The following is a 122,331-nucleotide window of genomic DNA, read 5'->3' as shown; positions in this document are numbered from 1 at the left end:
TGACCCTGTCACATCCTTTATATCGGGAAAAACAAAAGCTTTCCCAGAACAACATTTCTATTCCTAGATGCTTCCACGTGTTTTTTTTTTTTTTTTTTTTGCCAGAAATGTGTCACAGAGCCACCCTCAGCTGCTGGAGGGGCTGGGAAAGTGATTATTTATCTTCTCAGTGCCTGCTGTGGAATGCACCAAGGGAAAAGGACATGAGAAGGGACGCCGGTTAGGCCAGTGAGGGGCCCCTGCCCCACCCTGTGGGTAGGCAGATAAATTACTGTGCTATTTTGGAGGGCCATTTCGTAGTATTCTATTTAGTGTAAAGTGCACATATCCTTCAACCCAGGAGTTCTATTTCTTTGGAACTCTCCTAGAGAGACAGTGGCAGATGTTGCCTTCTTAAAGAGCTTGGGAAATGAGGATCAGAGTGGTGTCACTGTAATAATGAAGCAAATTGGAAAAAAAAACCCTAAATGTCTGTCAACATGGGAGTGATGACATGTGAGATACAGAAACCATGGGATACCACTGGCATCAGAGAGAATGTCATAGACCTGGAAGGACCGACAGGGACGGATCTCAAAGTCATGCTGTTAACTAAAACACATCATCTGTAGGGCAATATGCACAATGATCGCATATGGGTAGAAGAACCAAAAAAGAACCCCACCCACATTTCAATTTTAAAACGCCATACTCCAAAAGAATATGGATGGATACCACCAAACTAATCAGAGCTCTTTCTCTCTGGGAGAGGGTGAAGTTGGGGAATGTGAAGAGGAAATTTCTCTCTGTTTATGTTGTTTGCATTTTAATAAGAAGAATAAACTGATGTTATATTTGTGTAGTTTAAAAAATATGGTACATATATAGAGTGGAACATTTAAGTGACTATTGAAAACAATGATTAAAATCTTTTTAGAAAATAGGTACCTTGTAGTTGGAGGAAGCCCTACCTCATCTTTCCTGAGAACTTTGCTTTGGAGGAGGGGCTGCCCTTCAGGGGTGTGGAGTAGAGGATTCCTGGGGCTTCCAAGGTCCTGTGTTTCTATGATAAGGACAGTTTGAGAGCCAAGAAATTTGCAATTGAGAGTTTATTTGCTGTTCTAGGGAGGGCAATGGCAGGGAGGAGGATCTCAAGTTGGATTCCAGGAGTGGCCTCCCCCAAGTTCACTTTGGCCATGGGCCTCCAGACCAGAGGTTTTCTAGGGAAAACTCATGATCTCCCAGAGATCATGAGTTTTTGCTGCCAGCACACACTCGAGAGAAGCCTGGCTGAGAGGCACCGAGGGCCTCCTGCTGGTCCAGCTCTGCATGTGCCGGAAGAGGCTGCAGGCAAAGCTGGCCAGCACAGAGCCAGCATCACGCAGGTTGCAGGCAGCTGGTTCTTTCCCCTTCTCTCTCCCACTTCTCTCTCCCCTCTCTCTTCCAAGTCCTCCCTGGGAGAGGGTTTTCAAGCAGCAGCCAGATGATGCCTTCCAACAGCAGACGATGGTGGACGGGATGTATGATGCCAGCGCGCCCCTCCCCATGCCCACTCGGGCTCCAGCCATCAGGAGCCACTGGGCTCTGATAATAGGAGCCAGTCTGTCCTCTGCCCAGGGATGTGTCAGCTGGGATAGTCACTGCAGGCTCCTGCTTGTCCAGCCAAATGCCTGAAGCCTCCCGAGCGCCAGTCCTGGCCTTGGACCCTGCCAGATGTGACTGGGTAAAGTCAGTCAAGGAGATTGACAGTGTGGAGAATCTGGAAACAAACAAGGTGAGGGCTGCTTTCTGGGCTCTGAGGCAGATGGAGACCCTGGGGAATCAGGCAGAGTAAACAAACAAACATCAAATAAACAAAGCTTTCTTCAGTGGCAATGACACCAACAAAAGAGAAAATAAAACAAGCGAGGTACTTTCTTTTTGGTGTGTATTTGAATATTTTCATAATAAAATTAACTAAATAGCCCTCATCACATCACCCTTCTGTGCCCTTTTTTATGCAGTCTCTCTGGCCTGGAAGTTTCCTCCTGTCACGCTCCGCGCATAAATCTTACAGATCCTACAGAGCCCAGTCCAAATGCTACTTGCTCTCAGAGCTTTCCCTGACGCCTCCTCCTCCACCACTAGTGGGAAGCGATCATGCCTTCTTCTGGGTTCTTATGTCCTTTTCTTGCACCACGTTGACAGCAGCTATTTCATTCTCACCTTTAAAATAGTTATATGCATGCTAATTCCACCAACCAGCCTGAGAGTGCTTTAAAGGCGGGGATTCTGATTTGTTAACCTTTCTATCCTCAGTACCTAACGCGTGATCTAGGATGATGGGAACTAATAAATGAATAACTAGATCAATCATTCATTCATTTCATAAACATTATGGTACATCTGAATATAACAGGCACTGTACTAGGCAGTGATGTTAACAAAACAAGTAAGACAGTGAACCCATTGTCTTCATGGAGTTTACAGTCTGGGAGGTACAGGTAGCCGTACAGACAGATAATTACAGTGAGGAGTCATTGGTGCCATCATGAAAAGTACATCCAAGGCAGAGGGAAGGATATGAAGGACAGTGTTCAATTCTACCTGAGGGAAGTTAGGAAAGTCTTCACGAAAGAGGTGATGCTAACTTGGTACCTCAGTTCAGGTCCATGCAAAGGGAAGACTAGACATGCAGGAGATTTGTTGGTGGAGGGAGCTGAGGAGGCGGAAGAGCCCTCAGACCACGGTGTGGCCTGACACCTGTGGGAAAGGAGGAAAGGGTAGGAAGAGGCTCAGACTGCAGGGCAGTTCCAAGAAGTGTTTTGCCAGACCAGTGGGGAGTCCTTGAGCCAAAGCTGCCATTGCAGGAATCTCAGATCTTGTTGGATGGGGCTGCCTTAGTGACCCACTGTGCCCAGTTGCTGGCTGGGAGCAGCCCACAAGAATCACGGCCTCAGCAGGAACGTGGTGGTGCTTCCAGCAGGACAGCAGCTGAGGGCATCATCAATTATGCTCCCTGCAGCAGGAGATATGAGGGCACATTTTCTTGGTCTTTATGCTTAAGTAAGTATCAGCAGGCATGTAGGTGAGGGCATGTGGGAGAAGACAAAAGGGAAGATGTTCCAGGATGAGGAACGTGCATAAGCAAAGACACCAAAGCATGAAACAACGGGGCTCATTGGTGGCCTGTAATAGTTGGGCATGAATGGAGTGTAGGCTGGGGTGTGGGGAGGCATGATGCAGCAAGAGATGAGGCGGGCTGGTTGCAATGGCCCCATCCTGGGGGGTATTACATGTGAGCAGTGGGGAGCTGTGGAAGATTGGGGGCGTATTAGAGCAGATTTGGGCTTGGAAAGAGGCTCTGGTGGTCACATAGAGGAGGGCTCAGAGGGAGGCGGGCCAGACAGGAGGCCCTAGCAAGCACTGGGGAGCAACACACTGAGGGTGGATTAAAGCAGCAGAGGTAGAAAAGGAGGGGAAGAGAGAGATGAATGAATGGAAGGATGGAAGAGCGCAGAAACGAGTGAGTGAATGCAGGTGGTCAGATGCAAACCAGCTGTGCTCTCTCAAGGACAGCTCATTGTATCCAAAGCCCCGAATTCTGCTCTGTGTGCAGATAGAAATAAAGCAGCTATTGTAACTCCTTCCTGCTGAAGAATTTCCATTAGGTGGAAATATGTCCTGATTCATTGTCAAGGGACAAGTCTCTCTCCAAGGTCCTGCTCTGCAGAAACACACTATCGCTTGCCCCCCGGCCCAGGCTCGTCTCAGGCAGGCATGAATGCGACTCTGTGCCCAGTTGGAGCCCGGATCCCTGGGAGGCCAGGCTGTCCTTTTTCACTCCATTCATTTTCAGGGCCAGATGGTGTTTGCCTCATTGACTTTCACTGCTGATGGCATCCTGTTTGCTGGTTTTTCACAGGTTGCTTCCTTTCCTTTACTTCAATTCATTCTCCCACTTGCCCCACTTTTGCGTCCTGTGTCATGTTCATCACGATGGCAGGGAGACACCTGGAGCTCTCAGCAGGTGGACGTTTCCAGGGAGCCGGCCAAACCCAGTTCCTACAGCCCAGCACCCACCCCCCCGCCCCGACTCCGGCTCTGCGAAAACATCGCGGTGGGAGCCCCGAGAACAGTAAACTCAGTTTTATTGAAAAACACATCTTGTTAAGCAAGAAGGCAAGGCCATCAATGACAGCCATGACCAAAAGGATGATTCCTGGTCCAATCTACTTCCTTCTTTCCAAGCCTTCTATTACCACCTTGCATAAGGACTAAGTCTAAAAATCAACTTCAAGATGGTCCCCATCCAGGTGCTCTGCAGGGAAACCGGCAAGGACAGTCAGCTTATCCAGCTGATCACGCCACGCCTCCTGTCCTCAGGGTCTACCCCCAAGTCAAAAGGCTCCATCCTTCCTTTCCAGTCAGACAACATCCTCTTTCACCTTTAAAATTCAGTTTCGCTTTCTGCTAGAAGCAATGTTTCCAGCAATCTCTGTTCCTCACGTCTGCAGCCTTGTCCAGTTGTGGCTAATTGTTGACTTGCTTTGGTCTGAGTTCCCTTGAACATTAGATGTTCCTGTTCTATCTTCTACACCTTCTCAGATCCTCAAGAGTGAGAATGAAGCCCTGTTCCTCCTTTGGGGCCTCCAAGCATCTGGGCAATGGCTTGTTGTCAGCGCGCAGTTGAGCAACGTCAGTGTGTGTGACTTGCAAGGCCCGGCTTCCAGTTCTGCTCTAGCCGTGCGGTGAGCCCTCAGGCCAGCACTCCCCGTCCACTCGGTGGAAAGACTGGCTTCTGCTCACCCGTAAGCCTTATCAGGGCCTGGGGACAATGCATGTAACCTGTAAAGTACTCTGAGGTCCTAGGAAGAAATAGGACAGAGAGACCTGCAGCCATTATCAGCAAGTGATCGACACTGGAAAAAAACACCCAGTTTTACGTTTGTCTTATATTTTCATCACTCTCGTATACCCTGGTCCTTCTTATTTGGCTCTGCCACTTGCCTTCGGCCCTCCTCCCCGCAAGGATTGATGACATTATGTAACTACCTCACGTTTGGATTTAATTGACTCTAAGTGTACTGTCCACAATCTTTTACTGACAAGCACATGGTTCCCTGGGCCCCGACTCTGCACTTTGGCGGTGGTGGGAGTGGTGTGTGTGTGTGTGTGTGTAACTGAGAAACAACTCAGCAAGTGCCAACTGGCAGCCTCTCTGGATCAATAATATTAACGATTTCAGAGACTTCCAAAGAGCTATTGCCAACTCTTTTGGCTTTTTTCAATACTATTATCACTACTACAAGGACACCCCAAGGCCCTTTTACTTAAAGACACGGCACAGTGCCCCAAATGAGAGTAATGTTGAGTACTGTCTTCAAGGGCTGCAACCTCAGTGTTTCCTAGAGGGGTGGGTGCTTGGAGCTAAGCTTGACCTTAATTTTGCAGTTAAGGTTTCAGTGGGAGGGATGGCATGGTCTCCTGAGAGCTCATTTTTCGCTAGTTATCCACGTGACCACTTACTCTGCATTACCCTGAGAATTTCCACCTGCCTAAACATGTCTTAAAAGAAGATATGTTTATAAAAATCTAGGGTTTCACCGGCAAAACAAGGTAGTGTTTAAGCACCTATGCCCAGGCACAGATATTTTGGTTCCACTCTTTGCTCTGTCATTTACTGGGTGTTTGTCCTTCACAAGGCCCTCCTCTCCTGGGGTCTTCATCCCCTGTTACATGGGGTGCAGGGGCTGGAGGGTTGTCTAATGATGATTGATAGCTGAGAGTCTGTGGTGGGCATTCAGTGTAGGGGGAGGGGATCCAGAGAGAGGGCATATGGCTCAGGTGAGAAGACAAAGGTCTGAGAAATCTATGGAAATCATTCATTCATGTATCCATCCATTTATTCATTCACATTCATTCATTCAACATACATTTCTTGAGGGCCTGCTCTGGGTCAGGCATTATTCTAGGTTCCAGACCAATGCGGTCCAACAAAAATTTAACGTAAGCCATACATGGGATTTTAAACTTTCTAGTAGCCACATTAAAACAAGGAAATAAGTGAAATTAATTTTTCTGATACGTTTTAGTCAGCCCAACATATCCGAGGTATTACCGTTACAACATGAGATCAATATATAAAGCACTAATGAGATATTGTATGTTTTTGTTTTTATCCTGAGACTTTGAAGCCCTGTGTGTGTTACTCTTATGGTACATCTCAAGCACTGGCTACGGAGGCTGCGACATCTGGAGACTTGGGCTTGGGGACAGCAGTGACAGCTAACGATTATTGGGTTCTCATTAGGAGAGAGGCACCGTGCTGAGCGTTTCCATACATTAAATAAGTCCGTCCTGTGGCACAGCTGATAGGTATTGTTTTACACTTACTTCACAGAGATGAGGAAATGGAGGCCCAGAAACTATACGTTGATCCAAACCCTATGGCTGCTGAGTGGTGAGCCAAGGAACACGGTCTGTCCGACTCCGCGTACTTAGGCGCGTATTTACAATCCCACTTACTGTGTCCCTTTGGGGCAGTTGGCCCGTGTGGATCTGGTAACACCATGCGGTTACTTCTTAGTTCTCAGGGCTGTGGTGAGGGGTGCAGTGAAGCTGTGTGACCTGTATGAACTGCTTGCTCTGCCTCACCCAGGACACCAAGAAAGGTCACATCCTTTAGATTCCTCCGGTTTAGATAAAAGCCACCCATTAAGCTAATCAGTAGGAATTCAGTGTCACCCTTTTGGGATCCTCCCTGTCCCTGGGACTTACAGAGTCCTCAAAGGGGCTCCGCAGCCACCTGCCACTGTCCCATGCATCACGCAGGGCCATGTAGAGCGCTGAGCCTCTCCCGGCTGGAGCTGTTGGTTCGAGATGAAGTTGACCTGAGGTAACACCACAAGACTCCGCCCTCCACAGTGCATTCCTCAAGCCACAACCCAGGGGCAGCAAGTGAAGCGAAAATCTCAGACTTTGGAGCCCACATTAAAAAATCAGGATATTTCACAGAAAAATATAGAGCTTCCCCACAAAACCCAAGTATGATGACCCTCAGTCCCTATACCCCCATGGCTACTTCTGGGTGGGTTCCTTTAGAGGAGGCATTTGCTACCATTGCCAACTGTCCTCACCACCCCCTACTGTCCCTGGCACAAAAGAAGATTAAAATTTTCGCTTATCATCACACGTTTGCCATCGTTTTTAACTGTGGAGACAGTGATCTCTCTGTGCTCATGTCTCTACGAGACAGACCGCACACAGACAGGCTGTGTGTTGTCTAAGGGCAGCAGCTTAACTCTTCCTCACCTGGCACCTTGCAACACCTGCCCAGCTCTCAGGGTCCCTGCTTCAGCCCTATGCACAGCCGTTCTCCTCTCTGGAAGCACTGCACTGGGGCAGAGTCGGGCATCCGGCCCTGTAGAACCTGCAAGCTGTAAGCTTCTTTCCAGTTCTGAAAAGCCTTTGAAACACTAAGCATTCATTTTGTTTTCCCAACAATAGAGTTTGAGCATGTGAACGTGCTTCTGGGGAGGCTGAATTTCAAACCTCAGCTGTCCATTTCTCTTTTGCTAGGAGTTGGGGAAACATCAAACATGGCTCACTGGGTTGTCTTTCTCAGGAGAGCATGTGGTAAAGTGACTAACAGCCCAGATTTGGGAGCCAGACTACCTAAAGCTAAATCTGGCTTTCAGCACTCACTCCGTACGTGAACTTGGACATGTGACTTGGTCTCCCTAGGCCTCACCTTCCCAAATGGGAACATGTACTGAAGTATGTAGGGTGCTTGTCTCGGCACCTGGCACAGCTAGTGCCGTGGAAGTGATTGCTGTCATTCTGACAAAACACGAACCAAGTAAGTTCTCAGCAGGTCGCCCACTGTACCATTAAATCTGACCGGCGCATAGTAGGCCGAGGAAAACCGTTACTGTTTGCTCTCTTAGTACCATGGCCACAGAGCGCCAACTCTGGGAGAGACTGACTTCTTTTAGAGTTTCTGATTTCACAGCAGGGACTAAGTGCCCTTCAGCTTTTTTCTACACCAGGAAATAATCATGATGATACGCCCCAAGGAAACAGGCCCAACAGAACAGCCCTGTTTACTCTGTTCATCATTCAACAAAGAGGGGGATGTGTACCACGGGGCACAGCAGACACCCCGACCCTTTTCACAGGTGGGGAGGCCCAGGCCTGTTCCCAAGTGTGGACACACATGAAGATGGGCGGCCTGGTTCCAGCCTAATCCCTCCCTCGGAGTTCAGGCTACAGCAGGAGGTGTGGGTACTGGGCAACGTGTTGTCCCCCCCCCCCCACCCCATACAAACTACAGAGAGAGAAAAAGGAGGGATTCTGTAGAAGAAAACACAAATGCCAACCCAAAGGGCAGGATAAGCACAGCATGGGGCCAGGGTCAGCTGGACACAGGGCAGGCCACTGTGAGTGACCCAGGCGAGCAGGTGGTAGAAGGAATTTCAGGTGGCCTAGAGACACTGAGAGAATAGGGGTAGGACTCAGGAGACTTGGGTTCCAGGCCCCGCTGTGCCGCCAACTAGGCGAGTGAGCTTAGTTGAGTCCCCTCTGCTGGTCCTCAGCCTCCTCAGCCAAGGAGGGGACGGACCAGGTATTCTTACTGTCCCTTCTGGCTGTGACACTGTCTGAGCACTTTCTGGCCACACTTGTTATGTGTTCTGTCTGTCCCAGTCCTGCCGGCGGTACACTGTGACCCCCCACCAAAGCAAGAACCATGTCTCTGATAAGATCCAGGCTCCTATGTCAGGTGCTGCTTAGAACCTCAGACCTCAATGGGCTCAATAAACCTTTTTTAAAAAATAGTGGTAGCTTCCATGCTGGGCACCCCACATTTATACATTCATTTATCCATTTTTCCACTAATTCAACAACATTTATTAAACACTGGTCATGGTGTGGGTACCGGGGAGAATGAACGAGCCAGCCCAGGACGTAAAATCCAGCAACTCGCCCATAGGGCATGAGCCTGGACCTCTGAGCGCTGGTGTGTCAAAGCATCCTGATGTGCCCCTGCTTAAGGATACCTGCCATGGTGTCACCCTCATTTCACAAGTCAGGTGCAGGGGGTACCAGAGGGCCAGGCCAGCCTCTGGCATCATCTGAAGTGCCATGTTGTCAAGGTCCCTTCCATGTTACACCTTCCCCCTCTTGTTAAGGGCCAGCGAATGGTCTGAAACCAAAGCATTTCCAGAGATTTTCCCCAAACTGAATGTATCCTGGGCTTTGGTGTCAGGAGCCTCTATTCTTTTCCCAGAAGCCTGGACGGCCTCCCACTGATGGAGGCTGATAATAAATGAGTTCATTACCCTGGCTGCTGGGGCCCATGACAGCCCATCTGTTGGCATGATTAATTAAAACTTTGACTGGCAATGGAGGTGCCATCTCGGGGCCGGAAAGCAGTTAATTGGAGCCTCTTCCAGCCCATCATTTCTGATGGATCCTAGAGAGAACGACGCCAGAGACAGAGAGCAGGGTCTTCGTGGGCTGGTCCCTTTGCCTTCCTCTCCTCTGTGTTCCCTGCAGAGTCTCCTTCCCTGTGAAGCCCACTCTAATTAAGCAGAGGAAGAATGATGAACGAGATCCTCAAATACCCCAAGTGGGGTTATCCCCTAAGTCCGATTTCCTTACAGAAGGGTTCTTCTACTCCTCCCAGGAGCAGGGAGTGTTGGGGTTTGAGAGAGTTTCCCCCTCTCTTTTCTTGACCCCTGTGCTCAGGCACAGTGAACTCCTCCCACTTCCGTCTCCACGTGGAGATGGTTTCATCGTTCTCTCTCTCTCTTTGTCCTGCAAGCTGTGTATGAAGCAAGGCTGCTAGGAAAGGCCTCAGGCCCAAGCAGAGCTCTTCCTCCTCCGGACAGCTTGTCATGTGAGACTCGCATACTCTCAGGAAAGAAGAATGAAGAAGGATGAAGATACAGATGTCCTGGAATCAGGTATGACCTTGAATTAACCCATGTGTATACTTGGTTGCTTCTAGTAGGTGTTTGTGATTCTGGTACTGATGTCGAGGTGGCTGGGAGATGAGTTGGGGTGGGTGTCAGGCTGAGTACCTAACAAGTACGGCTAAGAGAGAGGACGGGCAGGAAATTGGGGTCACCTTGTGGGACACTGACTCAGTTGGCTTAAGAGTTCAATTTCTGCTTTCCCCACACATTCACCGTGGGACTGTAAGGAAAAGTCCCCACCTCTCTGTATCTGTTTCTTTTACATGTCCATTTGGAAAATCTTTCTTGACTCATTGTATGGAAATGTGATGACAATCAGGAAAATTTCCTGTGACAAAAGATTTGAACTTCAACAGGGGAGCTTCTATCACCTTGTCTCAAAGCCCCAGTGCCTGCGCCCTGAGCATGTGGACATGCTGTCTTGGATGTCTGTTTACTGACGTGTCTAGAACAGTGCCTGGCACACGGTAAGTACTCCATAAATGCTTGTGGAAAATATGAGTGAAAATAGACTAAAAAGTGTCCTTCAAGCCTTCATGCAGTCCAGTGTTTTTGAATTTTTTAAAGTCATGGAACCCTCTGATGAAACAGTATCTTACCGGGACTCCCAATAAGGAAAACAGAGAAGGAGCCGCTCTGGTTCAAGTGTGTATGAACAGAGCCGGGAAGCCCTCACCTGCCCACACTCTGAATTTACAAATAAGGAAACTGGAGTAAACAGAGACTACAGACGTGTGGAGCCGGCCCCAGCCCGGGGGCCCCCCTCCCAGCCCAGTGCGCTCCCCGCCACTCCGAGGCTACCAGACTACCTGGGGGTGGGCCTGAGCTACCCCGCCAGGCCACCCCCCAAGTCTTCTCGACCGGACCAGCCCTACCTTTGTCTGTCATACATGTTAAGCTTCTGTACAGGCTTTCATTTGAGGAAAGGGTTCTAATGTTTAAAAAACAAATGAGCAAATAAAAACCATTGTTGGGGGAATGGAAGAAGGGAGTATCAACTGAGGCAGAGGCTGGTTCTGGAGGAGATTCAGCTTCCTTTTGTCGTATGACCCTAAAGAAGTCAGAATAGAAGAGGCAGGGACGAGACGTGAACATTCTTCCCTGTGCTTCTTCGGGGGATTATTGTTTCATTCTGTGCAGTAGGGAGGATTCTCTTGCTCACTGACTAGGATTTGATTTGGTAGGAGAAAGGGAGAAAAGAGAAAGGGGAGGGTGAGGAGGGAAAGAGACAAAGAAGAATCCCTACTTTGTCCCTGGTAGACCTGAGATGCATGGAGACCAAATGCCTCCAAACCACACGGGAAGGAGTGACCAGACAGCCTTTCTGCCAGTGTCCCTAGCCCATGTCTAGAGCGAAATACTGCCAAGAGGAAGAGGGAGACCCCAGGAGATGGTGCCCAAACTTGGCCACATGTGGAATCAGCGAGGGATCTTTAAACGCTAGCGATGCCTGGTGCCGGCACTGTGATTCAATCGGCAGGGCCTGGGGCCCGGGTGGCAGGAGCTTTTAAAGCTCCTCTGGTGATTCTCAGGTAGAGCAAAGTTCAGAAGCTCTGCACCAGGAGCAGGGGTGGGTAGCCCTGCCTGAACCTCCCAATGAGCAGCGGCTGTGGTTCTTACCTCACTTCTCACAAAGTGTGGGTCCCCGGGGACGGGAGCCTGGAGCCGGACAGGACAGAGGTGCAGGGGCGCGAAGAGAGGCTGGCATACCTGCAGCCTATACTTATTCTTCTCCACAGGGCTTCCTGCTGCATGGGGCACAGGCAAAGTGACACAGACAAGAGCTTTGCAAGAGGCTGCGGAAAACGGGAGGTGCCCAGTTGGAAGCACTTTTCTGAAAAGGGAGGAAAGGTCAGAGAGGGACAAGGCTGAGGCAGGAGGGAGAAGGACAGGTGTGTCACGGTGGGACATGAGCAGCTGGTGGCTTGAAATGAGAGGAGGAGAGGGAAGAGGCTGGGGGACGAGATAACTCAGCCTGACAAGTGGGCCGAAGTGGGCAGACAGACACATGCCCTTGACAGTGGGCTCCGATCTTCCGGGAATCTCAGGACCCCGGCGGGAGGGGAGACAGGTTCCCACCACTAAACGGCTGTCAGTGGGGTGGGGCTCTGGGCCGTCCCTCCTCTCCACTCCCTCGGGGGACACCCTGGTTTCCATCCTCATTCTCTTTCAGAGGCTGTTTCCACCAACCTCCCAGTGGCTGTCCCTGCATCGTCTCCGTCCTCTCTGCCAGCATAACCTTGAAGTGCCCATCTGATTGTATTTTTCCTTTGAAAACTACGGTTCTTCTCACGATAACTGCCCTGACCTGTCTTTGCAGTCTGACTGGTCGCCACTTTCCATAGTGCGCCTCACCCTCCAGCCAAGCCAAGCTACTTACGCTTTTCTCGGCCTGGCCTGAACTCTGCTGTGTCCTCTGTCTGCGCATTCTGCCCCTCTCCCATCAGATTCCTGTTCTGTTCATGGTCCGTCTTAAATGCCACCAACTCCAGAAAGTGTCCCCAGTTACCAAGACTGAAATCAATCTCTCCTTCAGTGTCTGAAGCCCTTTTTTGGTCCCTTTTATAGCCTTTCTCACCTTGTGGATTCTGGCTATCTGTGAACTTCTGGAGGACCAGCAATGTGTTCTCCCATTCTAATCTTCTGGAGTGCCCAGCAGTGTTTTGGGTACAGCTGGCACTCAATGTATGCCTATTAAATTGAATTTTGTAAACAGGGAACCCAGGGTACATGTCAGGGAATGGGTGGGCAGTGGGACCTGCTTGTGGGGTAGCTGGAAAGAGGCACCCCTTCCCACCAGCCTTGGAGTTGGATAAGAGCCCCGTGTCCCACATACGCCCATAAGGGCAAGCGTGTGGTAGGGCCACATGCCTGGGCCAAATAAGACACTGACCACGTGGTCTCTGTCCGCATAACAAAGAAGAATTCATGAATAAAAGGTTACAAAGACACATACTTATCAATAACAACAGCTAACACCTAGGGAACACTTTGCAGTTTGTTTCACATTTATATTATCAATAAATACAGACACACAGAGTCTCTCTTCACAGTTCACTCTGACCCTTTACACTCACACAAGATGGACAAATGTTCATCACCTCCTCATCGAGCGAAGACACCACACACACACACACACACACACACACACACACTCATTTTTACATTTATAGAAAGAAGGGGACTAAAATTACTGCATCCCTTCTATATTTCTGGTGCTGTTCTAGGTACCTGAAGATATAAAATCACACTCCCCAGAGGCCTGCTCATGCGTGTGTGTGTGTGTGTGTGTGTGTGTGTGTCCAACTCAACCCACCTCCTCTCCGTACCACGCCTCTCCTCTTCTAACTCTACACGTTTATTCTCTGCAGACATAATAATCTCAGTGGCCGCTATTGGTTGAATTGTGTCCCCATGAAAGCTATGTTGAAGTCTTCACCCCCAGAACGTGACCTCCTTTGGAAATAGGGTTGTTGCTGATGTAATTACTTCAGATGAGTTCCTGCTGGGTAAGGTGGGCTCCTAACCCATTACGACTGGTTCCTTATGAGACGCTGCCCTCGGAAGTGAGTATGGTGGCCCAGCAAGGGAACGTGTGCATGTCTGGGTGCACACTGGGTAAAGTATTATGCCCTGCGTGTGTAACAAACATGTGAGTATACGTGTGTAGGTACGTGCTAGAGGGTTTGAATCTGTGTGCACACATATATTATGCACATAAAGTCAAGGGATGATTTTTGCCTCTCTACCATCACACACACACACACACACACACACACACACACACTATAGCCTTCAGCCCTGAACCTTCTGAGTTCTCTCAGCTATCGTGCACTCCCCTGCGTCCCTGTGCCGGTGGGTGCACGGCAGTTTATGAGTGGTGATTAAACCTCTATTAGGTTTCATCTCTACTGATCATCATAGCCCATAAAAGGCATCTAACCCTGGTGCTGTTGGAGGATCAGGGCTCAGGGAGTTGGAAAAAGGGGAGGGAAAGCTTTTTTTTTTTTAACATCTTTATTGGAGTATAATTGCTTTACAATGTTGTGTTAGTTTCTGCTGTATAACAAAGTGAGTCAGCTATGATTATACACATATCCTCATACCCCCTCCCTCTTGTGTCTCCCTCCCACCCTCCCCATCCCACCGCTCTAGGTGGTCACAAAGCACAGAGCTGATCTCCCTGTGCGATGCAGCTGCTTCCCACTAGCTATCTATTTTACATTTGGTAGTGTATATATGTCAATGCTACTCTCTCATTTCGTCCCAGCTTACCCTTCCCCCTCCCCATGTCCTCAAGTCCATTCTCTATACATCTGCATCTTTATTCCTGTCCTGCCCTTAGGTTCATCAGAACCATTTTTTTTAGATTCCATATATAAGTGTTAGCATACGGTATTTGTTTTTCTCTTTCTGACTTACTTCACTCTGTATGGCAGCAGATTCTAGGTCCATCCACCTCACTACAAATAACTCAATTTTGTTTCTCTTTATGGCTGAGTAATATTCCATTGTATATATGTGCCACATCTTCTTTATTCATTCATCTGTCGATGGACATTTAGGTTGCTTCCATTCATCTGTCGATGGACATTTAGGTTGCTTCCATGACCTGGCTATTGTAAATAGTGCTGCAATGAACATCGGGTTGTATGTATCTTTTTGAATTACGGTTTTCTCAGGCTATATGTCCAGTAGTGGGATTGCTGGGTCATATGGTAGTTCTATTTTCAGTTTTTTAAGGAACGTCCATACTGTTCTCCATAGTGGCTGTATCAATTTACATTCCCACCAACAGTGCAAGAGGGTTCCCTTTTCTCCACACCCTCTCCAGCATTTACTGTTTGTAGATTTTTTGGAGGGAAGGCTTTAAACAAAGGAGGCAGGTGAAGTGACGCCTTGCGATGTGGCCTGCCGGCTGAGGATGCACGTGCACACACGTCCCCGCCCAGCCAGGACTCACAATGCCCTCGAGTCCTTTTCTCTTAGAGAGCTTCCCATTCTTCACCTTCTGCTCCACCATCCCTCAGAGGCAGGTGTCCGTTTTGCAGGAGAAAACAGAGGGCCTGTTGGAGTGGCGCAATCCGGGACACAGAGCAAGGTAAGGGCGGAGATGGAGTTGTCCCTCCAAGCGTTGTTCCTGTCAGCTAATCCACGGAGGGTTACGGGTGTCCGTTCGAAGCAGGCAGAGCACGGCATTCTAAAGCCAGACAGATGCTGGTGGGGAGGAGGAAGAAATACAGAAGTGGAGGGGCCGATAGTAATGGGAAGTGTTACTGTGCACTTACTACGTGCCAAGCATTTTATCTGGGTCGTCCTCATTCATCCTGACAACCCTGGAAGCTAGGCATGGTGGATGTTGTCTGACAGCTGCATCAACAGGCTGAGACTGGTTAAGTGGGCCATGGTCACACAGCCAGGCAATGATTGAGGCAGGATCGGAAATGTAGGCCGTTTGATCCTAGGTTGGGCTCTTATTCATGATATTTGGTGGAAATTAAAAAGCAGCCTTCTGCGGAGAGAGGAGGAATGAAAAAGGAGCTGTGGAATCTCCAAGCGGCACAGACTCTGCAGACGACTGAAGCCCTGGATTCACGTCTGCACTCCTTCCTCCCTGGCCCTCGATCTCCCGCAGCTGCCAAGTTTGGGCCAGTGGTCATGGTGCGAGAGGGGCTGCACCTCCTCAGAGCACTGCCCGAGGCTCTGGTGTAGAGAGTAAACAGGCGCGGGAGGGACACAGCATGCCCCCACGGTAGGCCCTGGGCAGACTGCAGGAACCGTCCCGGCTCCACCCGGAGACTTCTGCAGAGTCTCGGGCTGTGACACAAGATGCAGGATGGTGAGCAGGAGGCCTGGGGGACTGGAGTTTACCAACACTTACTGGTTTACTCTGTTGCAAGTGTTACTTCAATTAACTGATTTGAAATCTCAGACAAACCCATCAATTACCATATGTAGAGCAAAAGGGAAGTTTAGATGGGGAGGCAACTTCTCTGAGTTTACAGCCAGTACATGAAGGAACCGGTGACAGGCGGCCAGTTGGCAAACCCAACATCCATTTTCTGTCCCCTTCTCCCTGACCTGTCTCCTGACCTGACATCCTAACCTGTCTCCAGTTAGGATGCCTGAAACAATACAGATGCTCTTACCTCCCAGGTGCCCTTGCAGCGAGAATTGGACATGTGACACAGTTTCGCCCAAAGAAGTCGGCTGCCTTAGGACCACCCCCGTCTTTCCTTATAAAGAGGCAGCCACAGCTGGTGCTGCCCTGTCTACCTTTTTTGCTGCTTTGAATGGGAACAAGATGAGGAAAAGGCAAAAGAACTGGTCTTCCCCACGACATTACTGGGCCACGGAATCACGGGCAGCTGCCTATGCTGCACTTCTTGCACGTGGAGAGAGTACAGGCTTGTTTTGTTTCAGCCAGTGTTAGCTGGTGTTCCCGTTGTTCACAGCCTAAAGTTCTCCTGACTATTCTGACTGCAAAATTCACATCCCTGCCGTGACACCAGTGAGGGGAGCAAGAGGCAGGCACTTTATTTCATCACTCCCACATATTTTGTAGCATTTTAACATTAAAAAGATTAGGATGCAAACTAAAATGGCCACTGGCTTTTCTCCATTTCTTAACATAATGTGAAGAAATACTACACTTGAAAAGGTCCCATGATGGACTGCTGGGCCCATCTGGTTTCTTGGGTTCTCTAGAGTTCACATCGCCCTTCCCACTGCCTCTCGTTTGCTCGTATCACATGGAGGGAAGGATGGGAGGCTGAGTCTTTATCTCCAGGGACAAGTCCATAGATCCGTTTAAATAATCACAAGCCCTAGCAAGCCTCCTGCTGCTTAGAGAACAAGGTTCCTTTGAAATGAATACTTCAGCTGTTTATGCCAAAATATATTTATGCTGCCATTGAGTAAAACTTTTTCTCAAATTGTCTTTGGAGCCTATAATTCATCCTTTTGGATATCTGCAGTGGTCTGCAAATTTTGAGTACACTTGATGTTTGGAAACAGCAAAAAGTCACCTCTGGTCAAACCTTGTGAATAATAATCAAAACAATGCAGTTGGTTTGCTTTAAATGAATGACTGAAACAAGCATGCTGCTTCCCAAGATTACTTTGAAGAATACCAAGAACTCCAGCCCCCTTTTCCTTTTTTGAGCCCCATATCTCTACCATTGCCTTTGAAGACCAGCAAGTGTGGCATTTGGAATGGCCTGCCTTCTCCCACTGCCCATGCCCCGCAGCCCTCAGGCAGAGGCAGGTAGAGCTTGCATCTAAGTGCCTCAGTTCCATCCACTTGTGAATCACTCAAGCCACAGATACGTTAGTTTTGGATGATATTTCCCTTTTAGTTAAAAAAAAAGTTAGGAGGGGACTGGTATTTCCGTATTACTTTGCATAGGGCTCGTGCCTCAGCTTCATGTCTGGTCCAAGATAGACTCTAATCTTCTCAGAGGTGAGTACATTCTATTCTGTTCACCTCATCTGGCAAACATTGGGATGCAGGCCACAGGAACTCGGTGTTGACAAACAGGGTTCTTGGGTGCTGCTAAAGCTGCAGAAATGACACGTCAAACTTAGGATAGCTTCTGCTGGATTCTGCCAACCCCTATCATACATTCCCAGGTGGGACTAGGGTATTATACCACCTGGCATCAGGAATGCCTTATAACTTCCTTTAACCCCCATCCTCTGCCAACTTCTGTCAATGCAAACTAGTAAGAAACGGACATATTTTTCAACCTTTTATTCTTGTTAGGGCAGAGACAGAGAAAAGCCACGCACACATTACTTAAGATTGGATTTGCCAGAGGTTCACCATGCCCTTCCTTCTGCCTCTCTGGGCAGGACTGTTTCTAATCCAAGTGGGTGGACCACCACAATAGGGAGAGGAATCTCTTTCCTGTTTTCAAAATCGCTGGAGACCCCTCAGCAGGGCACAGTCTTAACACTATGGACAGACATAGCATCCTGTGAAATACACAACAAAGCCATGTGGCCACGTGGCATGCATCTGCATCTTCGATGGTGTGTTGGATCTGGTCTCAATTTCCCTCATTTGATCAAATTCAAGCCCAACAGCTTGGAATGCAATTTTTAAATTAGGAGCAATGACAAAGGTATCACAGACACTGCCTTTTGTGCTGTCCTGGTCAAGCTGTTATCTGCTTGCTGTTACTTTCAAGAATAGAGTTCATTTTCGTTCTTAACTTCTGGAAGGGGAATTGTTACACAGATGTTTGGTTTTGGCCATGAAATCACAGCTTGGAGGCATGGGGGCCTATACTGTGACCTAAGGAGTAGAGTTCACTGTTCCTCACATTTGACTGATTTCAGGTTTCAGCAGTAAGGTACACATGTAATCCAGAGATGACTGGACTCTCCGTGGGCAGCCTATTTCACCCTTGCCCTCCTTGATGCAGGTCAGAGTTCATCACAGTTATATGCATCCTCTTAAATAACCAACTCTAAACACACTAGTGAGAAATAGAGATTTCACTGAATATTTAGTGGGGATGTGAAGACTCACACCCCACACAGGAAAAAACTAAGAATAACATGCCCCACAGATGCCTGTGCTTCCCTACTCCCAAATTTCCCCTCCATGCCAGCTGCCGGACCACTCTTTTCTCCTCACCCTCCTCGATCTCTAAAACTCTGCCCTCATTTACAACACAACATGTATCCATAGGGAGGCTGGTAATTACCCAGAACACCCTACCACCACTTTGGTTGTTCCTCAAGCTTCCCCATGATGATGTCCTTTTCCTCCTACACCCCTCTCCCCATCCTGCCGTCACGCTATGTGCTCACTAATCCTAACAATCACTCCGTGAGGGGCTTAGAGAAATTCAGAGACTCACCCAAGCTAAGACATGATAGTCGAGGACTCCTCCCAGGTCTGTCAGACCCCCCGTCAGGGTCCTCACCCACCCCACATGCTGCAGTGCAAAGGCCATGGGCCTGGGGCATGTAAACGTGAGGTTGGGAAAGGGGCATGTGTCTGGGGCTGTTTCCTCTACACCCCGGGCAGCACCTGCTCCCCTTATTCAGGCAGCTCCTACAAAGCCAGCTGTGAACCCCCTTTGAGTGAGAAGGTCCTGCCTTCTCCCAGGCCATCCTGCCTGCTGCAGGGAGGAAGACTTACCAATGTGATTGGTGACTCGACCTTATTTATTAGGGGTCATTAAAACCCCTGATGGATTATAAGTACATTAAACTTCATATGCATTTCTTCTCTCCTCCAGGCTGCCAGTCTGGCCCTACTCTTTCTGAGAAGGCCCAACACGATGCTCCTGCTCTGCCCCAGGCTTGGCAGCCAGTTGGTGGCAAGATCTGGATGCAGGAGGCAGGCTACAAACCTATGCCATGAGCTACAACCCAGCTGCCCCTGATTTCCATTTCGCTGTTTGCTCCCTGTGTATTTAGCTCCAGCAGGGCACTAACAGGGGAGGGGTGGTTCGCAGGACAGGGTATGTCCATTCCTTGGGCCCTGGTTTTGATACTAATTTAATATGATCAAAAACCAGGGGGACCATATAATCTATAATCCATATTAGGAGGACACTTCTGAGAGTGAAAGCGGACACTGTTAATTATGCCAGGACAACAACTCCTAAGTAAACTGGGATGCGTGGTCACCTTATTGAAACTATTAAAAACCTACCCCGGGTCCTAACACCCTACCTTGATCACACAGAGACTGGAACACTCAAGGTTCTGCAAGAAATAAGATGGAAATAAAGACAGAAGGCACACCTATTAAAAAGTTCTGCCCATGCCTTCTACTTTGAGTTTTCATAATACCATCATGTTTTATTCATGTAAAGCATTTTATAGTTTACAAAGTACTTTCACGAGCATGCTCTTCCTCAATAAGCCTAGAAGGCAGGTAATATGTGCAGCATCTTGAAAAGGCCACAGAGTGAGCTGCAGAGGGAGAACACGAATCCAGGATCTGGGCGAGCCTCGCGTCCTTTCCTCACCCACACCGCGTGCCCTCACGGCCTCTACTCTGACTGAGCTACCAGCTTGTGTTCTGAACCTAGAATACCTGGGAGAAGAATACACTGAGGCCAGTGGGAGATAGTGGACTGCATTATAGTGTTGTCTGAATCAAAATGAGCTGCAAACTCAGTTATTAGCACTGTGCATATTCAACATCGAAGTATATATGTGTTCATTTACTTTCAAAAACCAAGCTGGACTAGGTGAAACACTGCCTATCCCCAACATGGCTTTCCAAGGAATTTTTCAAGATTCTAAATTTTATACATATATAAATTGGCAAAGGACCAAACTCCAACATCTGAGACAGTGGCTTTTAATGGGGGGCAGCACATTTGGGTGGTGACTGAGGGGTGGGGGGGAGTCCCCTCCTTTATCTCTACCGCCTCTACAAGTCAGTGAATGTTAGTGACACAGAGGTCCAAAGGCGCCAGGCCTGACAGCAACTTCCAATTCCCACACAAGCCTACCATCTGTGGGACGAGTGGCCTTCCGGGGACTAGCCTGCGGCTGACTGACGATGACATCTTGCATGCTGCTCTCTGGGGCCACGGCAGGCGCAACACCTAGAAGTTCTACGGATCTGCACATCTCACTTCAGGGAAATGGGACCTTGGTGTGTTCATCTAAAACATGATGCCCCTACTCAAAACAGTAGGTTCTGAACAAGTCCACACAGCACAGATACTCTGCCTACATGAAACAGATTCAGAAATTACATGGCTAATTTAGTCCTTTCTCTCCCTAGCCTGTTAAACTTGCTTCTTCTTTTGGGTATTAAGATAATTTAGGTAAAAGTGGGGTTAGGGGAAGTACAAATAATCCCACGGTGTTATAACAGAAATCAAAAAGTATCACAAAGGACTAACCTGATGCAAACTTTTCCTGGTTTGACAGAAGGACTGATGTGTCCAAGAAAGAATTCCCCAAACTGTCGAAGACAGGGGATGCTTATGAGGCCACACGCATTGAACTGATTCACGCTGCCAGGAGGATCCGACGTGAATAACGAAGAAATTAGAGAACAAAGTTTGCCCTCTTGATTCTGACAAATGTCTCCGTTTTGTCCAAGTCACAAAGCTCCCCTGGGCCTCAACTATCCAACTGGACAGTAAGATATGATATCCTTCACTGGGGTTGCTTTAAATGGGCAAACTGTATGTCAAGATTGATTGAAGTATACATAGTATAATGGGACGTCCTAAAGGCCCAGAGAAAACAACTCCCCTCTCTCTTCATGCAGTTCCATTTTCAATCAAAGCACAGAGGGTTTTTAATTCTCAGCACAATACTGAAGAATTCTTTCACAATTAGTAATGAGCAGCAGTCCACAGGAGGAATGAATCATTGATGCCTTTAATATTAATGTTTGCAAAATAAAGTGAATCAATGACTATTTATGGGGCTGCTGAGGATATGGGAGACTGGGTACCATGAAGTTTGTGACACCAAGGAAGGAGAAATTAGAATTTGGGGCAGAAATGAGGATAGGAAAAAAAATAAGGGTTTCTTATTTTCTTATTATAGGAAAGGAAACATCATCCAGAGAGATAGGAAAGGAGACTTGGGTAGAGCTGGGAAAGATGGGGAAATTAAGGAAGAAGTGTTTTAACACAACCCAACTTTCTGAGACCTGCAAGTAGAGTGTAATGAAATGATAGAATCCTAACAACTGGTGATGAATCTCTTAGTTACTGTGTTTTTGTTTGCTTGTTTTTGTTTTAGGGTTCACTGATATGTCAGAGGCTGGGCCAAAATAGCATCTTTTCTGCATGAGCACATCATCCTAACTCTACTTAAAATGGGTACACAGGGAAACGGTGCTCCCCCTCCCACCCTGTTGTATAGCCAAAGTAATGTGATGACTAAAATGCTTAAAAAAAAAAAAAAAAAAAAACAAAAAGCTGGCCATGATTTTCCAAAGCCAGCTTTCTGTTGGTAAGAAACGAATGCCACCATTTGATCAGAATAAGCTGTGATGCTGTTAGAGGAACAGACAGTGGACTAGACCTCATGGGGAGTACTGAGAAACTCACCAGTGACCATGCCATCATTCTAGATGAGATAATTTCATGGGGAGTATTGAGAAACTCACCAGTGACCATGCCATCATCCTAGATGAGATAATTTCATGAGGCCTGCAATCCTCAACAGTATACCAGGTCGGGATGAAATCCATTTTCCAGTAACTTCAAAGCACGTGCGTAATACACTGAGATCAATAAGACCACAAAATAATACACTGATCAGAAAATAATGACTCTTTATTAACTTGTATGGGGTCTAAATTATCCCTTATATATGTTTGTATTCATTCCACAGGGAATTAGGTTTTTCACTTCTGTATAATCTGCAGGGACCATCTCCAGAGCTTCCGGTTCTACTTGAATGACCTCCTCCAGGTTGTTCTGTATAGAACTCTCAGCACCACAGTGATAGCAACTCTTGTAGATTCCCCACACATCCATGAGCTATATCAAGTCCAGCTGTAAACAGGAACAACAAATTTAGAAAGGAAGCAGGCCAACTCCAGAACACTGCTTCTCTGGGGAGAGAACCATAGTGACAATGGTTCTCTTCACTGGTGGCATGCACGGACTTGCACACTTACTCACTGCTAACTATTTTAGGAGTTAAATTCTAAGTATCTCTTCATTTCAATCCTAAGAACTTCTCTACAAAACGGCTGAAAGTTTTTACTGGACTGCTGTCATGTGAGGCTTAAAGGCAGGAAGTTTCCACACATGAAAGATGGATACAAAAACCAATACCCTACACAGCCTCCCAGGCATCCAGACACAGTGTGATAAGATCCAGAAATCCCCAAATACCTATCAGCCTATTTTGTTTACATAAAGTTAACTGAGAACATTTAAGAATTAGGCTTTTTAAAAGCTGTTTTTATTTGTCAACCCATACAAATTGCATATTGTATTGCTTATTTTGGTTGAGAGCAATTTCAGTAAATTATGACATTTTGCTGCTAAAGGAATAGCCTTCCCCAGCTCTTTTTTAGTCCTTCAATGAGAGGATTAAACTGAATGAACAATAAACTTAAAAAAACCATAGAGCGCAGGAACATCCATTATGAAATTACTTATCTGATTACAAGTATAATGGCAATAAATAATAGTGTAGAGAGCTGCTGGTGTGTTAGAAATTAAAACACAAATATGTGAGCTGGAAAACAAAATGGTGGAAATAACTGTTGAGGAGCAGAATAAAGAAAAAAGGATGAAAAAGAATTGAAGACAATCTCAGAGACCTCTGGGACAACAGTAAACGCACCAACATTCGAATTATAGGGGCCCCAGAAGAAGAAAACAAAAAGAAAGGGTCTGAGAAAATATTTGAAGAGATTATAGTTGAAAATTTCCCTAAGGGGAAAGGAAACAGTCACCCAAGTTCAGGAAGAACAGAGAGTCCCATATAGGATAAACCCTAGGAAAAACACACCAAGACACATATTAATCAAACTAACAAAAATTAAATTCAAAGAAAAAATATTAAAAGCAGCAAGGGAAAAACAAAAAATAACATACAAAGGAATTCCCATAAGGTTACCAGCTGATTTTTCAGCAGAAACTCTGCAGGCCAGAAGGCAGTGGTAGGATACACTTAAAGTAATGAAAGAGAAAAACCTACAACCCAGATTACTCTACCCAGAAAGGAGCTCCTTCAGATTCGATGGAGAAATCAAAAGCTTTTCAGACAAGCAAAAGCTAAGAGAATTCAGCACCACCAAACCAGCTCTACAACAAATGCTAAAGAAACTTATCTAGGCAGGAAACACAAGAGACGAAAAAGACCCACAAAAACAAACCCAAAACAATTAAGAACATGGTAATAGGAACATACATATTGATAATAACCTTGAATGTAAATGGATTAAATGCCCCAACCAAAAGACACAGACTGGCTGAATGGATACAAAAAAAAGACCCACATACATGCTGTCTACAGGAGACCCACTTCAGACCTAGGGACACATACAGACTGAAGGTGAAGGGATGGAAAAAGATACTCCATGCAAATGGAAATCAAAAGAAAGCTGGAGTAGCAATACTCATATCTGATAAAATAGACTTTAAAATAAAGAATGTTACAAGAGATATAAGGAAGGACACTACATAATGATCAAAGGATCAATCCAAGAAGAAGATATAACAATTATAAATGTTTATGCACCCAACATAGGAGCACCACAGTACATAAGGCAAATGCTAACAACCATGAAAGGAGAAATCGACAGTAACACAATCATAGTAGGGGGCTTTAACACGCCACTTACATCAATGGACAGATTATCCAAACAGAAAATAAATAAGGAAACACAAGCTTTAAATGACACAACAGACCAGATAGATTTAATTGATATTTATAGGACATTCCACCCAGAAGTGGCAGAATACACTTTCTTCTCAAGTGCACATGGAACATTCTCCAGGATAGATCACATCTTGGGTCACAAATCAAGCCACGGAAAATTTAAGAAAAATGAAATCCTATCAAGCTTCTTTTCTGAACACAACGCTATGAGACTGGAAATCAATTACAGGAAAAAAACTGTAAAAAACACAAATACATGGAGGCTAAACAGTGCACTACTAAATAACCAAGAGATCACTGAAGAAATCAAAGAAGAAATCAAAAAATACCTAGAAACAAATGACAATGAAAACATGATGACCCAAAACCTATGGGCGCAGCAAAAGCAGTTCTAAGAGGGAAGTTTATAGCAATTCAATCTCACCTCAAGAAACAAGAAAAATCTCAAATAAACAATCTAATCCTACACTTAAAACAACTAGAGAAAGAAGAGCAAAGAAAACCCAAAGTCAGTAGAAGGAAAGAAATCATAAAAATCAGAGCAGAAATAAATGAAATAGAAATGAAGAAAACAATAGCAAAGATCAGTAAAACTAAAAGCTGGTTCTTTGAGAAGATAAACAAAATTGATAAACCCTTAGGCAGATTCATCAAGAAAAAAAGGGAGAGGACATAAATCAATAAAATTAGAAACAAAAAAGGAGAAATCAAAACTGACACTGCAGAAATACAAAGGATTATAAGAGACTACTACAAACAGCTATATGCCAATAAAATGGACAACCACGAAGAAATGGACAAATCCTTGGAAAGGTACAATTTTCCAAGATGGAACCAGGACGAATTAGAAAATATAAACAGACCTATTCCAAGTAATGAAATTGAAACCATAATTAAAAATCTTCCAACAAACAAAAGTCTGGGACCAGATGGCTTCACAGGCAAATTCTATCAAATATTTAGAGAAGAGCTAACATCGATCCTTCTCAAACTCTTCCAAAAAATTGCAGAGGAAGAAACACTCTCAAATTCATTCTACGAAGCCACCATCACCCTGATACCAACACCAGACAAAGATATCCCCAAAAAAATAAAATTATAGACCAATATCACTGATGAACATAGATGCAAAAATCCTGAACAAAACACTAGCAAACAGAATTCAACAACATATTAAAAGGATCATACACCATGACCAAGTGGGATTTATCCCAGGGATGCAAGGATTCTTCAATATACGCCAATCAATCAATGTGATACACCATATTAACAAATTAAGGAATAAAAACCATATGATCATCTCAATAGACACAGAAAAAGCTTTTGACAAAATTCAACACACATTTATGATAAAAACTCTCCAGAAAGTGGGCATAGAGGGAACCTACCTCAACATAATAAAGGCCATATATGACAAACCCACAGCAAGCATCATACTCAATGGTGAAAAACTGAAAGCGTTTCCACTAAGAACAGGTACAAGACAGGGATGTCCACTCTCGCCACTCTTACTCAACATAGTTTTGGAAGTCCTAGCCATGGCAATCAGAGAAGAAAAAGAAAAAAAAGGAATACAAATTGGAAAAGAAGTAAACTGTCACTGTTTGCTGATGACATGATACTACACATAGAAAATCCTAAAGATGCCACCAGAAAACTTCTAGAACTAATCAATGAATTTGGTAAGGTTGCAGGATACAAAATTAATGCACAGAAATCTCTGGCATTCCTATACACCAACAACGAAAAATCAGAAAGAGAAATTAAGGAAACAATCGCATTTACCGTCACAACAAAAAGAATAAGATACCTAAGAATAAACCTGCCTAAAACACTTGTACTCAGAAAACTATAAAATACTGATGAAAGAAATCAAAGATGACATAAACAGATGGAGAAATATACCATGTTCTTGGATTGGAAGAATCAATATCGTGAAAATGACTATACTTACCCAAAGCACTCTACAGATTCAATGCAATCCCTATCAAACTACTAATGGCATTCTTCACAGAATTAGAACAAAAAATTTTACAATTCGTATGGAAACACAAAAGACCCCGAATAGCCAAAGTAATCTTCAGAAAGAAAAACGGAGTTGGAGGAATCAGGCTCCCCGACTTCAAACTATACCACAAAGTTACAGTAATCAAGACAGTATGGTACTGGCACAAAAACAGAAATATAGATCAATGGTACAGGGTAGAAAGCCCAGAGATAAACCCACACACATATGGTCACCTAATTTACAACAAAGGAGGCAAGAACATACAATGGAGAAAAGACAGCCTCTTCAATAAGGGGTGCTGGGAAAACTGGACAGCTACATATAAAAAAATGAAATTAGAACACTCCCTAACACCATACACAAAAATAAACTCAAAATGGATTAAAGACCTAAATGTAAGACCAGACACTATAAAACTCTTAAAGGGAAACATAGGAAAAACACTCTTTGACATAAACCACAGCAAGATCCTTTTTGACCCACCTCCTACAGTAACGGAAATAAAAACAAAAATAAACAAATGGGACTTAAACTTAAAAGCTTTTGCACAGCAAAGGAAACCATAAACAAGACAAAAAGACAACTCTCAGAATAGGAGAAAATATTTACAAGTGAAACAACAGACAAAGGATTAATCTACGAAGTATACAAACAGCTCATGGAGCTCAATATCAAAAAAGAAAACACTCCAATTAAAAAATGGGTGGAAGACCTAAATAGACATTTCACCAAGGAAGACATACAGATGGCCAAGAGGTGCATGAAAAGATGTTCAACATCATTAATTAAAGAAATGCAAATCAAAACTACAGTGAGGTATCACCTCACGCCCGTCAGAATGGCTATTATCAAAAAATCTAGAAACAATAAATGCTGGAAAGGGTGTGGTGAAAAGGGAACCCTCCTGCACTGTTGGTGGGAATGTAAATTGATCAAGAGTTAGAACACCTGCTATATATTAAAAGTGCTTACCAAATCATCCACATCACCACCTTCCTCACATACAGCTGCTGTGTCTTCATCTGGATTTTCTTTGGGGGCCAGAAACTGTGAATAGAAGTCAGGCACAATACCAAAAGGACGTTTTTGCCTCCTTTAATGGAGGAACGCATGCAAATGGCCCAAAAGAAACATCATCTTGACGTATGCTCCTTCATTTGGCTCTGGATGAGAGGACCAATTTTGAGGTTGAATAGTCCACTAACTAGTCACAGAGAAAGTTCTTGACAAGAGGGAGGAAACGACACGGCTTGCCAAGGCAGTGAGCATGTGGAGGGTCCTACATCAGGCACCGAGGACAGCAGACATTCCCATTTCTGCTTCCACAGGGGGTATGTGGGCTCATGAGGGTTCAGAAAAGAACCAAACACCCCAAGCCAGTATGTCTCTGCCTCTTTTGAAGAAAGCATTAAGAATCAAGTGTCTGGACTTAAAGATTATAACCATCTATTCCTCAGTTCCACTGAGGACAAAAAAGGTAAAAGGAAGGACTTCTTTTAGAGATGTGAAACACAAAAATGGGTGAGCTTGGGAGACTGTTCAATTCTTTGTCTGGCAATCTTTAAATTTCTGTTAGAAATTGTTTGAAAACAGGAAGGTGGCTGAGAAAACTTCTAGTGTACACTTCTGCTTAGCGTCAGTGTTCTAGACTTGGAACTTCTAAAAGGCAGATATGTAGAAAAGCAAGGGCCCTGAATTGAAGTTTGCAAGGATCTAGGAATGCAACTCAGATTTTAAAAGGGTAGTGAGTGCCCTTGAAGACTATCTGAACATTCCTGCCCTCCCTCCTGTCCCTCCAAGAGATAGCAGTGGGCACTCTTATCCTTTAAGGTGTGTGGTAACTGCATCTAAGAGCTAGTTTCTATGAACCACTTATCCATCCTCACACCAGAGTGGATGTTCTTGTAGCATAAGTACAAAACATGGTGGCAGAGGCAAGGCTGCAGGAGTGAGTGTTTTTTTTTTTGTTTTTTTTTGTTTTTTTAATATTTTTACTAATTTTTGGCCATGGTATTCTATTTATTTATTTATTTATATTTGTTTTTGGCTGTGTTGGGTCTTCGTTTCTGTGCAAGGGCTTTCTCTAGTTGTGGCAAGCGGGGGCCACTCTTCATCGTGGTGCGTGGGACTCTCACTATGGCGGCCTCTCTTGTTGCGGAGCACAGGCTCCAGACACGCAGGCTCAGTAATTATGGCTCATGGGCCTAGTTGCTCCGCGGCATGTGGGATCTTCCCAGACCAGGGCTCGAACCCGTGTCCCCTGCATTGGCAGGCGGATTCTCAACCAGTGCACCACCAGGGAAGCCCGGAGTGAGTGTTTTTAAAAGGGGAGGTGGGAGGTGAGGCACGCCGCTCCTGGCAAACATCCCTCAGGGTCCGTGTGCGTGGAGCGTGCAGGCGGTGAGCGAGCCTTTCGGCCCACTTGCTCCTGTAGCAGCTCCACCCAAGAGGGAAAGGTGTACTCATACGCACTTTCCTCACTTTCTCGACATGAAAGCATGGCAAGAACTGCTTTCCCTATATAGCCCTGTGATTTCTATGGTACAATGGACATAATGGAGACCTCGGAAACCTAAGATCTATAAATAGGCCTTGTTAGCACCTTGGACATGGCCATGACAGGTTTTTTCTTTTGTTTTTTTTTTTTTTAATTAATTAATTTATTTTTGGCTGTGTTGGGCCTTCGTTGCTGTGTGCGGGCTTTCTCTAGCTGCGGCGAATGGGGGCTACTCTTTGTTGCGGTGCACGGGCTTCTCATTGCGGTGGCTTCTTTTGTTGCGGAGCACAGGCTCTAGGCGCATGGGCTTCAGTAGTTGTGGCTCTCAGGCTCTAGAGCGCAGGCTCAGTAGTTGTGGCACATGGGCTTAGTTGCTCCACGCGTGTGGGATCTTCTTGGCCCAAGGCTCGAACCCGTGTCCCCTGCATTGGCAGGCGGATTCTTAACCACTGCGCCGCCAGAGAAGTCCCTGACAGTTTGTTTTTGACTCAACATCCCTCCTGGACTTTTTCCTCCTCAGTCAAAACCATCTCATCATTCATTAACTTCACTTTTGACTGAGAGATTAAGGAATTTATCTTCTTCTAAGGACATTTATAAATCTTTCCACAGCCCTCTGTTGACCCTGAACCGGGCTGTGTTCAGCGCTGGGCACCTACGGTTTAGGGGACCGAAAATGCTAGCAGTGGGCGCACAGCCTGGAACAGAACTGTAACGCGGCACCCATATCATTAATTCTATTTATTCTGGCTGATTTTTAATAAAGATGCCTGAGGGCCACATAGAGATACATGAATAAGAAATTCAAACTGTATTTGCATATGGTTTACATCTAAAGCTTAAACCCTGCTCTTAGATTCCCAAATTAACCTTTACTTATGATTCTAATTATTATCAATATTAAAAAAGAAATTTTTATTTTGTTCCTCTCCTCTCCTACTCACGATCATTAACCTCCACATGGTTCTCCCTGCAGCAAGAATACCAGCGCAAAGGACAAAGACTGATCCAGCCGATGAGGAGTGAATAAAAGGTAGAGCTGTGTCTTACCATACGCCTCTGGGGGGCTACAGACGACCGGCACCTTCAAACACAAGCTCCATGGTCTCAGTGTTTCTGTAGTCCACTATATCTCTTATCATCCCTTAGAAACCTGACACATGGTAGGTATTTATTGATGAATCTAGAAAATTCCTAATGTTTTTTGGCACACAGCCTCTAAAAGCTCTAATTCCCATTCCCTCCTCACCTGCAAAAGCCCCTTTCACACTGTAATTACAGGATAAATGAAGATAGGACTGTCTGCACAGTATGACCATGGTATATACCATTAAACACAAATGGCATGTCTCTGAGATGAGGCCAAGCTCCTAGGAAGAAAGGCATGGCAGCAAACAAACTTCCATTTCCATCAAGTGCTAAACATCTGCAACTGATTTCCTGACAGATCTGCTTCACATTTCTGCTCAAGCAAATTACAGCTAAAAGCTGGGCTGCCATCCATTATCCTCCCCAAAGCCCCAGGCGAGGCTGATCTCTTACACATATCACTCCTTACCGTCAGAGTTTTTAACTACAAGTAATTTCCAGGCTGTGCAGTGACAGGGAAGCTAGAGATAAGGACTGGCCTGTTTTCTCAATAAAAGCAACAGGTTCTCTGAACGCAGCCGAAAGGGGCACAAGTCAACTCTTGACTTTTCTTATGTTCTTTCTCTCTGCAATATGCTGAAAAAGCAGAGAATAAACAGAAAGAACAGTTGTGTGACACAGTCCTCCATCCTCAAACCACCATCATTTACTTGGGGTTACCAAGAAAGACCCTCCTTACTTGGAGATCTTTATGAAATGGATAAACTACTACTTCTCAGGTACACCGAAATACAATCCTGGCCACAAGCAGAGAAACTGCATCAATAACCTCTATGTAGAAGTTTCCAGTCCTATTCCTCCATAAGACTAAAAACTAAAAATCAGCTTGTCCTCAGACCCTTACCAATCCCCAAATTGAAAACACATGGCCTCCACTGGGCTTATTCCAACACCATAAGGTGATTCCAAAGAATCACCCATAATCCAGATACACAAAAGCATCAGGAAGAATGAAAATCTGCTGGCATGTATTTTGTCTAAAATGACACACACTTAGGTTTCATTAATGCTATTTTCATGCTATAAAGGCAATACAGTGCAGCAGAGAAATCCTGCAAACTAGTGTGGAGGAAAGAACCATAATCTAAGCACTGCCCATTCCTCAGTAACCCTGGGCAAGCCACCTGGTCTCTCTACAACTAGTCTTCCTCAAAAATAAGATGGGAATACTACTACTGACCCTATCTATTTCATGGGGTTGTATTGCTTCTCAGGTAAAATAAAGTATACAAAAATGCTTTGTGGTACTGTAGATTTTATGTTCCAATTCCTAGGAATACACCCAATACATGTCTACCAAATGATAGGTATAAGAATACCCACAGCATTTTTATTCACAATTCCCAAAGTTTGGAAACAATCAAATGTCCATCATTAGGAGAATGGATGAATAAATTGTGGTACAGCCATAAAAGTGAATACTACCTAGCTATAATAAAGAATGAACAATTTTAACATCATGGATGAATCATAAAAGGCATGATTCCAATTATGTGAAGGTTAAGACAGGCAAAATGACTCTCAAGTGACATGTCATCAGGGAGCCTTCTGAGGTGTTGGAAATGCTCTTTATTTTGATCTGGGTGGTGGGTACTCAGATATATGAGCATGTAAGGATTTATCAGTGTAAACATTTAAGATTTGTGCATTTACTGTATGTTCCACCTCAAAAAAAATTTTAAATTGTATCTTAAAAGTATCAAGCTCTAAACAAGAATAAGGTAACACTGTGATATTTTAATTATCGCTTTTCTCATACTAACATACAGAACAATTACACTAGAGATTTAAGGCAGAAAAGGAAAGTGGAAAAGAGCAAAGAAAAAGGTCATGGGGTCCAACAGCGGCCAGCAGTTAGAGAAAATTGTTCCCAAGAAATGATTCTTAAATTTTATCTTATAATCGTTCACAAGGTTTTGGAGATCTCTTTTGAAAGAGGGAGCATGAGCTTCTTTTCTTTATGTACATGCGGCTGGTGGCATTCTAAGGCGGAGGCTTGGAGACGACTATAGTACGAGTCCAGGGTCTGGGCTCTAGGCAGTTCAGCTAGCCATGAACTTGTTGTGAGACACTGAGAAAGTCAACTTCACATCTCTAGACTGCATCTAGAAAATGACCAGATCACTAAGCTTTGAGCATCTGTGATGCTACGATGGAAAAAATCAATAAATGTCAACAACAAAAAAGAAGGCTAGATTAGGCAGCTATAAGGAAAACAAGTGCTAACATGATGCTTTCTCCCCCATAGATTTTGTATCAAGTGATTGTTTAGACATAGCTCAGCATCCTGGAATCCCGTGAGAAACAATATTCCGAAGCCATGGGAAGAAATCCTCTTTCCCCTCTGTGCTCTTAATATGGAGTAAAAAGAATGGAGGACTGGGGGTCAGTCCAATAACTGGATTCCTGGCCAGTGACTTACTATGAGATCTCAGACACATCATTTTACGTCTCAGCCCTAAGTTTCTTCATATATAAAATAAGGAGTTTGGACTAGATCAGTATTTTTCAGGTTCTGTTCCTTGAGGTCCTGAGGGTTCTTCCAAGTCCTGTGGGCATGGGTAACCCCAATTTGCCACTCCCGCTGCCCATCAAGTGAGAAGCATCACCTTTCTCTGTTTTATCTATCAGGCTTTCTTGTTAAGCTTTCAGTTTTAAGAAATAAAAACTCAGCTAGGAGATCATTAGGATTCATTCCAGCTGAATAAAGTTCTACACAGCTTAAGCCAGCATCCTCCGCCTTAGTGAAGGCTCTGACTGGTTTAAATTCTTTTGGCCCAGGGCGTCTCAGCAGCAGCACCCTTTGCTGTGGGGCCCTGCACCCACTAGGAGGCAGTAGCACGCCGCCTGCTGCAACCACCCAGAATCTCTGGACAGTGGCAATGTCTCCTGGGGAACAAAATCACTCTTGGCTGAGAACCACTGTTCTAACCCTAACACAGGTTAGTAGGAAAAAGTTAAAAGAAACTTTTTTTTTTAATAAAGAAGATAAACTTCAAATGAAGAATCAGCTTATCTCGACCTTTCACAAGTCCAGGTCTCTCACTGACTGTGGTTCCCAGATGCTCCTGGAACGTGCCAGGATAAACAGGCACACCTCCTACCCACCACAGAGCCATGCCCTGTGAATGAGCTGACGGAGGAAGGGTGCACAACAAGGCCCATCCATGTTGTCGCAAATGGCAGGATTTCCAGCTTTTTATGGTTAAGGAGTATTCCATTGTATATGTATACCACATCTTTATCCATTCATCATTGATGGGCACTTAGGTTTTTTCCATATCTTGGTTACTGTAAATAATGCTGTGGTGAACAAAGAAGTGTATATATCTTTTTGAATGATGGACCTTGAGAGTATTATGCTAAGAGAAATAAGTCAGAGAGAGAAAGACAAATGGTGTATGATTTCATGCATATGTGGAATATAAAACAAAAACAGAACAAAATAAATGAACAAACCAAACTAAACAAAAACAAACACACAGATACAGAGAATAGAGTGGTGGTTACCAGAAGGGAAGGCATGAGGGGAGGGCGAAATGGGCAGAGGGGGTCAACTGTATGGGGATGAATGGAAACGAAACTTCTGGTGGTGAGCATGCTGTAGTGTACACAGAAGTCGAAATATAATGTTGTGCACAGGAATTTACATCATGTTACAAACCAGTGTTAACTCAATCAATATAAATAAACAAAATAAAGCTGGAGCAAAAAAAAATATAAAAGACCTTATCAAACATGGCATGTCTAACAATAAAATGGCATGTCTAACAATAAAATGGCAGGTCTAACAATAAAAACTAGAAACAGAAAAAGTTAAATGAAAGAATTCACAGGTTATAATGACAATAAACATGAATGAAAAAGGGGGTAATATTTATGTCTAGGCTTCGAAATGAAATAGAGGTATCAGTTATTGAAAAGAAAAGTGACTGTCTAAGCTTATGTCATGAAAGAACTTTCTATTTCTGCAGCAACTCTGACATACCTATATTTCTCAAAGAATCATAAAATCCACATATTTCTAGAATACACTGGAGGGAAACAGCTCTCCTTAAGAAGTACAAGTGTAAAGTTATGATTTAATTTTCATTTAAAATGGACATCCTGAATAGTTATTTCCTTTCAAATCATCAACATTTAATAGCAATAATGTGACAGTTACTAACTTTATATAACTTACGGTAAATATCTTGAAAGAATTTTAATGGACTATGAGGATTGTTCTCCAATCTCTGATTACAGCCAAGTTTCCTTAAATGATTATTTGGTAAGTGGCCAAACTTAACACTTGCTTTGGGACTTCCCTGGTGGTGCAGTGATTAAGAATACGCTTGCCAATGCAGGGGACACGGGTTTGAGCCCTGGTCCAGGAAGATCACACATGCTGCGGGGCAACTAAGCCCGTGTGCCACAACTACTGAGCCTGCGCTCTAGAGCCCACGAGCCACAACTACTAAGCCCACGTGCCACAACTACTGAAGCCCACGCGCCTAGAGCCCGTGCTCCGCAACAAGAGAAGCCACCGCAGTAAGAAGCCCACATACCGCAATGAAGAGCAGCCCCCACTCGCCTCAACCAGAGAAAGCCCGTGTGCAGCAACGAAGACCCAACGAAGCCAAAAAAACAAAAAACAAAAAATAAATAAATAAATTTAAATAAATAAATAAAAACACTTGCTTTGAAGAAAATGTAAATGAATATTTTAGTGTATGGCCAAAAGTGATTACACTTCCATAACTCACCTAAGAGAAAAAGCTGAAGCATGTCTCTCCTATTAAAACCACAAGGAATCAACTTCCTTGAGCCAGAATCTCACTAATTCTCCCCATTATCATCTGTATGTACACTTTCCCTTCCACATTTCTCTCCAAAAATCAACAGGTGCCATTTAAAAATATTTTTAATATAAAGGATTAAGTTTTCGTTCTGAAAAAAAAATGAAGGGTTCATGTGATACTGAAGCAGACACAAAAGCATAATTGCAAGTCAGACACGACAGAGTGTGCGCTGAGGGTGAATCACAACAATGGGCTCCACTCTGCTCTGTTTACCATGTTTTCTTCCTATTCAGACATGGTGATGTTTTCAGAGTTGTCTTAAACCGCAACCAACTGAAATCAGTTCTGTTGATATTAGAATCATGTAAGGACACCAGCCCATATCTAGTCTTAACTGAAACTCCTCTCTGCAGCTTTATTACCAGACATTAAAATTCCTGATGCAGGCTCTGTGCCCTTAAATTCCAAAGATGATACTGCATTTGCAACAAAGACTAAACCCCAGATATTTGCAAGCAGCACACTATCCCTTCCTAGATTTCTTTCTTTTCTAATTTTCTGGAATCACTTAGCTGTGACACCTTTGGTTAAGAGGTACTGCTGGGAGGAAAGACTACCTTTTTTAGGTCAGTGCTTTCCTCTTCCTCCCAAAACTGTAATGTGCGCTCAACTCTCACCTGGATGATAGGTTTTTTTTTTTTTTTTAATGCAATGACTAAAATTATTTGCCTTGACTTATTTTACCTGTTTAGCAAAAACTGATTGATAAGCTTTCACCTTATGTGATTTTATGTGTCAACTTGGCTACACTATGGTGACCAGCTGCTGTGTCAAACACTAGTCTAGAGGTTTCTGTGAAGGTATTTTGTAAATGCGACTAAAATTTACAATCAGCTGACTTTAAGTAAAGAAGGTTACCCTTGGTAATGTTGGTAGGCCTCATCCAATCAGTTGAAGGAATTCTGCCTCTGGACTGTAATAGAAAAATCCTGCCTGAATTTCCAACTTGCTGGCCTGCTCTACAAATTTCAGATTTGCCAGTCCCAACAATTGTGTGAGCCAATTCCTTAAAATAAATCAGTCCCCACCACCCCCATATACACACACACACACACACACACACGTATTCTATTGGTTCTGTCTCTCTGAAGAGTCCTGAATAATGCATCCTAGTTCAACGGGGAAAGATCATCATGCCATTGTATAAAATAACAAATAGAAATAGAACCAGTTAAGTGGCACTCTGAAGCCCAAGGTACTCAGTCCTGACTGTGGCAGAAGGGGGTACAGACACCATAGAACCCCTTCTGAGACAATAATCAGCATCTTGGAGTATGCTTTTTTTTTTTTTTTTAATCCTTTTAAACGTGATTGTTTTATTGAGCTTATATAGGTTTAAAAATTCAATTATTTCCCCTTGACGCATGAGGATGGATCGCTTCACTTTAACTAAGCCCTAACATCAGCCCATCTAGCCAAAAGACACTTAACAAGACGAGTGACGTTTTTTACTCTTATACGGCAGTCCACGTGGCCTTCTAACCCCAACCTGGCAGTGGCGAGGAGGCAGAATTCCTTACATCCTTCCTCTGAAACTGGCTGCTCCTACTTGAGCACCTCAAGTATCTGGAAACCTTCATTAACTGATGCTTATTATGAAGTTTAAAATCAGGCAAAAAAGGCCTCTGCGTAATCGTACTTCATAAATATTCATCTACTATGTATGCCTCACTGGATGTAACTCTCGTGGGGACTGTGGTTAACAGTGCAGAGGGCTTGGCCTCTGTTCGCCCAGGCTCTTCCTATCCCAGGATCCAGGGCCGTGGGCAGCTTATCTAAGAAGACAACATGGAGGATGTTTTTTTAAATTCTGGGATCTTACTTCCTGAAAGTGGGGCCCATATCTGTTCTTTAACAAAGTGCTTTTGCCAGGCAAAGTGCTTAATAAAAATTCTTGTATACTCTAACTCCTCTGCCAAACAATATTATGGTTTTTGCCAAGTGCATTTATTGAGCTGAAAATTCAAGGTATTTAAAATCTGGCCTGAATTTAGCCGTAGATGAACATCTCCAGCCTTGTTTCTGCCATTTCCTTAGATTACTGCCCACCAGTCCCAGACCAAGCTCTCCCTTAGCTTGGTAGTTAATTTTTGAGTCTCCAGTATTTCCTTCTACTACCTTGTAACTGGCTGTTTGAGTTTCTAGAGGGCGGGGTGCTGTCTTATCATCGAGAACAGTGCCTAAGAAACAGCACAGGCTTAGCGCATAACTGACAGCTGCCAGGTGTGGTACTAGCAGGGCTGGGTCAACCAGTGACTATAAATGACACTGAATGTTACGAACCATATACTTTTGAGCTACTCAATTTAATTTCATTAAACTTTCATCACAAATCTGAGGTATAATGAAAGACTACTGAGCTAAATAGCTATATGTTTTTGACTCATAACTGAAATCAGATTCAATGCTCATAGATCAAGCAGGAAGACACCAAGCATATTGACCATTTGTGTCAATATGAAGTTCATGGGGTCTGCATACATGGGGTGTTCTACTGTAAAGACCTAGATATGCCTTATATGTTAGAATACCACTATTGTTCTACCTTGTTGCACATCACAATCATCTGAGGGGCTTTAAAAACTCAAAATCATGCCCAAAACCCATCTCAGACCAACAGAACCTCAGGGGAGAGAGAGAGGTGCCTGTCATCAGTATTTTTTCTTTTTAAAAAGCTCCCCAGGTGACTAATGGGTGGCCTGGGTGGGAATCACTGGGCTGGATAGATTTCCTAGCCTTAACCAGGGTCTAGGCTAAGCGTGGTGTATACTACGGACCGGGAACTCTAGAGGTACTGAGTTCCAGAAACACTCATCTAGTTACCCTTAGAATTTTACTTCTTCAAGAAAGAATGGGCATCGGGACTTCCCTGGTGGCGCAGTGGTTAAGAATCCGCCTACCAATGCAGGGGACACGGGTTTGAGCCCTGGTCTGGGAAGATCCCACATGCTGTGGAGCAACTAAGCCCGTGTGCCACAACTACTGAGCCTGCGCTCTAGAGCCCGCGAGCCACAGCTACTGAAGCCCACACACCTAGAGCCCGTGCTCTGCAACGAAGAGTAGCCCCTGCTCGCTGCAACTAGAGAAAGCCTGCACGTGGCAACGAAGACCCAACACAGCCAAAAATAAATAAATAAATAAATAAATAAATGAAATTTTAAAAACAAAAAAGGAAGAATGGGCATCAAGAAAATAATATCCACTGCAATAATTCATCTAAAGACAGGGAGCTACCCCTCAATACCTTTCTGGCTTCCTCAGCAGTAACAGAGCTTCCAGAAGCTTCATCTTTGGTGATCAGAGTAATTCCATCTAGAAAGTAATTCACAGAGTAAAATTCAAGTACAAAGAATCAATCCCAATCCCACCTTCCTTTCCACCACACCTCCTCCCATCTTTGCACTGGAGATTTTTAGAACTATAAAGGTGCTCTTCTCTATAAGAAATATAAAGCTTTATTAAAGGCACTCAATTCACATTGCTCCTCCCATCTTACATTACCCTTTCTCCTATTTTTGCTTATATAAAATGAAGGGCACATCACAAATGCTACCGGCTGTGTGCAGTCTTTCTTGATTGACTCTCCCCTTTAGAATTCTCAGATCAGTTTGTTTATCCCTTTGAAATGGCTCTCATCATATCGTATCCTGTATAACTATTCATACATATTTTATCCCTCCTAACAGATTATACTTTTCTCTAGGGCAGGGACTATGCTTTATTCATCTTTATATTCCCCTCAATGTAGTACATAGCAGGAGCTCAGTAAATAAATGAAAATTGAACAACTATACTTTGGTCCAAACCCATGAGGTACCAAATATGGGAATCTGCAGACATTTTGACTTCTAGTAGCGTTACTGGCTATTGATGGAATGGCAAGAGAGCTAAGGTCAGGAGGAAACATGCTCTTACAATGAATGGCCTTGTCTATCATTTAGCTCAGTACATCGAGTTTATTAGCTCAGTGAGAGCAAATCAAGGATAGAAAATTTACCCTTTAGTTTTCTCTTCTTCCTAAGATTTTCTTCTGCCTCAAATGGCTGATGCATGAAACGCTTTCAGAAAAGCACATGCATTTAACATCCATTTGCACCTAGAAATGGCACAGGTCATGTGTATTCTCTCAATAGGTTATAGGCTCTTAGAAAATATGTATCTTGTGTGTGTCCTGCAAGTTTCTTTTCAGCAAGCAATATGCTAGAGGTATTCAATAAATACCAAAACCAATCTCTTTCATCTATTGGGTCGGCAGCAGAGACACAAAAGCGATTTGAATAAGCCCCACTCACCACCTATTCTAATAGCTTTTGCTCCCCAGTGTAGAAATTAAAGGGCTGAAAAATTAACTGTCAGAGAAATGGTTGCCTGAGTGATGAAAAGCTGCCCGTTAGAAGCTGGATAGATAGGAATGCAACTCCTTTTATACAGAATTTGCATAGAAAGACAGGTTGAAACTAATTTGGGGGGCTCTACTTCAAGTACAAAGTTTCATACTTTGCAACATCATTGTTTTCATAATATGTACTTTTAATAGGTAATATCTTATATTGTGGTTCTGAAAGAAAATCAAGTCAGGTTAAAGAAAATGGGCAAAGGACATGACGGAAACCAAACATCAAGCCTAAAATTGAAAGGTTTGCCCTCTTTCTACGATGAATTTGCATTGGTCACTGTGAGTAAGTGAGGAACTGAATGGCTTTGGTGCGTGAAGATGCTGGTCAGCTGATATGGAAAGCCAAAGAGCACGGCAATGAAAGGTAGAGGAGGGGAAAGTGTGGGGGAGGTCAGTGAAAGTGCTGTGGACCCAGCAGGGCTGCAGGTCTAAGAGTCGGGGAAAGGGGGCAGTGTCTGCCCGCACGGCTTCTTCACTCATCAAACAGAAAGGCGTAATCTCTGAAAGGGTCACGCTGCACAACGAGCTTAAGATGGGACTTATATGTTTACTTATTATTTATCACTTTGTATTTATGCTTGTTAAGCAAAATTTTTAGTTCACTGAATCCTGAGCGTTTCCCAAATCCACGTGGAAAAATCCACATGGGAAGTTATCAGGTCCTCACATAACACATCACACAATATAATTTATATTTAGAGTTTATACTTAGAAAAAAATAGCATACGTATTTGGATAAAAAGACAAATGACACCTTACCCTGGGTGACAATTTCCCAGAAATGATTTAATTGTTTAACTTCCACTTTCTCTCGAAGGGCTTTCAGGAAACTGTTAAAGTGCTGCTCTTCTGAAAACTGTGGTAGCATGTGGAGGTAGAGGAGGTGGCAGGTCAGAGCTCATACAGAAACGTAACTCATCCCCAGACCAAAGCAGTACATATACAAGAATCCACCATATTTATTAAAAATGTACAAAATGTTCTTCTTTGGTAAATGGGAAACTGGCATTTCAAATTTCACCTTCATTTGCTGGGAGCCAGAAATCTTTCCATCTGTTAAAGGCACAGAAATTTCCATAGCCACACAGTTTCTTTGGTGGCCTGGTACTTTGTTTTTTAAGTTTTAATATAGACAAAGTCAAACAAAGACAGAGTAATTTAGTGGGATGCTTGTGTACCCATCATCCAGCTTCTATAACTGTTAAGTCGGCCAATCTTGTTTCATCTATACCCTCACCTTCTCCCACAACCCTTGGATTGTTTTGAAGCAAATTTCAATCACATTAGCTCATCTATAAATATTTCAGTATGCAATATCTAAAATATAGAGACATTAAAATATTCACAAAAATTAATAACAGGAGCAAATAACCAGTCACATTTTCCCAACTTACTTTCTTTTTCTTTCTTTTTACATTTTTAGTTTAAAAAGGTCATTAAGATTGATATGTCTCTAAAGTCTCTTTGGATCCTCCTCCATCTCCTTCTCTCTCTCTCTTTTTTGGAATCCAATGACCTGGTACTCTAAAGGACATGTGGTGGCAACAGTGCACAGAAGTGTTATCAGACACTCCATCCAGCCTGTGGGGCGGGGGGGGGGGGCATGGGGTAGGGGGCGCTAAAAAACCATTTTCACTACCTTTTCATCTAAGCAACTCTTTCTCCACCTGACTGAGTCATCCTTAGTCTTATACTGATTCTACTTTGCCAAAATTTTGGTTTTTTATCTGTAGGGCATTTGGATTATCTACTTCTGAATCTTGTAGCCCATTCTAATTTGAACAATTTTCTCATTTTCTTATCATTCTTTGTAACTACCTAAACAATTCAAGAAGTAATTTGTTCATTTACTCAGCAAATATGTAATAAGCACCCACATAAGAACTAATGTACACTACAACCGTGCCTACTTTAAAAATATACTTTCTAATTTCAACTTGCTCACCCTCGTCTAGAGTTTATGTATAAAAGCCTAGAAATAATTTGGAAGACTTTTAGATGCGTTTTCTAATATTCCTACTAAAACAAACAGAAAACCCCACAAAAGGTGGGACAGGAGTGCTGAGTTATTAATTTTCAGTGTTCTTTTTTTCCTGGCATTCAGATCCCTACTTCTGTCTTCATCAAATCCTTCTCAATAATTACACAACTATATTTTTTCCATCCATTTCCCTAAAATAGTTAGTCAAATAGAATACAATACAATAGAAATTTCATTGGCCCCCTAAATAGAAATCATAAAGCCAGGGCTATAGAGTGTAATAAAAAGCTAACTCCCAGGGATAAAAGATCCCACTCACCCACACATCTTTATTCCTCCTCAGAAATGACACCAATAGCAAAATGAGTTAGTCATTTCTACTTCCTTGGCATACGCTGCTCTTCACAGTAAGGATGATTATTTCCAAAGCCCAGGCTTATTTGTGGGGTGCTGTGTGTCGCTCCCCTGTGATGGTGACCAACTGGTTAGGAAGAGGACACAGGATAGCATTACCTGAATGGCTTCTTCCCGGAAGACTCTGATACAGTCCATGCTCTTCATAAAATACAGTGTTTCGTTAGTATCCAAAAACTGCTCAATGTGATTTATTAACTGGTGACTTGCTAGAACATAAGACAATAAATTTATTTTCCTTGACTTGAGTGATGCTTGTTAGAGAGAATGCATGCTCTTGTGTGCTTGTAAGTATGTGTTATGGATCAAAAGCCTCGTGGTCCATATGCACAAAAGCCATTTTTCTTGTAAGGGGGTGGATGGGAAGGAAAGATGAGATGCAAAACGCTGACTTCAAAAGTCTACATTTAGAAAATCTGCATAATACTTATTGACATTTGACAAGAAATAAAATTTCTAAAATGCTTAGAATTATAGCTAAATGTTCCTTTTGGAATTTCAAACACTAAGCTGTTGCTGCTTTTTATTTTCCCCCCACAATTCAGGGGTCATTTGGGTATTTCAAAACTGCCTTTCCTGATACAGTCATAGAAAATAGATCTTCTACTCCCTCCCCTAATTCCACTCAGGATAAATGTCAAACAGTGTCACACAATGAAAAATAATGAGCCAGGGACACTCCATCTTCTTCCAATCACAGGTCAAATTAGAAAAGACCAGCTCTCATCTTAATTTCATAAAATCCTTTTAGAATGGAAAATCATTGCTACATATCTTCTGCCCTTAGCTGAATCTGAATAGTCTCTAAATTACTCAGCACTCTACAAAGCCATGAATACTTAACAATAATGGTCAGCAGGCAACATCATAAATGCTACAGGAAGAGGAAATGCGTTAATAATGTTATAGTTTCCAAGGTGGGTTGCAACTTGAGACCACCTCATAAACAAAAAAACAAACATTCTTCATAAAAAAAAAAGCAGAGGAAAATAAAAGCATAAAGTCATCAGGGAACTTAAGTTGCTGAGCAGATCAAAATGGACACTTACGATCTGTGTGGAAGAACAAACCAAGGAGATGTGCACAGTCATGGCCTAAAGGCTCACTCACTTGTCCCCTGAAACTGCTTGCTAGCTGGCTGTTCAGCAGTTTGGGCTGAATGGTCAAGACATTGTAAGACTGCAGGTCTGCCATCGTCGTGGCCTCATCCAAGCATTCTCATAGTTATGAATGTGTGTGCGTGCAGTACTAATGAAAACTACTTTCAAGGCTTGCCTATAAAGGCTCAAGGCCACTAACTGAATCACAGTGACCTGAGCATTGCTCAATGCCTTATGAAAGACATGAAATGAGGTGCTATCAACTTATTTCCTAAGGATCCTGCAGCATGTGAAAAGGATTAAAAAACTGGACAAAGTATTTCCTAATATAATAATTTTGCAGCAAGAGAAAACATCCCCAGTAACCATTTCAGCTTTTCTACCAACTAGGAGATTATGATCTCTATTACAATAAAGTACTTAACCAACTTGAGGGATTAAAGAAACACTTCCCTGCAATTTCAGAAATCTTTACCAATGTATCCTGCAGCAGTGAATTAATATCCAACTACAATTCAAAGGAGAGAAGGAATGTTTGGATGGGTCTTTTTAAACAAGGTAAATAACAGAACCCTGATTAGTAAGCAGAGCAGAACACCATCAACAAGAAGCTCAAAGCAATAGAAGCTATCTCCCTTTTTTTAGCCTGGAAAGGCGAAGTAACAGAAATGTTTGATATTTCCTATACCACTCAAGCAGCCTGCCTTCTCAGACAGTTTGATATGAAGTTCACTCAGCGTTTCATATCTGTGCACAAATAAGAGCCTTTACAAGCCAAGGGCAGTAATCCCGGAGATGCCAAGTTTCTCATTTCTTTTGAAATGTGAATAAGGAATCTCAGCAAGCTATAATGTAAATATTTCTCTTTGCTTGATTTAGTGATTATTTTAATTTAGCCTAGTACATATTTACTGTGTAACTGCTACGTATAAAATGCTATGCTACATTCTATAGGAGATACAATTAAGTTGAAGATAAGATCCTTACCCTTGGGAAGTTTACAGTCTAACAGAGGATATAATACATATACACAAAAATAGTAACAGGAGGTAAATGTGAAGAGGGCTATTTGTGGTACGGAAATATATCAACTAGTCTGAATTTTAAAAAATCTTTGGTGATTATAAGAAAGCTTCATGAATTAACATGGCATTTTTGCTGGGCAACGAAAAACAGAATTTGGCTATCAGACAGCAAAAAACAGAGTGAGCAAAAAGTATAAAGAAGAGAGGTGGGGGCTTCCCTGGTGGCACAGTGGTTGAGAATCTGCCTACCAATGGAGGGGACACGAGTTCGAGCTCTGGTCCGGGAAGATCCCACGTGCCACAGAGCAACTAAGCCCGTGCGCCACAACTACTGAAGCCTGTGCACCTAGAGATTAGGCTCCGCAATAAGAGAAGCCACCGCAGTGAGAAGCCCGCGCACCACAAAGAAGAGTAGCCCCCGCTCACTGTAACTAGAGAAAGCCCGCACGAAGCAACGAAGACTCAACACAGCCAAAAATAAGTAAGTAAAATAAATAAATTAAAAAAAAAAAAGAAGAGAGGTGGGAAAGCACAGGGTGTATCTGGAGAAAAGCGCACAGTCCAGCACATGGAGTCCATGCACAGGAGTAGAGAAGAAAAAGGAGGAGGAAGAATTAGACAGGAGAGGTGGGAGGAAAGGGAGTTCCAAGGAGGATGAACAATGTGTGCAAGGGGCCTGTGGCAGGATAGAGAAAGTGTAGGAAAAAAAGGGTTCAAGAACAAGCCTTTTAGGAACTGCAGCGTTTAGAGGTTGTACAGAGGAAAGGGAGCTGACAAAGGAGGCCAAGAAGGACTGGTCAAGGAGACAGGAAAAAGGAGGGTAAGGCAACACGGATACTGAGAGAAGAAATTATTTGAAGAGGAGAATTGTCTACTGTGTTATAAAGCATTACATAAATAATATTATGTATAATTATTATATAAATTCTGCAAGGAAAAGAGTATAATGAGCACAAAAGATTAAGGACTGAAACTTAGGGTGTCCTTACACCCAGGAACCCATGAAACAAGAGACTGCTGAATTGCTTTGCAAAAAACACAGCTTCCAGACCCATTTTTATCTTGAAATATGATGGAATACATACACATACACACACACACACACAAACACACAGAGTTGCCATCTTATAGAAAAATATATTCAAAAGTAACTAAAATAAAGCAAGAGCAAAGCCAATAATCCATGTGCAATAACAGTATGGAAAAGAAAAGAAGTAGGAGTCTCAATACCAAGTTTCCATTTAAGAATGAAGTCCTTATGTCTTTGCAGGCCTATCTGGATTTAGTTTTCTTATTTACATGTTAGACTGTTCTGTTCTTTCCTCCAGAAGGTTCAGGAATGCAGGTACTAGATAAACATATCCAAACTTCTAACAAATCCAATGAATACACAGAACCAGATTTTGCCCTTCTAGGAATACTCAGTTACATGGCCTGTGCGTCTGGCCCATAATTCTGAATTCTGTCCCTCTACCTAGACTATTTTGTGGTTCACTGACTATAATGAATCATTTCACACCAGTGAATAGATGTGATGGATGATGCTTTAATATACTGAATATCAGAATGGGATGTGGATAAGGGACCTCTCATCCAAACTTTGCTGGCATTTCCCTGCCATTTTTAATAAAAGTAAAACGCAGAAATGGCTGAAAAAATAATCTGCTTTGACTCCCCCTTTCCCCCTACTCCTCATACAGGAAATGCCGATCATCAGGACGCTTTTCTTTGCTTCTACGTCAACTATAGGGCTAAGGAATGGCCTGTCAGTGTTCATACTCAGTAAATCACAGCCCTAATTATAATTCACCAAAATGCTTTTCAGAATTAGCCAGAGGCTCAGTAATACTCATTAGCAGATAAAATAAAAAATGGCCATTGGAAAGGCCATCCATCTTATTAGGATACCAGGTCAGGCAAAGGCTGTCATTTATCTCAAGAAGTTTTCAAAAACAAGATGCCTATGCTGGATTTCAAAAGTTTCTGTTCTGGATTTTGAGGTTTATAATAGGGACATTATATATTAACCCAGCATCTGACAGGAGTACAGATTGTCGATACGTAAAGTGAGTCAACACAGTAATACTTTAATGTTATATTGAAATGTCATCAAGATTCAGAAGTGTTATGTAAGAGGAAAACGGCAGTGTTTCCTTGTTTAATCTCTTTAGAGAAAACATTCAACACCTTCCAAAGTCCTACAAAATGAGCCATCTCCCTTCTTGCTGCAGTCACAAACATCTGGGGCCATGTGCTTGTTGGCCTCTGACTTTACATTTACTTACTCCCTCTGTTCTCTGCAAAGTTGTTTCCAACAAAGTGAATGGAAGTCATTTATTGTGGGTTTTTTTCCTCCATTGTACAGAGCCAAAAGAGCCATAGGTTCATTCAACTGTCACACATTATATATAAAGGACTGGAAAACCATCTCAAATGATTTTGCTGAGCCCAGGCATCATTCAGGATGTTTCCCAGTTTAATTCTTCTCATGATCTCAATCAATGCCTTATGAGAATTCTACTTATTGAAGAGGTGCACATTTTGCAGATGTCAGCAGTTAAATCATTTTTAAATGTCGAACAGTTTACATAGTCAATGGCATCTTTATAAAACAAAATACGGTGACAATAAAGATCAAGCATTTAAATCAAATAAGTATATGATCAGGTCAGTCATTAAGAGAATTAAAAGGAATAACATCTATCAGCATCAAATAAAAATCTAAGCAAGTAGTCCAGTCTGCCACCAATTAAATCCACATGTAAATTACAATCACTGTTTTAAAGCAAAAACTTAACAAGAAACACTTGCCTGGTAAGAAAACAAGTCTGTGTTTTAATACAGGTTACAGAAACAGAAATCTGTCATAAAGAAGCTTCCTTGTGTCTCTTTACTATAGGATATAAATTGGCCATTGTGGTTAGAGGCTTTGTGTATTATTGGCCAGGGTCCAACCAGAAGAACAGAAATCACTAAATATTTAACCAGGAAATTTAATGCAGTCAACTGTTACACAGGTGATAAAGAACTATTAAGCCAACTGAGAATGGGTGCTGTAACCCAGAGATTAGGAACAGCAAGATGCTCCTAGCACCCCTGGCACTGTGGAGGAAAAAAGAACAGAGCAGAAAAGAAATGAGAGGGGGTATAACTAAAGCTCAGGGGCCTATCCTATGGGAGCCAAAACCATGGAGGACTTGGAGCTGCTGCCCTACTCGGTAAAGGAAAAAGAGAAATATCCTGGCTTCTCCCTCCTTCCTTACTTCCCACCCATCTCTCACACTGCCTGAACCCAGTAGGAAGCTAGCAGCTGTGGGAGCCTGGAAAATGCAACCCGCAGGGGCTGGACCTGCCCCAGTCCTCCCCCTAGACCTGGTACACACAGGGGAAGGGTGAGCTACATACACTTCCCTTTCCTTCAGGTTTATGGTGAAACACAGCCAAGAGGTTCCACACAATTGTGTTGGCCATGTTGATAAACCTGAGTAACTAGAAGTGACTGAACCCTTCCCATGGTATTCATGTCCTTTCAGGAGCAAATGCACTTCTGAAAATGTAAGTACAAAAAAAAGGTATCCTAAATATTTTTCCTCTACATGACATTTTACGCTGATTTATTTCTTTACTACCCTTTCTGCTTCCACTTCCAAAAGAGTTTGGACCTAAGATCCCAAGAATTTGTCCTGAACGTCTGTGCTCCTTGGTAGGGTGTTACTCCCGTTTATAGTTTTGCAGTCTTTAATGAAATCTGCTTACTGGGGAAAAATAAATCACTGGTGGCAACAAAAGAAACTGAGAACTAGGGAAAAAGTAGAAGCTTTATGAACCTGAAAGTGACATTCAATTGTTGTCTTATTTTTAAGCAGGTGGAGTAGACACAGCTCTGTCCTGCACTTTGCCTCTGCCCCACCCTTCCTTCCCCCTTTCAGAAACTGTTGTGCTAGATTCTTTGCCCCAGACTTCCTCATCTAGCAGGCAGAAGAAGTCGCCTGCCCGCCTTTTAAGAACAGAAGAAGTCAGTAGATATGACAGAGAATACCACAGCGGTAATATTATGCACGATCAGTAGCACAGGAAGTTGTACGAAGGTATATAAAGCGCCGACCGCTTCAACAGTACAGATACAGCCCTGGTTGTTTTTATTATTATTATTATTTTTCTTACCAATAACTAAAAAACTCAATTAAAACCTCAACGTTTAAGCTCCATAAGTTTAGTCACAGCCCATTTTTTCCATGCTTAGCGATTTTCTCATTAAATGCAGTCATTTCTTACAAACTGCACTAATAATAAGTCCTGCTGGGTGTTTTCCCCCCCTTTTTAAATGCTAACTTTTCATTGATGTGTTAAATTAAAGCCCCAGGCACAGGAGCAGAGTAAATGCAAAACCTTTATTGTTAAGACTCCAATCCTGCAGACTATGAGATCTCTCTTGTTTTATTTTTGGAGTCCTACTGTGTAGCCACAGGAAGAAAGATTTTGAAGGTCTCTTGGTCTTAGCTCACTCTAGAAAAAAAGGTGATAGTGTAAGCTAATGAGAAACTAAAGAAGTGGCATCTGGTTCAGCCCAATGGCTTCAAGACAAGTTTATGTAGGGAACATTATGACAAGTCTTTTTCATTCTGGATGAATAATATTTCTCATCTTAAATAACTTGGGTGTAAGACCAGACCTGTTCCCAAGTCAGCTGGAAATTTTTAAGTGTGCTGGCCAATGGGTGGGTTTCATGGCATTCTATGGTCTTCTAATTTTTTTACTAAAAACACTCAATTTAACTATTAAAGACCCACTGAACATGTCCCATAAAACCTGAAGGTTATTAGTTCATATTTACAGGGCATATAGCAGTTAACTAAAGAACAAAGAACATCCACTCTTTAGTCTAACTAATTCCTCCATTTCCACAAAGGAGTGCACTTAAAGTAGTGCAAAACTGGGACATGATGCTAACATAAGAAAGAAACTAAAGGAAGTTCTTTTCATCAAATGAGGAAGTGATTTTTTTAGCTCATTTACATAGTGTACATGCTATATGCTTGGCAGTATGCGTTGAGGTTGGGAGTAGGGAGTGGAGAGGGCAGAGAAAGAGCACCTCCATAATTTTCTTTTTTTCTTTTTCCATAATTTTCTAAGGTCCTAAAACAAATTCTAAAACTTGGTGAAGCATACTAAAATATGAGAATTTACTAAATACTAAAGTGATACAGAAGAATTCAGAACTTAACCGTCTAGACTTGATCCCATTCTAGATGAGTGGTAGGAGGGAGGCAGAATGCAAGATGACAGTAGTACAGTAGTAATACTGTACTAATAGTGCTGTAGTAATTTTACAGTATCTGTCTAGCTTCATCCCTGAGTGGACGTCATCAAACTAATACAGGAAGTTGGCAGAAGGAACCAAGCAGCCATAGAAACAGTGCAGCCAAGAGAAGATGCTCTGGAACAGACCAATCTGGCAATGGGATCCAATTACAAGTTGGTAACTGAATGGAACTGAAATTCATGTATCAGCTGAAGAGATGCAGTGAGTGATGAGTCAGACTAGACTCCTCAGCAAGGGGAGAAGCAGGCGGCCACTAGCTGAGTGTGCTTTTGTGGATGACGGAGGAGGGGAGGCAGCGCACAGTGGTTTACAAGGCCTCAAGAATTTGACTCATTCTTAAATGGAAATATCAAGTACGAGAAATTTTCAAACCATATTCCATGTAGTAAATCTTCTTAAAAATTGGTAAATAATGATATACTGTGTTTATATTGTACCTTTCCTTAAGGACCTCTCACTTTTTTTCTTTCATTTTTTTAATCTTTTTCTGATTTTGTGAAGAAAGTTGTATAATATTCTAGAGCTCAAAATACAGAGATGTTATTTTTCTCTACTTCTTCTTCGATGAGGCTAAGATTTATAAATCAATCCAGAGAACCTGAGGATTAGTTCTGTTGTAATTCAAAAATTCAAATCGTTATTATTAAAGACAGCGATGGAAACAAAAAAATTACTACTAGCCGGCAGTACTCAGAAAGCATAAAAAGAAAAATAGAGGTTTTATTTGTCCCACTGATGGTAGACCAGCAGCAGCATCTTTGATAATGAATCATATTACAATAAAACTACTACTGGGCATTAGTAACCCAGGATACACTGGCTCTTAAACCTCAAGAATCTCTTTAGGGGAAATTTGGGGGTGAGAAAAAAGAATGGACATTCTTTGTGGAAGAAATATCACGAGCAAACATACAGAAGAGCCGGAAAGCCAAGAGTATTAGCAGGAGTACAGTTTGGTTTGAGTACAGGGTGTACAGAGGGGACCTGTAGAAATATGGGTCTAGAATGGTGGGATGGGACAAGGTTGTGGAAAGTCTTGGCTGGGGGACTAATTTCAAAGAAACAGAGAGTGACTAAGAAGGGCCGACCCATAATCAGATCTGTGCTATAAGAAGCTAAATCTGTACCAACATATGGGATGAGCTGAACAAGAAGAACTTTGAGGGTAATTAATACAGGATGCTATAACTGTCCAATGGTAAAATAATGAAAGCCTAAATTAGAGTAGTGTTTTTTAGGATGGAAAGAAAAAGACAGATATGAAACAACTGGATTAGAAAGTGATTAGAAAATTAGAAGAAACTTAGAAATGGTCCAAAGTGGTCAGAAATGCTCATCAACAGTAAAGTCAAGAGACAAAATAACAGCAGTAACAAAAATCCCTTATTTCTGGAGAAAGTCCTATTAGCACTCATAGCACTAGGACACCCCTTCACTTTGGCTGTTGCCTCACTTGGGATACCTTTCTCTGGGCCCTTTCCTATCCAGCCTTTTATGGCTCAGGTCATGCCAGCCTCTTCCATGAATTCTTCCTCAAACTGGTCAACCCACCTGCTTCTATACCTATACTTTGCATCCTTCCTATTGGCTTGGATGAACTATCTGTGTGTGCATCTATCTAAGTTACCCCTTCCACCTGTGCCCTAGATCCCACACCTTTCCCCCACTTAAGGATCTCACCCATTCTCATGTCTTTATAGACCATCTTATGATGACTTCTCCCAGATTTATATTTATAACCCAGGACTTTTTCCTGAAGTCAAGACCTATATAACCAACTTAGTATGTCTTTCCCTTCTCAGTAAATGCCAATTCCTTCCAGTTGCTCAGGCCCAAAAACTTAACAGTCACCCTTGACTTGTTTCCTTCTCTCACATCCTATTTTCAAACTGCCAGCAAAACCTGCCAAGTCTACTTTCAAAATATATCAAGAGTCTGACCCCTTCTCGCTACCTCCATCACTACCTCTCTCACTTGGATCACTGCAGTAGCCTTCTAACTCATCTGCCTACTTCAACCTTGCCCATTCTCATCACGGCAGCCAGAGTGCCTTTTAAATCAGATCATCCTCTACTTAGAACTCTTTAGTGGTTTCCCATTTCACTCAGAGTAAAAGCAGAAGGTCTAGGAGGCCCTGTGTGATATGTGCCCCAGATACCTCTCTGAGCTCACCTCCGCTTCTTTCCTCCAGCCACACTGGTTTCCCTGATGCTCCTGGGCAATGCTCCCTCTTGTCTGCAAAGCTTTCCCCAGAGATATTCACCGGGCTCTATCTTCCACTTTCCTCAATTCTCTGTTCAAACGATAACCAAGCAACAAGGCTTTCTTGATACTCTACATAAAATCACAAGCCCATCACAACCCCAGCATTCACCATCCCACTATCCTGTTTTAAGTTTTCTCTATAGTGCTGTCATGAGTTGAACAGTGTTCCCCCCCAAATTCAAGTTCTTTCCAGAGCCTCAGAATGTGACCTTATTTGGAAATAGGGTCCTTGCAGATGTAATCAATTTAAGATGAGTTCATAAAGGGGCGGGAGCTAATCCAATATGACTGATGTCCATATAAGAAGAGGTCAATTTGGACACAGTCACACAGAACTCCAAGTGAAGATGAGGCAGAGACTGGAGTGATGCATCTACAAGCCAAGGAACACCAAGGATTGCCAGCTGTCACCACAAGCTAGGAGAGGGCCATGGAATGGATTCTCCCTCAAAAGTCCTTAGATAGAACCAACCCTGTTAAGACCTTCATTCTGGGCTTCTAACCTCCAGAACTGAGAGAAAATAAACTTTTGTTGTTTTAAGCTAGCCAGTTTGTTTGGTTACAGCAGCCCTAGAACATAGATTTTATTTGTTTATTGTCTGTATCTTGCCACAATGACTAGCACATTATAGGCATTCAACAACCATTTGCTGAATGGATGAATAAATGATCAAGGCCTCAGTGAGTTACTCCTCTAAAAGCTTCATGTCTAAAAGACATGAAGATGTCTTTTTGTGTTCCTTCAATTTAAACCCATACACTGTGTATTCAGTACTGGCTATCACTGGGGGAATGGACAGTCTAGAATTCTGATCACCACCCTTTACCTTAATTTTATAGCGATATAAATGGTTAAAATAAAGCTCTATGGAAAGGGAAAATACATAGACAAAGAGTAATGGGCTATGTAAGACGTATGCAGGTATGTGTGGATAAGATATCATTTCCACATTATCGTGACTATATATGCAGGCATCTTTGTTGTTGTCACTTACTAAGTATGAATTAGCCCCATCCCATCTTGTTGTAAACTCTTTTTTTCCCTCTTAGGTCAAGTTGCTTGATCCCATGAGGAATGGGAGGTTCTCTAAAATGTACTGCCTGTGGCTATAACCTCAATTTACCATACACTAAAACAATTAACCATCTTGACTATGATATAGAACATTAATAGGGATTAACAGGGTTATTCCTATGAAGTGAGAGAAAGCAAGACAAAGAATGTGGGTATAAGGAGGGTTTGGAAGAGAGAGGGACAATGAATGAAGAGAGTTCCCCTTTTTATGTACTACTGAATTACTATTTGACTTTTTTCCAATGAGCATGTATTTATTTTTTAATGAGAAGCCGAAGAAGCAATTAAGTCATCTTGAAACATATAAGAGACTATTACATAAGTTAACAGTAAGCAATTGTTTGTATTTTTAGTGAGTTCTAAATGGAACGACATTTTTCATGGGTTGACATTTACTGATGGCAGTTACTCAGGACCATTCTATTTCATTGATCCTTTTATTTCTTTTTTGTTTTATTCTTTCTCTACCACCTACTTCCTTCTGTTTATTACTCATATACTTAAAGGAGAGTACAAAAAAGGACCTTAGAAATTATTTAATTTCACCCACAGTCCTCAGGATAGTCTACCAATTTGAATCAGATTTGTGGCAGGCAAATTTTATCATTAGTTTGTAGATTCAACCCTCCCTGTAATTCTATACATTTAAAATTCCAATGTATAAGTCCTGCTGGCTTCATTATAGTCCATCTAAGAGTAATTAGAAATAGGACAATTATGAGATAATTGGGATAATCCAAACTTATGTATGAGGCAAATAATGAATCAAACAAAATACACCCATGCTTGAGAAAAAGAGCACCAAAGAAGAAACAAATGAAAGGACGGAGCAATGAACCTATGAATTTTCCCAATCTTTAAACACTGAACTAAGACTTGCTAACAAGTTCCTGAAATCTCCACAGTTTTTCCTGTACTGAGTAAGCTTGTCATTTACTAATGTAAATGAATTCCTCCCATGAAGCAGAGGATTCTGAAACACAAACATAATCCTGTGATACATACATCTAAGTTTTTTTTTTTTTTAAACTCCAATACCTGAAGACCTTTATTTAAAATACACTCTATTACTTGAACTGACAATGTTTTCTTTATTGGTACTCTGTAGAAATTCACTTGGGTTTCTAGATTTTTGTTTAGCTAGGTGAGGCAAAAATTATAAAGGTCTTAATAGCCCACAAGGTCTCAAGGTGAATAACCTTCAATACTCAAAACATCATGGAGAACAACTAGACATAAAATCAACAAAGATATAGATTTGAAAAAACTATCATCCAAACTGGCCAAATTGACATTTACAGAACCCTCAACCAAGCAACAACAGAATACATATTCTTTTAAAGGGCTATGAAACATTTGTCAGAACAGACTAAACGCTAAGCTATAAAACAAGTTTCAATAAATTTAAAAGGACTGAAGCCATTCAAAATATGTTCTCCAGTCACAACAGAATTAAATTAAAAATCAACAACAGAAATAAATTTGGGAATTTCCTAGTACTTGGAAATTAAGCAACACAGTCTTAAATAATCCAGCACAGTTCTAAATAATCCAAAGGTCACAGTAATCACAAAAGAAATTAGAAAGCATTTTTAATTGAGTGAAAATGAAAACACGTTATCACAATTCATGGTGTGCAGCTAAAGAACTGGCTAGATGAAAATGTATAAATACCTATGTTAGAAAAGAAGTTTCAAATCAGTAATCTAAACTTCCACCATAAGAAACTAGAAAAAAAGCAAAATAAATCCAAAGCAAGCAAAGGAAGGGAATAATCAAGATCAGAGCAGAAATCAATGAAATTTTAAAAATATATAATGGAGGAAAATCAATAAAACTAAAAGTTAGGATCTTCTATAAAAGAGAAACAAAGCCCATAAACCTTTACTTAGACTGACCAAGAAAAACAGAAGATACAAATTACCAAAATCAGGAATAAAAGCAGGCATATAACTATAAACCACAGAACTTAAAAATATTGTAAGGGAAAAATAATATGAACAATGTTATGCCACCAAATCAGACAACTTAGATGAAATGGAAAAATTCATATAAAGCACAAATTACCACCAATGACTCAAGAAGAAATAGAAAATCTGACTAACTCTATCATAAGTAAAATGACTGAATTAGTTTTAAAAAGCTTTCCACAAAGAAACCAGGTCCAGAAGGCTTCACTGGTGAATTCTATCAAATGTTTAAAGAAGAAATCATACCAATTCTGAAGAGGATGAAAGAATACTTCTCAACTCATTCTATGAGGCCTGTATTCCCCTGATACCAAAGTCAGACAAAGATATCACAAGAAAACTACAGAAAAGTATCCCTCATGAACATATACACAAAAATCCTACCAAAATATTAGCAAAATGAATTCAGAAACATTCAAAAAGGATTATTTACCATGACTGACTGGAATTTATCCCTGTAATGCAAGGCTGGTTTAACAACTGAAAATCAATGAATATAGTATACCATATAAATAGAAGAATAAAACCCACATAATTATCTCAATAGATGTAGAACGTGCATCTGACAAAACTCAACATTCATTCACAATAAAAACTCTCAATCACATAGGAATGGAAGAAAACTTCTTCAAGATGATAAAGGGAATTTGAGAAAACTCAGAACTAACATCATACTAATGGTGAAAGTCTGAAAGCCAACACTGTACTGGATGTTCCAGCCAGTAAAAGAAAAAAAAAAAAAGAAAAAGAAAGAAATTAAAAGCATACAAGTTAGAAAGAAGTAAAACTGCCTTTATTTGCAGACAATATGATCCTGTAAGTAGAAAATCCTAAGGAATATATAAAAACTAGAACTAATAAACAAGTTTAACAAGGCTGCAGGATATAAGGCCAATATACGAAAATCAATATTTCTATATACTAGCAAGACAATCCAAAAATAAATTTTTAAAAATTTCATTCACATTTGCATTAAAAATTTAAAAACACTTGGCAAAAATTTAACAAAAGAAGTGCAGGTCTTGTACACTAAAATCTATAAAACACTATGGAGAGAAAGTAAACAAGATTTAAATAAATGGAAAAAGAATCCATGTTCATGGATTAGGAAATTCAATATTGTTAAGATGGAGATTCTTCCGTAATTATTTTATATACTCAATGCCAATCCCTACCAAAATCCCTAAAAATCGAAAAGCTGATCCTAAAATTTATATGGAAATGTAAAGGACCTAGATTAGCCAAAACAATTTTAGAAAAGAACAAAATTGGAAGACTTATGATACAGTATTTCAAAACTTACTATAGAGCTAAAGTAAACAAAGCAACGTATTAATGAAGGACAGGCATAGATCAATGTAATTAAATTGAAGACTACAGAAATAAACTCTTACACTTATGGTCAAATAACTTTCAACAAGGTGCCAAGGCAATTCAATGGGAAAAGGACAGTCTTTTCAACAAATGGTGTTGGGACAATTAGTTATCCCTCTGAAAAACAATGAACCTACACACTTACCAAATACTCATTTACAAAAATCAACTCAAAATGAATTATAGACCTAAAACTTTCAAAAGAAAACACAGGAGAAAATCTTTGTGACTTGGGCTAGGCGAAGATTTCTTACAGATGACAACAATATGACAGCCCATAGAAGAATAAAAAAATGATAAACAAGATAGAAGATATATGAATGGCTAATAAGCACATGAAAACTGGTCAGCATCATTAGCAGCCTTTAAGAAACTGCAAACTAAAACCACAATGATACACTGACACATTCACACTAAAATAGCTATAACTGAAAAGACTGACAATACAAGGTTATCAAGGATGTGGAGAAAGTGGAACCCTCATTCACTGCCAGTGGGGATATAAAATGGTACGCCGCTTTTGAAAAGAGTTTGGCTATTTCTTAAAAAGTTAAACATAAACTTCCCATATGGTTCAGCAATTCCACTCCCACCCAAGAAAACTGAAAACATACAAAGACTTGTATGCAAATGTCCATAGCAGCATTATTTGTAATAGCTAAAAACTGGAAACAATCCAAATATCCATTAATTGGCGAGTGGATAAACAAACTGTGGCATATTCATTAAAATGGAATATTATTCAGCTCAAAAAGAAGTCAATTATTGATACATGCTACAACACAGACAAACTTCAAAAACCTTATGCTAAGTAAAAGAAGTCAGATGTGAAACACTGCATATTGAGTGATTCCATTTATGTAAAATTTCCAGAAAAGACAAAGTTATAGAGACAGAAAATGGCTGCTTGAGGCGGTGGTGGGGAAAAAAAGAACTGACTACACACTGCCACGGGGAACTTTTTGGACTTGAAGGAAAAGTTCTTTAACTGGGTTGTGGTGATGATTGTATAACCTTTTCCATTTATAAAGGATCACTAAATTGCACTTAGAATGAGTACACTTTATAGTAGAAAATTATACTTCAATGAACTATTTAAAAACTGGCAATAAATAAGTGCAATTTAACTGAGAGATTTGTGGAGATTTACCACAGACAGAAAGGAGACACTAGATGTTTCTTTTACAGAATAACTGCTGAAAAGCTCAGACAGTAAATCTTATCCTCAGTGCCCCAAGGAAACACTACTAGATTCCAAGGGCAAGAGAATTATAGTTAGATAGTTCTCATATAAGAAATGGCTCCTGAATCCAGTGGCCTACCAATGAAATACAGTGACTAGCTTGAGTGCTACAGCTGCATCTCATTACCACTAAAAGACATAAAGAGATAAAATACAGGATTTCAGCAGTTTAATCTGACAAAGGAAAAGAAAATGAGCCTGTATTAGTCAGCTCAGGCTGACATAACAAAATATCATGGGCTAGCTGCTTTCAACAACAGAAATTTATTTTGTCACAGTTTGGAAGCCAGTGCCAGCATGGTCAGGTTTGGGTGAGGGCTCTCTTCCTGGCTTGCAGACAGTCACCTTCACATCACAGAGAAAAAAAAGAGAGAGCGAGAAAGAGAAGAGGAGAGTGCAAACTCTGGTGTCTCTTTTTATAAGGGCACTAATCCCATCATGAGGGCTCCACCCTCATGACCTCATCTAAACCTAATGACCTCCCAAAGGCCCCATCTCAAAATACCATCACATGAGGAGTCAGGGCTTTAATATATGAATTTTGGGGGGAACACAATTCAATCCACAGCAGGGCCTTTAATCATAACTATTAACTAAAGATTTTTCTGCAACTGTCCATAAGGAACTGCAAAAAAAAAAAAAGTTAATTTATGTCCAAGGACATCTACACTGATAATATTCTCAAGCCCTGCTGAAACTGTGTTCTATATCTGAACCAAACTTCACTCCCTTTTCTGACCAAAGAAACTAGTATGCCATTTTAAAAATTTTACGTAGACATGGAAACAGACAGGACTAAGTGTACCAAATTATACTTGCCACTTCTTTCTGTGTAAGCATAGTTTTTGCCCTGCGCTTATAATTTGAAAGGGGAGGGGACCAAAATACTTTTATCGCCTTTAAATGGGACTCCAAGCTGTTTCTAGGTTCCTCTTAACACATTTCAGCCCATTAGTTACTATTTTAACAAAAGCCTAACATCCTTTCCTAAACATCTTAATTGTTTAAGAGCTTCTGCTGTTTGCCACAAGCAGTCACTTTAAGTCATTGATGAAAGCAGTTTGCACATCAGCACAACCTGAAATCAGTTTCCTTTATCAACCAGCTGGGCTTAAGAAACAATCGTGAAGACAATTCTCCAATTCAAGGAGAACCAAGTGCAATGCTCTGCGTGACAGTGATCTACCATGCACCATGAATTTATAGGCAATAAAGAAAAAACCAAATTGCCGTAAGCACTTCAACAGCTCTTTGCTTCACAAATCACTCTCATTAGCACTTCCTGCAAGGGTGATCTCCAACAGCAAGTTGGATAACACACCCTTTCTCCAAAGCACCCATCATTAATTCCGTGTTTCCAGCAGCTGGCACGGGTCATCAAAGCAAGCCAGTGGGTCACTACGTTAAATGCAGGCTTGAATGAACTCTGTTCTTCTAGCTGTTCTGACACAGGGAAAGCATTCGTATGAGTTCCACATTTTCAGCCAGAGGGAAAAATATTCTATTTTTAACATAAAAAGAGAAAAAAATACTCAGCAGGTTTAAGGCAAGCAACTTTACCACCTGGCACGAGAAAACAAAACACTGGGAGAATGAAAATGCTGTCGTGTATCACATATAGATGTCCTCTAATGCTCTCAGGAAGAAATCTTGGTGCTCACTGAGAGCTTACCTATAGCAAACAGGATTTGTACGCTCTCTTTTTTTAACAGATAGCCAGGCTACATCTTACAAGAGCCATACTCCGTAATTAGAGATATTCTGATCTACAGGTTGACAGGAATTTGAAAAGATGCTAGAAGCTGAGTAAGAATGGACAGACGCCTTTTAGGGAGAATTGTGAAAACTGAAAACACTTACTTATAAAGTGGCTGTGTGTATATGATGGTCTTTGATTTCTATGCCATGTCTTTTTTATTTTTTCTTTTTGTCTTCATTTCAATGATTTCATTTTAATTATTTGTTTAATGAGTTTTATTATATTAAAATGTAAACTTCAGAGCAGTGCTGTGCCGTCTAATGAAATGTAGGCAACCAATGAAGATGTTTAAGCCACAAGAGGCCAAGAATTGGCTCTCTGGAATCTGATCCGCGTATTTGCAATAATCTGTGGAAAATCATCTCAACTATTCTGGGCCTCAATCCATGCCACACAGAAGATGAACAAGACCCTAAGGGTCACTGATACACAGTTACCATGTCAAATAATAACATACCCTTTTAGTAGGTATCCTTTACAATTCCAAATAAACTGATTTTTGTTTTCAAATGAGACTACTTGTCATTGATAAGTGAGGTATAAAATAAGCCTGGATCATCAAGTTCTGGAGTTTAACAGTTTAAAACTAGACAAGTCAAAAAGAAAGCTAGTGAAGAACAAGTAAGATATTTAATAAAAAATATAAAAGTATAGACTAAACCTCTAGAATACGTAATCATGTATTTTCTCTCTTGTGATTACGTGGATCACTGCTATTTTGGGAAAGGACTAAGAAAGTATGTCAAACTGTTAAAAAACAAAACAAAACTTTTATACAGCTAAAGATACTCAAAATTTTAGTTCTGTTTGTATTTAGTATCCTTCTTTCAAGACGTTCAAGGTATTTAACGGAGGTTATTTTTCTTAAATTTACCAGCTCTGTGCAAAATAATAAAGGCCATGTTTTTATCTTCTTATGTTTATCTGCAAAGAGCTATGATAGGTTACATAATCCATACCCAAGATTAATACACCATTAAAAAAAGAAAATACATAACACACACACACACACACACACACACACACGCAGAGGAAATTTCTCCTAGATCCCAAGTCTTGAGAATCCACAAGTTAGGCTTGATTCATGGCAGAAAATCATATAATGTGCGTTAAGTAAACTGCTGTACAAAGGGGACAGTGCTCTACCCACAAACACAGAGTTGAAAAAAATTATCTATTTGACTTTGCTGAATAATATAATTTTATTACTAATTGTGGTAATAACATTCTGCCTAGTTTTGGGAGATCTTGCAGAAGTGAATTTTAAGAAATGTCCTTTAAAATTGAAAGGATGTTGTTTGATGTATGAGAATAAGATAGGTTAGAGAACAAAGGCAGCAGACTTGAGGATGAGATATGATCCAAACAAAGTCAGAGAGAGGAAAGAGATGTGAGAAAAATGAAATATCTCAGTAGCCACGGAATAAAGTGATCATCATCTATCAAATGGATGTGTGCACATTACACTCACTGCACATTAATCTAATGTTAAATAACAGACCCCAAATAGGAGTCCATACCACTTCTACTTAGGATGCCTTTTCTTGACAGGTTGGTTTTTCAACCAATCAGGCTCCTGTGAATTCAGTTCGGTGGAACGGAGCTCTGCCACCCTGTCACTGCTGAGGAGTCTTTGAGAACTCTGTGGACTCAGGTTCTCCCAATAATCCACAACTACACACAACAGACATCACAGATGATGGTGCTGATGTGCTTCTGAATACTCTGTGAGGGAAACAACCCCACTTTCACAATTGAGCGATGATTATTATATATACAGCTGTGGTCCAGAATTTTCTATTTTAAAACTGTAGTAACAGAACAGTGGGTGGGTAGTGAGGGAGAAGGAAAGGGACCAGAAAAAGAAGAGCACCTGAGAATCAGAGACATCTTACAGAAGCATCAACAGCCAGAAAGAACACGTTCCTGGGGTTCAGTGTTATCTACTCTATGCCAATAATCGTAGGACAAGAAGCATCCCTCACACCAAAAACTAGACAAGAAAATGTGTAGCTGCCTACTGCTGATGTCAAGGGGACAGGGTCACAATACTCTCAGTATGACTCTGCTACTAGTACGGGTGAAAAGGAATTACACCCATACTTTAGTTTGTAACAATAGGTGAAAGGGCCAAGTTCTGACTAAGGGTAAAACTATCTATTATTAATCATGCTTTTGGCAACTGAATTTAAAAAACAGATACACTGGAGAGAAGAGAAGGGCTTCTGCCTCTAGAAGACCAATACCAGGGAGGCAGCTTTAAGTCTGGAGGGGTACTTTGGGCTTGCAAGGTGAGTCCTGGCTCACAAAGAGCTTAGCAAAGAGATATCCAAGCAGAAGAACAAAAGTAGAAAAGTAATGAAGAAACAAAATTTCTGGAGCTTGAAGCAAAATAGGGAAGCCAAGTGAGGACCATGAAACAGAACTAGTTGCTAACAAGTGGGCAGTCCCATTTTCTTGCAGCTCTGCAGAGCCTGCTTTTGTGAGGTCACTGGAGATCTCTGACTGATAAGTCCCAGATGGAGGTACAGAGGGACATCCACCATCACAGCACTACACCGTGCCAGGACTCAGTCACATTCAACAGAAAAGAACCATCAAAGAACTCATCAAAAATCTTATCTATGGGCACAAGGTTTAAGATGCTTGACCTTATAATGTTTAAACAAAGAAGCGTGTAGGAAAGGAAGGCATTAGGAATCAGGAGAAATAGTACTGCTAGGTAGAAAAATCCAGTATTTGAAGGAGACATGGATTTGAATCCCTCTGTGATTTGGAGCGGAAGTTCATTTCTTCCAGTTTTACAGTTTTTCCACCTGTAAAATGGGAATAATAATAATAGTACCTATTATAATCTATATGCCGTCGAGGGGCCACTTGCCCTTGTTATTTTCACAAGACTGCTTTAAATCCCCAATTAGCCTAGGAGAAACACTGTTTTCCTAAGATGTAAGCAAATTCTCAGGAATTTACTCTCTCATGACCTCTTTAGACTCTGGCCTCTGGTGCTCTCAGGAGCTTTCTCTGCTCTGCATGAAGGACTTTCAGACCCAAAACTGCCTCCTCACCAGTTTCCCCAGATGGAGCACTCAAGCCAAGCATTCCAGAGTTTTACTGACACCAAGTATCTGCAGTCATGAGTTGGGAACATACTGCAGAATGCTGTGCCCTTACATAAATTCATTCACTTCCTCTCCCTCTTACCTGTTCTCATCCCCTTCTCTCCTGAACTAGCTCCAGTTCTCCCACTTCTACGGTGCTAGCAGCTTCCCCCTCCTCTGAACCCCAGCACTGGCCAACAACCAAGCCTGGGGACACAGACTCAGTCTCTACTCCAAAGACTTATCAAAGTATTTTCCCAATAAACATAATTTTCTTTTTCAGAAAATTCTGACACCAGCTGTTAAAGCTCTAATATTTTTTCCACTTGCTCACGTGACTCTGCAGGATTGCTATGTGGAATAACTGAGACAAAGAGTAAGTGCCAGCACAATGACCTGAACTAACTAGTAGGCTGCCTTTACAATGGTGATGATGCTAGATTTAGTCCCTGAAGAGATCACACCTACATCAACCAGCAAGACCAATTACTTCCAAAGGGACGACCTTTGACTTTGGCTGATGTAATCCATAACATATCATCAAAAGATAAGAAGGCCTCAATCTTTCTTCAAAAACACAACAACCATGATAGATGACCAAGTTTGTTGACTTGTCACAGCGGTGTTTCTGCCCTCTTCCAAACACACAGTCACAATATGCAGCCTAAGAGACAACACAGGTACAATGCTGTGAAAGCCTCCTTTGATTAACCCAGTATTTGAAGGAGAGAAATTCTGAAGTACTGTTTCCCCCAATCCTTCTGGAAGCTGTCACTTTAATTTTAGATTTCCTCCTTCTATTTAGATGTAGTTTTGTTTTATGTTAAAACTCAAGGTTTTCTTCTATACGTCAGTCTTTAACAGGGCAAAAAGCTCTTCCCCATTCTCAGAACACAAAACGTACACACCCCACCTAAAAGAATGCAGATTACCATGAGGATGGAGCTGGTCTTCCTCAGGAAATTCTCATGGGCTTGGCCTCTGTGTTCCCACCAACAAGATTTGGCCTGGTAGATTATATGCTCTCAGCTGGTTATAACTGCCTTTGGGCAACAGCACAGGAAGTCCAGGCATCTTGCTAGGATTCTCACACTCTAAGTAGTAAGGCCCCTAGACCTACGCTAGGTACTATAGATGATTAAAAAGCTGTAGTGTTTCTAGGCATTTAGGACTCATTTCCCCCAAAATGCCAAGAAGTTGGAAGAGAAGGTTCTGTGCACACATGAACATAAACACTCAGAGAAGGCAGCTCCCAGTCCTGACCCTGGGTAGCAATAATGAATGCAATACTGTTATGTACACAAACCTGCAGGATTACAATTGCCAGCTGCCATTCATTAAAGGTGAATGAACAGGAACCTGAATGCAATCAAGTGAATGAATGTCAGTCTGAGACCCTCTATCCATCCCTCAAAGCTGTTTTAATATCAGCTCAAGCCTAAATGGAATTTTAGGTTATATCTGAAAAGAAAAATGTGAGGACAGGGTCAATTTCAGAAGGATCAAATCGAAGGGCAGCAGTAAGGTCTTTTCAAGATTACTGTCAAGGCGCTGAAACTCTTAGGAGAGAACAAAAATTATATGTCTCAGAAAACAGGAAGATATGACACAAAAACGTTTTATTTCCAAAGAATTTCACTGAAGTGGAACTAAAAGCTCCAAGATTCTGGCCCACAGTTTTCTTAACAGGGAGACCTACAAATTAGCTCGTCTCTGTTTAGCAGACCTGTGCTGAGTTTACCCTCCTGTGCTCATAATGTTACCTCGGTGAGCTTACTAACAAGGGACAGTCACAAAGATCCACCAGGAAAGAAAACTGCTGTATAAAGCATTATGACCAAAGGTGACACTTATTAGTCTAGACTTAAATCAGTTAACCTAATTAACCACTTTTCCTTAACTGCAAAGCCTACGGCACATCTCTTACCTTCCTCAAAGCTGGTCTTCTTCTGCCTCACTAGAACACGGAAGTTTTCAGCAGGATTCACACTTCCAACCTAGAACACACCCACAGACAATGAAACTGCAGGTCACTTCTCTTTTTGGCAGCACCCAGGCAAGACAAGACAGCTTAATGTAATAAGTGAGTTCTCATAAAATAGAGGCAAAGACAAAGTGAAGGCCCTTTTCTGTTCATTTTCATTTCTATGGATCTGTTAAAAGCTAGTGGATTCCTGTGGTCAAAGGGCTGTCGTCTGTCCCTATTTTCACTTACCTCTCCTCATGCAAACTGACTTCTTTCCAGAGGGGTCAGAAGTATGACCCAAGGCACCCAAGGCACCAGGCAGCCCAGTTTGAAGGCTTTATGTGGCAGATTGCCTGTCCATCCTGACACCCAACCAATTAGGAAGGGGAGGATTCTGCAGTGCAGGGTCAGTTCAGAATATCTTTGTTCCACTAAGATGACACGAGAAATAACAGCCTGATGCTTAATTCATTGAACTGTCCTTCCTGGGGGCTGCTGCTGACCCTCTGGCATTGAAGTTTTGGTAGACTATTCAAATGTCCGAACTAAACATGTCCCCCAGAGTAAAAGCAAATCAGTGCTCGGTGGGAAAGTTTCAAAGATGATAATCTCTGCCACACTATACGGCACTTTCTGATCATACCCATGTCTTTTACCTTCCGATCCCAACCTTAATAGGGCTTAAGTTCAGCTCGAGGGGGAGGAGACAGTGGGATTCTACAATGGCTGGTAAATGTTGGTACAAGATGTACTAAAGTTTCCAGTCCGCTCTGGTATAGCAGTCAGAAAAGCTCCCAGAATAAATAAGGTCATGATATTTTTTCCTTTACTACAAGACATTGAAATAAAATCCAAATCATTTTTCAGACATTCAGTTTTTCTGAGAGCATTACTTTTTCAGGTGGGGAAAAGGTATGCCCTAGGGTTAGCTATCCTTCCTATATATTTGGCTAGTAGTAAGGGACAATTTTTAAGATCCACTGATTCAAAATAATGCCACTTAAAACAAGGCAATACGTTCAAGTTCCAAAAACCATCCCATTAAATAAAGAAGATCTCAAGTGTCAAAGGATACCTGGTTTGGGGAAATCCTAAACTAGTGAAACCTGTTATGAAGTTGTATATTAGAAAAAAGAGAGTTATACTCTTAAAGCTTACATACTTGGAGATTAAGACTCGTATCATTAACCCCCCACTTATCCTACCATTGTGACTAAACAGAAAGCTGCAAAATGAAGTTACCAAAAAAACTCTACGAAAGTGATGTTTCATGCTCTATATACTATATAGTGCTCTATGTACTATATATCAATATAAATAATTCTATAGGTAATTCACCGACAATAATTAAAGGAAGAAAGGAAAAAGTGTGGGATGGACATGTATGGCTTATACGTTGAAAGGACCAAGGAAAGTGCTATGTTAAAGGACTAACAAAAACTGATGCAATCTCCCCACGCCCCAACCTTCCTGAAAGAGGGGAGCACACCAGACAAGTTCTGCTTACACGGGTGACACTGCCTTCAGCCAGGCTGGAGATACTAAAGTGGGCTTCCTCTCCCTCGGTCTTCAGTTTTTTAGAGGTGGGTCCCTCTTCATGGCTAGAAAAGAAATAAATGTTTTTTTTTTCTCTCTCCCCTTAAAACAGAACAAACAATACAAAACCCAGAATTGCTAATGTGAAAAGTATAAATTTATTTTTCAAGACTCAAAAATAAGCAGCTGCACTTAGTCCTCCTTTACAAACGGCTGCCTCCCTTTCCCACCCTCTGGACTCCTGACAGCTTGACTGGAGCAGCCCTGGCTTTGTTTCCAGCAGTACGGAAATCAGAATTAGCAGTTGCATCACAAAGCCCTTTCAAAAGATGAAACTGCAAGCATAGGTAATGGATACTTAGCATTTCAGTAAGAAACCCATTTACCCTTCAGTTATTATTTGCTAGTTTCTGCCTGAGAATTGATAGCTATTAGCTTTCCACGTACATAGAAGACCTTTGTGTCTAATAACCTGTCTACTTCATCGTGTATGTGAGAGCTTTATAAGCTTCTACTTACAGCTGTCAAAACTTACTAGACAATCCTCAATTAAACATGCAAGAGCTTGCTCTTACAGAGTCTTAAACTATAAAAAACCACTTTCAAAAGAAAACTTTTAATCTGTTCCTTTATAAACCTAATTCTGTCTTGGGCAATATGCTAACAGAGTCCAAAAGCATCTGTGTGATAAGGGAAAGATGACTCCGAGGAAGTATATCAAACATCTTGCTTCAAGTAACACGCTGGCTTTAACAGCCTGCCTAAAGTCAAAAGGAGGTCAAGACAATTGCAAAGGAGAAAAAAAATCTAAAGACTCTGCCCATAATCTCCCTTAACCTGCTGAACACAAGAGATTATGAAGATTTTTCTCCCAGACAAATAATCAATCTGGGGCAAAAGCAGCTGTCAAGAAATGGCTGAATGAGAAGGGAAATTAGTAACTAAGAGTACTATTAGTAACTATTTCTGAATGTGATGTTTTTATTCAAAAGCCCAACTTTCAGACAGTGAGGCTTGAAGAGGTTATCATAAAAATAAAGCAAAGTAAGACCTAAGTTAGCTTATTCAATGATACTTCAACAATGAATCTCCTCTTACAGCTAGATGAAAGAACTAAAGTGATCATTACGGCCTTACAAACAAGAATTAAGTTTTATTACTTGACATCTTTCCCATTCACCACTTGCTTTCTTCCTTTTGAGAAGTAAAGAAGAGATAAGGGGTGAGTCATTCAGAGCCCTTTCCTTCAAGGAGAATAAGAAATAAACACACAAAGCCTTGGTGGCAAAAATGGAGGGAAACTGCACAAACCTGAGGCAGCATGAAATTCTATCAGAATTTGAGTTCTTTAAAAAAAAAAAGTCACAGCCACTCAGTTAACCTTTGCCAGTTCTTCCCAAGAGAAAGACAACATGGTACTGCTGAAGATTTGGAGAAAAAAGACCCAGATTCTAGTCTCAGTTTTGCCACTGGCTAGCCCTGGAATCTTACACCTTCTTGAAGGTATTGACTGTGTATTAATTTTTGTATGTCTAGAGTTTAGAGTCTAGTAAGTTACTGTCCTCTCTGATCTTCAGTTTGTTCCTCAGGAAAACACTACAACAAAAAGTACCATATCAACTATTTACCTATTCTCCTCCAAAAATACAAATTAACTTATATAGTGGTATTAAGAAGCATTAAATATACAAAGCACTATGCTAAGTTCCGTGAGAATACAAGGTTGAATCACATGAAGAATTTCTTAAACCCTCCCAAATAAGATTCTAGGGAAGGAAGAATAAGGAGACATATATACTAATTCGCCAGAACTGGGCAGGTAAAGGCAAGTCCAGAAAACAGCAGAAAGTAGTGAAAATTTAATATGTTTAATAATCTCAAGATTGAATCATTTAACAGGATTTAATTAGGAATTTTACATATATTAAACTCATAATGTCTATCTGAAGTGGGAAAGCGCAATGACTCTCATCCCCAAATTATCTATGAGGGAGCTGAGCTCTGGAAGGTACACATTATCCATGCAAGGTCACAGCAGACACAGAAGTGTTAACAGCTGCTGCATTTGGATGTTGGGACCCTGGATAATTTGTTGTTCTTTCTCCTTTTCTCCTTTTCTTTCATATATGAGTATAAATCTTGTAATTCATTTCTTTAGCCACACATTTACCCAACACTTACTATGTGTGGACACATAGATTAGGATTTAAACGCGGGCAGTTTAATCCTAAATTAGGCTCTAGATTCTAAATATATAAAAGTTAATACATAATCATCACCTTCAAGAAGTTCAGCCAAATAAAAAAGATAACTATATAAACAGGCAATTAACAAAATATTGTGGTAAGCAGCATGTCCCTTTGAGAGGATAGCAAGTAGCTGTATTGGGCTGGGGCATGAAGTGCAAGCTGGGAAGTAGTGAGAGATGAGGATGGAAAATATCTAAATTGTAGACACAAACTGTGAGGAAAGAAAGTGGTGCTCCAGGTAGCTGGACAGACACTTCTCTTCCTTCTGCTTATCTGGGTTTTCTCATTTGTGTAACAGAATTTGGTCTTAAGCTGAAGGTAAGGGAAAGCTATGAAAGCAAAGGTTTTTAATCAGGCATCCAAGGATGACATCAAGGAATTTGTGAACCACCTAAAACTATATGCAAAATTTATTATGTTAGGGCATTTTCCTGGGGAGAGCGTTCACAGTTTTTATCAGATTATCCAAAGGGTCCATCACACACAAACACACACAGATTAAGAATCACTGCATTAAAGAATTTTAAGCAAGGGAGTGATGTGATCAGATTTGTTTTTAAAAAAATCACTCAGATAGCAGAATGCAGAATGGATGGGAAGGGGCTAAGACTGGAATTAGGGGAATCAGTCAAGGGGTTATCTCAGTAAAGCAGGCTAAAATGAAACCTACGTAAAAGCAATGGCAGTGGGCGATGCTAGTAAGAACTAACCTTTTAAAAACAATGCTTACCATCAGTCACTAAGCCAAGCATATGAGTTAGCTACTGTTACTGTCCCTTTACAATTAAGCAAATCAAGGCTCAAAAGGGCCTGACCTTGGCTAAAGCACACAGTAAGGGGTCCACAGCTAACTCTGGACTTTTAACCACTCTCCTAAACAGCCTCCTAAAAGGCAGGTATTTGTTATCACAACTTGGCACAGAGCAACTTGCCAATTTTAACCACTATCAAAAAGAAATACTTGGGTTTTGATCCAAATCAATGCTATTAGCCACTGTACTAACCTGAAGCAAAAGGAGTGAACTTGAGGTAAATCTAATACAACTTGGTAAGCCAATCAGATGTGGGGAGTGAAGAAAAGGGATGACTCCCTGGAAATTAGGTGTCATTCACTGAAATAGAGAATAATAGCATGAAGAGGGGGTTGAAACGGGTGTGAAAAGAGAAAGAAGGTGATGAAGTCACTTCTGGACATGCTGACCTTGAGTTATCTGTAGACACTTAAGATCCAGTGGATGAGATGGAAGTATATTAGGATAGACAGATTTTTAGTTATTTTTGGAGACCCATATGTGAAATATTGATAATAAAGGTCTTAGGATGTGCAGTCTGGCATAATCGTTGAGAGGGTAAGCTCTGGGGTCAAACTGCCTGCGTTTAAATCCTTACTCCGTCGCTTAACCAGCTGTGATCCTGAGCAAGTTTCTTATCTCCTCTAAGCCTCAGTGGCCTCAGCTTTAAGGTGAAGCGAATAAAAGAACCTACTTCATAAGATGGCCCAAAGGATGCAAACAGATAATACATGCCTGTGTCCAATAAACGTGAGCTCTTTCAGAGGAGGAGTCCTACGAAACATCAACATTTACGGTTGGTGGGGAAAGAAAAACAGCCCCCAGAGCAGTCTGAGAGGGAGCCTGTCCAAGGTTGAGAGAGAAGGATCTGGAGAATCTGAAGTTAAGGAAGACATATGAGTTTCAAGAGGGAAAGGATAACTGACAGTGTCATGTGCCACAAAGAGGTCAAGAAAGAAAAGGACTGCCACGCTTAAGTAAATCCAGCAGTTAGTGTCTTTTAGAAGACCAGTTTCAGGGCAGTGGTGGGGGCAGAAGCCCAAGCCAGTGAGTGCTAGGAAAAGAAGCAGTATAGGCTCTTCTGCTAATAAGCCTGGCTATGGAAGGAAAGATGATGACAACAGGTAGTAATGAGAGAGAGGAAACTGAGGGGATTGCTTCCTTTTCTTTTAGAGGAAAGAAATAAAATGTTAATGTGTGGAGGGAAAGGAGTTGGTACAGAGGCAGCAGCTGAAGATACAGAAGGAAGGAAGAAATTATCAGTGGACTGAGGTACCAGATGGGACAGAAATAGCATCCCAGGACACAGGTGAAAGGATTAACTTGGGACAGGATGAGGTACCCTCTTCCACTGAGACAGGAAAAAAGGAAGTAAAGGCAGATGCAATACAGATATGTTTTTAGATAAGATGGGCCAGAAAACTGAGACATTCCCACCTACTGGCCTCTATTTTCTCTGTGAAATCACCATCATGATCGTCGCCACTGCCGTAGTTGTTGAAAATGTGCTAGGGACAGGGCTAGGATTTTGTAAATCATCTCTTCACAAACACTGTATTCTTACTATGTGTTAGGCACTGTGCCATTCTAGGGTTACAACACTGAACAGCATATATTACTCAACTAACCTGCATGACAACTCTATGAGACAGTTATTCCTATTATCCCTATTTACCCATGAGGAAACTGAGGCTTAGGGAGGATAAGCAACTTGCACCTAAGGTCACACTGCAGAGCAAGGGGACCAACTCATACTGTCTTGACCCTGGAGTCTGAAGTCTTAGCCAGTAAAACCAGGTGAGGTTGGCCTCTGACAGGAAGTAAGGACTGGGGTCTTAGGGGACTTGAAAAAAGTAGAAAACTTTACACTATTTGCATATAGAGATAAAAAGAAATCAAGATCACATATTAGTTCCATAGGCAGGATCAGACCTCAGATGTCCCTATTCTCATGTAAGTTCTGTCCAAGAGATGATGCTTTCATTTCAAGGGTGTTCAGCAACATTAAGGGAAGCAATGCTTTTCTATGATAAGGGTAATATTCAGTACATTTTTGGAATGCAATGTCAGATGGTGCTTTTACCCTCTTGAACTGAAGAAATCACTTCCACACTAGGAATTGAACAGGTTCAGCATGAAGAGTAGATCTTTTCAAATGTTCAATGTTTTCATTGATAATGACAGTATTACTGCTCTGGGTTTTGACTACCGCCTTCCCTCCAAATAGCTTGAAGTCCTTTAATGTCTGTGATTTTACTGTTATGATGTCTCTTACGATAAACCTGTTTTCAGATGAAGGAACTCGCATAAAGGTAAAATTATTTAACCAGAATTAGATCAAGAGTGAAACGGCTGGAATGAAAACTAGAGACTCCCGGCTCAGAGGTCTTCCCTTGGCCTCTGGCACTTCCTGAACAGACATCTGCCCCTCCCCCCCAGTCTCAGCCCCTCATCCGTACACTGGAAGTATGTTCCCTGGATACAGGGATGCTGAACATACACAAAAACATAGCTGGTTGCTAGCAATCTTTCTTTCCCTTAGGGAGACCACCTGTAAAGCTGATTGGAGCCTTATCACAAAAATTGAGTGGCTGTAAGAACCCTGCAGAAGGACTAAGTCATTCCTGAATATAGGAGGTGCTCAATAAATATTTGTTAAATGTGTCATTTCTGCAGTTCTTAAAAACTAAGATTTCTGAGAAGGAAGAGTAGAGAATTGGGGTGTGCGTAGGTGTGTGTGCTCAAGATTATTCTCCGGCCCCCGGCAGCTAATTTGGCTGATGGGGGCAGAGAACAAGAAGCCCGGCAGGCTCAAGCTTCCTGAAAGAGTGAGAGACGGCAAAGGGCTGAAGGTGTAATCACAGCAGGGATCAAATCACAGAACAGCCTTCTGGGTCTAGCTGGTATGTTTTTTTTTTAACCAGCTAATTTACAGTTTAATCAACAGGAGGAGGGGGAAATGGCCCACTTCTTTCCCACAATACCAGAAGGTAATCAAGATCATGAACTGGAGCTTTAATACACAGAGAGAGAACAGCCATATGACTGCAGAGAGACTAAAGCAAGGCTGTCATGGGAAGAAAAGGACTCAGAATTTTACTGAACTGTTCCAAGATACGAATCCAGAGGGATCTAGGTAGATGAGGATAGCAGAGGGGAAGTAGATTTTTAGTGGCAGTCTTCCTATGTAGAAGAAGGCATGACAGACTAAAAAGAAACATAAAAGCCTCCAGGGTGTATTAGAAATGCACATGAGAGAATCTTTCAATCCCATGATTGTTTTTTTCCCCCCCAATTCTGACAAAGTTTGGGGTATTAACCTCTAAAAAGCCACCGAAAATGCAAACCTGTCTTTTCAACTTGGAAGATAATTCACTAAATTAACAATTTACAGAACCCTGTATATTGAAGGTTTCTGGAAATTACTCAATACTGGTCCAATGGGGTATTTACAAATACAAGCTTTACTTTGTCAATACAGACACAGCCGTGGGAAGGAAATCAAAGAAAAAGGAAAAAAATTGTGATCGAAAACTGGATCTTGGAATGCAACCTAAAGAAATGAGTAGATCATTTTGATTTGGGGGGAAAAGTCACCAATAATAAAACCAAAACCTGGTAAAATCAATGTCATACACCCAAATAATTCTGGATAAGAACAGCTTCTTAAGGTTTGTTTTTGTTCTGCTTTGAATGGAAATTGATATAATTCTAAACAGATTCTGATGTGGGGAAAAAACACTTAACAGCTACCTGAGAGCTTGATCTAAGGATATGAAAACCATTTTACAATCCTTAAACTACACCTCACTAATGGTATAACCAAGCACATCAACACGGTAACAGCACAACTACAGAGGGCCAGGTTTTTCATTCTCCTTCCCATTTTCCCTCCAAAAATCTCACTGATATTCTCCTGACACCTTACCTCCAAATCGAAAAACCTTACGACTTTCACCCCTCTCCTCTCATCCTCAGCACTTTACTTTAAAAATGTTAAAATTCAGTCTTAGATATTCAAAGATTGTTTGTCTTCCTATATACTTAATTCATCAAGAATCTGATGCTGATCAAAAAGTCAACAACCCCAAAGGTAGCTCTAATTTCTAGGTGCACAAGGATAAAATATATCTACAGTGGACAGATGTGAGAAACCAGGATTTCCAATGCAAGGCTCAAATAGCAAAAGGTTTCTTCCTCCCACCTTTGTGATTCCACAAACCCAGGTTGCAACCCTTAATGCCACAGCCCCTCTAAGACCACAACCAATCTTTGTGTTCCAACGTCACACACAGCTCCATCGAGTACTCACTTATCTTGGAAAATGTCCTGAGCAGTCACTTGGTCCTTTTTCTTGAGGACTTCAGTCAGAGGGAAAAGGGTCTTTATTTTAGAGACAGGAACCTGACATTTAGCTGTCACCTCAGTGGGGGGATCCAGCATATCCAAAACGTGTTGCTGAATTGGGGGCAGAGGCTCCTGGGGATGTAAAGCTCTGTGCAGCAGACACTGTGGAAAAGGCATAAGGATTTTAAAACGCAGATGCAGACATCACAGCTTCATTACACTCTTCTGATCAGGGATCCTCATTCTTTAATTTGGGAGGGTTATGGGATTCCTACCATATGTAAAAGACAGCAAAGAGGGTTGACCCAGAACCGCCTTGGTTAGCAGGACGTTGGTAACGTCTAAAAGCAACTGTAAAACAGATCTAAGCCTAGCAGCACCGTCAGCTGAAGCCCTCCTGGAAAGGAGCCTCATCGCATAAAAAGAGGCCACTGCTCTGACTACTTGGAGGATATACGAGGTTCCCTGAGATGCAATTCCAAAAGCCTCTGACAATCTGCGATTATAACTTTTTGGTTATAATCCTTTAACCTCCCTTCAGCATGCTGTTTTCTCCCTTGCACAACCTTAGAAGACAACCTAAGGTGGATGAATCAGGTGCTAAAGGGGAGGTGCCCATGCTCAGTGAGTCCCAGGATGAACACTGTGGAAGAGATGAGACTACTGGTCTGTCCCAAACCTCCCCCGAGTGCCGAGCCTGGGCTGTTCTCCACCCATCTACTCACTTCCGTCCATCTCCACTATACCACTCTTGTCCAGGCACCATCACCTCTCACGTGGGCTACCACAATCCCCTCCTAACTGGTCTCCCTGCATCCACTTTCACGGCTCTACTGTAGCTCAAGTCATCTTAAAACAAGTTCCTTTCCATATCCTAAAGTCAACTGTAACACAGCCCCTGAATGCCTCCCTCCTCCTTGCTCACCCCAGCCCAGTTAGACTGGGCTCCTCCTGCTTCACTCATATGCCAGCTCACTCCAGACTTTGGGTCCTGTACTTAACGCTCCCTCAGCCTCTTCTGCCTTCCCTTACATCTCAGCAGAGCTGGCCCTTTTAAAAATCATTCTGTTCTTTGCTAAATTATCATCTCTTCTGAGAGGCTTTCCCTGACACCGTATGAAGGAGCCCTTTACCCCCATCCTACCACCCTGTCATTCTCTATCATTAAACTTGTCTTATACTTCTTACAGTATTTATCATTATCTAAAATTATCTCATCAATTTTTTAGTTTATCTGTTTGTTACCTCTACCTCCCCCTGAAAGTAGAGATCTTGTTTGTCTCGTCTACTGCTGAATTCCAAGTACTGAAAAGAGCACCCCACACATAATAAGCACCTACAAGGTCCTGGCTGAGTGAATAAAGCGCTCTTTCTCAGAGCTCTACAGAAGAGGTGACAGAGGTGTCAGCAAGCAGCACCAGGAGGGGGGCCAAGATCAAGGCCAGGGCAGGCTCTCCGCTGCTCACACGGGTGGAGATCCGGACCGCAAGCCACTCCCATTCAATCACTGACACTGCTTCCAGACTACCAGGCCTTGGTAGTAGTGTTATCTGCCCGGAAAAGTAAGTATTCTAAAAGGAGTGCAGGAATGTAATCAAACAATGAGATAACCGTTAAGAAAAAAAGAAAAAAACTCTCAATTCATTGATGTTTTACTCCCCTTGCTAGAGGATAATTCCAAAATTACGTTGGAGAACATGGCTCCTATTCCCACCTTTGAACAATTTATATGTTAGTAATTGTAAAGAAAAAGACGGAGCTGAATAGCTCCTGCAATTTTAAAATTACTGTTTCATATCACAAGGTCTATGATTTCAACTACTCCATGGATTGTTTTCGTACCCTGTAGAAATGGAAGCTAGACTTCTGGGTTCTAAAAAGATAAAGATACTTGGGCTTAAACAGTAAATGTCATCAAAGAGTCACTGTTCTACAAATTCAGAAAACCCTGAGGTACGTATTCAATAGCAATTTCCTCTAGAAATTTCATGTACTGCTCCCGATTTCAAGAGACCAACCCCAAGCCTTCCTTATCCTAGTAAATTCATTGTTTCAGAGCCTAACTCCTGCTTTCCTTTTCCCTAATTACTCTACTTTCCCTGGAGCATCAATGACATTAGGCCTGTTTAATGTAAAGCAAAAGGGGAAACCAAAAAGATCCCAAACCCTGTGAATCTACCCCAACCTTCTCATACATAATTCGCAATTCACAGCACTCACCTTCAGGTCAGTTACTAAAATACCAGAAACAGCTTAGAAAGCCCTAAAGATGTAAGCAGAAATCCAACACCCAACATAGCAGACTACCTCACAAATACTCTGGAAGATTCTATCTGTGATATCCATGTGACATTTTTGGGAAAAGAACTCTGAATTCCAGGCAATTCTTTCAAATAGTGTCATCATCCATAAGTCAGTAATAAGTGACCCACAAGAGATGTTCTAAAGCATCACCCTCTCATATTTTCTTAAAGGTCACATTTTAGATAAAGCTAAGTAGGATAAAAATTCAATCAAAAAAATTCCAATTCATTTAAAAAAAAGAGGTTATGAGAAAGTGACACTTTTTAGTAGCTGAGAAGCTGAGATCTCAGTCCTCAATCTACTTAATTTTTCCTTTAAGCAACCGTTCTCCTTGATGTGATTTTTACAATTTGAAAAAGACTAGAGAAAAAACTGCAGGCCACGTGGCTAGCTCGTAAGTTACTAATATGTTGATTTTAGCAACCCAGTATCAATTATTTAAAAGGCAGTATTAACTGTACACTTGACAAAAGACATATTTTTCAGCATTTCTTTCCAAAATTAGAATTAAATTAACCTCTTGCCAACAAGTTGATTACTAACCTCTCCCTCCTTCTGCCCCCTACTCCCAGCTCATTTACTCTTAGTTATAGATATTTTAAAAGAAAAAAAAAAAAAGTCTTCCTGGGTCCTACATCCTCCTGTAGCTTCCTGGGTCCTCTCTCTCTCTCTTCCCTTCATCAGTAAAGGTTTCTCCTATAGGTACTGTAATCTGGCTCCCACCCCATCACTCTACTCCCACTGGGCCCTCAAAGTCATCAAAGACTTCACTACAAACCCCAAAGGCCCTTTGTCAGGCTCAGCTCTCTTCACCACTGTGCAACGTCTGATTTGTGATTCTTTCCTTTCCAACACTCTTCTAGTTCTTTCTGTCTCTCTGACCTTTTGGGGAGGGTGGAGGTAGGAACACTGTTTCATTTTTGGCAGCTTTTCTGTCTATCCCTAATTGTCTAATCACGTTGGTGTTCAGGACTTCATTCTCCCTCCTTCTCACTCAACAGACTCTCCCAGGTGACCTCATTCACTTCTGTTTCTACCTAAATGAGGAGGACTCTCAGATCTATACATTTAGTCCTGAATGCTCTCCTGGGCTCTGCACCCCTATTTCCAACTTGCCACTGAGTGTCTGTACTGGGACAGCCAACAGATAACTCAAATTTAACACTTGCAAGAATACATGAATTACCTTTTCTGTCTGTTCATTCTATATTCCTTGTCATAATTAATGGTGACGTCATCCTTCCAGTCATCCAAGCTAGGATCCTGTTATCTTCAATTCCTATTTCTCATCAACCACCATCCAATCCCTTAAGTCCTATCTACTCTACCTTCTAAATTTTCTCCTCTCCACTCTCTGTCACTGCTTTAATTCAAGTCTTCCTGGGGGCCTCTGCAGGTTTCCTAACTGGTCTCCAGTCCATTTCCCATGCCACCATCAGACCTATTTTCTAAAAATCATGTCACCCGCCTGCTGACAAAATCCTTTAGGATTTTGTCACCCACTGCCTACAGGATAAAATCAAAACTACTGGCTCTTCATGACCTGCCTGCTACCTGCTACCTTTTCCATCATTTTCCCATAGAGCCTATTCTCCAGCCAAATGGAACTATTTGTGGATCCCTAAATACATCACACTTCTTTGTGCTTTCTTGCTTTTGCATGTGCTACTTTTGCCTGGCATGCCCACATCACATCACACATTGCCTTTATTCCTAAATGAAATCTTCCTGAAGTCACTCACTTGCAAGAATCTCTCTTTCCTCTTATTCCCACAGTATTTTGTACCCACCACTATTGTGCCTATTGGTTTTATCTCTCTCTTCTCCTCTCACTCCTCTGGAGGGGTCCTTTCAGGTAATGAGCTCATAGTATCACCAGCACGTGATACACTGTTAGTACTCAATAAATATTTGTTTTAGAAAAAGTGAATTCAATTTATACATAACCTAGCAATGATACTTCTCTATACAGATAAGCCATGTTAACAACTCTCCGAGGGAGACCTTCAAGATGGCAGAGGAGTAAGACGTGGAGATCACCTTCCTCCCCACAAATACATCAAAAATACATCTACATATGGAACAACTCCTACAGAACACCTACTGAACGCGGGCAAAAGACCTCAGACTTCACGAAAGGCAAGAAACTCCCCACATACCTGGGTAGGGCAAAAGAAAAGAGAAAAAACAGAGACAAAAGAATAGGGACGGGACCTGCACCTCAGGGAGGGAGCTGTGAAGGAGGAAAAGTTTCCACACACTAGGAAGCCTCTTCACTGGCGGAGACGGGGGGTGGTGGGGGGAAGCTTTGGAGCCACGGAGGAGAGCGCAGCAACAGGGGTGTGGAGGGCAATGCGGAGAGATTCCCGCACAGAGGATTGGTGCCGACCAGCACTCACCAGCCTGAGATGCTTGTCTGCTCACCCGCCAGGGCGGACGGGGGCTGGGAGCTGAGGCTCCAGCTTCGGAGGTCAGACCCCAGGGAGAGGGCTGGGGTTAGCTGCGTGAACACAGCCTGAAGGGGGCTAGTGCGCCACAGCTAGCCGGGAGGGAGTCCGGGAAAAAGTCTGGACCTGCCGGAGAGGCAAGGAACCATTGTTTCGTGATGCGCGAGGAGAGGGGACTCCTTCCCTGTCTGCCCACAGAAGGCAGAGCACCGCCTAAACAAGCTCCAAAGAAGGGCGTGAGCCGCGGCTATCAGCTCAGACACCAGAGATGGGCATGAAACACTAACGCTGCTGCTGCAGCCACCAAGAATCCTGTGTGCAAGCGCAGGTCACTATCCACACACACCCCCAACCCCCCAGGAGCCTGGCAGCCCGCCACTGCCAGGGTCCCGTGATCCAGGGACAACTTCCCAGGAGAACACACGGCACGCCTCAGGCCGCTACAATGTCATGCTGGCCTCTGCCGCCGCAGGCTCACCCTGCGTTCCAATTATAACTACCGTACCCCTCCCTCCCCCAGCATGAGTGAGCCAGAGCCCCCTAATCAGCCGCTGCTTTAACCCCGTCCTGTCTGGGTGGGAACAGAAGCCTGAGGGCGACCTACACACAGAGGCGGGGCCAAATCCAAAGCTGAACCCCAGGAGCTGTGCGAACAAAGATAAGAAAGGGAAATTTCTCCATGCAGCTTCAGAAGCAGCGGATTAAATCCTCACAATCAACTTGAGGTACCCTGCATCTGTGGAATACCTGAATTGACAACGAATCAACCCAAAATTGAGGCAGTGGACTTTGGGAGCAACTGCAGACTTGGAGTTTGCTATCTTCAACTGATTTGTTTCTGATTTTTATGTTTACCTTAGTTTAGTTTTTAGCACTTGTTATCACTGGTGGATTTGTTTACTGTTTTGGTTGCTCTCTTCCTTTTTTAAAATTATTTTTTATTTTAATAATTTTAAAAATTTTATTGATTGATTGATTGATTTTTCCTTCTTTTTTTCTCCCTTGTCTTCTGAGCCGAGTGGCTGACAGGGTCTTGGTGCTCCGGTCTGGTGTCAGGCCTGAGCCTCTGAGGAGGGAGAGCCGAGTTCAGGACACTGCACCACCAGAGACCTCCCAGCCCCATGTAATATCAATCAGCAAGAGCTCTCCCAGAGATCTCCGTCTCAACACTAAGACCCAGCTCCACCCAATGGCCAGCAAGCTCCAGTGCTGGATGCCCCATGCCAAACAACTAGCAAGACAGGAACACAAACTCACCCATTAGCAGAGAGGCTGCCTAAAATCATACCAAGTTCACAGACACCCCAAAACACACCACCAGACGCAGCCCTGCCCAACAGAAACACAAGATCCAGCCCCACCCACCAGAACACAGGCACCAATCCCCTCCACCAGGAAGCCTACACAAGCCACTGAACCAACCTTACCCACTGGGGGCAGACACCAAAAACAATGGGAACTACGAACCTGCAAGCCTGTGAAAAGGAGCCCCCAAACACAGTCAGTTAAACAAAATGAGAAGACAGAGAAATAAACAGCAGATGAAGGAGCAAGGTAAAAACCCACCAGACCAAACAAATGAAGAGGAAATAGGCAGTCTACCAGAAAAAGAATTCAGAGTAATGATAGTAAACATGATCCAAACTCTTGGAAATAGAATGGAGAAAATACAAGAAACATTTAACATGGACCTAGAAGAACTAAAGAGCAAACAAACAATGATGAACAACACAATAAATGAAATTAAAAATTCTCTAGAAGGAATCAATAGCAGAATAACTGAGGCAGAAGAACGGATAAGTGACCTGGAAGATAAAACAGTGGAAATAACTACTGCAGAGCAGAATAAAGAAAAAAAAAAATGAAAAGAATTGAGGACAGTCCCAGACACCTCTGGGACAACATTAAATGCACCAACATTTGAATTATAGTGGTCCCAGGAGAAGAACAGAAAAAGAAAGGGTCTGAGAAACTATTTGAAGAGATTATAGTCGAAAGCTTCCCTAACATGGGAGAGGAAATAGTCAATCACGTCCAGGAAGAACAGAGTCCCATACAGGATAAATCCAAGGAGAAACACGTCAAGACATACTAATCAAACTATCAAAAATTAAATACAAAGAAAAAATATTAAAAGCAGCAGGGAAAAGCAACAAACAACATAAAAGGGAATCCCCATGAGGTTAACAGCTGAACTTCCAGCAGAAACTCTGCAAGCCAGAAGGGAGTGGCAGGACATATTTAAAGTAATGAAAGGGAAAAACCTACGACCAAGATTACTCTACCCAGCAAGGATCTCATTCAGATTTGATGGAGAAATTAAAACCTTTACAGACAAGCAAAAGCTAAGAGAAATCAGCACCACCAAAACAGCTTTACAACAAGCGCTAAAGGAACTTCTCTAGGCAGGAAACACAAGAGAAGGAAAAGACCTACAAAAACAAACCCAAAACAATTAAGAAATGGTAATAGTAACATACATATCGATAATTACCTTAAATGTAAATGGATTAAATGCTCCAACCAAAAGACACAGACTGGCTGAATGGATACAAAAACAAGATCTGTATATATACTGTCTACAAGAGACCCACTTCAGACCTAGGGACACATACAGACTGAAAGTGAAGGGAAGGGAAAACATATTCCATGCAAATGGAAATCAAAAGAAAGCTGGAGTAGCAATTCTCATATCACACAAAATAGACTTTAAAATAAAGACTGTTACAAGAAACAAAGAAGAACACTACATAATGATCAAGGGATCAATCCAAGAAGAAGATATAACAATTGTAAATATTTATGCACCCAACATAGGAGCACCTCAATACGTAAGGCAAAGGCTAACAGCCATAAAAGGAGAAATCGACAGTAACACAATAACAGTGGGGGACTTTAACACCCGCTTTCACCAATGGACAGATCATCCAAAATGAAAATAAATAAGGAAACACAAGCTTTAAATGACACATTAAACAAGAGGGACTTAACTGATGTTTATAGGACATTCCATCCAAAAACAACAGCATACAGTTTCTTCTCAAGTGCTCATGGAACATTCTCCAGGATAGATCCTATCTTGGGTCACAAATCAAGCCTTGGTAAATTTCAGAAAATTGAAATCTTATCAAGTATCTTTTCTGACCACACTGCTATGAGACTAGACATAAATTACTGGAAAAAAACTGTAAAAAATACAAACACATGGAGGCTAAACAATACACTACTAAAAATCAAGAGATCACTGAAGAAATCAAAGAGGAAATCAAGAAGTACCTTGAAACAAATGACAATGAAAACACGATGACCCAAAACCTATGGGATGCAGCAAAAGCAGTTCTAAGAGGGAAGTTTATAGCAATACAAGCCTACCTCAAGAAATAAGAAAAATCTCAAACAACCTAATGCTATCCCTAAGGTAATTAGAGAAAGAAGAACAAAAAAACCCCAAAGTTAGCAGAAGGAAAGAAATCATAAAGATCAGATCAGAAATAAATGCAAAAGAAATGAAGGAAATGATAGCAAAGATCAATAAAACTAAAAGCTGGTTCTTTGAGAAGATAAACAAAACTGATAAACCATTAGCCAGACTCACCAAGAAAAAAGGGAGAAGACTCAAATCAACAGAATTAGAAATGAAGAAGTAACAACTGACACTGCAGAAATACAAAGGATCATGAGATTACTATAAGCAACTATATGCCAATAAAATGGACAACCTGGAAGAAATGGACAAATTCTTAGAAAAGTACTACCTTCCAAGACTGAACCAGTAAGAAACAGAAAATATAAACAGACCAACCACAAGCACTGACATTGAAACTGTGATTAAAAATCTTCCAACAAACAAAAGCCCAGGACCAGATGGCTTCACAGGCGAATTCTATCAAACATTTAGAGAAGAGCTAACACCTATCCTTCTCAAACTCTTCCAAAATATAGCAGAGGGAGGAACACTCCCAAACTCATCCTATGAGGTCACCATCACCCTGATACCAAAACCAGACAAAGATGTCACAAAAAAAAAGAAAACTACAGGCCAATATCACTGATGAACACAGATGTAAAAGTTCTCAACAAAATACTAGGAAACAGAATCCAACAGCACATTAAAAGGATCATATACCATGATCAAGTGGGGTTTATTTATCCCAGGAATGCAAGGATCCTTCAATATATGCAAATCAATCAATGTGATACACCATATTAACAAATTGAAGGGGAAAAACCATATGATCATCTCAATAGATGCAGAAAAGGCTTTCGACAAAATTCAACACCCATTTATGATAAAAACTCTCCAGAAAGTAGGTATAGAGGAAACCTACCTCAACATAATAAAGGCCATATATGAGAAACCCACAACCAACATCATTCTCAGTGGTGAAAAACTGAAACCATTTCCTCTAAGATCAGGAACAAGACAAGGTTGCCCACTCTCACCACTATTATTCAACATAGTTTTGGAAGTTTTAGCCACAGCAATCAGAGAGGAAAAAGAAATAAAAGGAATCCAAATCAGAAAACAAGAAGTAAAACTGTCACTGTTTGCAGATGACATGATAGTATACACAGAGAATCCTAAAGATGCTACCAGAAAACTACTAGAGCTAATCAATGAATTTGGTAAAGTGGAAGGATACAAAATTAATGCACAGAAATCTCTTGCATTCCTATACACTAACAGAAAGAGAAATTAAGGGAACAATCCCATTTACCACTGCAACAAAAAGAATAAAATACCTAGGAATAAACCTACCTAAGGAGACAAAAGACCTGTATGCAGAAAACTATAAGACACTGATGAAAGAAATTAAAGATGATACAAAATTAAAGATGATACAAACATCTTCCCTGCCAGGAGGCAGAACATTAGACCTTCCCACTCTGAGTCATGCTCATGGGATAAAGCTCACATAGGACAAAACCTCAATAAACTGGACTGTACATGCAAAGGCAACTTGTGTTAATAAAAATTGTCTTAGAGTAATTAAGAAAATGCCACTTGTTGTTTTCAAGTACTTAGAACAACACAAACCAGTGTCAACAGAGGGTGTGGACTGTTTTAATGAAAAAGCAAAAAAAAAGTTTAATTAGCACTCTGTATGCAAATAAATTTTACTAAAGTTTTTAAAGAGAAAAAAAAAGACAATACAAACAGATGGAGAGATATGCCATGTTCTTGGATTGGAAGACTCAATATTGTGAAAATGACTATACTCCCCAAAGCAATCTACAGATTCAGTGCAATCCCTATCAAACTACCAATGGCATTTTTCACAGAATTAGAACAAAAAACTTCATAATTTGTATGGAAACACAAAAGACCCCGAATAGCCAAAGCAATCTTGAGAAAGAAAAACAGAGCTGGAGGAATCAGGCTCCAGGACTTCAGGCTATACTACAAAGCTACAGTAATCAAGACAGTATGGTACTGGCACAAAAGCAGAAATATAGATCAATGGAACAGGATAAAGAGCCCAGAGATAAACCCACACACATATGGTCACCTTATATTTGATAAAGGAGGCTAGTATATACAATGGAGAAAAGACAGCCTCTTCAATAAGTGGTGCTGGGAAAACTGGACAGCTACATGTAAAAGAATGAGATTAGAACACCCCCTAACATCATACACAAAAATACACTCAAAATGGATTAAAGACGTAAATGTAAGGCCAGACACTATAATACTCTTAGAGGAAAACATAGGCAGAACACTGTATGACATAAATCACAGCAAGATCCTTTTTGACCCACCTCCTAGAGAAATGGAAATAAAAACAAAAATAAACAAATGGGACCTAAGGAAACTCAAAAGCTTTTGCACAGCAAAGGAAATCATAAGCAAGACGAAAAGACAACCCTCAGAATGGGAGAAAATATTTGCAAACGAATCAACGGACAAAGGATTAATCTCCAAAATATATAAACAGCTCATTCAGCTCAATATTAAAGAAACAAACACCCCAATCCAAAAATGGGCAGAAGATCTAAATAGACATTTCTCCAAAGAAGACATACAGACGGCCACGAAGCACATGAAAAGATGCTCAACATCACTAATTATTAGAGAAATGCAAATCAAAACTCCAATGAGGTATCACCTCACACCAGTTAGAATGGGCATCATCAGAAAATCTACAAACAACAAATGCTGGAGAGGGTGTGGAGAAAAGGGAACCCTGTTGCACTGTTGGTGGGAATGTAAATTGATACAGCCACTATGGAGAACAATATGGAGGTTACTTAAAAAACTAAAAATAGAATTACCATATGACCCAGCAATCCCAATACTGGGCATATACCCAGAGAAAACCATAATTCAAAAAGACACATGCAAAAAAAAAAAAAAAGACACATGCACCCGAATGTTCACTGCAGCACTATTTACAATAGCCAGGTCATGGAAGCAACCTAAATGCCCATCAACAGACGAATGATGGATAAAGAAGTTGTGGTACATATATACAATGGAATATTACTCAGCCATAAAAAGGAACGAAACTGGGTCATTTGTTGAGACGTTGATGGATCTAGAGACTGTCATACAGAGTGAAGTAAGTCAGAAAGAGAAAAACAAATATCGTATATTAACGCATGTATGTGGAACCTAGAAAAATGGTACAGATGAGCTGGTTTGCAGGGCAGAAGTTGAGACACAGATGTAGAGAACAGACATATGGACACCAATGGGGGAAAACTGCGGTGGGGTGGGGATGGTGGTGTGCTGAATTGGGCGATTGGGATTGACATGTATACACTGATGTGTATAAAATTGATGACTAATAAGAACCTGCAGTATAAAAAAATAAACAAATAAATAAATTACCAAAAAAAACAAAAACAGACAACCCGATCCAAAAACAGGCAGAAGACCTAAATAGACATTCCCCAAAGAAGACATACCGATTGCCAACAAACGTGTGAAAGGATGCTCAATATCACTAATCATTAGAGAAATGCAAATCTAAACTATAATGAGGTATCATCTCAAACCAGTCAGAATAGCCATCATCAAAAAATCTACAAACAATAAATACTGGAGAGGGTGTGGAAAAAAGGGAACCCTCCTGCACTGTCGGTGGGAACGTAAATTGATACAGCCACTATGGAGAACAGTATGGAGGTTCCTTAGAAAACTAAAAATAGAACTACCGTATGACCCAGAAATCCCACTACTGGGCATGTACCCTGAGAAAACCATAATTCAAAAAGAGTCATGTACCACAATGTTCACTGCAGCACTATTTACAATAGCCAGGACATGGAAGCAACCTAAGTGTCCACTGACAGATGAATTGATAAAGAAGATGGGGCACATATATACAATGGAATATTACTCAGCCATAAAAAGAAACGAAATTGAGTTATGTGTATGTGAGGTGGATGGACCTAGAGTCTGTCACACGGAGTGAAGTAAGTCAGAAAGAGAAAAACACATACTGTATGCTAACACATATATATGGAATCTAAAGATAAAAAGTGGTTCTGATGAACCTACGGACAGGACAGGAATAAAGATGCAGACGTAGAGAACGGACTTGAGGACACGGGGAGGGGGAAGGGTAAGCTGGGACGAAGTGAGAGAGTAGCACTGACATATATACACTACCAAATGTAAAATACATAGCTAGTGGGAAGCAGCTGCGTCACACGGGCAGATCAGCTCGCTCAGTGCTTTGTGACCAGCTAGAGGGGTGGGATAGGGAGGGTGAGAGGGAGACGCAAGAGGGAGGGGATATGGGGATATATGCATACATATAGGTGATTCACTTTGCTACACAGCAGAAACTAACACAACATTGTAAAGCAATTATACTCCAATAAAGATGTTAAAAAAAAATAAAAGAAAAAAAGAAAAAAAAGAAAAACTCTCCCCTACAAAAGAAAACAAAGTTGGTAGGTTGTAAAAATCAAAGTTGCCAGTTCTTAAAGCTTTAAAAGATAATAATGATAAAAAAGATAACAATGCCTGCACTTATGGCTTGCATCTGTTCATTAATCCAACAAATATTTGTTGAAGATAATAGTACCTACCCTTGGTATCTGCCAAGTATTAGAAGTTTCTACTTTTCACCATAGTGACCTGTTTTTGCAAGCTTTCCATACCAACTAGTCTGCTCCTCCCTTCTCTACAAATGGCAAAGGCCTTCAGGTCTTGAAGTCCACTTGTCAAAAACAGCAAAGAAATGTATACAAGTAATTTATACTTGATTACACTTAGAATACAAAAGTATTCACTGAGTCAGGTCTTGACCTGTTAGTCTTCATAGTACTGATTTTAGAAAAAAAGATTTTTTTTTAATTACAAACATCAAAAAACCAGGCAGTTTCTTCTGAGTAGAAGATCCCTCAAAACCGCAACAGGTCCTAACATGGACTTGAGTTAGTTAAGGACGCTTTGAGAGATGAGTCAAAAGGGGCAATCAAGGAACTCCCCAACATGCAGCCTCCTTTCCCACCTCCCCACCTCCCCCCACCTGCCACAGCAGTAGGCCCTCCATCCCCTGAGGGGAAAAGTTTGCCTGGCAAAGCTCCTTGTGATTTTTTTCACCTTTGTGGGGTTCAGAGAAGCCTATGTCCTGCTTTCACCAGGTTATTCCAGGATTGGGATAGTCCTTCCACCTCATCCTTGGTCCATCCCTCCCTTCCTTCACACAAATCAGCTCTCTTGTCAAGTTACCCAGCTTCCCTTAATCCAATGTCCATCTTCTAATTCCTTTGGAACAAGACTCAGAAATTTATATTTTATACTTTTCTTTAATTTTTCTTTAGCTACTCTTTAATAAGTTCATACTATAACCTCTCTGACCTCTAAAACTTCTTCCCTAATAGTGGTTACATATTACACAGTTCATAAAAACCTCCCCCCTATTTGGATATTAAAAAAAAAAACAAGGAAAAGTCTCATTCACATAAAACAGAGGAAGAAACCCAGTAAAAAGCATAAAAGAAGAATCTGCTTTTTATTTGGCCCTCCTGTTAAAAAAAAAAAAAAAAAATCTAGCCTTCTCCCAGAAAAAAATTTAAAAACATCCTAACTTTACTTCTTTCTTTCTAAAAGCTCAGAGTATTTTTTATCTTTTTTCTGTAGGTAGAGAAAGGTGTTATTCTTCCATTAAATAGACAGAGCAACTGAGCCCTCAGTTTGATTGGGACCAGCCAATTACCCTAACTTTTCACTTAGCTCTCTTTCATCTAAAAAAAAGTATGACTGGTTCACCTTTCCTCTCTCACCTGAAATAATCTCTGAAATTGAGGATTTGGGATTTTGCTGGTTGGAAATAAATCTTCAATGGTGCCCTCCTCTTCATCTTTCTTTACCAAGCTCATGGAGTCAATCAAAGCATCAACAGCACTCAACTGCGCCTCTAAGACAAGGATAAACAGAGCAGCAAAAGGAAATAATGATTACCTCCATTAGTCTCCAAAACAAATGCTTTCCATTCACAGATATTCACAGCAATACCGGAAGGATATACAGTCCTGGCCCTGCCAAAAATACTCTCTAGTTATGCAAGTCATTTAACTTGAGCCTCAGTTTTCTTATTTGCAAAGAGAGCTATTTAGAGTAGCTGGTCTTTTAGGTACTTCCCAGCTCTAATGAACTTTTGATAGTGGAATATCTTATCAAAAGCAAAAGAGTTTGTTCAAGAAAAATGCACCAGAGCCATACAAAACCCACCTTCCATATGCTAATTCAAAATACTCAGTATTCATTGAGTTGACATTAAAAAAACTGGTAACTGGCAAAGGAGAATAACATTAAAAAAGAAAAGGAAAATGCCTTTGGAAATGAAGCATTAGCTTTATAAGGATTTAACATTACCTGCATCAGAGTATACCAACTTAACAGGAAGATGCCATTGGACCAGAGTGAGTGGATTCCTTTACAATCTCCCCAAGTCAGAATGAGTTCTTTCCTCTCACAAACCTCATGGTGCTAATCACACAGACCTGTGTGCATGTCTTTTTTTTTTTTAATCTTTTTTTAATTGAAATATAATTGATCTACAACACTACGTTAGTTCCAGGTATACAACACAGTGATTCAATATTTCTATACATTACAAAATGACCAACACGATAAGTCTAGTTACCATCTGACACCATACAAAGTTATTACAATATTATAGACTATATTCCCCATGCTGTACATTTTATCCCTGTGACTTATTTATAACTAGAAGTTGGTACCTCTTAATCCCCCTCACCTATTTCACTCATCCCCTTACTCCACTCCACTCTAGCAACCCCCCAGTTTGTTCTCTGTATCTAAGAGTCTGTTTCTGTTTTATTTGTTCATTTGTTTTGTTTTTTAGATTCTACATTTAAGTGAAATCATATGGTATTTGTCCTTCCCTGTCTGGCTTATTTCACCTAGAATAATACCTTCTAGGTCCATCCATGTTTTCGCAAATGGCAAGATTTCATTCTTTTTTATGGCTGAGTAATACTCCATTCTCTGTGTGTGTGTGTGTGTGTGTGTGTGTGTGCGCGCGCGCGTGCACGTGTGCGTGTGTGTATCACATCTTCTTTGTCCATTCATTTATTGATGGACACTTTGGTTGCTCCCATAACTTGGCTACTGTAAATAATGTGGCAATGAACATAGGCATGCATATATCTTTTTGAGTTCATGTTTTTGTCTTCTTTGGGAAAATACCCAGAAGTAGAACTGCTGGATCATATGGTAGTTCTATTTTTTTAATTTTTGGGGAAACTTCCATACTGTTTTCCATAGTGGCTGTACCAATTTACATTCCAACAATAGTACACAAGGGTTCCCTTTTCTCCACATCCTTGCAAACAAATGTTATTTGTTGTCTTTTTGATGATAGCTATTCTGACAGGTGTGGTTTTAATTTGCATTTCCCTAATGATTAGTGATGCTGAGCATCTTTTCATGTGTCTGTTGGCCACACGTATGTATGTCTTCTTTGGAAAAAAGTCCTGCATACATGTCTTACCCCACTCCATTCAAATTCTAAGGATCCTCGAGAGCAGAAACACGATGTCCTCTTCTTTATGTCTCTCTAATACCAGATAGAAAGCAAGTTCTCCCCGATAAAAATCTACCAAGTCAGTGAAATGGACACACCCCAAAGCAATGTGGATGAAAGGCAACTCTCCCAAAAATGCTTCTACCTAAACTGCCACATGTAACTTTCATTCTGCTGATTCATACGGCACTTCAGCTATTAAAACTGAAGTGCTATTTTGGGATCATTCACATTCACTAGGCAAAAGGCGGAAAAGAGTAAGCAGTTCCTAAAAGTTCATTATGCTTCTATTCTTCACCTTTTCAAACATCCCTTTTGGACAGCTACTACAAAATGAACGAGTATACAGATATTTATCATGAGACATTTCTATCCCATTTTTGGAGTTTCCAAGGGAGGTTTCAGGCACCATCTCAAGCTGCCTACTGCAGGGTCCACCCGGTAATAGGAAGGATGTGGTACCTGTGTGGGTGAATATTTGTTGATTTCCATCTGCTACGACAGGCTAGTATCAGGCCAGACCACGCTGGCATTACACACCCCTACATAAATGCTGACTTGGGAAATACGCCAAACAATTTTAATGATCCGTTTTTCCAATGGAGCAAATGCAAACAAAAATGTCACAGAACTCACACAATATAAACCAACAGATCGAAAAATATTTAATGTTTTAGATCCTGAGTGATTTATATCTATAAGGTAATCTCGCAACAAAGTTCTCTTTTTTAAATGTTCTTCTCATTTAAAGTTTGGAATTACCAAGAGGAAGAGACAGAATACTGTTAACACACTGGCACCCTCTACACATTCAAGTCCATGCCTGGCTCCACGTGATGCAGAGAGACTCATTTCTAGAAGGTAAAGATACAAGCCCTAGGGGCCCATTTGGTTCTTAGCTTTTGTCCTGCACACTGCTCCCAGTGTACAGAGGGCACCCAGTTCCAAGACTCACCTCACAACTCCCTAATCCTACACTGATGCAAATTTAAACTTGTCAACTAAAACATCTACTGTTCATTCTGTGTTCTTTTTGGTATGTTCTCTACATTCAGCCCACTGGTATATCTTATGATAACTGTCTTAAACTGTGAGATTTCTGGAAGACAGGATCTGTGTGTGTGAGAATCACTCTGGGTAGCACCGTGACATTTGAAGCCAGATGCTTAATAAAGACCTCTTCTCATTAAGCTCCCAGTAACTCCTGCAACAGGACTTGGACTGATAATGCAAACTATGAAGAAAGGACAAAGAGAAAAGGGCATCTACAGCACTGTCACTTTTTGGTTAAAGTTACATCATATTTTACATAGGACACTAGTCACAGGTTTGATACCACATGTCAGTTCACCTCAGTAGAGGGCAAACCTTCCGCTCACAATTACAGCATGTACATCCATTTCCAGCAAGCTGCTCCCCAGATACAAGCTCTGAGTCAGAAGGGAGAAACTAGACAATGTTTGGAGCAAACCTATCCCTGCTACTGGAAAAAAATCACCTTCATCATTACCGTATATGAGTGTAACTGGAATCCAACTACAGTTGACCCTTGAACGACGTGGGTTTGAACTGGTCAGATCCGCTTATATGTGGATTACAAGTATATATGTACATTACTACACAATCTGAGATTGGTTGAATCTACAGATACAGAACCATGGATACCGAGGGCCCACTGTAAAGTTATACATGGACTTTCGACTGGGGGGAGAGGTGCCCCTAACCTCTTCGTTGTTCAAGGGTCAACTGTCACACCACCCTGTGAAATCCTAGCCCCAAACCATGACTAAAGACAGGTGATTTCCCCAAAACAGTCTGTGTTTAGAGCCAATCAGTGAGCAAAATGGAAATAAACTCACCTGTGGGAGTGCATTTCCCATTATTTTTCAAGGATGAAAACATGTACTGCCGCAAGTCTTCCATGAAAGGCAGCTGTACGTACATTAAACACTAATGAGAAAGAGTGGAGGTAAAAACAGAAACAACCGAATTAATGGAAAACATTTAAAGCTGATCTCAAACACTGTGAAAGTGGCACAACAAAAGGATTTCAAAAATCAGACGGCTCGAGTCTGGGACGTGGAGAATAAAGTGTTCCGATTTCTGTGATTAGCTGTACACAATTGCAAACAGTACAAAGAATATTCAACATAAAAGAAATGCTTAAAAGAAAGACCATCAAAGAATACCTACAAAATGCATGACCAACACAACAAATGAGGGCGTCAAGGTGACTGGCAGGCCGACGTGGAAGTCAAGGAATCTGCCTCCTCGTTCCATTTCTGCTGCAGCGAGTGCTCTGAGAGACAGGAAATGGCGAGGGAGCTAGACCTGCATTTTAAACAGGAGAGCCCTAGAAAAACGGAACTTCACCAGGATCACAAGAAAATCACACCCTCAACCTTTATCCACACTAAAGGCTGTTGTAGAAAGGGAGGTAATCTGTACTCCCTTTAGGTTCTGAGAAGTCAAGAAGGATCAGAATGGAGAGAAGGTCCCTGGACTGGGCAAACAGAAGGTCACGGTTAATGTTTACTGATTTGATTTCATGAGAAGTTCTTTGCATCCTCTTATAATTTATGTTCTTTCACTGCAACTGAAAGTGTGGTTCACAGACCAGCAGCATCAGCATTACGTGGGAGTTGGTGAGAAATGCAGAATCTCAGGACCCCACCCCAGACCTACAGAATCAGAAACTGCATTTAACAAGATCCCCCAAGTAATTCTCATGCACATTAACAGTTGAGAAGCACTGTTTAGAATAAAGGAACTGAAGGGAAAAAAATTAATATGAATAAGACTTGCAGGTTTACCTCATAGGCGTCCCTGATATAAGGAAAAGCCACGCCAACTTGAGGATTAGCTCTTCTGTCATAAGCATATCGAACTACGGCCACCATGTCTAATTCATCCAAAGCATGAATCAGGGAGGAAAGGGCAACTGCTGCCGCCTAGTAAGAAAGATGCATGCATTAACACATGTCAAACACGTGAGGATTTTCACAGCACAATACTTACAAGACTGTTATTCACTTTCTCCCTGTTTTAGATTTTAAGTGCCCCTCTAACCACTTTAAGGCTACACTGTACACATCTGCATTTAATCACATTTACTGTACCCCTTCTGGAACTTTTCTTCATTATATTCTCTTATTCCTTCAATTTTCCTTCTCCTCTGAATTCACACCCTCACTCTAAACAAAATCTTTCTTTGCCCCTCTCTCCACAAATAAGTATCTATAACTTTCTTTCCCTTCATCTTTACATTTCATGAAATAATAATCTTGCTGTTTCACTGCTTAGAACACAATTATTCTTCAATCTAATCAAGCTACTGACCCACTTCCTTACTGAAATTATCCTCTGAAGTCCCCCACGATCTCCAAATTGCCTCTTAGTCTGCATTCTATTTGCCTGACCTATCAGTAGCATCTGACCATCCCTCTTTCTCTACTCTTTCTCCTTCTTTGGCTTCAGAAACAACACTCTGCCCTGATTATTCTACTTTTGTACACCACTCCTCCCCCAGCTCTTCTCTTCTTCCAACTAATCTTGAAATTGTGCTCTTGGCCTTTCTCTCCTCCTCTCACTCTAAAACTCTACTTTGGCAACTATTTATTTTATCCAGTTCCATGAGTTGATGAATCAAAAGTCTGTATATTCAGCTTTAAAACTCTCCCAAGGGACTCCCCTGGTGGCGCAGTGGTTAAGAATCCACCTGCCAGTGCAGGGGACACGGGTTCAAGCCCTGGTCCGGGAAGATCCCACATGCCGCAGAGCAACTAAGCCCATGCGCCACAACTACTGAGCCTGCGCTCTAGAGCCTGCGAGCCACAACTACTGAGCCGGTGTGCCACAACTACTGAAGCCTGCGTGCCTAGAGCCCGTGCTCCGCAACAAGAGAAACCACCGCAATGAGAAGCCCGCGCACCGCAACGAAGAGCAGCCCCCGCTCGCTGCAACTAGAGAAAGCCCGTGCGCAGCAACAAAGACCAATGCAGCCAAAAATAAACAAATAAATAAACTTTTAAAAAAGAAAGATTAAAAAAAAAAAAACTCTCCCGAGACCCAGGCTTATATCGCCTACCAGTTGGTAGATAACTCGTACAGTTGTACCTTAGGTATCTCAAACTATCCATGACCAAAACTAAGCTTACTGTCTACCCCCTTCTCTCCTCCTGTACTCCCTGTTTCCACTAACACCACCTCCCAGTCAACCAAATGAGAAGCCCTGAAGTTGAAATGCCTCCCTACAGTCCCCCACCTTCAAGTGTTCACCACACTCTACCAATTCTACCTCTATGCCGTCTTTCAAATTCTATCTGTCCTGTTCCATCACTGCCTCCCCTGTTCCTAGAGCTGATCACGTCACTCTCTTCCATAAAAACCTCCAAGGGTTCCTCTATCCCTGCCTTGGTAGAGCTGATCATTATTCAAGGGCAAGTCTTGTACTCTCCCACCTCGGTAGCTTTTTGCTTGTACAGTTTCCTCCTCACTAGAATGCTCTCTCCAAATCTCTGGCTCTCAAGCTTCTAACCCATTTTCAAGGCCCAGTAAACTGACAAGCTCTCCATTTCAGATTTGCTTTACTCAGCTCTCTCCCTCTCCATAACTCCCCAAACACTTTGTACTTTTCTCAATGTTACAGCTAACCCTTATCAAAGTTAGCTATGTGTATCCCCATCTCCTCCACTAAAAACCTATGACATCAATACCTAGTCATCAAAATCCTCTACAGATTTCATGATAGATTGATTACCTTTTCAGTTCAATTCAAGGAATATTTACTTAGTGCCTACTCTTGGCTAAGCACTATCTTAGGCAATGTAAGAAAACAAAGTTGAGTCCCTGATCTCACTGAGCTTCTTTACTAGCAGAAACGAGATGTGTACCAAGTACAGAATGTGTATATTCTAACAAGTCCCATAAGAGAGGCCAGGTAAGCACAATGGGAGTCTAAAGAAGAGATTACTTCCAATTTGTTTGCAAGTTTTTATTTGGGTGCCTTTGATAGGACCAACTGGGATACTTAAAGAAGGAAGGATGGGGTCTGGAACGGCAGCTATAACACCATATTACACCTGTGGGAAACTCAACTAAAGCTCCATTTCCTTCCCTTTCTCTTCTCCCGTTCTCTTCCACATAGTGAAAACCAGCACATAAAAATTTAGATTCTCCATACAAAAAAAATTATATGCTAATGACCAGAGAAAACACTTTTAAAAAGGAATATATTCATAGAATCATAGAATATTTGAGCTGAAAAACAAAAGTATTCATCTAGTTTAACAACCCACACGATGAAGGAATTCCCTTCCTAACATCTGATTGGTAGAGACTCTGCTTAGAAACTTACAGGAATGGGGATCTGACCATCTCACAAGGAACCAACCCATTTGGAGATAGTAATCCTTGTTGATAAAATAATTCTTCATCTTGAACAAAATGCCCACTTATTGGTTCCAATTTACCTCTGGTAGGAAGCATAGTTTAGTTTCTATTCCATATGATAATCCTCTAAGTATCTGAACAAGGCTATTGTCTCTCATCCCTCCTACTCCCCTGGCTACCTACACAAGTCTTCTCCACGCAATCTTTTACTCAAAGTCCTCATATGACAGTTTCTTTACTCCCCTGCTTATCTCATAGCCCCAATTAGTTAATATTATTCTTTGACTATGACATCAAGAACTGACACCAAAGAGTAGCCCTTTGCCATCAGTAGATGAATTTTTTTTCTTTAGTGACTCAGAGTGACCCTGTGATCTATAAGGTCTGTATGAGGCTGGATTTGAATTATGCAAGTCACAATGCTGCCCTGACCTGAGCTAGCAAGTCTAGAGAATCATATGTGTCAACACAGCTTTGTGATATGATTTTCCTTACTGCACACCCAGCAATCACATGAAGTGATCAGAATTTTCTTTGGGAAAAGGGACAGTCAGTTGGAGTTAAAACCTCAGCAGAAGTTAAAAACGCAGTTAAGGTGTGTTGACAATAGATACTAGAACTGCCTGATTCCCATTAGGATTTGATTCGGGAGAAATCCATGAACTAGGATTCTCAAATTTGAGGATTCACGTACACCTACTGTGCTTTAATGAATCCATTTAATACTGAGTGGAAGCCAAGCATTTTCTTCCCCTAATTTTACTGTTCTAATAGAATAATGGCATATCCATTCACTAAAGCAGAAGCCAGCTACCCTTCAGAAGTGAGGCGAAAAAGAGGACTAGATCACTTATACCACCACCCTTCCCCACACCCCAAACAAGCCATCTACATCCAGTTTACCAGTTCCAAATGCAAGTAACTTCTGGAACATGGAGACCTAAGTAGTCTTAAACAGACACTGGATGGTAACCTTCCAGTTAACATCAAAATCTCCAAGGAAATAACAAGTTCTTCCTTGAAGACTACATAGAAAATATTTACAGAGAGGGCAGGTGTGAGTGTAGGATGCACCAGTCACGGGTCGTTAGCCAGGCAGAAACCAGCCTGAAAACAGAATCTCCTGGGGATGTAGGAAAAGAATGAAAAGAAAGAAGTAAGGGGGATAAGACAAATTTCTCAATGATGGAAGTAGTCCCGTGAGTCAGTGAAGCTCATCTTCAGGATGCTTACGCCAGCACTAAATGTTCTGTTTATGAAAATGAAAATGTTAACCTGACCCCAACCTTCCTGAACCTGTGACCATGAGATCTGCATACTTAAATGTATTTGTTCAAATGTTTTTGTTTTTAATACTCACCTGATCTCCAATTGCAGAACTATGTCCTTAGGCCTTGTGCTCATGCTATGACAAATTCATTTATCATTTCTCCATTTTCAGAGTTAAATGTCAGTGAATTTTCCCACTGCTGTTGCAAGAATTAATGTCATTTTAAACTATAAAAGCCCCAAACAACTCACTTAAAATGACAGTTCAATTCTACAGCACTACCTCAAAGACCTACTGTCAACTCACCTCATCATCTTTTGCTGCAAAGACCTTTAGAACTTGATTTCCCATAAAATATTTCATGTGGACCTACAAGAGGAAGTGAGGAAAAGAACTGGTTTTGATCCAAAATAAGTAACACAAAAACCATAATGCCACACATTACCAGGAAATTACATTCAAAATGCTCTTACTGAAAAACATTCACAGGTACTAGAAACAACTCACTCTTTGAGGTTCAAATCACTTAAACACAACAAATATATGAGTGCCTAGTTTATGTCAAACATTGTTCTGGGCACTATAACACAATAATGAACAGGATGTAGCCTTGCCTTGAGGAGTGTAGAGAAATATGAAATTAGCTGCAGTGGAGTATTACCAGGCAGTGCTACTGGTCCACAGGAGTACAGTATTACAGCTCAGCGCTACAAGAGCACATACAAAGGGCAGCTATCTCAGTCATGAGGTGTCAGGGAAGGCTTCTGCAAATGGTGACACCTAAGTCAACACTTAAAGGATGGGTAGGAACTAAGATGAAAGTCTGGGCACAAGTGTTCTCAGCAGAGATTAACAGTGTGATTAAGTCTGGAGTGACATAAACGCATAGTACATTTGGGGAACTGCTTTTCGAGTAGCGCAGTGCCACAGGGCAAGGGGGAAAGCTGAAAAGTTAGATGAGTGAGATTAGCAAAGATCAGATCATGAAGTCTCTTATGAGCAAAGTTAAGTGGTTTGGACTTCATCCTAAGAGCAATGACAAGGCATTGATGAACTGCCAAGAGGCTAGAGTACCATGTGTCCTTAAAATTACTCACCTAGCACAGTATCAGAGGAGTCAGAGACTAGAAGATGAATACTAAGAGTTCCTAATATTATAACCACCTGCATCTATCAACCAAGATCAACTTCTCTTTGATCTATGTCATCTTGAGCCTGGAGCGTATTTATAAGAATGTGCCGTAAGAGAGGCAATGCTTCTCAAATATTTTTTCTGCCCTCCCACCTCTAAGGCGAGAAATTGTGAGCACTTTCACAGTAACAGCAGCTCAGGAAAACTGAGTCCCAAAGGTGTGGGGGTGAGGCCCATATAAGCCAAATACCTCCATCTTCACTTCCATTCCCCATCTGAAAACCATTATTTGAAAAAATATGGGAATAATCTTATATTTTCAGTTTGCTACATCCATATAGATTTATTTGCCCTCCTATTAGAATCTGTAATAGTTCTTGACTGATTCAAGAACAGTTAATGATACCTTTTCCTAAGGCACCTAAATGACTTCTCAAAGGACAGCCAGACATTTGGGGAAATTCTGGCTAAATTCTTATCCATCCTATAATTAGATACCCAGAACACTGACAACATGGAAGAAGGCAAATTGAAAGGACTCCTGAAAGTTTAAAAGAGAAGAGTAATTCACAATTCAAAAAAAAAAATTCCAAACCAAAAAAAACCTATTTTATATTATGAAAAGTTTCACACTAATTCAGTCCAGAAATATTAGTGTCCCTCAGATTAAGGGAATCTGGAAAACTATGTGATCTTATTAATTTAAAGCTAATTACTAGTTTATTAAAAGGTACATACTTATACTTTACCTTAGTTGATATGGAAAAACCTTGTTCTTAGGATGACGTGTATGCATTTGTTAACATAATACACAAAAGCAGGTATGTAAAAACTAGACTATTCAAAAATGAACCTGTCTATCTGGTGGGCAGATTATAGCTGATTAATGGCATAGCTTTGGAGTCAGAGAGACCTGGTTCAAAATCCATCTCTACCACCTTCTAGCTGGGGACCTTGGGCCAACTACCTAACAGCGCTGAACCTCCATTTCCTAATGTATAAAATACATATCATGGCACCTACCTGAGAGGACTGTAATAAGAATTAAATGGGAATTTATATAAAGTGGTTAGTACACTGATTATAATATTATAATCACTCAATAAATGGTAGCTATTATGACTATCTTTATTGTACCTGTCTGATATTGCACTTAAGATAAAAATAATTTAGAGCTTAAAAACAACAGAAAGTTGGTTTAGAAAACACTTCATGACTTAAAAGTTAATTTTAAGTCAATAAAAATCTTTTTAAATGGAAAACGTACTTTTTCAGCTCACTTTTTCTTGCTTTGCCATCTAACTAAATAGGTCCCCACACCTACCATGGCACAGATGATTTCAGTTTTTTGAGTCCTAAATTACAGTTATAGGAGTTTTGGATAGATCTTTTCTGCCTATCTGGAATTAGGCAGACCCAGTTCCCAATAAGCCAGTTTCTACAAATAGGTCTGAATGAAGGTTCTGTTTCACTGAAAAGACTCTTAAGCACTGACATTAAGAACCGTAAATTTTAAGTTTATATACCTCCCAAAGTGAATAATTTTAAAGAAAAGCACATTTAGTGTAATTTGTTAGAGAACTGTTAGAGACACTCAACTTCCAAAAGGTATTCTCACCATTAACTGTATCGACTTTAAGTAAATACTCTCAATTTTTGGTTTTATGAGTCTTAAAACTGTATCTAACAGTTTGAGCATATGATGGAAGACATTCTCCCCACCTCACTGAATTATTCTAACACTGAATTATACAGGGACTACATGCTGGAGCAACATGAAGAAATTTAAATCTGGTACACTGGGTTATATTTATTTTTATTTTAATTCTCACTTGAGTTCTTCTAGAACCAACAAAAATCTCTTCATCCCTATAGAGCCTGAAAAGATGCACTTTCTACTTATTCATTCTGTTCGGTTGCCTACCTCAAGAACATTTCATCTAAGACTGCTGGGAATCTTTAATGACCCTTTCTTGGAGAGTATATGGTATCCACAGCCTTCAATAAGCTACTGCATTTTCCACTGTGTCTCTTTTGTATCTCTGTATTGCCGTCTAAAAAACATATGACTAATGAACAAGTTTTGCATCCGACACCTCTTTGTTGGCCGTTGAGAAGAAGGGTGACTGGCATAAATCAATGATATTCTAAAAGATCTATGGTCATTCAAAACCCAACTAGACCTTGACTCCTGTAAAACACTCCAGCATACGTAACAGTTAGAGAAAGCAATACAATAGCAAAGAACTGGATGCTGTTTCTTTAAGGCTACTATGAGCTATGACCGACACCAAAGCTAAGAAGTGACTTTTCACTGAATCTATTCTGATTTATGCCGACTTCTCTACCTCTTGATTTTTAACCTTCAAAAATCAAGGATAGCAGCACGCCAGACTACATTTTAGAAAAACTAAAAGTGAAAAAAACATAAATAACAGGCCCAGTCCAAAGCACACCATCTCAAATAATGAGAAAAAAGCTCATCTGTTTTGTTTACAATTAGTAGACAAATACGTGCTTTACCTGAGAAGATCTACAAAATCCCAAAACAGAGAAGCACTTCCCCTCCGATTTATATTTCATTTGTTCCTCATCCACTTTAGAGAAAGGAATGATATCACTCCCATAGCGGAACCCTAGAGAACAAGAGAAGAGCATCTGTTAAGCATATGGGGCCTCATTTTCTACAAGCTGAAATTGGCCCTATACATACATTAACAATACATGCACACTCCGGATCAAGCCTCCATATACTGTTTGCTGGAATCAAATTTCTGCCCCTTGTGATCACTGCGGAAAAAGAAGCGGCAGATCCACAAACATACACGACACAGAGACAATTAAAATCTAATTACATTTTTTTTTTTTTTTTTAGTATGATGCCTCCAGCTTTATTCTTTTTTTTTTTTTTAAAGATTGATTGATTGATTGATTGCTATGTTGGGTCTTCGTTTCTGTGCTAGGGCTTTCTCTAGTTGCAGCAAGTGGGGGCCACTCTTCATCGCGGTGCGCGGGCCTCTCACTATTGTGGCCTCTCTTGTTGCGGAGCACAGGCTCCAGACGCGCAGGCTCAGTAGTTGTGGCTCACGGGCCTAGCTGCTCCGCGGCATGTGGGATCTTCCCAGACTAGGGCGCGAACCCGTGTCCCCTGCATTAGCAGGCAGATTCTCAACCACTGCGCCACCAGGAAAGCCCCTAATTACATTTTTTTAAGTAGCATATTCTGCAATCTAGTTACCTTAGTGATTATCCATCCTAGAAGAAAGAATGTAGCAAATGCAATGTACTAGTTATCCTCCAAAGATAAACCATGGCTGACTAAAATACAATCATGACTTGTAAACATAATAACAAGAACACATTTATTTAGAAACCTGGAGACCCACAGAGAAATGTGCCCATAGGATTTTCAGAACAAAATGTTCTCAAAAATGGATGCTGGAGATATACAAATGCCTAATGGAAGAAGCCAAAATTTTTCTATTTAGAAACATTCAGTTGACAAGCTGGATATTTTTCTGCATTTAAATTTATTTTATTTCTGGGATTGGATTGTCTACTTTTTTTCTTTTTAATTACTTAGGTTATTACAGATATAGGCTCTTGGCTCCTTAAAAAAACTCCAACCCTGTTCCAGGGCCTCTCTGCTCTATGGAAGGTCATGCCTTTTCACTATATAGTCTTATATGTTTAATGGGGAGAAAGATCATCAAAATCCAAGGATTATGACCTTGCGTAGATGAAAAGGAAAAGCATATGCATCTTTACTTCAAGAAACAAAGAAACTTGTGTGTTTAGGGGCAGATTCTGTGATCCAGTGTTTATTAGTTCCCTCACTCTGCACATGCCATGTATTTAATTAAAAAGAAACACATTTCTATTTTCATATATGTCTTTTAATAAAAGCTGGTGATATAAACAAAAATTTCAACAAGAAATTAAGAGGGAAATGTATGGCACATAATTAAGAGTGGTATCTAAACCCAATGTTTTTTCAGACATCTTACTTGAATTGTTTAAGAGTAACATGAAAATTCTAATTAAAACTGTCTTATGTTTTCTGGCTCATCTTTTAAAGGGCAAATCAATAACTGTAACTTTTGTACATGGCAAAGAGTAGAGAACAGACTACAAACACGACCATAGTCCTTTGCTCACATAAACTAGTCCCTTTATCTAAAAAAGAGAACTCTACATATTAGGGGATAGAAAGTGGAAGACAGGCAAAGGAAGTATGTGGGTAACTGCAAAAAGGTAAGAGAGAAAAGCTGCACATCTATGCTCTTCGAACTGAAACAATGTTTAACTCTTCCCTCTCCCTTGCTCCACCAATATGTTTGCTTTCTGTCGAAGACAACCAGAGCTGCTTTCTTTGCTTGCAACCGAAAAAATTGGTACCCTCATCTCTAGTCCCTTCTCCTTCCAATCCATCCTATACCCAGATGTCCTATTAATCTTTCTAAAACACAGCCCCCATGACACTCTGCTCCTCAAAATTATAAACAGCTCCATGTTGCTTTCAAAATTAAGCAAACTCTTCAATGTATCATTCAAAGTCCTTCCTAATTCAGAATAGCATGTAGAAACACAGACTCCTGCAGCCCTGGGTTCAAATTCTGCTACTTGTTAACTATGAGATTTTGCACATGTTAACGAATGTCTTTCAACCTCAATTCTCTTATCTGTAAAATGGAAACAAGAGTGCCTACTTCACTGGTTGTTGTGAAGATTAAAAGAGAAAACGCAGATTGTCTTTTAGATACTACCCTGAGTATGAATCTGCATATGCCCTATACACCTTACCCAACTACTTGGTATCACTGAGAAGGCCCTCTACTTTCCTGGTCTTACACCCTTAATCATGCTATTCTTCCTACTATGAGCCAGTCATTATACGAGGATTAAATGACGAGCAAGTAATGGAGCCATGATTCTAACCAAGGTCTGACTCCAAAATTTCTGTTCTTAACCACACTATACTATTGAGTTGAATTAAAGAATTAGTAGAGATTGTGGGTTGTTTATTACATTCTAATCCATCAGAAGAAAGAAAGGGGTCATAACCACCACCACCTTTAATCACTCTCCCACCCGCCAAGACCCCTGCAAAACATATAAATATACAAATACTGCAACGCAGTGCCACAGATGAAAGGAATTTTTTTTAAGGCTTGCAAATTAAAATTATACTGAGTAGCACATAGTCTGGTGATAAATTTATATAAAGACTCTGGTTTCTATCTTAACCATCATTTGGTATCTTATCATTTTAGCTCTTGAACATTCAGACACCCTCAGCTAGCTTCTAAGCCCTCTGGATAGAGACGCCATCTAAATACACTACACAGAGCCAATGGGTACAAGTATATGAAGTACAACTCTAAAGATCCTAGTGAACATAAAGCAATATAACAAACACAAATAATTTTTCTTATCCCCTAAATTACCTTAAGGGTAATCCTTAAAACTTCCTCTGCTAGCATGCCCTTTACATAAAAGCTAAACTGGCAGGATATAAGACCTGAAATTGGCATTCAGAAAAATGATCGCTATGGAAGTCAAAGGTAAACAAAAAATTTGCTCCAGCCATGTTAATATAAGCATTTTCCTAGCTAGTGAGTTTCAAACTTTAATACAAAGCCAAGTATTAAGTCCTGTCACTTGAGACATTTGAAACCCAGAGAGACTGAAAGCCCAAGTATACTCCTGCCTCGGAACCATCCTGCCTGAGACCCAACAGATGACCTAAAGGATCCAGTGTCTCATGATCCCCTCATATAGTTGTGTCTCTAGACAAATAATACAAAACCTAGTCTGCCTCTTATCATCTTGAAGAAAATCTTCTAGGCAAAAGTGAAACTCTCACTGGCATAATACCTTGAATAGTATCCTCTTTTGGAACTTCAGTTTCATCATCGTCATTCAAGCAATAAACTGTTTCTTTTTGTATATCTTCTTTTTTTTGAGTTCTTGCATCCACAACTGTCCAACACTTTTTAACTTTCTCTTGTAGAATCTGATTTCCATAAGAAAAATAAAGGGAAAACAAGGAAAGCTATGATTCAGATGGACAAAAGGTGAAAACCTAATATACTCTCTGCTTTACAGAAAAAAATCCAGAACAATGACTCCAGCTACATTGGTTTGTTGTCTCTTGCCTACTGGGGAAATTTTAGTTTATTTTATAATTCTTTCTACATTTTATTTTCCCCCAAGGGTAATCCACAGATAAATATGAATATTTGTATATATTCAAACACTTTCTATACAAAACCCTCAGACTGTCTAACAAAAGAGGGCCCTACATTTTGTTACCACAGTTTCCCAACACACAAGAAGGGGGAAAGCAGTCTATCAGTACTCAGAAATCAATAAGGAAATATGAAAAAGAAACTAGGAAAAAAAAAAAGGAAAAAGACTATATTCTCATTCCCAGGGACACTATTCTAGGCCTTGAAGTACCGCCATGGTTTTCATGCATGTAGTGTGTTTTGGAATTCAGTCCTTGAATATTAAAAAAAACACTTGAATATATAAAAAAACATGTTTTTGTATATTTTGTACATTTTATATATTTAAATGTTTTTATATATTTATTTTGTGCATTTAAAGAAAAAAGATAAGGAAGGTCATGCAGAGGCATGGATACAAGACTCATACTCAAACTGGAATTTCATCAAATAATTACCAAAAGCAACTCATTTTTGAAAATATACTATTATGTACAAATGTACATATGTTACAAAAGGCCATTTCACAGTAACAAGTCAACATCTTTTGATATTTCTTAGATGCTGTTACTACCAGATCATTAACAACTAAATTAGATGTGACTGAGTTTTCAAAACTCTGAACTGAACTCTGGTGTGTATCTGTATTTCTGCTATAATACCACAATGATACAACTTAATGTATTTCATTTTCTTTCTTTAAAAAAAAAAGAGAAAGGCCTGAAACTCATGATTAACAATCAATTGTCAATGGAGAGAAAGAGAAAAAGGAGGGAATCAACCCCTATTATAGACCATTCTTTTTTTTTTTTTTTTAAGTAGTTGCGGCATGCGGGCTTAGTTGCCCCGTGGCATGTGGGATCCTCGTCCCCTGACCAGCGATCGAACCTATGTCCCCCGCATTGGAAGGCAGATTCTTAACCACTGGACCACCAGGGAAGTCCCTATTATAGACAATTCTTAAAACTTCCTCTGCTAGCATGCCTCTTACATAAAAGCTAAATAGAGATGAAATGAACAGGGAGAGCAGTTAGAGAAGCAGTAATTATGGTTTTGAATAACCCACACACGAATTGTCAGTTCCTTATATAAGCATATTTGTCTGCCTGCTAACATTTCTTTAAAAACGTGTACCTACCACTTACCGATTTATAAGCCACAATCTTTATAGACAAATTGGAGCCAATGGTCAGCTGACAGGGCCAGGGTATGGAACGCCTCTCAATTTTCTTAAAGACACACAGCTGTCTCAGACTCTCACTTAATAAAGAAAAATGTATTATGAAAGCAGCAATTTTAAAATGTTAACCTGTGCTGGATATTGCATTTAGTTGTCTAGAATGAGAAGTGAGATGCTGCTAATCATAAAGAGAGGAACAGCAGGGGATGGCAAGGAAAACTCATGGCAACCATCAGTTGGGAGAGAGCCAGAATACAAATGAGTTGGCTTAGGAGGAAGGAGTTGAATTCCTTTACTGACAGGTGAAAAGGAACATCTTTTCCTTCCCCCTATTCAATCTTTTCTTCAACTTGGCCAGTTGTTCTTAACATTTTTTTTTTTCAGGACCAAGGACACTGTGAGGATATGATAAAAGCACATTCATAAATGCGTTTGCACACACCAACTCCCTGAAAACCATGGACCTGAGGATAAAAAGCCCTGCTCTAGGATATCAAAGGGTGGGCCCCATCCTATATCATCACTGTTCACAACCCTGCAATTCTTTAGCTCATTTCCATTCTCTTAAATAAAAGACATGGTAAGTATATGCACACAGTGGAGAGAGTTAAATAATGACTCTCCACGGGATAAAGGAATTTAGCAGTCCACACTCAGTCTTAAAGTAAAGCAGGTAACTCTAGGTTTCTCACTGCGTAGGGAAAGGGAATTGGGAAGTAGCAAACACAATGTAGAGGGCTACTTCATTTGAATACTAGTGAAGATCAGTTCTACTTTCATCTGGTTCCTAATCAAACACAACAGAGAAAATCATAGGAGATAGGTGGAATTTGTGGTATTCACTAAGGATTATCTGACATTATCCAGAGTTATGGACAAAGAGGCCTCAAGAGACTCCAATTTTCAGAAATAATTTACAATGAATAGTAGATATTCTACCTGATACCCTGCTCCAAAGCTTACGGTACACCTTGGCTTTGTATTCATTGAGGAATGAATGGGTCTGAAACCAGGTCTAACCTGTCTCATAGGACATTGCTAGTCTGATTATGAGTCACGTCTAAAACCATCAAGAGGTTTGGATTCTGTTCCAGGGGAAATTCTAAAGACCAGCCTCTTATATGTAACATCTGAGAACAACTGGATGAGTTCTGCAGTAGGTTTGAACCTCCCCAATTAGAAGTCAAGTTATCTCCCTCTAATGTCTTCTAGATGAGGATAAGTCTAGTCCAGGGCTGTCCTGTACAACTTTGTGCAACGAGGGAAGTGTTCTAACTATGCCTGTCCAATAGGCTACTGAGCTCTTTAACTGTGGCTACTATGACTGAGGGACTAAGTTTTTAATTTTATTTAATTTTAATAAATTTAAATAGCCACATGCGGATAATGGCTACTGTATCAGATGGCAAAGTTCTGATCCACACCTTCACGGCAGACCTAAAATCAAAGTAACTTCAGGTGGCTAGGACAACACATAGTAATTTCCCTCCCTGCTATGTTACAGGAAAAGAAACTGTTTTAGGTAATTTTATTGGCCTATAATTCTTCTTTACGATACCATGGTGAATATGTTAGCTTTAGACATGTATTCCCACGTTAGAGCAAGCCATATCCAAATCTGAAAGAACAATAATTTAGGAACACATATTTGCATGTATTACAATTAGAACACGTATTATGACAAAGAAACATCACTTTACAGGATTCTTCACTGACTCCTTTTGACAACCCCTTGGGAAATTACAGTTCAATTTCCAAAATTCCCATTTACCTGCAATTTTTCAATAGTATCTATGTTTAGAAAAGCAGGCTGATTGCTTATCAATTATAGCTCACCAGAAATATTTGAAAATTGTGATTGAGAAGAAAAATTAGAGCAGATACACACTACTGCTACTCAAAAAACTCCTAATTGTTGAACCTTTACTTCAACTGAACCTCTACTTCAATTAAGAACTTTTCTTAAAATGCTTGTATTTTGTGTATTTATTAATAAACTGGAATTAATTCTTTAACATTAAGTAGTAGTATCCCTGAAAATTTGAAACTCCACAGCCATACAGTGTGGTATTCTATTGCCACCTTTACCAAATCAGGCCCTTCAAATACACACCGTTCTAGATGCTATGGACCCCTCTCAGGTTCTTTGCTCAAAATAAGTGTATATCCAATTCCAACCAAGAATAATACAGATAAAGGAGATCATCTCTCCCACAGTCTCTAATTGGATGGCCAAAAAAAGCAGCTTGCTTAATTGTTATATGGTACTTCAGGGATTTCACATTTCTTAAATCATTTTGCCTTTACAAAGCCCACATGGAATAAACAGGTTGTAAATTCTTAATATTTGGGGTTTTTGCTTTGTTTTGTTTTGTTTTTCCCTGACCAAACTATTTTGAGACCAAAAGTTTTTTAAAAAAATCTCTATATTATAGTATACTGCCTCCTAAAACCTAAATCAGAGGATTAGAGGATATTGAGTATTATCTCAGATCTGACACCACTTTTTATAATTAAGAATGTTTTTTAGGTGTATGACAAGGAAGGGCCCAAGAAATGTGCCCCAAGCTTGGCATAAAGAAGAAATCTACTACCTCATCTTTTATAATTTGACTTGTTAAATCGTTCGTTATATTTATATATTTCCAAACTCTACCGACATAGTCCTGGAAATAAATAAGAAATCTTGCGCCAACCATGCAAACTTCACAACAAGGGATTAGGGGCTGGTGCACCATTTCTTTAATAAAAATTGAAATACTAAAGTATAACTGCTAATTCAAAAGTGGTCCAGAAAAGGAAAAGCATTAGGGAGCCATCTGATCAAAAGAAAAATTAATATGCTTACAACTGAAAGTTGTAAACAATGCTTTTATGTCTTACCTGAAGGAATAAATTTCCTCCAGCCCATCTTCACCTTCTAAAGACATCATCACCTTTTTCACCATCTGAATACCTTCTTTTTGTTGCTCACTGATTCCTTTTAGAGGAAAGGAGGGCCCATGGTGGTCCGAGAGCAAATGGCCATCTCCTCTGTCCCCAGTTCCATCTTCCTTGCCAACTGGGAAAGGCAAACTATCAGGAAAAGATCAGCAGTATTTAAGAAGACAAGCTCTGAAGCCGAATAACAAACGGGGTTCCAATTCTGTGACTGTCACTCACTAGCTATGAGAAAATGGTCAGTCAGCCTCTCTGAGCTTTACATTTCTCAACCGTCAAATGGCACTATCTACCCTGACCAATATTCTATCAGTTTCAAGTGATCAAAGTCTCTTTGGTTTGGCTTTTACGGGGGTAATTTATTGGCTTAACATAACAAAATTATTGAAAGGGCAAGGCTGCACATGGCCTTAGGATGACTAGACCCAGAGTCTCAAACACCACAAGGATTCTGTGACCTTCTCACTCTCTATCTCCGTATTTCATTTTCATTTGCGTTTATGCCGGCCCCGCTCTTTCAGACTGGCTTCCTCCACATTGTTTCTGAACACTTTCAAGCTCATAATGCCCAACTCCACTACCAAAGAGGGACTGAGGGTTTAACCCTCTACTCTCCAATTCAAAAAACCAGGAATTACTGGTAGCCTAGGAACCAGATCTAGATGTCAGCTCTCATTCAAGCCATGAGGTTAAAAAGTAGGAAGGAACGCTTCCTAGAAAAAGGCTGGGTGACATTCTAGGCAGACAGAAATAAACAAATGCCCATTAATGATCTCTCAAGATTATCATAAAGATTAATAAGAGAAAGTGTATAAAATACTTAAAACTCAAACAATGTCGTCATCATTATTTCAGATAGAGAATTCCTATACAGAAACCAGTTAATTGCTAGAAATAAGTAAAACGAATTTTGTTCTTGTGTTTCACTCCAGTTGTTTGACTGAAATGAGACTAAAACTAGAGTGGGGTTACCAGTCATGGGAATATTCAATAATCAATATACAAACTGAAAAGTAAACCAAACACATTTTATGATAATATTCTACATGACACTTTATAAATGTTTTCATATAAACAATCTCATTTCATCCTTATGTGTTAGTTGGATAGAGATTTCTACCTCCATTTTCTGAAAAGAAACGGAAGCTACAGAAATGAAATAATTTGGCCAAAACCAGATAGCTAATAAAGCTAATAAGTGATTGAGCAAAGACTCAGTCATCTGACTGAAAGAGCAAGGTTCTTTCCACTGTAGCATGTCACCCTACTTTGTCCCTGGAAACCCAAACAGTTGAATTCAGCGATCTTTTCAGTTTACTCAAAATTACCTGCTGGTCACCCCATGTGGATTTTTAAGGTGATTCCTTTATCATTTTATTTATTATCATCAAAACAGAGCTTCATGTTTACATTTTTTCTATGTATTCTTAGCATGAGAGATGTGCACGTCCTGCATTACATGAAAAAGAGCTTCCAGCGAGCAGGGTACGGCACATCAGGTTTGCACCAGGCTATTGCTGTTTCCAGAGCATCAACCAGGAAGAAGGGACGATTAAGATGAAAATGAAAGGTCAGGAAGGTCCAGTCCAACTAGAACAATCCGTCATACATGGGATACACCAAACAATACAGGCAAAAACTCTACTTTGCCTGCTAGAAGTTTGCAGCAAAGGAAGAAGGGTATTACCCAAGAAAAAAATACAACCAGTCAAATAACAAGCAAGTGGAAGAAAAGGCTATGTTCTGTCTTCAGCTTGCTTTACAGCATTGCTCATACAAAAAAAAGTAGCCCTTTCCAATGACACTGACAGAAGTGCAGTCTGTGTCAAGGATGTAAAGGCATCTGAGATTATGAACAGGGAACAGAAACCGAGCTGGGCTTCTGAAGTGCTGAGAAAACCTCAACTCAATAAGAAAAGAAGAGTCACTTAAAAAGCACTTAATTTCTCTGAAGTACTGTCTTATCAAGTATCAGCTTGATGGGTTATTCTGAACTATTTTTCTACAGTTCTACAGAAAGGAGATGCCCCTCAGCAGTCTTAAGAGGTACGTCCATGCAAGAGAGGTTCTTAATTCTCCACGGCAGGCATTTTAAAGAAGCTGTATGCTTACCACTCAGAGCTGGAGGATTCTTGGTAGGGCTCTCAATCCGAAAAATGAGTGTCCCTAGAAGACTAATAATTCAACATTCTATACTACCACTCTGCTTTTACCAAAAATAGGACAAGAGAAAACAGGTTTCAGATGCAGCAGGAAGGATTAATTGAAAGAACTTTGGGATTAGTGAAAAGAACTTTCTGTTAGGGATATAAGATAAAGTAAGTGCCTGGAGGGGAAATTCAAGTTATTGGGGGAGGAGGGACTCTCTCCCTAACAAATTGTGAAAAATATTTTCCTCCTAAGTTTGTATACCTCATCTGTAAATATGCACGAGCAAATTACATTTTATAAATGTGTGTGTATCCTTTGGATCTGAAAAAGAGTTAAAAATAAGCATATGTGTTTAAAATCGTTCCCAAGTTGACATTCCTCTCTATCCTAAAAACATCTACTGTCTTTAAGACACAGTTCTCTAGGCTGTTTAAGAAAAGACACCACCAATCTGGTAATTGTTTGGGTAAAGTCTTCTATGCAGGCAGGAGATGAACTGAATGTCCTTAAAAGATTCCTCTAATTCCTCAATTCTTTGGGTCCAAGAACAGCACAAGCAAACATCTGCTACTGAGCTAAACTCCCAGGTTTCCCTGTGACTTTCATCCCTTTATCACCCAAACTCAGAAGAGTTCCTGGAACACAAGAGAGTAATCAATGAACGTTTGCTGAAGTCAGTGTTCTGACAGATTCTAACTCATAGCAGAGAGGACTCTTGAGAACCGAGTGCTCTCCGAAGGGGTCCTATCACTGCATTATAAGAGCACAAGATCTGTCTGCAAATATTATTCTTATGGTCTTACAAAAACTGCAGGGAGATGCCAGATTTCTTCAAGTTATGAATTATAATATCCAGCTGATCTCCGCTGAATGGGCTGCTGAGGTCAGTGAACACTTCAATATGCCTCTTCTCAAACTTCTTTCCTCTAGAAGAGAGAGTTAGCATGTTAAGAAATCATTCTCCTGAATTACTTCCTACACATTCAAATGTACTTGGTCACTGAGCAGAAAAAGGGTAAGGAATGAACCTAGCTCCAGCTAACAAAAGTGATTACATTCTAGAAGTCCGTGTGCTGCAGATGCTCAGCTAGGTTCCTACTAAACATATAACCAACCCAGTTGTGACTCACACTTTGAACATCTTAGGCAAAATTTCTGAGCATTATGGAAATATTATGTCTCTGATTTCCTAACTTTAACTTCAGTTAAAGATGTGGTCACTACGATAAAAAAGGATCCCCTTCTAGCCTCCACAGAGGTACGTACAAGCAACTCTCCCAGGTACTACAATTATAGCCTTGCAAGGGTTCATTTTCCAAATGGTCTGATTCCACACAGAAAGGCTCATTTCCAACCCTCTTCAGTTGAGATACTTACACAGTTTCTTGTTGAATCAAATCCATGCACACAATGAGGGCATCCAGAACTCAGCTAGTTAAGGGCAGAAGATAACACCAAACAGTCCCTTTATCCCAAGAACATGCAACTTTTTTCCAGTGAAATCCACAGTGCTGGAAATTGTGGACACTGGGCTGACGGTGTGATGATTTAAAAGTACTCGCCCAAGTGCCCTTCTTCCAAGTCTATTTCACTAACATATATTCACATATGTTATAAATCAAAGTACACTTCCTGAAACATATAAACAGGAAAAATGAAATAAACCAAAAGGTAATCTGACATATTCCGCTCATTTAATGAAAAATTATGATGCCATTTTACAGTATCTAGAACCCATTTTCCGTGATTACAGTCCATTCTTACACATGAAGTGAGCCACAATGTAGCATTTGTAAGTCACTCCCAGCACAGCAGCACCTCCCAGTGACCAGGGATGGCACCACTGTTTACAAAAATAAGAGGAACCCCTTAAAACCAGGGCACCTGTGGAAGAAATTGTTAGTCTCACAGTTTGGGTATCAGTCTGATTTTTGGCATACAAATATCCTCCATCCAGGAAGGCTAGGAGAATGCTAATGCTATACTCTTCTAAAAATATCTTCTCTACGTCCAAACATTTCCAACCATTGCCACCACCAAACCCTCTACACATAGTCAACACATATACCCCCTTCTGATACCTCCCAACCTCTCAATGACTCTCAATGTCACTAGTGCAGAGAAGGAGCAAGTGACTGCAGGGCGTGGAGTCCAGGCACCCAACCCAAGCTAGTTAATTTCACATTCAGTCCTAACACACATCACCTCCATGTCCTCAGAGCCAAGAACGTCCATATACTCAGAGCTAGGACTCTTAGAGAACCTCACCAAACTAGATTACAATTCCCCAGATTAAAGGAAATGTCTTAAGAGTCTTCTCTGGCTGAAAAAGGATACAGTCAGCTTGTTGAGAACCTGGTTGGATTTTGCTTTCAATGTCCTCCAGCAAGTCAAAATCCGGCAGCATCAGGTGTCTGTGCACTGTGATGTTCTGATACTGGTCCTCACCAGCAAGGGCGTTCTCAGTGCCATCTGTACCGAAAAGGACTAACGCGATTTCATCCTTGCTCTCAGCAAACACCTAGAGAAGCAGGTTAGAAGGCTGAAATCATACAATATCACCTGGAAACCATTAGATATCTAACCTTCAGGGAGCAAGACAACCATACCTCCCTATGGCAGGGCCCTGGGGCCACCGTCAACAATAGAATATTGGGCTAACTGGTCTGTGGGAATGATGGGCAATGATAATTCCTAGGTTCTAAGCAGACATTTTCATTGACTAGTTTCCATCCTTTCAGCACAATTTGTGGTGGAGGAATGGGAGGGCAGTAACTGCTCTTGATGAGTTTCTTTGATTTGCTTCCACCCAAATCAGACTCTCATTCTCAGTGAAAACTAATTATGTATAATTTGAGAAGATTTTAGTCTGTCTTTCTGGAATGACTATACAAAGTTTAAATTTTCCAGAGATTAAAAATAAATTGCTGATTCATATTCTATATCCCAGCAATTTCACTTACAGGTATATATACTGCAGAGAAGTTCCTGCACATGTATGCAAGGAGACAAGAGACAAGAAAGTTCCAGTTCACCTCAGCACTGTTTATAACAGGGCAAATCTGAAAACTAACTATCCATCAACTGAAGAATGCAAAAGCACACTGCAAAATATTTATACAATGGAATATTACACTCTAGTAAAAAAAAAATGAATAAATTTGTACAATGTTTACCAACATGAATAAATCTCAAAAACATAAGATTGAGAAAATTAAGTTGTGGAATTATATGTACTGAATAATACTATTACATACACTTTTGAGAGCTTCATACAATACTAAATATTATTTATAAATACACTGAGATCCAAGGTATAAAATATGTACAGTAATAACTATGAAAATTCTGAGGAAAGGAGGGAAAGAAGAGGAAAGAAAAGGGCTGGGAGGGGATACACAAGGGGCTTTAAGTTAACATTTTATTTTTTAAGAAAAAAAAAGAAAAAGAAATCAAACAAATATAGTAAAACTTTAGGGCTTTTGTAGTTCTAGACAATGGGAAAACAGCTTTCCATTATATTATTCTCTGTGTTTGCTTCTTTTATGAAGCATTCCATAATGAAATATGAAAACAAGAAATAGTATGCGACACAAAAGGCAGTCCTGTTCCCACCTAGTTATTAACAGAAGCCTTCTGTATCAGTAAAAAGAACACTGCATGGGCAGAGGATGGAATTCTGTCATTCTTCACCTCTGTTTGGTCTGTTAAATTCCCCAGTCTGTTAACAACTCCAGCTGCAATTGCCAGTTGTACATGGAGGGAAGGTCCCAGCTGCTGGGGCTCAAATATTTCCAGCACACCAGTGGGGCAGGGCAGCTAGAATTCTAGCTGCCTCCTGCACAAGAATTCATTTTTTTTTTTTTTTTTTTTTTTTTAAGAATTCATCTTAAGGCAAGGTAATCTTGCTCGACAACAAAACCTCAGTCAGGAGAGGGGAGGAAATTTGAATGCAGCATGGGAGCGGCACCAGGTTTGGTCTCCCAGCCTTCCAGATTTCACTCCGACTCCCATGCGAGGGGCAGAGCCAAAAATAAAAACTGAAAGCACTGTTTCCCTTTTTTAAAAAAAATCTATACTACATTAGGGCACAGCAGCACTACTTGAATACAACCAACACAAATTACTATAACCAAGAATGGGGTTAGAAGCATTCTCGTCTTCTTTGAGACATTAAGGACTCCAGGTTATCAGAATTTGTAAAAATCTAGGATGACAGGTGGGAGGTAATAGTGCCCAGGAGAAAAGGCAACACCCAGAAAAAAACAGCAGACGTGTCCAGAGGAGTAGCGAATGAAGCAGAACTTCATGGACTTCGCAAAAGTAGCAGTCAGACCAGGTAGAAAGGGCAGAAACTAATAATAATGGTAGTAGTAGTAATAATGATAATAATAAAAACACATATAGCGTTTACAATACGTCAAGTACTAAGTACTTTATCTTAGAGATATTCACAGAGGCACCGTGGTAGAGAGTCTTCAAGACGGCCTCCATCCATTCCTTCTCTCTCTGTATTTGGAGGCTACCCCTTCAAACAACAGGGGACTCTAATTCCTGTCCCCTCCCCACCCCACTGAGTGTGAGATAGCTTAGCGACCTGATTGACTAATAGAAGGCAGTGGAAATGACCTTCTGGGATTTCTAGAGGTAGGTCATAAAAAGCCACATAAGCAGGTCTCTTAGAATATCCACTCTTGGAACACTCCTTTTTAGAACCAACTGCTATACTGTGAGCATCCCAAGCTACATGGAGAGGCCACAGGTAAGGGTTGTGGGGGACAGCCCCAACCGAGCTCACAGCCCCCAGAAGGCATAACTACCAGGCACAGGGGTGAGCCATCTTGGATGTACGTACAGCCCCACCGAGCCTTCAGATGACTCAGCACCAGCCACCACGTGAGTACACCTGCACAGGAGGCCTCACAGAGAACCACCCAACTCACACGCCCAGTCATCTCACAGAACCGTGAGGGATGATTTTTTTTAATGTCATTTAAGACACTAAGTTTGGGGAGGGTAGTTTGTAACCAGTAAACGATAACTGGAATAGGCACAAAGTAGTTGAAAGACTTATTCAAGATTGCAAGGTTAGTCAGTATCATGGCAGAGCAAGGATTCAAACCCAGGCCATCTGGCTCTAGAGATTACACATTTAAACATCACATTGCCTCTTGCTTCTGATAAAAGTTGTAATATCCAGTGGAGGAGCCAAAACGAGAAAAGAAAAACATATCAGGCGCCAGCGGTAGTATATGAGTATATGTAAGAATAACTCCTCAGATTCCCCAAAACACTGAGGGTGGACAACATAGAGAGGCTGGTATCTTGCATTATTAAGTGGAAGCAACAAGCAGTTAAACCATGAGTTACATACAAGCTCAAGACCAATCTGAATCTTACCTGTCGCTGCACAAACATGGTCATCACCTTCTTTGCTAGTTCAAACGGGGATTCTTCACCAGGAAAGGAGTTACTCATGGCAAAACGCACATCCATACACAGCACCACAGCTGCCTGGAAAGAAAGTCCCAAAGAACATGTGAGAAAATGTTATTAATGGTCATTAAAAAAAGAAACAAAAGAGATGTCCTTTACTTATTTCACCCATAGATATTCAGGGTATGCATGATAAAGGGAAGGGAGGTGTTCTACTTAGAGAATGTACATAAGGCACATAAATTTTCACTATGGAGAAACTTTAAATAGTCCTGATATTTCCTGAAAGCTAGAAAGTATCTGCCAGGACAGGAGCACGCTCCAAGTAGCTGCTGCTCCTCTGGCCTGAGCCTGAGCATAAATCCATGGGGAGGAGATGTGAAAACAACCTGCAGGCTAGAGCTAAGTCCAGCCCAGCTGAGCCCAAAATATTACACATCAAACCAAATGCCACTGATATGCTGACCCACAGTATGAGTACAGATGCTTTTGTTGTAAGCCACTGACTTGGGGTGTAGTTTGTTATAAAGCATTTTGGTGGCAATAGGTGACTGTCACAATCTATATATGCTAAAATGATACACTCCAATAATTTGAATCAGTTTGTAAACTGGGAATCTAAAATGAAGACTAAGACACCATATCTATTCTAGTAGGGGACACAGACACATAAATGATACCAGCACAATATTCCATGACCGAGGTATACAGTGGACACTAAGAGAGCACACAGGAGGGGCATCTACCCAAGACTGGTGGAAGGGATAGAGGACGGGTAAGGAGGCAGAAAAGGCCTCCTGGATATGATCCTTGGGTGAACCTTAAAGAATGAGTAGGCAGAATGGGAGAAAACACTTGCAAACGAAGCAACTGATAAAGGATTAACCTCCAAAATATACAAGCAGCTCACAGAGCTCAATATCAAAACACCAAACAACCCAATCCAAAAATGGGCAGAAGACCTAAACAGACATTTCTCCAAAGAAGACATACAGATTGCCAACAAACACATGAAAAGATGTTCAACATCACTAATCATCAGAGAAATGCAAATCAAAACCACAATGGCCATTATCAAAAAAATCTACAAACAATAAATGCCGGAGAGGGTGTGGAGAAAGTGGAACCTTCCTGCACTGTTGGTGGGAATGTAAATTGATAGAGCCACTTTGGAGAACAGTATGGAGTTTCCTTAAAAAAACTAAAAATAGAACTACCACATGACCCAGCAATCCCACCACTGGCCAAATACCCTGAGAAAACCATAATTCAAAAAGATACATGTGGGCTTCCCTGGTGGTGCAGTGGTTAAGAATCCGCCTGCCAATGCAGGGGACACGGGTTCAAGCCCTGGTCCAGGAAGATCCCACAAGCCACGGAGCAACTAAGCCCGTGCGCCACAACTACTGAGCCTGCTCTCTAGAGCCTGTGAGCCACAACTACTGAGCCCGTATGCCACAACTACTGAAGACCTCGTGCCTAGAGCCCGTGCTCTGCAATAAGAGAAGCCACCGCAATGAGAAGGCTGCGCACCGCAACGAAAGAGTAGCCCCCCCTCGCCGCAACTAGAGAAAGCCCGCACGCAGCAACGAAGACTCAACACAGCCAAAAATAAATAACTAAATAAATTTATTTTTTAAAAAAAGGTACATGTACCACAATGTTCATTGCAGCACTATTTACAATAGCCAGGACATGGAAGCAACCTAAGTGTCCATCGACAGATGAATGGATAAAGAAGATGTGGCACGTATATAAAATGGAATATTACTCAGCCATAAAAAAGGAACGAAATTGAGTTATTTGTAACGAAGTGGATGGACCTAGAGTCTGTCATACAGAGTGAAGTAAGTCAGAAAGAGAAAAACAAATACCATATGCTAATGCACATATATGGAATCTAAGAAACATACCATATGCTAACGCACATATATGGAATCTAAAAAACGGTACTGATGAACCTAGTGGCAGGGCAGGAATAAAGACGAAGATGTAGAGAATGGACTTGAGGACACGGTCGGGGGGGGCGGGGGGGAAGCTGGGATGAAGTGAGAGAGTAGCACTGACATATATACACTACCAAATATAGAATGGATGGCTAGTGGGAAGCTGCTGCATAGCACAGGGAGATCAGCTCGATGCTTCGTGACGACCTAGAGGGGTGGGATAGGGAGGGTGGGAGGAAGGCTCAAAAAGGAGGGGATATGGGGATATATGTATACATATAGCTGATTCACTTTGTTGTACAGCAGAAACTAACACAACATGTAAAGCAATTATGCTCCAATAAAGATATATAAAAGAAAGAATGAGTAGGAGTCGGTCATGTGAACAAGGGGAGTTTTAGGCAGAGGAAACCAAATAAATAAAGACACCTGGTCATTGGCTAGCAATCATGTATGTAGGGGACTAAGGAAATAGGGCAAACATAAACTAAAAGTAAAATGGATACATGTAAAGTTCTGTATTTGGCAACCAAAGTTTAACTGAATTGGGCTGGAGGAGACCTGAACAAATAGCAGCTCACAATTTCAGGGTGGATTATAAAATGACATTATAAAATGTCACCAGTAGGACATGGCTACAGGAGTACATTCCCCACACCTACCCCATTCCATCCTCCAAAATGTTTTCAGTCCTATCAATGGTGTAGTAAATTTAAGGAAGGAAAAGACAGGTTTTATGGTTAAAAAAAAAAAAAAACTAAATTAGATCCCAGGAGACCTGGGATCCAGCCCCATCTTTATTACCAAGTAGCTAAATTCTTGGGCATGTCACTTAAATTCACTGTTAATTTGTGGAGGCAGGAAGCAGTTGTTGGACTAGATGAGATCTAAGTTATTTTCCAGAGCTAACATTCTTTGACACTGACAGTCTCACCTGTGCTTTGTACTGATCAGACCACATTGGACAAACGGTGAGCAGTTCTGATCATCACATCTTATGAGAAACACTAATTACAACTGAACATGAAATGAGCAGCTTGGAGAAGGATCTGGAGAATACGTGACCTGAGGAACAGGTGGGAAAAACTGGCTATTTGAACCAGACGAGAAGATTTAGAGGAACCTGACTGTTATCCTCAAAAAGTTGACAGCTGTGTTATAAAAAGATAGCTCCGCAAGAGAGACAGTAGATCAACAGATGGAAGCTATAGAGAGATTGATCTGACACCATATTAAGGGAGAAAAAATAATATTTAGAAGTAATAAATGAAAGAACTACTGTTTTCTGAAGCAATGATCTCCTGACCCTAAAACTGTTTGAAAAACCTAGATGAGATCCTATCAGGGATGTTATAAGATGATCTCTAATTCGGTTACACCTCAGGCAAGGCAAAACATGGAAAGGAAAGACTATTTAAGTTTTTTCCCTAGTTTACAAAGAATTAAACATAATGCATTAATATTAAGAGAGTTCTAGATTATAAATAGCATGTTTGGAGAAAGGGTGGTAATAAACTACAAAATTCCTTTGAGAGCAATAAAATTTACATCCCATAGTTTCAATGCTCTGAGCATAAGAACCTTTAAAAAGTTAAGAGTCCCCAAACACGCTGCTGCACCTATTTAATATATGTTCATAAAAGCTACTTTTATGAACAGAAAACTCTAAACCAGAGGACTAAAGGTCCTTTGCCAGGAATCAGGTATCCAAAATATGGCATCAAAGGGTTTCACAGTATGGAAGTTCTTATCTGAAAGCAGAAGAATGGTCTATGTAATACCTCACGCTCCCTTCTGGTAGCAGTTAAGAAAACCAGGAGAAAGAAATTGAGCAGCATGGCAACCCTTCATTTAAGCACTGAAGCAATACAGGCTATTAGAATTCTGCTGCAAGTTCACCTGCCATAAACTGCTGCTTCATTAGCGCTGAAAGTTTTCAGCAGCTGAAAGGAATAAAGGAGGTGAGTGGCATATGTTCATAATCATTTTAATCAGCATTTCCCTAGGGGGAGCTGAGGAGACTAGGGATCAGCTGCTCCAACTCCTATCTTGTTTATCTGTATACTAAATGCCTAATAAAGGGCCTAGTTTTGAACAGACGGATGGATAGACCGATGGATGGATGAATGAATGAACAAGTCCTTGGAACACACCTCCCTCTAGAGACCCTTCAGAGACAACTACCACTCTCTGCCTATATTGAAAATGCCATTTTAAAAATTCATCGCAATGTTATTAACCTGGGTCACTGAGGGTCATAGATTCCTAGCAAGAGAAACATTCTCCCGGACTCTGAAAGCAGAAAGCCTGTGTTCAAATTCAGATTCTACCACTTGTGGACTGGGTGACCTTGGGCTAATCACTTCACTTTCTTTAGGCCTCGGTTTTCTCACCTGTAAACTGGGGATAAAAGTTTTCAACTCATGGGCTTGTTGTGAAGATTAAATGAGACCGGAATAAAGCGTTAGATCAGTGCCTCACCAGAGTAAGCTTTCGCAATAAATGCGAAATATTAGATTATTATAGAGGTAATAAGACGTTTTACATTTCAAGTTATTTTACTCTCAATCCTTCTCTGAAGTTTTACAAGCCTGTGGGATTGGTTCGTATCGTGGCTAACTTCCATTCTCACAGATTTTTAAAACCCAGATTCAGAAGTAATGGAGGAGTCGGGGGTAGGCTGGGATAGAGAGGTACGGAGGGGAGGTCGGAGGGGGATGGAAAGCAGGATGAGGACCGGTGGAGAGGAAGTGAGAGGATGGAAGGGCTGAGTAGGCGGCGGGGGTGGGGAGTGGGCGAGGCTCAAACTCCCGCCTGAAGACTCCAAATCGCCAGCTTTTCTCACAGCGCATCCCTCGACCCCGGCCCTACTGATCCAGCCCACCACCGGGATCTCTCTTCCTCACTCCTTGGCACCGCCATGCTCCCATGATTCCTGCTTCCGAACCACCTTTTCCGGACCCCCGGCACAGGCAAGGCCCAAGCCTACAGATGTTCCTACCTTATTCCCCGACCACGCCATGTTGAGGTTCCGCAAGCGCCTTGGTCGCCTCTTCCGAGCGGGAACCTGCGGCGCCGAAGCTCAGTTCCGCCGGACTCGGAGCTGGAGGGTCGCAGGAAGAGCCGCTTTCCGCGGAGGCTGGAAGGGGCGGGGAAACTGTACGTCGACGCTCTGAGCATGCGCAGATTCCCTGCGTGTCTCCCCTCGTTGAGGAGCTGTGTGGTCTTCGGGCTTCCCAAGTCTCTAGAATTAGGAATCACTCCTCCGAAAGATTCACTCCCCTTTTCTCACACTGAGAATAATGCCTACAGCGTTTGATGTCAGAGATCTGGAGTTAGATTTCCCTGAATATGAGCATGAATCCAGAAAGTCACTTAACTTCCCTAAAATTCTGTTTCTTCTTCTAAGAATAAAGATGAAGACGACAGATGCGATGACCTTAGAACCAACTCCTGAAGGAAAAGTAGTTTTCCAGGCAATCAAAAGTGGAAAGAGCATTCTTCCTTGGAAAGGAGATGGGATGTAAAAAGGCCTGGAGGCATGAAACACCATCTGCTAATGATCTCCCAATACTTAGAAGCGTCGCTAGCTTGGAAAGGAAGAAGTGAGGTTTAATTCCAGAAGACAAATCTAGGGAGATGTTCTAGAAATGGCAGCTATCAATTTCGGTGCCTGACAATCTCTCCACCCCCTTTCAAAGGAAACTGTCCAGCCTGCAGCCCTTGCCTCTTTGAGGGAGGCAGGTCCAAGTTGAACCTTACACAGAAAAGGCTATTTTCTGTACCAAATGACCCACAAGCTGAGAGCTGACTGGACGAAGGGTCTGGCAACCTGCAAAGTGTCTGCCAGCCTAGAACATTAAGTCCAATCAGCTTCTGTCCCTCTTGAAAATCAGACCGTGGAAAAGCAGGCCTGCAGCTGGAAAGATGTGGAGAGGCCATGAGGAGGGAGGGGTCTTAAGGGAGCCTAAGTTATACACACACTGAAGCCAGGAGAGTCAGACACTTTCAGACGGTGCTTTCAGAGCCCAGAGGGTTCATCTAGCTTTTGATTCAAGGAGTTCTTTTAAGGCTGAAATATTATTTTTAAAGTATTTTTCATATGACAGGTAAATAGAATTACTGGAGACTCACCATGGTGAAGGCAATTTCTATGCTTTATGCCCATGATTTTATCTTGTGTTTAGTCTCTATTTCCTTCTCTTTTTTTCTCTTCCTCTTGTACTTTCTCTGTCCCCTCCCCTCTCTCTTTCTCACACTACACACCCTCCAGTACAGATTTGTTTCCTGGGAAAAATTTTTTAAATTCTAGTGCCTGTGCTTGTTTGCATCTCTCCACTGTCCTTATAGAAGTCTTTAGGATCATACACTTCCAGACAGCTAGGCAGCCATGGTGTTGAGAATGGATATGGACTTCAAGCACTGCTTCTCCTGGCAAAGGGCCTCCATTAATCAAGGGTGAGGGACAAACATTCCCAATGTGGCAGTGTAAATGGCGACTCCCTTCTTCCTCCACAACGGAAGGATTCTGACTTTGTTGGTTCCATTTCAACCTGTCAGTTCAGGATCGGTTTAGATTTGTGTGATACAGAATTAGGTGGAAAGGGTAAAGAGAAGAGGTGATGGGCTATGGCTAGTAGAGGAGAAGGGGCATTTTGGACAGAAAGAGAAGTGCATGGGAGCCACTGTGGCATGTGAGGGAAATGGATGAAATAAGAAAAGGAAAGTGACATCATTATTTTGATGGCTCCCAATAGCCATGCCTCCCAGCATCCACATCCTTATATAGTCCCTTTCCCTTGAATCTGGGCTGGCTTTGGGACCTGCTTAAAATGAGGTAAAATGTGGTGGAAGTGACACTGGGCCAGTTTTGGACCAAAGCTTTCAGAGTACCTGGCAGATTAGGTCTTTGCACTCTAGTGGGAGCCAGATGCCATATATGAAGACTGACTACCATAAGACTACATGCTATGAAAGCCCAACCCAGCCACGTGGGAAGCCACACGGAGGAGCACTATTAGGGGTTATGTGTTTGTGTTCTCTCCAAATTCATATGTTAAAGCCCTAACCCCCAATGTGATGGTATGTGGAAATGGGGCCTCTGGGAGGTAATTAGAGTTAGTAGAGGTCGTGAGAGTGGGGCCTTTATGATGGGATTAGTGCCATTATAAAGAGAGTTTGGGATTAGTGCCATTATGAAGAGAGTTTCTGTGCTTGCACTGACTCCCCCCCTCAGCAACCCCACCAGCCATTTGCACAAAGAAGAGGTCATATGAATATGCAGAAGGCAGCCATCTGAAAACCAAGGGGAGAGCTCTCCTCAGGCTCAACTCAACCGTGCTGGCACCCTGATCTCAAACCTGCAGCCTCCAGAAATATAAGAAAATTAATTTCTGTTGTTTAAGCCACCCAGTCTATGGTATTTGTTATGACAGCCTTAGCAAACTGATACCAGCACTGAGCACCAATGCCCCAGGGGCCCACCTAGATGACAGCCAGCACCACTTTGGCAGAAATGCAAGTGAGGCCATCTTGGGAGTAGGTGCTGCATCCCCAAGGGAGCTGTCCCAGCATTAGAGAGACATTGAGTAGAGACCAGTCATCTCCATCAACCTCTGCCCAAATCGCAGAATTACCAGAAAATAAGTCAAATGACTGTTATTTTAATCCAGTAAGTTTTACGTGTTACGCAACAAGAGATAACTGAAACAATAGGGATATTTTTAACTCTTGCTGTAGTGTAGACTATGCATCCCTTAAGAGTAGTTAACAAAGGCAAGTAAAGAATTTTATTTTGAAATTACAATTTAAGTTGCTGAAATGTGTTTGAGTTTGATATTGCTCTGAGAGTGAACTACGTAAGTGATGAATTCATGAACATTACACAAAATAAAAGATGAGATTGCTTTAGGTCTGTTTGGTTAAGTTTTCCTTCCTCAAGTCTAGGCTTTTACATACCTCTCTGAGCCCTTTTGAAATGATTTTATTTTATGAGCCTATTTCTTCCACTAGGTGGGGAGCCCAATTAGGGTGAGGGCTACATCAACTTCACCTAGGTATCCCATGCTCCTCACCCTGACCCCACCCTCCTTCATTCTGCCAGAGACATCTTACCCTTGCCCTAATCATGACTGTTTTTGGCCTTGGCCATTTGTTTCCTTAACCCCTGAAAAAAATGTGACAAATGTGGCTGCAACTTCCTAATGT

At 41.2% G+C, this 122,331-nt stretch overlaps 1 protein-coding gene across 1 annotated transcript; it reads right to left on the bottom strand.

Moving 5' to 3' along the window:
* Positions 1–22,189: 22,189 nt before the first annotated feature.
* On the bottom strand, positions 22,190–119,298 carry XRCC5 (X-ray repair cross complementing 5). The gene is made up of 21 exons (XM_036858502.1): positions 119,126–119,298; positions 114,143–114,256; positions 111,080–111,263; positions 110,120–110,168; positions 109,546–109,668; positions 106,535–106,726; positions 103,617–103,731; positions 102,119–102,257; positions 98,765–98,877; positions 95,416–95,478; positions 91,262–91,399; positions 90,308–90,398; positions 86,683–86,816; positions 72,657–72,853; positions 65,276–65,369; positions 63,730–63,799; positions 41,667–41,776; positions 39,932–40,028; positions 38,021–38,088; positions 27,262–27,336; positions 22,190–22,438 (listed from the first exon to the last, which is right to left on the bottom strand). The coding sequence occupies exons 1-21, from the start codon at positions 119,144–119,146 to the stop codon at positions 22,424–22,426; spliced, it is 2,202 nt and encodes a 733-aa protein (XP_036714397.1). The 5' UTR covers positions 119,147–119,298; the 3' UTR covers positions 22,190–22,423.
* Between the last annotated feature and the right edge of the window lie 3,033 nt (positions 119,299–122,331).

The sequence above is a fragment of the Balaenoptera musculus genome, chromosome 7 (genome assembly GCF_009873245.2).
Source record: "Balaenoptera musculus isolate JJ_BM4_2016_0621 chromosome 7, mBalMus1.pri.v3, whole genome shotgun sequence".
Taxonomy (NCBI): domain Eukaryota; kingdom Metazoa; phylum Chordata; class Mammalia; order Artiodactyla; family Balaenopteridae; genus Balaenoptera; species Balaenoptera musculus.
The sequence above is the reverse complement of the archived record's forward strand: the minus strand, read 5'-3'. Positions and strand labels throughout refer to the sequence as shown.

Bases quoted from the DNA above. Each gene is read 5' to 3' on its own strand.
- XRCC5 (XM_036858502.1), bottom strand. From the start codon at position 119,146: ATGGCGTGGTCGGGGAATAAG. The intron at 86,817-90,307 runs GTGAGTTTATTT...TCCTTGTCTTAG, and splicing joins TGGGAAATGCACTCCCACAG to AGGCGCAGTTGAGTGCTGTT. The intron at 40,029-41,666 runs GTAATGCTATCC...ATGCTACCACAG, and splicing joins TCCGGGAAGAAGCCATTCAG to TTTTCAGAAGAGCAGCACTT.